Here is a 143280-nt window from a genome sequence, read left to right as displayed (position 1 = left end):
TTGGGTTGGAAAGGACCTTAAGACCATCCAGTTCCAACCCCCCCTGCCGTGGGCAGGGATGGGGGAGAAGATCAGAGCTGGGGATTGCAAAGCACCCATCGGGGTTTGTGGCTTTTCTAACAGTTTGGTACATGAGAAACCTCCTTTCCTGGGGTTGCATAAGAAAAGGAAGGGAAATGAGATCTCAGGGAGGGACTCAAAGGGGCAAAACTCCAACACTGGCTCTTCTTACTAATCCAGTTTATGTCATCCTCATTCACTCTTTAACTCCTCTTGCCTGGTATGTGTCTATTAGAATTCATTCAGGAGAAACTCAGAGTGACTCAGATACCTTTCCTGTGGCTTAAGAGGATTTTAGACAAGATAAACCAGGCAGGATGTTATCAGATGTTGAGAAACAAGGAACTGAGCTGGTGTCTTCTGGGAACAGAAGGTCAGAGAAAGGCTCAGCATGGCCCTGAAAGAACCAAGCTGGGAGAAGGTGTCTTATGGTACTCAGACCTGTTTCTGCAGTAGCAGTCTATGAGGGCTATTTGGAGTGCTGCGGTTACAGCTGGAAAGGACCTCAAGATCATCCAGTTCCAACACCCCTGCCAGGGGCAGGGACACCTCACACTAAACTATCCCACACAAGGCTCTGTCCAACCTGGCCTTAAACGCCGCCAGGGATGGAACACTCACAACCTCCCTGGGCAGCCCATTCCAGTGCCTCAGCACCCTCACAGGGAAGAACTTCTTCCTTATATCCAATCTAAACTTCCCCTGTTTCAGTTTGAACCCGTTACCCCTTGTCCTATCACTACAGTCCCTGACGTAGAGTCTCTCCCCAGCATCCCCATAGGCCCCCTTCAGACACTGGAAGCTGCTATGAGGTCCCCGCACAGCTTCTCTTCTCCAGGCGGAAGAGCCCCAACTTCCTCAGCCTGTCTTCATACGGGAGATGCTCCAGCCCCTGCTCATCCTCGTGGCCTCCTCTGGACTTGTTCCAGCAGTTCCATGTCCTTTTTATGTTGAGGACACCAGAACTGCACACAATGCTCCAGGTGAGGTCTCACAAGAGCAGAGCAGAGGGGCAGGATCCCCTCCTTCGCCCTGCTGGTCACGCTCCTTTGGATGCAGCCCATAAACTTTAGACCAAAACGCAAAGTTTAAAGATCTTTCTTTAGCCCGATCCAGAGGTTTTAAGCCATGTTCCTGTTTGTCAGCTCTTCCTTTCGCATCACCAGTCCTGGCAGTGCTGATCGCTGGATTTTATCTCAGCCTGAGGGTTTATTTCCCAAATCCTCCAGCTTCAGACTGGCGTTTTGCTTTCCTGAGGCCAACTTAGACACAGCAAAGGCCGAGCACGAGGCATGGAAAAATGAACAAAGTGGAAAATAAAACAATAGCTTCCAGCATAGCAACTTCCCCTACCCACAGCTACACAAATGAACAGGGCGCAGACCCGGCTGAATGGAACCTTAGAGCACACCGCTCGCGTCTGGAGATATCACCACCACCTTTAAATAGAAAATCACAACCCAGATTAAGGGGTTTTCTAAGGGGTTTTCCCAGGGTTTTCCCCATAACCACTTGGCTCCGCTGAGTCCTGAGCAGAGACTTCCCTGCCCGTGGCAGGGGGTTGGAACTGGATGATCGTAAGGTCCTTTCCAACCCAAACCAGTCTATGATTTCCTCTGTCTGGCTCATCCCCTCCTTGGCAGAGCTGATGGAGCCTGACGGTGATCCCAAAATCAGCTCCTTAGATGCTGATGCGGTGAGCACATAACCCAGATAAGCCACGCTCCCGAATTCAGAGGGTGCAGAGGAAACACTGCGATCTCCTTCTGATGCCCCCAGGACCTCCTGCCTTGAGCCCCAGCCCATTATTCAGAGCTGCGTTTGCTGTTCATCCTTCATCTTGAAGCAGCCCGTGGAGTGATGCGCTCAGAGAAAGCAGAGCAAAAAACCCAGCCTTTTTGCCACCTTTTCATCACAAAGAGATGCTAAACGCAAACCCCAGCAACACGCTTGCCGGAGGTTCACAGCCTGAGAAAACTTTGATCATCGATGTGGGGCATGTGGCGGATTTCAAAGCAGCAGAGCTACGAAAAGTAAGCACAGGGAGCCTGATTGTACCTTCTTAACCTAAACTTATCAAGCAACAGGCAGCTTCACAGCTTGAGACCTGGCACAGGCCACTAATCATGGCTAGCGCATGAGGGGAGCGGCGTGGGGAAACTCATGGACCCTTGAGGTCCTTTTTGCCCTGTCCATCACCCCCACACTAGGTAGGCTCCCGGTTCTTTTCCCAGTCCCAGCATCATGACTTGAGCCATCACTGGGCCATTATACCTGATAATCAAGAACTTCTGGTGTGGGGCTGCTCTTTCACAGCGTCCTTGCAGCATCACCAGAGACCATCCTCCAGTAACGGGACCCAGATTTCTCTGTTCCCAAACTGTGGATTTTTACCTGCTCTTTTCCCCACGTTTTATCCTGTTTCAGGGCTTGCACCATACAATTGATAATCCCCAGTCTCCTGCCTGCTGGCGTTGTTCAGACCTCGGTGCTGCCTTCTTGTGCTCTGCACCCTGGGGTGCTGGAGCTGACATTGGCTCTATAGTCCTGGAAAACTGGGTGTAGACAGCGTTTAGGAATAAGATCAACTCCTGCAAAAGAGATCAGGGCTGGAAACAAGGCAGCGCTGTGAAGGTAACTGTGGAGTGATCCCCAAGAAAGCATAAGGACAACAAGGGGTTTTACCCAGGGTGTGCATGTGCAAGGCCTGTTTGTCACCCCCTTTTTTCCCCCATAAGGGGGGATCTGCCAGCTCAGGAGTGGTACAGCCGAGCGCAAGTCCTGCCTCTTTCTTCCTCCTCCTCCTCCTCCTCCTCCTCCCAGATGTTCCCTTGTATGCAGCCATCTGTTGAGCTCCCTCCTCCTGCGGGGAAGGGGCAGCCCGTTTGCCCGGCCAGCTGCACGCCTTGGACGAGAAGGAGGAGGAGGAGGAGGAGGAGGAGAAGGGAGGAAGGGGACACCCGGCCCCAAACCCCGCTGCTGCTACGGGCTCCCGGCGGCGCCCGCTCCCCGCCGTGTGGACCGACCCCGGCCCCGGTGAGTCCCCCCCTCGGCACCCCCAGTTCTCATTATTGGGGATGGGAAAGCGGGGTTTGAGCCCTCCCTGCTGCCTCCCTGCAGGTCCGAGCGCCAGCACTGGGGGTACCTGCAGGGACCCCCCCCTTCCCTCAGCCTCCGAATGGGGAAACTTTGCGGTGTGATGAGTTGTAGGGGCTCAGCGAGGGGGGCATCCAAAGCACCTCGGGTGCGGTAAAAGGGGAGGCACAGAGGTTTGGGGTGGGGGGGAGCAACTTTTCCACCACTTCTGGCATTCCCACAGCGCGATTTTGGGGTGCAGGGGGTGCGTGCGAGCCCCCCCCCCCCCCCTCCCCAACCCAACCCCGCTCCCTCCCCTCCCACCGGGGCGGGATGCAGCGTTTCCAAGCGGGATCCCTTCTTCCCTTCCCTTCTCCTTCCCCCGGTGCAATGGGGAGCGCTGGGGATTGCCACGGCTGCAAAGTAATCCGAGCAGCAGCTGGAGGCTCCGCACCGCCTCCCGTGCCCGGCTGCGGGGCTTTGATTTCACCCAGGGCTCTGCTCTCCTCCCTCCTCTCCCCCTTCGCTTTCTCCCCCCCTTCCCCGGGCCAGGCGGTCGAGGGGAAGGAGAGAAGCTTCTTGGTCGGGTTCTGGTGCTGGGAGGCTCGCTGGGTGTTCGAGGTAAGGGGAGAAAGGAGAAGGGGAGGGTGGTAACGCTTGGATGGGGGGAAGAGGCTGGAAAGGGGCAGAGGGGGGTCTGCTCCCCCGGGGCTGCGGAGATAAAGGCAGGGCAAAGCTCCCCTGCCTGGGAATTTCGCGTGGTTGTAAGTGGATTAAGCTGGAGGGGAAGGTGTGTTTGGGGAGAGGAGGGGAGGAAGCAGACCAGGGTTTATTTGTTCTGTTATTAAAAGAGAAGAGAGGAAAGAGAAAGAAAGAAAGAAAGAAAGAGACGGAAAGAGAAAGGAAAGGAAAGGAAAGGAAAGGAAAGGAAAGGAAAGGAAAGGAAAGGAAAGGAAAGGAAAGGAAAGGAAAGGAAAGGAAAGGAAAGGAAAGGAAAGGAAAGGAAAGGAAAGGAAAGGATCTGGTAGTGACTCTCCAAGAGGGAGGTCACAAAGCTCGGGGCTCCCCTGATAACACACACACCCTGTAAACTTTTTAAGCAGCTCCATGGAAACTTGTTATTAACGCTGCGGTCATTAAAAGGCGCAGACCACGGCGGGTTTCTTAGCCCAGGAAAGCACAACACGTGCCAGCTCTCTGGAAACAAAAGGGTCCCTCAACTTTCCTCCTATGGCTTGGGTTTGGGAAGGCTGGGAGGAGGAGGAGGAGGAGGATGATGGAGGTGGTGGTGGTGGGGTTTGGTGTAGGGAAGTGGCATCGCCTCCGTTAACCGATGCTGTCCATCGCGGTGAGCTAATGTGATTCTGGGGTGGGGGGGGGAACACGGGTTCATCAGCGCAGCTGGGTGAGGAGCCTCCCGTCTCCCAAGTGGAAGCATTTCCCCGGGTGTCTGCCATGATAAATCAGCTGCCGTTAGGCTGAATAACAGCATTCAGTCCAGTTACAGTAGGAAACTTGTCTGGGTGGACACTGTGCCATTGCTCTGCAGAGAGCAGCCGGGGCTGGTGGCTGGCGTTGCGCTGAAACATCGCATTGAGCGCTGCTCCAAAGCTCTCCTGGCAGCCGCGGGGGCTTTAGAGCAGCGATAGAGAGCAGAGGGAATGCCAGAAGAGGCACCGTGGAAAGGCAGGGTTAGACCAACGCCTCGCTGATCCCTCCGGGAATGAAGGAGCGCACTGGATGTGTCAGATGCTGCAAGGACCCAGGGGAGCTTGGGATGTCTCTGGGAGAATTTGCAGGCTAAACTTGGCTGGCTGCTCGCCCTCGCCGCTGCAAAGGCAAAGTGGGTTCATATCTCCCATCGACCTCTCACAGGGCACAGCCTGTGTCCCTTCGTGACCCATGGAAGCCAGTCCCTATCCCGGGGAGGACATGGGAATGGGAGGTGCTTGCTCATCTGTGGGTTATAAAGGGCCCGGCGAGGTCCTGACCTGTGCTCAGCCGTTTCCTGTCTCACTCCAACACAGGATCCCTCTCTGGAGGTGGTGGGGTGAGTGATGCTCAGGACTGGGGTAGGCAGGAGGTTGGGTGGCAGCACCCAGACCATCGGTTTTCCCTTTGCAGTATCCCGGAACAGGTTTTCCCTTTGCAGTATCCAGGACCATGGGTTTTCCCTTGCAGTATCCCAGAGCGAGCTGTGCTGCGGGGAGACGCTGCTGGTTTATGAATGAATCTGAGCAGCTGCTGGCAAAGGCAATGGGGAGCAATTACAGAATGGCCGGAGGGAATGAGGACGTGAGGAGGAGATGTTAATATCTGGCAGCGAGGTGGAATGGAAGGGAAGGCTGCAGGGTCAGGGGGAGGGTCTCCTGCACCGGTATTCCTTAAGACTGAGTGCAAGGAATAGCCCAGCGTTGAATGGGTGGCAGGAAAGAGCTGTAAAACGAAACACCAAGCAGAAGTCTCCTATGTTTTTGAATACAGGATAAAGCATCCTGTGTCCCTTCATCCCTGCAGCGACCAGCAGCGTGTGCCGCTCCGGTGGAGACAGAGCTGGGAAATAAAGGTAAGCCATCGTTTTCCAGAGGTTTAGAGTTTCCCCTCCATCCCTAACTGCTTCTTTTGCTCCTCTTTCAGTCTCTTTTCCTTCCTCCTCCTCACTTGTCAGCTCTTGGTGGGGAGAAGCAGAGCCTGGAAGGTGGGATAAGACAAGGCATCCTCACCCTGGTACCCTGGGAGCCGCGGTGCTGCCAGGCTGTCAAAGGGGGCTTCCCAACACCTGAGATGCTGAGGGTTGGGAAGAGATAAAGCCTGGCTTGAGCAAGCTGATTCTTGTCTTAAAACTTGGCACCGACGGGGGTGAATGGGTGAAGGGCTCAGCCGCTCATTCCAGGGGAACTTGGTGATTTTCAGCTGTATTGAGGTTTTTATATGCATTTCTTTAATTTCTTGGGAATTTCCATCATTCCTTATTGGAGTGTTCATGATGTGCAAACGGAGAGGGGTGTGGGGGAAGGAAATACGTGCTCTGAGAATCATCCCAGCCTCCCCCTGCTGCTTGCAGACACTGCCCAAAGATTAAACCAACCTGGCTGCCTTAGCACGGGACATTCCAGAGTTGCATTAACCAGGCTGGAATTCTGCCTGTCGCAGCAGTGGCAAACTGGAATGAAGCACTTTATCTTTGCTGTGGCCGAGTGCGGGGCCATGTGCTGTGTGTAACAGCTGAGTGCTGACACTTGTGAGCTTTCTTTTCCTTCCCTTTTCCCCTCTGCTGCTGCTTCTTTGCTCCCCGTGTATCCGTGATGCTGACTCCTCTCTTACCCCCTGGTTCACGTCCAGCAGCTCAAATAAGGACCTTTAGGGTTGTTTTCTCACTCTGAGTAAGATAACCCTCATTGGGAAATGCTGAGACTTTAAGGCAAAGCCCTGCTGTGGCAGATGGGTCCGACCAGATGCGATTCCTCACCCCTATCATGTCTGAGGTGACAAATGCATGCAGAGCAATCTGAGTGGGGCAGGACATGTCCCTGACCCCAGCATCATTCATTTTCCTCCCAACCTTGAGAATGAGATGTCTGTGACAGGGGGCACGGAGAGGCTGAGCTTCACACAGCAGGATGGAGGAAACCTTTCCTCCAAAGCCCTTTAATCATACTATCATAGAATGCCAGAGTAGTTTGTGTTGGAAGGGACCTTAAAGCCCATCCAGCTTCAACCCCTGCCACGGGCAGGGACCCCTTCCACTAGAGCAGCTTGCTCCAAGCCCCTGTGTCCAACCTGGCCTTGAGCACTGCCAGGGATGGGGCAGCCACAGCTTCTCTGGGCACCCTGTGCCAGCGCCTCAGCACCCTCACAGGGAAGAGCTTCTGCCTAAGAGCTCAGCTCAGTCTCCCCTCGGGCAGGTTCAAGCCATTCCCCTTGGCCTGGCCCTACAGGCCCTTGTAAAGCTCACACCCAAGACGCAGCCCCTGTACTTACTCAGGACAGGAGATCTGCAGCCTCTTGTGTGAGATCTCCACCTCAAATGATCACAGGGTAACTCTGAACCTGGCCAGTCTCATGCACTGGGGGAAAGCATTGCTCTTCTGGACTGTCCCAAATGTCCTGTGGTGATGTCCCTATCTCCCAGGTTCACAGCATGGTGCATGGCGGCCTCCCCTGTCTTTGGGGAAAGGATTAGGGCGCAAGGGGCCATGTAGCCAATACGTGGGGCACGTACGGGGATGCTGTGATTTGGGATGTCTTAGTCTGCTGATAGTGAAATCAGGTCAAATTGGGTTAATAGAGGTAGGTTAAATGGTAGAGGTAGGCTAAATAGGGTTAAATGGTAGAGGCATAGGGTTGTGTGTGACTTTAGGCATCTCCATGGTACGGCAGAAATGCCACAAAGCTGTGCCGAAACCAAGGGAACAGGGATGGGGAGAGGATGGAGCCAGGGGAGGTGAGCAGCACAGGTGGGCAGAGGTCCCTGGAGAGCCGTATCTACTGTTGGCAGCCACCAGGACTGCGGCCACACTTCAGAGTCCACGGACAGTGATTTGAGGGACACTTGGATACTTCCCCACCACAACCACCTCCCCAGATGTCCCCTTCCCTGTCCCCCAGCCTAGCTGCCCATTTCACAAAGGGCAAAGCAAGGCTGGTGTCCGCAGAGCATCCAGGCAAGGCAGGAGCCGGACGTGGTGCATGAAGACAGTGATGGCATTTGGCTGGACCGGTTGTGGTAGTGGTGGTGGTGTTGTCTGGGGGCTTCTGCGTGGGGTGAGACTGGGATGTCTTGGCTTGTGAGTCCTTCCCAGTTAATCTGGTGGGATTTGGATCTATGGGGAGTGAGCACCTCTGGGGTTAGTCCTGCTTCAGGTGTCAGGAGGGAAACTGAGGCACGCAAATAGGGGGACCCATACTCAGCAACAATATGAAATGGGTCCTGCTGGGGATGTAGCTCTCCCAACCCGTGTTAGATGGTTTTGCTCTCCAGACTCCTGCACCAGGAGCTGGAGGATCCTGGGACAGGAAAAGAAGGCGAAGAGCTGAGGTAGTACCACAACATCACATCACTGGGGCAGGGAAGCATCACGCAGGGTGGGAACCACAGCGGGGATGATGCCCTGGTGGTAAACCCTTTGTTAGCTTTACCCATTCCCGAATCCCCCATTCCCAAACCTTTTAGGAGACCCACAGGGCATAAGGAATGTCTTGTGTGCTTTGGTGGAGTGGAGGCAGCTCCTGGAGCCCTGGCTGATGCTCTATGGAGCCGTTTCGCTGCCATTCATTGTTCACAGCATCACGTTGCGAGAGTTATTGCAGGGGGGAGAAGAAAGGCTGGGAGGGGAAGGAGACAGGAGCCTCCAGCTGTGCTGCTTGGAACAATAACGGCCAGGATTGTACGTATTATCTCCTCGGTGGAGGGTCTGCAGCTGCACGCTGAGAGCCACAGGCAGCAAAGAGGCCCAGAGATTATTGTGTATGAAAAAGACCCATAAAACCAGCCACAGAAATAAAGCAAAAGCCCACAGAGAAGCCCTGGGTGATGGGGGCAGCACCGAGGGGCACCCAGCCTCGTGTTGCCTCCTTGCTTTGCCCTCCATTATTGAAGCCAGCAGCCCCGCAGGGTGTTAGGAGGGAGGTTGGGAGCTGCTGCCTTTCAGAGAGCTAAAGATGCGTGGGGTCCTCCAGAAATCCCTCTGCCAGGGCCCAGCCGAGGTGGATTTCTTTTCCCTCTTCTTTGTGCATGGTTCTGGCTGGTGCTGCCTCTGCTTGATGGAGTCAGGGAGAGCACCAAGACCAAGGCACACAAGAGGCAGCATCTGGACACCTGATTTGCAGACACCTCTGTTTCAAGGAGAAAGAGCTGGGAAGCCCTTAGAGGTACAGGATCATGGAATGGTTTGGGTTGAAGGGAACTTAAAGCTCATCCAGTTCCAACCCCTGCCACGGGCAGGGACCCCTTCCACTGGAGCAGCTTGCTCCAAGCCCCTGTGTCCAACCTGGCCTTGAGCACTGCCAGGGATGGGGCAGCCACAGCTTCTCTGGGCACCCTGTGCCAGCGCCTCAGCACCCTTGCAGTAAAGAACTTCTTCCTTATCTCCAACATGAACTTCCCCTGTTTCAGTTTGAACCCATCACCCCTTGTCCTGTCACTACAGTCCCTAATGAAGAGTCCCTCCCCAGCATCCTTGTAGCCCCCTTCAGACTCTGGAAGCTGCTCTGAGGTCTCCACGCAGCTTCTCTTCTCCAGGCTGAACAGCCCCAACTTCCTCAGCCTGTCTTCATACGGGAGCTGCTCCAGCCCCTGCTCATCCTCATGGCCTCCTCTGGACTTGTTCCAGCAGTTCCATGTCCTTTTTATGTTGAGGACACCAGAACTGCACACAGTGCTGCAAGTGTATGAAGACAGGCTGAGGAAGTTGGGGCTGTTGGAGAAGAGAAGGCTGCGTGGAGACCTCAGAGCAGCCTTCCAGTACCTGAAGGGGGCCTATAGGGATGCTGGGGAGGGACTCTTCGTCAGGGACTGTAGTGACAGGACAAGGGGTAACGGGTTCAAACTGAAACAGGGGAAGTTTAGATTGGATCTAAGGAGGAAATTCTTTCCTGTTAGGGTGGTGAGGCACTGGAATGGGTTGCCCAGGGAGGTTGTGAGTGCTCCATCCCTGGCAGTGTTCAAGGCCAGGTTGGACGAAGCCTTGGGTGCCATGGTTTAGTGTGAGGTGTCCCTGCCCATGGCAGGGGGTTGGAACTGGATGATCTTGAGGTCCTTTCCAACCCAAACTGTTCTATGATTCTATGATGACCTGTGTTGCATGTGGCATTCCCCAGTTGGGCACAAAGACATGGCTCTATTAACAGACGTGTCCATCACGGGTAGGAGGTTTCCTCTCCTGTGCTGCACCTCTTAGTGCTTCTCACTGTCCTGGTGTACGGTGTTCATCCCAGAGTGCATTCCTCTTGAATCATATCATGTCTCTGGTAGCTGGAGTGCTCTGATAAAGCACTGTCATGGCCAGAGCTGGCACAGGAACCGGCTGGGGGTCAGGTGTGGGAGAGCCTCATCAAGGGCTGAAGCTATAGAAGAACCTTGCTAGGATCATTTCAGCTTCCAGTAATTGACCAGCTAAGAAATAAGGCCTCAGTTGGTTTATGCTTTAAATATTCACACCAGCTTCCTACTCTGACACGAGGAATGGTCTAAGAGGAGGGGGAAGTGATGTTGCAGATGAAGCTGTGATCCATTGCTTCCAAACTGATCCTTTGCAGAGGAATATACAGCCCTGAAGAAGGAGGGTTTAATCCTCCCAGTCACTGCTGTGATTTGAGTAAAGCCTGAGCACCCGTAGCCTCCCTCTGGGCATCACTGTGAGGCCTTGAGCATTGGTGATGATGGGGCAAGGGGATCTGTTGATGGCTTCACCAAGTCCCTCTACAGCAAAATACGTCAGAGCTGGCTTAAAAACCAGTATAAAACTCTCCTTTTGCTATGAAGTGCCAAGCCAAAGGGCTGCTCTGTCCTCCTGCTTGTGCCAAAACAACTCATTTGCACTCCCATTCTGGGATGTGTCACTGGGTTTATGATAAAAGATCCTATTTGGGCAGAGTTTGAGGAGGTTAAGAAAATATTAGTGTTCCCAGCTAAGATGAGGTCTCTGCTGCACTCAGCGAGTGCTGGGACAGTGAGACCTCCTGTTCCCGGAAATGCTTATGGCGAGAAAGAAAAGAGGGAGGATCAGAATGAGGGCTCATTGGGGGTACAAGGATTTGGGGTGATGCTGGAGCAGAAGAAAGCCTTGAGCTCCTGCATCCCGTGTCTGATCCCGTGCATCCCACACTGCTAGAACTGGTGTGCCACCACCGATGCTCCCAGTTTGAGCCGTCCTTCATGTGGCATAGCCAAGAGGCAACGGTGGGGCTGGGATGCTCACACCCCATCAAGCCCCATGGATCCCCCATGGTGCTGCCAGGAGGTGCCACGCTGCTCCAATGCATTTCCCTGCCCGCAGTGCTCCAGAGGCTTGGCAAACTTCATTTCCTTTCAGGAACGCCTCCTCCGGGCACAAGCAGAGCTCAGCGTGAGGCTGGCGAGCAAAACTGCTTCCAGAAGCCACAGGAGACCCTTTTCCCCCACCCCGATAAAACTGCCGTTAACCTGACAGCTTCCTGGGCTCGGCAGGGAAGGGGGATTTTTGTGCCGCAGTGATTTAATTTGCCCATGCTGGAGGCAGCACCGACTTTCTCCCTACTCGAGGCGAAATTCCTGGGAGTTGAGCTGGTTTTTGCTTCCAAGATGTGGCTTCTTGAAGCACGCAGCTCTTGGGGTGGCAGAAATTGTCCGTATTTCAGCTGTGGATGTCAATCAGCTGGAACTCGCTGTGTGGGTTGGCAGACCTGCCCGCACAGGTTTCCTTTCGTCAGAGCCCAAAATACACCACCCTTTGATTTCCTCCTTCGAGGGGGCATGAAGGATGCTGGAGGAGGGAGGTCGCACCAGGGGAGTAAGCTCTTAGCTGTTTAAGCACTAGGATGATAAATTACCTGTTGCCTCTTGCGAAGCAGATGGGATTTGTGACACGAACAGTTGGAGCAAAGATTGTTTTAATAGGTCTCTCCAATTGTTTTGTATATAAAAAAAGCATCGTTTTTCTTTCGATGTAAAAAACCCCAATAGAGCAGAGGCTGTTTCAGCCTGAGCAAGGGATGGTACACGTTTGGAAACAAACCCATAGTGTGAAGCCATAGGGTTTGGAGCGTTCTGTCTATAAGCCCAGAAAGCCAACTCTATCCTGGGCTGCATCAAAAGGAGCGTGACCAGCAGGGCGAAGGAGGTGATCCTGCCCCTCTGCTCTGCTCTTGTGAGACCTCACCTGGAGCATTGTGTGCAGTTCTGGTGTCCTCAACATAAAAAGGACATGGAACTGCTGGAACAAGTCCAGAGGAGGCCATGAGGATGATCAGGGGCTGGAGCATCTCCCGTATGAAGACAGGCTGAGGAAGTTGGGGCTGTTCAGCCTGGAGAAGAGAAGCTGCGTGGGGACCTCAGAGCAGCTTCCAGTGTCTGAAGGGGGCCTATAGGGATGCTGGGGAGGGACTCTTCATCAGGGACTGTAGTGACAGGACAAGGGGTAACGGGTTCAAACTGAAACAGGGGAAGTTTAGATTGGATCTAAGGAGGAAATTCTTTACTGTGAGGGTGCTGAGGCACTGGAATGGGTTGCCCAGGGAGGTTGTGAGTGCTTCATCCCTGGCAGTGTTCAAGGCCAGGCTGGATGAAGCCTTGGGTGGGATGGTTTAGTGTGAGGTGTCCCTGCCCATGGCAGGGGGTTGGAACTGGATGATCTTGAGGTCCTTTCCAACCCGAACTATTCTATGATTCTATATCTATCTTTCCTGCAACCTGTGGTGGGTTGAGATGCTGCTTGGGTTTGGCTTTGGGGTTGTGAAATGGTTCTGATGCTTAACAATCTGGCTTTGCTCTTGCCAGTCTTATCTAACCCATCCCTGTAACGGCTATGTATATATAACAGCTATGATATATAACCTATCAGTAACAGCTATGAAAATCTCTCTGAAGGATGGGTGGGATGCTGGATAATCATTGAGGTTTTGGCTCAGTAATTTATGTCCGGAGAGGAGAAAAAGGGAATGGAGATAACTGAAATCTGGGGGAAATGAGGAATGGTGTCTTGGGTTTTGTGTCTTTGCCCCTTTTGGCTGTCCACAACCCAAATTCCATGTTTCCTGGTGAGGTCCACTTCTCATTGCTCATGCAGAGCAATGGGGTTCTTGTCCATATCTGGGAGCAGCACCTTGTCCCCATTCATAGCAGTTCTGTCCCCTCTTGAAGTCACTTGAACGGGACCAAAGCACCTCCCACAGCAGATAAACCACTGGCTCGAGACCTGCGTGATTTGTCTATTTCCTGTGATCCCTGGGGACCCCCAGTCAGGGAGGATAAACCCCATCCTGAGCCCACCCATCCCCATTACTCTGCCCTGAAGGTCTGCCTTAGGCACAACCACGTCTCTGCATTGCAGGAGCAGGGATGACTTTTTCTTTCCATTACCAGTCTGGTGCCTATTGTATCTTATTTTTGCCATAGCGTGGTAACGTAGATTCCTGATACCACTGCGTTAATTACTTGCTGACAAGTCCTCTTTTGGTAGCGGAGCTCTTGGCTGAATGCAAAGGAGGTGCTTTTACATCCGTTATTAGAAATCATTAAAGCAGAAAGGAATTAATAGAGAATTTTTTTCTTTTTCCTTTTTTTTTTTTGGTCTTCATTCCCTGCATTTAATTCTGATTTTCCCCAGTGAGCAGGGAGACGGAGCAAAAAATGTTCAGCACCTGCAGAGTGATTTATCTCCTGTTCAGGCCCTTGGTGTCTCTTTACATTGAGCCATAAGGGCTAAAGCTCATCCCAGTGGCTGAGATTCCTCCCATCCCAATGCTTGGGATGGAAGAGAAATAAGGTGAGGAGAAGGAGAGGACCAGGTTGCATTTCCCCTTCTTTATATCCTGGTGGAGAATTGTGACTGGCTCTTCTCTTTAAGCAGCATTGCACTTCCCATTGATAAAACCATCCATGTGATGGGTGATAACTTATCACCTACAAGCAACTTGTGCAATGGGTCCTGATGGAGGGTCCATGAAATCAAACTGAATTTAGAAGAGCCAAGGGGCTAATCCCCATCCTGCTGTCATTGATACCTAGAGTAACTCCACTGAACTGCCCTAGACCTGCCCTTGGAAGTGTTTAAGGCCAGGTTGGATGCGGCTTGGAGCAAGCTGCTCTAGTGGAAGGTGTCCCTGCCTATGGCAGGGGTTGGAACTGAGTGAGCTCTAAGGTCCCTTCCAATCTAAACCAGTTTGATTCTATGATCTAAGCACATACAGGCTCGAACTGAAACAGCAGACACTTCTTGGATTCTCATTACCCCTCCTCTCCCTAAATCCAATAAATCCCAACACCGAGTATAAAACCAGGACCAGTTCTGCAGAGCGCACCCCAAAGCCAGCAAACAACACAAGGTACCATACGGGTTAGAAAGCCCTGTTGTCATCCACACCAAAACTCCTTTGTGAGGAAGCACTCATTGCTTTAATAAGCTTTATAGAGGGGGCAAAAGCAGCTTTTTGCTGCAGGTATGTGGGGAGGAAAAGCTGGTCTGAAGCAGGCAGAGCAAAAGCCTGGATGACCTTTACTTTCAACTGATTCACGCACGCAAATAAGAACCAGTAACCTTGTCAGCAGCAATTCCTTTATCATGTGAGGGGTGTGTGCCTGCGAATTGAGGGGTTAATAGTCTCTGGTCGTAGGCTGGTTTGAGCTAGTTTTGCTGCCTGCTCACATTGGCCTATGGGATCTGGAGACTGGGCTGCGATTGCATCTCTGGTGTAATTTGGACTCAGCCTGGGAGAGTCCGCACTGGAAAAGTGGAGCTGTTGCTAGAGCTGCACTTCACTCAGTAATTATCCTTATTTTACAGAGTAATTAATGGGAGGAGGGGAAGGGGAAAGTGTCTGAAGTGATTTTGTGCTTGGAGAAGCCACTCGGGACCATCCTGATGCTCTGGAGCCACCGTCCCAGCTGCATGCCAGAGCCTCCCAAGTATTTAAAGAGAGAAAGAGCCAACTATCTCTCTGTGTTTTCCAGCCTGGAGGATTTATGGCCTCTATCAGCCCATGCAGCTTGTTTCACTTTCCAATAACTTTCCCTTTCCCCTGCCCCCAGCAGTGATTGCAGCCAAGTGGGCCTTGTGGGCCTCACTATAGAGTCTGCTTTTTCTTCTCTTGGCTGATGCAAGAGGCAGAAGACGATCCCCAGATTTTCCTCCTGATGAAATATTGCTGTTAATCCAACTCCTCCGTCCTTCGCTAGAACAGCAGCTCTGTTCGGGATAGGTGGATTGCAGCCCTTCCTTTTTGCCTCTTCCCTTTAAAGGTTGCTCTATTTGCTGTTAATTCAGAATTAATCCAGCAGGACACATGGAAATGACCAAGATCTGTCCTTAGAAATGCACAGATTCATGTTAGAGATTCACAGAGTGCTTTGTGTTGGAAAGGACCTTAAAGCTCATCCAGCTCCAGCCCCTGCCACGGGCAGGGACCCCTTCCACTGGAGCAGCTTGCTCCAAGCCCCTGTGTCCAACCTGGCCTTGAGCACTGCCAGGGGTGGGGAATACCTGTCACAGCTGACCTGCTCTAATTGTGGGTTGCTGTTGAAAATACAGGTCCTGATTTCCTGATCCCTGTGTCGGAGCTGGTAAACCTGTGGCTGGGCAGCCTGATTTGCTGGAAAACCAGAGGAGAAAAAGGCAGATTAGGGTTTTCTTGGATGAGTGAGCTGAACTGGTTCATCCTGGGTGCTCTTTGTCTGTGGACAGGACTTGGGCTTGGAAGATGCAGCCAGGGATGGGGTGGGAAGCTGTACCAAAGGGAGACTGGGCATCCTGTTCCACCATGGACAAGGGAGAAATAGGGCATTCCAGGGATGGATCTGGCCTTAGGTGGGTTTCATCTCCTTCTGAAGCAATTTATTTCACTTCACACCATTGTAGACACGACCTGGGGTTTCTGCACTCCTTACTTACGCACCTTCAGCTTCATGTGGTGACTTCAGGTCCTCATCCATGACTCCAGCTGCATTTCAGCTGATGCTTTGGAAAGCTGAGGGGTGCAGCATGAAGAAAGAGGCGTCCCCTTCCTGACTCCCATCAAACAATCAACTTTCAAACATCCCCCCCCCCCCCCCTTCTATTTTTAATTAGTCCTTGATTTTTGGCTATAGGGATTTCCAGCTTGGTGGTTGCCAGGACAACTGGAGGAAGCCTGGGTAGCATCCTCTTCATCTCTGCATATCCAAGGAGGGGACCAGTCCTTGAGCAATGGGCTTCCATCCAAGGTGGGATGTGTTAGCACATCTTCCTCGGGTGGGAGCGAGGTGGAAAACTCTCAGCTGTGGATCAGGGAAGACTAATGAGAAAAGTCTTTCAGGAAGAGGAGAAGGAGGAAATCAAGAGCAGTGAGAAGCATGAATTGCAACAGCACCATGACAAGGCTTTCCTCTCTCCCACACCACCCCCTGACCATCAGCTGAGACGTGGGTTTCCTGCACTCTGGTTCTCAAATCAGATTTTAATGGGCTTTTTTTTTCGGCAGGGAAACCTCACTGTGAGGTTTCTGCCCATGTCCTTCCACACAACAGTGCAGGGGATGAGCAGAGAAAGAAGGAATCATGCGTTGAAGCATCTTCAGGCTCAGGGAAGGATGTGGGACTGGGGGAGAAGGCTAGCACCCGAGCTGCTAGGAGCTTGGTCCATCACTGGGTCTCTTTGGGGTTGTCTCAGGATGTTTGCCATGCAGAAAGGATGAGCAAGATAGAAAGACCAGAGACCTGCAGCCACTCTGGGTACCGAAATGTGGGGGATGATGCTGCACCCCAACAGCTCCTATTGAAATCAATGGGTTCAATGAGCCCCTCAGACCTCATTTGTTTTATCCCTGGGATATCTCCACACCACAGTAGTTATAGAAATGCTCGATGGCTGAACCAGCCTGAGGGCTGCTTTCTCCTGATGGCTTTCCCTTTACTATCCCAAGTGCTGGTGCCAGTGTTTCCTGATCCATGGCGTTTCCTCCAGGTGAATCTCCCCCGTGCTTCAGCAGGATAGCTCATCTCCCTTTTACAAGGGGATACCTTGGCTTCCTGCCTTTATCAACAGAGCAGCTCGTAGGCAGCAATCCAAAGGCAATTTGATGCGGTTTCAAACGCACGCTGTACACAGATGAACAGCAAATGCCTGCAGCCAGTTTCTTTCCTCGTTTCAAAGAGCACTATTGATTGCTCCACGCAATGACAAAGCATGCCTGGACCTGACTAAGCTCTTCCTTGATTATCTGGCAATGCAGGAGACTCTTTTCTTGGAGCGGAAGGTGACCGGCACCTTTATTTCTCCTGTCTTTTATCAGAGCTATTAACAAGGTGGCCTATTTGCCTATGAATGCTTCACGCTGCTCCATAAGGGAGTTTTTAGCTGGTAGTAATGGATTGCAGATCATCAGCAAAGCAGTTGCAAGCCAGTAAGGGAGTATTTGGGGCAGTGCTGGAGAAGGGAAGAGGCAATAGATGCTGTGCAAATAGCTAAGCTGAGCTTTATGTCCTGCATTTCAGCTGTGTAATGTTGTGTCTTTGACGATGGCTGGAGCAATGGATGGTACAGTGGGAGTCACTTTATCTGCCCACTTACGGAGATTGTTTCTGTAGCTGGTTGGGACTGGAATTCCCATGTCAAAGGGGTTTAAGCAGCTGCATATGGAACCTCTGGCTTTGAGTCTTGTCTCGGTTCAAGGAATCATAGAATCATGGAATGGTTTGGGTTGGAAGGGAACTGAAAGCTCATCCAGCTCCAGCCCCTATCACAGGCAGGGACACCTTCCACTAGAGCCCCTGTGTCCAACCTGGCCTTGAGCACTGCCAGGGATGAGGCAGCCACAGCTTCTCTGGGCACCCTGTGCCAGGGCCTCAGCACCTTCATTGTAAAGTTTCTTCCTTATATCTAGTCTGAATCAGCCCTCTTTTAGTTTAAAGCCATTCCCCCTTGTCCTGTTGCTACTCCCAGTTAAAATAGGACTTTGGAAGTTGCCCTCTTGCTCTTCTTCAGGTGGCCCACCAGGAGCCCAAGAGGGTCTTAGCAGTGCTCAGAAAGCCAAGTCTCACACTGATGTCTTTGGACCTGCTGGGGTCTGATCCAGCTCCCACCAGAGCCAACAGGATGCCATGAGGAACTGAGCTGGGCTTTTGAAGGAGAAGTCAGGAGACACTTTCGCTATTGAGACATCAAGTGGGAACAGGTACTGGGTAGGATCTGAGAGAAGAAATACCAGTATCATAGGATCACAGAATACAAGGGACATCAAGGATCATCTGGTCCAGCCTCCCTTTGCAAAGCATGACCTAGACTAGATGGCCCAGCACCCTGTCCAGCCCAATCTTAACAGTGTCCAACACTGGGGAGTCACCACTTTCCTGGGGAGATTATTCCAATGGTTGGTTGATCTTACTGGGGAAAATTTCCCTCTTGTATCCAGTGGGAATCTCCCCAGGAGCAACTTGTGCCCATCACCCCTCGGCTTTTCCATGGGGCTTCTTGTCAAAAGGAAGCCTCTGTCTTCTTTGTAGCCACCCTTTAACTCCTGGCACACGGGGATAAGGTCTCCCCTGAGCCTTCTTTTCTCTATGCTGAACAAACCCAGCTCTCTCAGCCTGTCGTGAGACTGAGCTGTCGTTAGTGCAGGTGCTTCCCTGTAGTGAGACATTTAACATTTGAGGTTTTGCTTTTTCAGTTCCCAAAGAGCTCCCCGCTGCTGTAATTTCCCCTGGTAATGAAACAGTTCAGTGCATTCCAAACGCAGCTCCATGGAAAAAGGAGGAGTTGGCCTAGGAGGGACTGCAGAAGGGAGCAAGTTATGGTGCGCCTGAACAGAACCAGACGGGGTCAGCCCTGATGTCATTAAGAAAGGGGGTATCTGGAGATGTGTCTGCAGAAAGGAGCTCTGCTTCTGTGTCCCCTCTGCACACATACACGTTTGCTCAAGAAACAGTTGAGATGGGCTGGGACTGGGGCTCATCTTGCTGATCTCAGATTGGATCTAAGGAGGAAATTCTTTCCTGAGAGGGTGGTGAGGCACTGGAATGGGTTGCCCAGGGAGGCTGTGAGTGCTCCATCCCTGGCAGTGTTCAAGGCCAGGTTGGATGAAGCCTTGTGTGGGATGGTTTAGTGTGAGGTGTCCCTTGCCCATGGCAGGGGGGTTGGAACTGGATGATCTTGAGGTCCTTTCCAACCCAAACCATTCTATGATTCTATGATCTTCTGTTGTTTCTATACAACAATGCACCCCAGAGGGTGGCCTTTAGCAGTGCTCCGGTTGCAAGCACGTTGGCCACAGTCCCAATCTCTGCTCTCTATTTGCAGGAGGTCTGGGAGCGACCACCAGACAAGTCCTATCAGTGACCAGGACAATGTTTTTGCAATGCTTTTCTCCCCTTTGTGCTTCCTTCACACCTTGGCAAGTAATCCCTGGGAAGGAGAGCAGAGCCAGTGCTGGAAAGGGAGAGAAACTGCTGCCAAAGGCTGGGTGAGGGAGGGTGAAGTGTGAACTTCTAGGAAATGGCTCTGGGAAGGTGCAAGGGCTGTGGGGAAGGAGCCTCAGCCAGATCAAAGGGTGTATGGGAAAGATGATCCCACAAGGAAGTTACTAAAGTGCTTTTAAGCGGCAATGGGAAAGGTGAGAATAGAGAGCAGGGGGGCTGAGATGGGGATGGGAACGTGCATTTTAAAGTGGATTTAGTTTCTTTGGTTAAAGGAGTGCTTGACACGTGGGTCTCTTTATCACCAGCGGCAGAGACAGTGAGCAATGACGGCTCTGCTTGCCTGGTTTGGTGGGAGATGGCTGGCCTTTTGTAAGGCATGAGGAGCTGTCACCCATGACTGCAATGAGAACCAAAGAGGAAAGCCCTTGTTGACCCGTAGGATCTGGCATCCAATTTAACCCCTCCAGAGATGCAGAGCTAAAGCTGTTTTGGCTGGCTGATGAAATCACTGTTGCCTACAGTTGCGTAGAGGATGTGTTAGGATGCGATCGGAAGAGGCCAGTGAGGTGCACATCAGCTCTCTTCCTCCCTTGCCTGTGATGATGAAGGGACAGAAACACCTTAGATGGAGGAAGTTCAAAACCAGAGAGTTAGGGAGAGCTCCCTGCTTGCTGCCATTGTTAATCACAGAGAATTCTTAATGTAACTCACAAAGCCCCCCCAGAGGCGCTCAATGAAACAAATTCACGCTCTCCACTCGATGCCCGTGCAGGAGGCTGGGCCCACTACAGCAGAGTCTGGGTTAGACTGAGTGGTCCTTGGTTCCTCTGCTTCATCAGGCGAGGAGCCAAGGGGATGTCGTCTCTCCTGCCTGCCACCAGCCTGAGGAGCACTGGGTTTAGCCACCTGATACAAAGCAATGATTTTACCTACCTAAACGCTTCTATATTAGCATCTGAAGTCTAAGCAAAGGAGACGTGCGGTTCATTTGGGCAGAAGGCTGCTCCTTTCTAGCTGTTCATCCTGGATGATGTTCTGATGATGATGTTCTCTCTCTCATCTATAGGAAATTTGAATGGAGCTTTGGTTTTTCCTTTCCTGATTAAGGCTTTTGGACACCTAAGGCTCCCTAAGGCACAGCCTAAATGCTTTCTCTAACCTCTCAGTGCAAGACTCCCAACTGCATGCCCTGACATGAAGACCCCTGTGTGTTGAAGCTTGCCAGGCTATAAAATGCCTCAATGTCTGAGCTGTCATTTAGCTCCTTCTGTGGTCCACTCAAAAGGACAGATCTTGCTGATAGGCAGGTTCTTACTGTTCTTGCAGCTGATTTCCTGTTGTTTCTTAACTCGGTTATATCTTCAAGACTGTTGACCCGATTTGCTTTCTCCATTAATTTCCCACTGGGGTTCCTAACGTGAAAGATAAGGTGTTTGGGACATCTATGCTGTTTAAGCTCATACTTAATCTATCCATTTGGAAAGACAGAATAGAATACTGTACAACTTAAACAGTTACACATCTACAGCAGTTAAATCTATCTCCTTATCATTTTGTTTTCCAGGTCAACAATGCAGTTCCTAGCCTGGTTCAATTTGCTGCTTCTCCTTCCTTGTTTCAGTACCACCAAGACCTGCTTCCCCGGCTGCCACTGCGAAGTGGAAAGCTTTGGTCTCTTTGACAGCTTTAGCCTGACCAAGGTGGACTGCAGCGGCATAGGCTCACACATTGTTCCCGTCCCAATCCCTCTGGATACCTCCTACTTGGATCTATCGTCAAACAAACTGGAAACGATCAATGAATCGAAGCTCACTGGCCCTGGATACACCACCTTGGTGAGCCTTGACCTGAGCTACAATAAAATTGCCAAGATTTCCTCCACAACCTTCTCCAGGCTTCGATACCTGGAGTCCTTGGACCTGAGTCATAACTCTTTGGAAGTCCTTCCAGAGGACTGTTTCTCCAGTTCTCCTTTGGGCGACATAGATTTGAGCAATAACAAGCTCTCGGATATAGCGATGGACGTTTTTGCTTCAAAAGGTCAAGGAAAACCCTTGAATGTGGATCTATCCAATAATATGCTCAGCACAATCACGAGACACCGTGAAAAGAGCATCCCAAATATCCAGAACTTGAATCTTTCTGGCAACAGGCTAACGTCTGTGCCAAACCTTCAAGGCATCCCTCTCCGATACTTAAATCTTGATGGGAACCCCATAGTCAAAGTTGAGAAAGGAGACTTCATGGGGCTGAAAGATCTGATTCATTTATCCCTCAGCGGCCTGCGTGGCTTGGGAGAGTTCTCTCCTTATAGCTTCAAGGAACTACCAGCCCTCCAAGTACTGGATTTATCCAACAACCCCAACCTGAAGTCACTGACTGCTGAAGTGATCTTTGGGCTGAACTCCCTACAAGAGCTCAACCTCTCTGGCACAGGCGTGTCGTCCTTGCCAAAGACTGTGCTGAAGTACCTGCCTTCCATCAAAAGCATCACCTTGGGGAAGAACATACAGTGTCTTAAGACCATCAAAGAAGGACAGTACCACCGACAAACCGGGCTGACCAAAAAAGAGGTCCTCAGTTGCCACGATAGCCACGGATCCGTAGCAGCAGCACCTTATGTTTTGTGATGAAAGCTGGGGAGAAGGTGGGGAAGGGAGGGTGTGGGGGGGGGCATGGGATTTGTACAGGATCGGACTGAGAGGGTTTGCAGTGTGCCTTTTGTAAGACTGCCAATAATTTATATATTTGTATAAGCCAATATTTGATTGTTTGTGGATTTTATAAACTCTCAAACCCTGGCCCATGGCATCTGCAATGCTCTGGGTTTTACCCTTGAGGTCCTGCACGCAGCCCCTTGGCTCAAGAGTGGTGATGCTGGATAACGGGACTGAGCTGCTCTGCAGGTCCCAGGGCAGAACAAGAGGTCTGGAGCAACCTTTTGTGTCCCAGAAACAAAGTCATTTGTCTCCACACCAAAACATATTGACTCTATAGCTGCTTGCTTACAAACACGTGCATGATGCATTGTGTTAACTATTACTCCCCAAGAAGTGCCTTCTGGATGTTGCCTTCAGCAGCAGCACCCTGGTCCTTGTCATGCACTTTCAGTCTTGAAGAAACCTTCCCAGACAAACCTGAACACAGGGTGCTCCTAGTGGGCTGGTTTTTACATGTTATTTGCATGTGTGTGCAATGAACATTAAGACAAGAACTTTTCCCATTGTTTTCCCGTTGTTTTCTCCCTTTTTCCATCATGTCTTTAGATCCAACCTTGGCAACCTCCTCTCTTTCTAACCTTAGCGAGCCGTTGCTCGGAGATAATGCTCAGCAAAGCAAGAGGGGAGCAGAGGGGTTTGCCAACAGCCACATCTCACCCAGGAACCAGCCTCTGATGAAGCAAATTGAGTTGCAAAGTAAAGAGATCATGTAGCCTGGCATAAAATAGTAATAAACATCTCTCTTCCCTTTCTGGGAAAGCTTGGAAGAAAACCTGGGCAGGGATGTTCATCTTGACAGCCTTATCAAACCAGACGCAGCCCCAGTGGATGCGAGACTAAGCTGTTTCCATGCTGACGTTCCCCATCTGAACACAACATCTGCAGCTCAGCTGGGAGCATGTGAGGCAGTTTTCAACACCGAAACACTCTCCAGAGCATGCCAGGAGAAGGATTAACACTGACGCCTGCGCCTCTGCAGCGCTTTGCCTATCAGGGGAAAGATCTTGTTGGGTTTTAGTTCCAGAGTTGTGGCTTTTCTTTCTCTCCCATAGCTCTTCGGCTGCCAACTGCAGTCTGATAGAAAGGCTGGTCCTTAGAGGTTTGCTCATGTTTTCCTTTGTTTCCGAGATGCTGGCAAAGCAAAGGGGAGCTCCTCTGGTCCTTCTTCTTTTACTGCTTTTAGAAGTTGAGAATGCTCCATCCCTGGCAATGTTCAAGGCCAGGCTGGACAGAGCCCTGGGTGCCATGGTTTAGTGTGAGGTGTCCCTGTCCATGGCAGGCGGTTGGAACTGGGTGATCTTAAGGTCCTTTCCAACCCAATTCTACGATAGATGCTCTATGATAGAATCAGGAGGAAACGAGGGAAGGCAGCACAACTCCACTCAATGCCATGTGTGAAGCCTTCAACTTGCCTATAGGAGCTCCTGCAGTCTGTTCCACATCTGGCATACTCTGTCCAGGGGATGGGAAGGATGGGTTCCTGCTTGGGCTTATCAACAGCGTGGTCTCTAAACCCAGACTTACGTGAAGGTGACTTTCAGTATCTGAAACGCATTCAGGGAGGTCCATGTAAAGGTGATGCAGATATAAGCCCATCCCCAAACCTTCCTTGGGAGTGTTGGGAGAAGCTCAGGCTTCATCCTCACTCCCATAAAGGTCTTTGAAATGGAAACCCTATTACCTAAAGCAGCTGCCTCTGGGGATGGTTGAAACTCACTGAGCCTATAAAGGAGGCAACACTTTGCTTTGGGTGCTGAAATCACTCTCCTTCATTTTCATCCATCTCCTTTTCTTTGGGGACATTAGGGTGGGATTTTAACCCTTTCCTGTCAGTGCTGGAGCTTTTTGCCCCTCTCCTGACTCTTTGCAATGCTCGACCAACCTTTACAGGCACAAAAACATAGATTTTCTTGAAAAGGCAATAGGACTGCTCATAAGCAGGGGTCTGGAAGGGAGCAACAACCAACTGCAGTGCAGGATGGGGGCAATTTGGGAGGAAAGGGGTGTTTTTAGTGAATTTTGCCTTTTTAAGAGAATTCTGCTGGCAGAAAACACTGGGGGTTTTTTTAGGGAAGTTGTTTAATTTTAGAAGTCTACATAGATGGACTGCTACAGACATCACAAACTGTCAAAGGTACTGTCCTTGTGCCACTGTGGTAAGTTAAAACCCAATGTGACAATGCAGTTGAAGACTGCAAGTGCTCCTTGAGTAATCTCACACTAGCTGGTAGCTAAGCAAGCCTTGGCAGAAGCTGGCAAGTCCGGCCGCTGTGTTAGAGGGTTGGGTTTATTTTAAAGACCCTCTGCAGCATTGTAAGGCTTAGTGATTTATCACAACATTATAAAGTGATTCGGAGGAGAATGAACCCACATCCCCCCAGGTTTATTGCCTTAGTGCTGGGAGGGAAGTAGCTGCTGGGGCCAAAGTGCAGGACTTGCTCTGCTCAGCCCCACCAGCTTCATGGGTGTTGTATCTCCAAGCCGGGGTCAGGGTTTGTCCGGCTGTGTTTGGCTCATTGGGGTCCTCATTGGCAGAAAGGCTTGAGAGCATCACTGGCTGATTCAAAGAATATTGTGGACTCATGGCAGTGAAGCAGCACAAGAGCAAATTTCCTGCTCCAAAGCTCGGCAGGGATGGTTGGACAGAGCCTTGGGTGCCATGGTTTAGTGTGAGGTGTCCCTGCCCATGGCAGGGGGTTGGAACTGGATGATCTTGAGGTCCTTTCCAACCCAAACCATTCTGTGATTCTATGGTGGGGAATCTCTTCATGGATTTGGCCAATCTACAACGCAGTCTGCTAGGGTTGAAAGGCTGGATTTGCAGAGGGGGTGATGTGGGGGGAGCCCATAATCTTGTTTCATACAACCAGGAGGTGGAAGGAAGTGAATGTTCTTTACTATGAGGGTGCTGAGGCGCTGGCACAGGGTGCCCAGAGAAGCTGTGGCTGCCCCATCCCTGGCAGTGCTCAAGGCCAGGTTGGACACAGGGGCTTGGAGCAAGCTGCTCCAGTGGAAGGGGTCCCTGCCCGTGGCAGGGGTTGGAGCTGGATGAGCTTCAAGGTCCCTTCCAACACAAACCACTCTGTGGTTCTACGATGCTATGAATTGTACAGGAGTGATGCCATGGCATGGAAAGCTGCAGAGCCTTCAGCAGCAAGATACACGTGGTCCAGTCCCAGCACTGCTCTCTGAGGAGCGGGGGCTGCTGCATGGAGGTCTAAGATCATGCAGAGCCATTGCAACATAGAATAAACAGAAACCTCTCAGGAGGGCTTTGCCTGCTCATAAATAGCAGATTTAATTCTAAGCATTTCTCAGTGCTGTGTACAAAAGCAGAGCCACAGTGAGGAAACCTCAGGCTCTGGGAAGCTGCAGTGTTCCCGGTCCTCCCGAGCCTGAAGGAACAATTGAATCTTCCACCCCGGCAGGCAGAGCTGCAGGCTGCCGGGAAGAGGCTGTTCTGACTGGGGAGGCAGAGGTTCTCCATCCGTTTCCTCTGAGATGGGTCCAGGAGAGGCCAGATCTTGCTCCCAGCACTGTTACAGACCATAGGCAAAAGCCCATCACTAACTCTTAGAGGCGATTGCTCCTCTGGTGTCCATTAGGCTGTGATCATGAGCCTACACCGCCATACCCCTTCTGGATGAAGAGTCCCTCCCCAGCATCCTTGTAGCCCCCTTCAGACACTGGAAGCTGCTCTGAGGTCTCCACGCAGCTTCTCTTCTCCAGCCTGAACAGCCCCAATGTTCTCAGCCTGGCTCCATACGGGAGCTGCTCCAGCTCCTGCTCATCCTCGTGGCCTCCTCTGGACTTGTTCCAGCAGCTCCATGTCCTTCTTATGTTAAGGACACCAGAGCTGCACGCAATGCTGCAAGTGGGGCCTCACCAGAGCAGAGCAGAGGGGCAGGATCACCTCCTTCGACCATGCCAGCTCCCTGAAGCTGCTGTCAGCTTGACAACACAGTGCAATGCACTAAACCTCGGTGCCAGACCAGCCACCCATGCCAGGAGAGCTGGTTAGCTGCAGGTTCCTGCTGTCCCCAGGACCAGCTCAGCTCTGTGGCCGGATACATTTGCCCTGGCACGCAAGATGGGCGTTTTAATGAGAGCCTGAGTATATTTAGAAGCAGGAAAACCTCAGTGCAGGCCAGGCAATAAGGGCAGAGACAGGGTTAGGGAGGGGAGGAAGTGGCTGAGCTGGCATTTGCTTGCAGTGCTGTGTCTCCTGGAGGGTCATCAGCATCTCACCCCTCTTAACAGCACATTGGGAAAGACACCAAGGATGGCTTCCCCTCTTCTGCCGCACGCCCAGGGCAGCATTAGGACAACCTTCTCTTTATTTTGGGCATCTCTTGGTACCCAAAAGCTCCCGTTTTATTCTCCTGGCTGTCAGCTGTCAGTCTACAGAAATCCCTCGCTGACTGATTATGTGACTGACTTCATAGCAGTAGGTGCCTTTCCTTGTAAATACAACTGCTCCTCCCTACGTTTTCCATTTTCCAGGAGGTTTTCACTGTTACACACACCCAGGCTGGAAAGCATGGATGCACTTGTGCCATGCCAGAAAATAAAGCTGCATGGCTGGGCATAATCCCTCTGGGTCCCTCAGGAAAGCTTTGGGGCAGCATCCTCTGTCCCATGCATGCAGCTGGAGGCAGCACCGCTGCGCTATTCCTGCCCTATTTCCCTATAGGCATCCCCTTCCTTCCCTTTTTTGAGTGGACAAGCAGACCTGGGAAGCTGATGAAAAGGTGGAAAAGTGGAGCTGAAACTAGGCCATCAGATAAATCCTTTCCTGTAATAAGCAGGGAGCGCAAGCACCGGCCCTTAATCACAGCCTTTGTCTCCCAGCATTTGTATGCCTGTGTGCACGCATCCCTCAGTGCCAAAACAAACCCAGCCCCTCCTGCCCCATCCCTATCCCTGCTCTGCCTTTCATTAATGGCATTAGAAATGGTTCAGTCTGACACACAGCAGCACCCCTTGGAAGCAGCAGCCTGCAGTGGCGGGCGCTGAGCATCCTTCAAACCCCATTGCTAGCCACAAAGGGGGTACGGGTAGGGTATGTGCTGCTGCTCTATCCCCTCCAGTGGTCCAGCCTCCACTCTGGATGCACCCCAATGGAATGAATCAGCATGAAACAACCCAAATTTCACCCCTGGAAACTTTCCCACCACTGTGGTGATGTTCTTTTACCCCAGCACTGCCCTCCTGGACCTCTGCACCATGTTCTCCCCTCCTCTTCCCCATTAGCAGTGATGTGTGTCACAGTGCTGGCTGGTAATTCAGTGGGGCCGTGCTGGGAATTTGAACCTACATTTCAAAGAGATTGTTAACCTCCTTTTCCCTTCTCTTTGAACTGCTTTGCTTTATTGTAGGTTAAAGGAAACACACGGCTTCTTCCTCCCAGGGCCTCTTTTGATGGGAGCACGGCACATTAGAGCTGATGGGGTTTTACCAGCAATGATGGTGGCAGCCTGCTGCTACGCAGTGTGATGATGTAGTTCAGTGGGATCAAGCTGTCCCTTGATTTCAGAGCAGGATGCAGATAAAGAAGTGGTCCAGAGATGGACAAAGGACTGGCACAGGCACCAACATCACTGTCCCGGCAGCACATGCAGGGGGTCTCAGCTGACAGAGGACCACATATTCTGGCTCTCTCACCCAAAAAACTAGGTTCAAACCCCAATGCCATGCTGGAATTCATGGGTGGGATTGGGCACATGAATGACAACTTATCCAAGGTGTGTTTCCATGGATGGATGAGGAATCTGGAGAGGGGCTTTGGACAAAGGCCTGTAGGGCCAGGCCAAGGGGAATGGCTTGAACCTGCCAGAGGGGAGGCTGAGATGAGCTCTTAGGCAGAAGCTCTTCCCTGTGAGGGTGCTGAGGCGCTGGCACAGGGTGCCCAGAGAAGCTGTGGCTGCCCCATCCCTGGCAGTGCTCAAGGCCAGGTTGGACACAGGGGCTTGGAGCAAGCTGCTCCAGTGGAAGGGGTCCCTGCCCGTGGCAGGGGTTGGGGCTGGAGGAGCTTTAAGGTCCCTTCCAAACCATTCTCTGATTCTCTGATTCTCACCAGCTGGGACAGGACCAGTTATGATGGGAAGAAGGAAAGTCAGGGATGGAGCAGAGCTCTGGCATGACCCAAAAATGAAATCTGGGGTCTTTTATGGGGCTCGCACTTCTATGGCTCTGATGAAAGCTGTTAAGTCCTGTTTTTCACCTCTATTATCACCTCATATGAGCTGTTTTTCACCTCAAATGAAGACGAATTTGACTTCATTTCAGATGCCCTTAAATTTGGATGGCAAGTCTTCCGTGTCCTCACAGCTCTACTACTGTCCCTAATTCAGCCACACCAGTTGAAGTCCCATTCTGCCAGTGACTGTCCTTACCTTTCTGTAGGATTTATCCATGCAATAATTACCACAGCTCAGGAAATCCCTAGATTTCAACTGAGCCCTGCTCACCGACCAAACCCAAGCTCTAAGCTTCAGCTATTGTGAGAGAATACACCAGCATACGCTTCAGACCAACTCTTACATTAACACATCCTACCTCATGGCTGCTATGAACTAAGTGCATATTGCTACCACATCAGGCAGCATCCGTTACTCACTGCATTGATCAAACATCTGAGGACTCAAAGTATAAATCAATCTGTGCTGCTCCATCACTTTTAAGGTATTCCCAAAGAAGAATATTGCTTTGCCCATAGTCACTGCCATGATTTCTCTTCTTGCTTCAGTCAATACAAAACCTGAAACAATGGATAGATTTCTTCCCTGGAAGAGCTGGGCATCTCTGAATGGAATTCTCAGACCTTCTAGTCTCTGCCTAAGGTAAGAAACTCCTGAAGAGGGAGTAGCTGTTCCTGTGAGATATGCCAAGGAAAAGAGATTCCTGTTCGGTGCTTACCTGCAGGAACACAAGAGGCAAGATTTTCCCTTTATTTTGCTGTTAATCCTAATCACCAGAGTAAAAATCACCCATTTTCCCCAGAAGCATTCGTTCAGAGAAGTTTTCTCACTTCGATGTACTGTAAAGAGATTGCTTGTCTTAAAACCCCCACCAAAACTAACCCAGCAGCTGCCTGTTTGTCATAGCGCCATTTGGAACCCGCATCCTAGAGACCGCAGAGGTGAAAATCCCCTTGAATAAACAGGAAAGGAGGAGGGCACAGAACACATCCCATGGGAAATGCCTTTGTAATCCATGGTAGCAATCCTCCCACAATGCTATTTTTACCTTTGGGTCTTAAATGTCCTGTGGCAGCATCCTCAACCTCCCAAGACTGATGCATCTTCATGGGTAAATTGGGAATGATCCTGCCCCAGAGATCTTGCAACCAGAGAAGACCCCCAAAGAGGCTATTATCATAGAAATAGGGCAAGACCTGAACTGTGTTTCAGTCAGTTTCCCCAAAGCCTCATCACAGAGCTGTATTTTTGTCCTGGTTACTTTAGGAACCCACAGTGGCTCCATATAGCCCATACCTGCTTGCTGTAAGATTGCCCTGATGGTGTGTCAAGCCTTTTGACAAGTCTAATGGGCTTCTTCCTTTGGATGCAATTTCACAGCTAGGTTTGAATTCACCAGGAAGACACCTTTTCACCCCAAAATATTCCCCATAAGAATATTCTTGTCTCTGCTTTTGCTCATCAGTTATTTCTACGTTCACACAAGCAGTCTGATCCACAGGAGGCACGTAGACATTGGTGATGCCAGGGAAAGAGGTGCTGGGGGGACAAATGCGAAAGATCTCTACCAAGCTCAAAAGGCGTTTGGGTTTCATTGCTTTGGAAGGAAGAATAGTGCTTTTCTGCAGTGTCTCTGCAAATACTGTTCGCTGGGTTTCAACAGCCCCTGAAAAGAATCATAGAATAGTTAGGGCTGGGAAGGACCTCAAGATCATCCAGTTCCAACCCCCTGCCATGGGCAGGGACACCTCACACTAAACCATCCCATGCAAGGCTTCATCCAACCTGGCCTTGAACACTGCCAGGGATGCAGCACTCACAACCTCCCTGGGCAACCCATTCCAGTGCCTCACCACCCTCACAGGAAAGAATTTCCTCCTTATATCCAATCTAAACTTCCCCTGTTTCAGTTTGAACCCATCACCCCTTGTCCTGTCACTACAGTCCCTGATGAAGAGTCCCTCCCCAGCATCCCTATAGGCCCCCTTCAGACACTGGAAGCTGCTCTGAGCTCTCCACGCAGCTTCTCTTCTCCAGGCTGAACAGCCCCAACTTCCTCAGCCTGTCTTCATACGGGAGCTGCTCCAGTCCTCTGATCATCAGGTCCTTTTATGCATGGAGAACATCTTCCATTCACAGCCTGCAGTCTATGGGCAGCTAATAGAGTAAGGAAAAGCTCTGTCTGGAATGGCTTCATCTTCCCCCTTCCTGAAGCCAACATCAGAGATATAAAGCATGTGTTGTGCCAGCATCCCAAAGTAGAGTAGAAGCACCAGAGCAGGCAGGGACCCCATCCTGGAGTCACCAAGGAGCTATTGGAATTGTGCTAACAGCCCCAGCAGCCTGATGGAAATGGGGCAGCAATTCCTTCATTTCCATGATTTGAGCAGAAAATAAAGGTCCCCAGAACAACCCTTGTGTCAGAACATGTCCCTGTTTCAATGCTGCAGAACAGAAGGTTGTTGCCTCATGTGAAGCAGCAGTTTCACCTGGCAGAGCAGAGCTATGTGGTTTCCAACAGAGCTCTGGAGCCAGCCAAGCACTGTGAGCCTGGTTTTAAACCCAAGCAAGGAAGTCCTGGCTCTGGGCAGGGTTATTAGCTTTGGCTCCGAGCTCATATGATCCCTGGCCAAGGCATTCTGGCTGCGGCAGGACCTGCCTGGCTTCTGTCCCACCAGCTTGGGTCTCTCCTCATCACACATCTCTGCCTCCTTGGTTCAGCACGGATGGAGCAAGCTTGTGTGCCTGCCCGACTGAGCAATGGGGATAGCTGCAGACTTGGCAGTTAGAGGCTGTTCATACTCCAAACCTCTTCCTTTATCCAGATATCCCTCAGAAGAAAGGAAGGTGTGACAGGCAGAAATAAGGGACCTTAAAGCTCCTCCAGTCCCAACCCCTGCCACGGGCAGGGACCCCTTCCACTGGAGCAGCTTGCTCCAAGCCCCTGTGTCCAACCTGGCCTTGAGCACTGCCACGGATGGGGCAGCCACAGCTTCTCTGGGCACCCTGAGCCAGCGCCTCAGCACCCTCATAACAAATAATGGCTTCCTTGTGCTGATCTAAGTCTATCCTCCAGTCTCTAACCTGAATATTCCTTAGTTGCAGCCTAAGCAGGTGACTCCTTGTCCTTACCCCAAAGGCAGTGACGAGGTCATGAAGTTTATGCTGAACAAACAGTGATGCTGCATACCAGCTACGTTTGAACTGCTGAGCCACTGCTGAAGGCTGGGTCCCTCCTCTTTAATCACCTTCCTGTACCAGGCACAGCCTGGGAAGCAGCAGATAATATTTTTATCAGCTTTGCAACAAATTAAGTGTTGGACCTGCTTTTCTCCCAGGTATCTGCTACACACAGCGGGTTAAACAGGGAGCATGCACACAAAACAAAGAGGATGCTCTACTGGGAGGAGATAAGGACAGAAGTTGCCCCATGATGGTGGCCTTGGACAGAAATTGTCCAAACACTAGATAAATAGTGCTGGAAAGAGGCAGAGCTTCTCAGCCTCAGTCTCTTTGGACTGGGACAGGCAGAAATAAGGCTCAGAAGGGTCTTGAGGTCTGGTTATGGTGGAGCCAATGAATTGACGCCCTTCATAGACACAAAGCAAACAAGCACACCCAACTGCCAAGGGGATGTCAGGGTGACGTGTTACAGAATCATCGAATCATAGAATAGTTAGGGTTGGAAAGGACCTCAAGATCATCCAGTTCCAACCCCCTGCCATGGGCAGGGACACCTCACACTAAACCATGGCACCCAAGGCTCTGTCCAACCTGGCCTCGAACACTGCCAAGGATGGAGCATTCACAGCTTCTTTGGGCAACCCATTCCAGTGCCTCACCACCCTAACAGGAAGAACTTCCTCCTTATCTCTAACCTGAACTTCCCCTGTTTAAGTTTGAACACATCACCCTTTGTCCTATCACTGCAGTCCCTAATGAAGAGGCCCTCCCCAGCATCCTTTTATACACAGGAAGGCTGCTCTGAGGTCTCCACGCAGCTTCTCTTCTCCAGGCTGAACAGCCCCAACTTCCTCAGCCTGTCTTCATATGGGAGCTGCTCCAGCCCCTGATCATCCTCGTGGCCTCCTCTGGACTTGTTCCAGCAGTTCCATGTCCTTTTTATGTTGAGGACACCAGAACTGCACACAATGCTCCAGGTGAGGTCTCACAAGAGCAGAGCAGAGGGGCAGGATCACCTCCTTCGCCCTGCTGGTCACGCTCCTTTTGATGCAGCCCAGGATACGATTGGTTTCTGGGCTGCGAGCACACACTGCAGCCGGCTCATGTTCATTTTCTCATCACCCCCAAGTCCTTCTCTGCAGGGCCGCTCTGAATCTCTTCTCTGCCCAATCTGTAGCTGTGCCTGGGATTGCTCCGACATTCATCCATGGAAAGAAATGGTGCTTCACCAGAGAAGACCTCATCCTTCAGGACTAGGCTGATCACTGGATGCACTCAGCAGGATCACAGCCAGTCACTCAGTCTGTGTGTGGAAGAAAGCAGCATGAGGAGGTGGATGGAGCAGAAAGCTAACCATCTGCAGCAAGGGAGAATTAGCTGCTGTAATGACATCTTTCAAATCAATAAGCCTGAAGAACTCACTGCCAGGAGCCATCAAGAAATGACCCGAAGAGCCATTAACATTAAACCTAACAAGTCCTGGGGAAGAGGAACGGGCTGATACAGGGCTTAGGTCATGGCAACACGGGCAGAAGAGAAGGGGACAACCAGAAGGGTGAGCACCATCTGTTCTTATTGAAACAATTGAGCAGTTAATTTGGGATTTCATCAAGGAGCTTGTAATCTGGACGAATGCACATATGTCTATAAACGCAGTCAGATGGCAGAGCAGAAACCCTTCATCAGCATTCATCATGTTTCGGGCTCTGAGCTGCTGATAAAGGCAGCTGTGGCAGTTTAATACATCGCAGTTCCTCCCAGGCATTCTGCTTCTTTTCCTTCTAAACTGCTTTAGATGAGATTAACAAAACATGCATTAAACGGTGTCAGAACTGGCCCCCTGACACATCTTGAAACGTGGCTGTAAAAGGATGGGGTTATAACCCTATTCTTACCAGGGACGGCTGAATGTAGACATCAGTACAGATGGAGATGGAAGCAGGTCCAGGCATGGAAGAGTAAAAGCCCAAAGGCAGGCTCAGGATGATGGACTGGGGAAGAGGCAATGGAAGGGGGTACAAAAGGGCTTTAAGGGGACTAAAACATGGATGGGGTTTGCAGGAGCATTTCAGAGGTCTGCAGAATAGGACACTTATTGGGGTGATACGTAAGTGAATACACAGAAGGAGAGAGTTGTAGGGCTGTCAGTCTGGAGGGCAAATCCCTTATCAGAGAGTATTTCACCCCTAAAGGGTGAGAAACTCCCTTGAAATGCAGTGAGTTGGGGATGGGGTTATGTGTCTATGCCCCATCCCTGGCAGTGTTCAAGGCCAGGTTGGATGGTACTTGGAGCAAGCTGCTCTAGTGGAAGGTGTCCCTGCCCATGGCAGGGGTTGGAACTGAATGAGCTTTAAGGTGCCTTCCAACCCAAACTATTCCATGATGATCTTTAAGACCTCTTCCAAATCATTCTGTGATCCTATGCTTCTATAGGTGAAAGCCAGGCAAGCTCATGAGCCAGAAGAGGCCCACCAATGTCTTGGTTATCCAAATGAAGACAGGTCCTGCAGGGAGGGCACCTTTTTGCCTTAGTAGGCTAGGGCTGCTAGGAGGTGGCGGTGGTAACACACCAGAGCCTGGGCAAATGGCAGAGGGTCAGGTATTAGGTGCACAACCAGTCTACATGCAGATTTAGGGATGTAAACCTTATTCATCAAAGAGAAGACTGAGAGGGGTCATTACATATGGGTATTTACATAGGGCAAAGCTGTCTGATAGAGAGGAAGAGGTTCTTCAGCCATCCTGATAAGGGGAATAAGAAGTCACGGTGGGTGAAAGCTAGCAGTAGATTAATTCAGCCTTTGAAGTGGACACCAATTCACTGCTACGAAGGTAATTAACTATTGGAACAGCTCATCAGGGAGGCTGCCAAGTCACCAGTGCGTCTTCTGTTGAAATAAAGATTAGGTATCTATGAAAGGAGATGCTCTAATCCAGTTTCAGGGAAAAATCTATTTTCTCTATACAGAAGGTCAGATAAGACGATCCTCATGCTGCCTTTTGACTGTGCAGTCAGTGAATTTAGGAAGCACAAACTCCTCTGTGTAGGGATCCATCTTCATCTGGTACATGACGTGTCAAGCAAATCAAGGGGAAACGCATAATACAGGCTGCAATTCCAGCTCCAGAGCATGCCGCCAATGCTGGGAAGAGAGCGCAGAAATTCCTGGCTCTTACTCCATTAGCCTACTGGAAGATGGACAAACCTCCACATTCCTTCAAACCCCGGATGAATCACAGAACTACTTAGAGGCTTTTGGGTTTGCCTGGTATTTATATTGCAACAGCAATGAGATGCAGTCTGATTGTGCTGAATTGATAGCGGATGGATGGATGGATGGATGGATGGATGGATGGATGGATGGATGGATGGATGGATGGAAAGGTGCCCTCTGCCCCAAAAGGGTTTAAAGTCTTTCTGAGGACACAAAGCAAGAAAGATAGGTCTCATTTGTCACCCAGCCGTGGCAGCCAGCAAACACAGTCCTCCACCAACTCCATGAGATCATGCAGCCCATGTGCCAGAAACAGGAGGCAGACAAGCAGGCAAACCTTGTAAGAGCAGATAAATGGAGTGATTGTGATGGAGAAAGGGGCGCAAGCCCCAAAGGGATGTGGCCAAAGCCAGGATCTATTCAAACAAGGCAAACTTCTGGATGGTGTCATCACCAGGGAAGAGAATGGCCAAGAACCATCAAGAATAAGGGCTGGGAGTCATCCGGCCACATGGAGAAGTGGCAAAATGTGCCAGATGAAGCAATTCTTGAATGTGCCTGTTTCTCCCTGCTGACTTTAAAGGGAGCCAGGGATGACTGGCCCAGATGGAGATATTAACACTTGAGGAATCAGAAGTCCAAAGTGCCACAGGAGGCTGGGACTGAACCAGTCACTGCAGAGAGGGAGGAGCTTCTGCCTAAGAGCTCAGCTCAGTCTCCCCTCGGGCAGGTTCAAGCCATTCCCCTTGGCCTGGCCCTACAGGCCCTTGTCCCAAGCCCCTCTCCAGCTTTCCTGCAGCCCCTTTAGGCACTGGAGCTGCTCTCAGGTCTCCCCTTCAGGAGCCTTCTCTTGTCCAGGCTGCCCCAGCCCAGCTCTCTCAGCCTGGCTCCAGAGCAGAGCTGCTCCAGCCCTCGCAGCAGCTCCATGGCCTCCTCTGGCCTCGCTCCAACAGCTCCACGTCCCTCTTGTGCTGCTGCCCCACAGCTGGATCAGGGCTGCAGGGGGGATGCTCCAGGATGTGCTATATCCCCGAGAGGGGAAAGAATAGGAAAGAAAAGAGGTGAAGCTAAAACATGTCAAGAAATCCAGAATAAAACCACTTCATTATGGACAGAAGGAGAACACTGTTCATTAAGCCACAATGAACTCACTTTAGGTGGTTTTCATTACTTGGTGATGTGGTTTTTAATCATCTCACTGAAACCCCCTTGGAATAACCCTCTTGCTTCAAATAGAACTGACTTTAATTGTTTTTATCTCCTAGATTTTGGTCACTGAACCACAAAATCCAATTTCAATTCAGGTCTCTTGGAGAGCCCTGGTGACACGGAGGCCCCTGCTCACTGTGCATCCTGTGCAGGTGGGAGCAGAGGGAAGGGAAGGGAAAGGGAAAGAGAAAGGGAAAAGAAAAGAGAAAGGGAAAGAGAAAGGGAAAAGAAAAGAGAAAGGGAAAGAGAAAGCCAAGGAAGGGAAGAGAAAGCCAAGGAAGGGAAGAGAAAGCCAAGGAAGGAAAGGAAAGGAAAGGAAAGGAAAGGAAAGGAAAGGAAAGGAAAGGAAAGGAAAGGAAAGGAAAGGAAAGGAAAGGAAAGGAAAGGAAAGGAAAGGAAAAAGGAAAGGGAAGGGAAGGAAAAAGGAAAGGAAAGGAAAGGAAAGGAAAGGAAAGGAAAGGAAAGGAAAGGAAAGGAAAGGAAAGGAAAGGAAAGGAAAGGAAAGGAAAGGAAAGGAAAGGAAAGGAAAGGAAAGGAAAGGAAAGGAAAGGAAAGGAAAGGAAAGGAAAGGAAAGGAAAGGAAAGGGAAAGCTTTAAGCACTGCTCCTGTAACGCTCTCTGTGTTCAGGGCTTTCTGCCACAGCAGAGATGGAATTACAGCACTGCAGGAAACTCAGTGAAATAGTGATTCCCATCTGGGTTTCATTAGCACGGAGCCGAGGCCATGTCCAACAGGCACATCTGTGCATCAAGCATTCTTCCTGGCACCAGGCAGCTCAGACCCAAACTGCTTTGTCCTGACAGGCACAAACCAGGCGTGGAGGGCAGAGACGTGGCTGTTTGTGGTGCCAGCAAGGACATGGGGTCTGGGATGGTCCTTCAACCGCAGACTGGATGGGTCCACGGCTGCAGGACCACAACCAAGGAGACATCCCTCATCCCAAAAGATGAGGTGGTGATGGAGGGAAGATCACCCCATTATAGGGCTGCATGCCCTCTATAATATAATGCATAGCCCTCTGTCCCCAGGGAGAGGTGGATTGCCTCCCCATACCAAAAAGCCACCAGTTACAGACAATTCACAGTGAACTGGGATGTAGCAGGGAGGTATGTTGGTATGTTGGAGACATGGAAGAACCAAACTTGAGACATCCAAGCATCTCTAGCAGCCAGGTGGGGAAAGGGCAAAGGGCCACAGAGGGATGGGAGCAAGCCCCAGACATGGAGCAGGGCTGTGATGGAGGCTCAGGAAGCAACCACAAACTCCACCTCCTGTCTGAGGGTTCCTTTGCGTTTACAGAAATACACTACTAAAAGAGCTGATTTCCCCTTATTTTGGCCACAGGGACTTTGTTCCTGGTGTAGGACAAGCCTCAAATGACGAGTGCTAAAGGAGGGTGTGAAGCCCAATTAGACCAGGGAGTCCACAAAGGCAGTTATCCCCAAGTGCTTGGCATCCCATATTCTCCAAAGCCAGTGTCATTATCTTCCTTTTACTGATGGGGAAACTAACACAGGATTAAAATGTGCCCATAACACAAGGAATAAGTTCTTGCCTGTTCATTCCCAATGGACACCCTGCAAGCCTAAACCTGTCATTATAAAGGCCAGTACTGAAAAGATGTTGGAGTAAATTAAGGCTGGCTTCATTTGCAGGCAGAAAAAAAGATACTTGGAGAAAGCAGCAGGCTTTGGGTTTCTGAGCTGGGCTGCTGAGAACAAGAAGAGAAACACAGCTCTTTTAATTTTAATTAACTCTTTCAATGTTATAAGATTTCATGCTAATTCCTATAATCACACCAAGAGATTCTGCTCAACCACAGCCAGGGAGCTTTCATAAATTGCTCCTTTCATAGGATCATAGAATCATAGAATGGTTTGGGTTGGAAAGGACCTCAAGATCATCCAGTTCCAACCCCCTGCCATGGGCAGGGACACCTCACACTAAACTATCCCACACAAGGCTTCATCCAACCTGAGGCAGAGGGGCAGGATCACCTCCTTCGCCCTGCTGGTCACGCTCCTTTTGATGCAGCCCAGGATACGGTTGCTTTCTGGGCTGCGAGCACACACTGAAGCTGGCTCATGTTAACATGAAACAGGAGCTCAAAACTGAGAACTCAACGACTTTTACCTTGATTTTCTGCCCAGTTCCTATACATTCCTCTTGCTTTTTATTACAGCTCCATTTATCCTGTGTCTGACTTTCATCCTGCAGGTATTTGGGATGATTTGGGGGAGGGAGCAGGGTGTGAGCACCGTCCCCTAAATCATGACGCTTCCTATTCATGTCACCCTGACACGTGTTAACAGCTTGGCAGGGAAATTGCTGCACAAATTACTATGCTCAGCTGCATGTGCAGCTCTAAGGATCCTCACACCATGATCACAGAGCCAGCCAAAGTCCACAGGACCCAGAAGCCGCTTCTTCATCCCTCTTCCCACAGGGATTTTCCTGGGATTACCCAGAAAGGGAGCGAGTTGGTCCCTACAGCTGGTTCACAGAGGGCTGGCACTAACACGATGCTCACTGTATTAGGTTTAAAGGAATAACATCATCAGCCACTGCTTCTGCTGGGTGCTGGCAGCTGATCTCGGATGGTGCATAGCTGTGGTCTTAGGAAAGAGCATTAAAACTGCTTGAAAACATTGCAGCTAATTGCACTGTCGCAACATTAGCACTGCAGTTACCAAACACTTGGAACAAAAGACTATTGTCACTTCTGGCAGCTCGCAGCATCATCATGCAGGGCTGAAATGTCCACATTTTCCCATTTAATGGGCATCTAAAGAGTGTTTTCCATAGCCTGGCCAAGCATGACTGTTCTGCTGCCTCCAAATAGCCAGCAGCCAAGTGTGATTTGCTGTTGTGTGTTGTTAGGAAGACACGCAACCTTATGAGTGGAAAGGCAGCTCCAAGCAGCTTAAATGGGCCCACATTATTGACCTTTAGGTGGGTAAGATGAAGGAACCCATCTCATCATCTTCTGCATGGCCAAGAGCTGAACCAGTACCTATTAAACCCTTCTTTATACAGATGATTTTTTGCTCTCTCCCATGGTAAGCAGAGGACTTGAGGCTGGAGCTGTTTCTCCAGCATCAGCAATGAGATGGATTTCATTCCTTTAAAACAAAGAGCTGCCTGCTTTATTTTCCAGCTTGCCACACTCCCCCATTTGAAATAGATAGGATTCCACCCTGGAGAACAGGGAATCTCAGTGTGCCGCTTCTTATTAGAAAGGTGTTCAGGAGAAAAGAGGAGGGAATAAATAACCTCCTCATAAATCATTTGCAATGAAAGGGGAGGGGAGGTTAATGATTTTAAATGGATACTTTGGCAAGTCCTTTAATGAGAAGGAGCAGGTAATTGCGTTGACCTTGGAGATCACATCATTCTCCTTGGGCCAGAAGAAAGAAATGATGAAGGATTGCCTAGTGCAAGCTAAGCAAGGGGTGATGTTGCAGAAGACTGACACAGTCAATACCTAACCATGGAACAGGGCATTCGCTGTGTTGTCTCCCTGCTTTCCTACCTCCTAAGTGATTGCTCTTGTGCCTCGGTTTCCATTTGGATGGGGTTTGATCCCTTGCTCCTTTCTGTGGAGGCAAATGCGATGGATTGGAGGCTGGGTTCTGAGTTTTCTTTGCATCCACAATTTCATCCAGAAGCCAATGGGCTCCAGTGAGACCTGCACAACACAAAGCAACAGAAATTATACCCTTATACCTGCAAATCAAGCTGTTTCTAGAAAGCAGCCTTCCACCACCCCAAAAAAAGGGAGAAAAACTGCATTTTCCAATGGAGCAGAGTAGAGAAGTCCTCAGGGCTTCACCTCTGAGCCTGATCCAATGCCATCATGTAATCCCTGAGCTGGGTTACACTGAGGAGAGGTCTTCATGATTTAGAACCACTTAGTACGAAACTCTGAGTTCTTTGAGAAGACACCTTCCTATGACTATTGAAGGTCTCTATTCCATGAGAGAGCTGAGCACATGGAGTCAAAACAGAGATAGCTCAGGAGCCAGGATAAGACACAAGGGCAGGAGGTAGGGATTTGTCTTATCCTGTGTAGACACCTCCATTCAAGCAAGCAGCCCAGGTTCAATGGGCACTGCTGTTATGAACCAGCTCCTCTAGGGGTGAAGATCTGAAGATCACGATGACCACAGAGATGAAACAAGTCCCACTGTGGGGCTGTTCAAAGAAACAATTTCTTCCATTTCAGACAATTTCGGAGCAAGCGCAAGAACAAATTACTCCCATTTTCCTTCTGATTCCACTTCATTTCCACACCTTTCTCAGTTCTACCTGGTTTTCCTCGTTGTAACAAAGGTGCAGGCAAAGATGGGAAGAGAAATAAAGCTATCAACCAATCTCTCTTCTCTCCATTTCTCATTTTGCCAAAGGTGCGAGGCCAGAGAAAGAACAATTTAGGACCTGAAGCAAAGCCTCACTGTACGATTGCCTCCTTCGGAGATTGATGCTTTGGGCAGATGATGTTTTAAAGATGTCTTAAAGGTTAGGACTGACATTCTCCTCCGCAAGAGCCGTCTGACAGCTTCTCACACTGAAGTTTTGCTCTTTCTCATTTCACCTGGCAAAGGAGAGAGTTTTCAGCAGCATCTATCACCTCAGTTCATTACAGTGCCACCCAGACAAATGAGGTGTGATAGGTGGGTAGCAGTAAGGTGGCACAGTGAAATGTCGAGGTTTTGATGGAAGCAGTATCTGTTATAGGATGATAGGGCAAGCTTGAATTCCAAATACACTTGAGATATAAGAAAGTCTGCTGTTAAAGGTGTGAGAGAACAGGACCCTTGCTCCTCTGCCACTTATTTTGCCCCAGGTTGCCTCATTTATGCCGCAGAGACTTTCTATGATCATCCTTGTCTATGACAAGCTATGACTATCCAGTCCAACATCTGAGCTTTGCCTAAACCTGCCACGCTGACCCCTCGTATCTCCATCCAAACAAACTAATTCCTTGCCTGGCAACATCCCAGTGGGAGCTCCTGCTGGCTATAAATAAAGCCCAAAGGAAGTTTGTTAAGAACTGGAAAGGGATGGTTAAACAAAACTAAGCCATATGAAGCTTGTGAAGGAGATTGCGGGTTTGATGGCATAAGGAGCTGCTGTTCTGCAGTGTGATGGAGGAGAGGACTTGGCCTGGTGGGAACACGAGCGTGCCAGCTTCCTCCTTCCCTTTCATTCACACCAAGCAAAGCTCAGAGGTCTTCCTTCTGCTGCCAGGTCTCAAAGGACTGATCACTGAAGACCCACTTAAGCCCAAAGCCTTATCCAAAATACCTCTGCTAGATCTGGGGAAGAAAGTGGGGAGGGCATAAGAAGTATAGCTAAATAGCTATTACAGATTAGCTACAGTGTAGGAGCCTGGAGCAGGGAGGAGAACTGTAAGCTCACAGCCAGCTCATTCATGTTGGACCTTTTCCTTCCTGCTTTGGGTTGGACATACTCTAAAGAATGGCCTTGCTGAACCTGGGCCCTAGTCCAAAGTAAGTTAATTGACTGTTAACACAATTGCAGCTGATAACAGAAGGCATTTCTTGGTCTACACTGAAGGCCTTATGCTTCTCTTTGCATTCACCTTCTCTGCCTGCCTACTGCTGTACCAGGGTGATTACACCAGCCCAGCTCCCCATCCATCTCCTGCAGCAGAGGTTTGCACAAGGGGAATCTTCCGCATAAACCCACTTGTCTATAAGCATTTCTGCCGTCAGATTTCATCCTGAGAGAGGCAAAAAGAGCTCAAACATGTGATGGAGATGAACGGGAGAGACTGAGAAATTACTTCAGCTATCAGCTGCAATTGTGTTAACAGGTCCCCCGAGACCTGTGAGCATGGAGCATATGATCATAAGAGATCAGAAATAGGGTGTGCAAAGTTGTTATTGTGCATATGTGGGGGGAAAATCGTGGAATCCCAGACTGGTTTGAGTTGGAAACTTAAAGCTCACCCAGTCCCAACCCCTGCCATGGGCAGGGACCCCTTCCACTGGAGCAGCTTGCTCCAAGCCCCTGTGTCCAACCTGGCCTTGAGCACTGCCAGGGATGGGGCAGCCACAGCTTCTCTGGGCACCCTGTGCCAGCGCCTCAGCACCCTCACAGGGAAGAGCTTCTGCCTAAGAGCTCATCTCAACCTCCCCTCTGGCAGGGTAAACCCATTCTCCCTATCAATCACTACGCGCCCTTGTAAAAACAAAACAAACACCGGATTGTGGAAAGGAACAGCACGGAAGTGTGTGTTTGAAGGAAAACAATCCCAAAGCCCCATCCCAATTATTTTCACACAAATTCCTCCCCGTTCTTGCCAGAAGGGAGCACTTGCAGCTGCCCTCCAGCATCACGGTGGCAACCAGCCACTTATATAGCATGAGCTGAGCAAGCCACTGATCAGCTCTCCCAGGGAGAACAATCACTATGGATCTAATTAAAGCCTGTCACGCAGCTCTGCTTGGCTGACCAGGCTCCCTGGGAAGGAGATGACCTCTGCTAATGTCATCTGACAACGATCATTGCATCAGGGCTAAATCTCTACATAAGACTCAACACTTGCCCAGAGATGGACACAACAGCCGGAGCTCTGAAGGTGTAGGAGACCTGGAAACCCCAGTTGTGCACATCTGGTTATCTCTTGTCCCAAGAGGCAGAGGATGCTGCCTGCTGCCATGCGTGTCAGTGAGACAGCAGGCAGAAATGGCTGGAAAACTGGGTCTCCTCTGGGCAGAAGCATCTTCTAGAGACATGGGACCACTTCCTGCTTCAACTCCATTGGTGCAGCTTTTAAGAGAGGTGGTTATTTGCAAATGATAAATCTACTTAGATAAGGGACAAAATATGAAGCTATGACCTACACTTTGCTAGTGTATAATCACTGTGATGATGCTGCTGTCTCCCCACCAGCCTTTGGAAAGAATTCTGAGGCAGATGTCTCCTCTCCGTCCATGTTCTAGGGCTGCAGACAGTGTGGCTGTGTTCCTGTACCTGTCTCTGCATAGAGTTGTGGCAGGGCTAGTTAGGAGATCTCACAAGAAAGAAAAGATCAAAGTTAATAGAAACTCCTTAAGGAGTAAAGCAGTGATTCCTGCCTGTGCCCATAACCAGAACACTGAGGAGTACCTTTTCCTTCTGATTTTATATCATAGAATCATAGAATCATAGAATGGTTTGGGTTGGAAAGGACCTCAAGATCATCCAACTCCAACACCCCTGCCATGGACAGGGACACCTCACACTAAACCATGGCACCCAAGGCTTCATCCAACCTGGCCTTGAACACTGCCAGGGATGGAGCATTCACAACCCCCTTGGGCAACCCATTCCAGTGCCTCAGCACCCTAACAGGAAAGAATTTCCTCCTTAGATCCAGTCTAAACTCCCCCTGTTTAAGTTTGAACCCGTTACCCCTTGTCCTGTCACTACAGTCCCTGATGAAGAGTCCCTCCCCAGCATCCCTGTAGCCCCCTTCAGGTACTGGAAGCTGCTCTGAGGTCTCCACGCAGCTTCTCTTCTCCAGGCTGAACAGCCCCAACTTCCTCAGCCTGTCTTCATACGGGAGCTGCTCCAGCCCCTGATCATCCTCGTGGCCTCCTCTGGACTTGTTCCAGCAGTTCCATGTCCTTTTTATATTGAGGACACCAGAACTGCACACAATGCTCCAGGTGAGGTCTCACCAGAGCAGAGCAGAGGGGCAGGATCACCTCCTTCGCCCTGCTGGTCACGCTCCTTTTGATGCAGCCCAGGATACGGTTGCTTTCTGGGCTGCGAGCGCACGCTGCAGCCGGCTCATGTTCATTTTCTCATCGACCAGCACCCCCAAGTCCTTCTCTGCAGGGCCGCTCTGAATCTCTTCTCTGCCCAAGCTGCAGCTGTGCCTGGGATTGCTCAGACCCAGGTGTATTACTCCACTTAGTTTTTCTCCTCCTTTTCCCAGCCTAAAAATGCCTCATCTGTCTGGAAATCTCTGATCCTCTCAGCCATGAGAACTATGTTCCAGTTATTTAACCTCAAATCTCAGTTTGTAGGATCACGGATTTGGGATCCTGCCTTCATGTAAATCTGTGTATCACTGTATGCATAACATGAGCAACCTGCTCTAGTGGAAGGTGTCCCTGCCCATGGCAGGGGTTGGAACTGGGTGAGCTTTAAGGTCCCTTCCAATCCAAACCATTCCATGATTGTGGTAGCTATGTCCTGGCAGCTCCATACAGCTTGGAGCTCTAAGGGAGATAACAAAGACCTGGTCTAAGAGAAGCTGTGATACAGCCCCTGCCTGTGTGATGAGAGGATGAACATTACTGACCTCAGCTGCCTCTTGGGAATGGTTCCTGCCCTATGTTATCCCTTAAAACCTGCTCAGGAATTCAGCAGAGGTGTGAGCCAAGCCACAGAGCAGTCTGGCAGCATAGCAAGAGATAACTGAATGGATGCTCCAGGCCCTGGCACTAATTAATTGATTAAACCTGAATAATGGGAGCAGATCTTTGATCAAATTGTCCTCCATAAGATCCCTGAAGGAATGAGGCTTGCAGGAACGGCAGAGGAACCTCCTTAACTAATGGTGCTTATTAGGAGCATTTAAATAATCTCTGTGAAGGCACATATAGCCCTTAGGAGCAACAAAGGACCAGGAAACTGCTGTCATCTGGTGGCAAACACAGGCCTGGGTGACCTGTGGGATGGATGGATGGATGGATGGATAGATAGATAGATAGATAGATAGATAGATAGATAGATAGATAGATAGATAAATAGATAGATAGATAGATAGAAAGATACATAGATAGAAAGATACATAGAGAGATAGAAAGAGATAGATAGATAGATAGATAGATAGATAGATAGATAGATAGATAGATCTGTAGTGCAGCTGAGGTTGGATCACTGTGATGGACTTAAAACTGTCATAAATTCCCAGGTAAATAACAAGGAACACAAAAACCCCATTACTTTGTGTGGCAGCAAGAACAGAACTGAAAACCTCAGAGAGCAGCTGACAACACGAGGCCTCTGCTTGTTTTTCCCTTTAGAATGTAATTGCTTTTTTAATATGAAAACTGTTTTTAATATAAAAGCTTTTAAAATCATCTTCTTGCTGCTGCAATGCGGAGCTCCCATAAAGCTCTCAGGATCACGTCTCATCCTCCACACCAGCATCCACAGTTCTCTCCAATCAAACAATAACCACAATGCCAAAAGCCAATGTTCTCATTAGTGTGATCAGTTGATTACTCATGTCCCTGCAATTAATTTAATGGGTGTCTGTTGCACAGCAAATGCTTCACCTGCTCTGTTTCCTCTCTGCTTCTTACTGAAGGTCCTACCCATGGAGGGTCTCAGCTCTCTTGGCTCACATCCTATGTGACGCAGGAGCTGTATCTCCAAGCCATCCTGCCAGGTGAGCACTCAGATGGTTTCTGTGACACCCATGGCTCGGGGTTTTGTAGCACAGTCTTGAGTAGGAGAAACTGCAGCTGAAACTTGATTAAATCTGGTAGCTTCCTCACTGTGACCATCTCTGTTCTCAAGGCTGATGGGAACTTCAACCCTTGGCAGTGCTCAAGACCAGGCTGGATGGGGCTTGGAGCAAGCTGCTCTAGTGGAAGGTGTCCCTGCCTGTGGCAGGGGTTGGAACAGGATGAGCTCTAAGGTCCCTTCCAACCCAAACCATTCTATGGTTCTATGAATCTATGAACCTATGATTCTGTGAAACTGGCATTTTGATTTTATTGCATATGGGGTCATTACAAATGGTGTAGTCTTGGAATCCGGAATCCATGGAGGTCATTTGGGGGTCTTCTTTTGTTCTGAGAAGGCACTCAGAGCAATCTGGTCTTGGAATCCAGGTTGCATCTGGTGAATCATCAGCTGACCTCATCAAGATGAGCACCTCCCGTATGAAGACAGGCTGAGAAAGTTGGGGCTGTTCAGGCTGGAGAAGAGAAGCTGCGTGGAGACCTCAGAGCAGCTTCCAGTACCTGAAGGGGGCCCATAAGGATGCTGGGGAGGGACTCTTCGTTAGGGACTGTAGTGATAGGACAAGGGGTGATGGGTTCAGACTGAAACAGGGGAAGTTTAGATTGGATCTAAGGAGGAAATTCTTTCCTGTGAGGGTGCTGAGGCACTGGAATCGGTTGCCCAGGGAGGTTGTGAGTGCTCCATCCCTGGCGGTGTTCAAGGCCAGGTTGGATGAAGCCTTGGGTGCCCTGGTTTAGTGGGAGATGTCCCTGCCCATGGCAGGGGGTTGGAACTGGATGATCTTAAGGTCCTTTCCGACCCAAACTATTCTATGATTCTAAGACACAACCACCAAGCTGTGGGGGTCTCCATCTAGGATGTGAATGGATGATTCCTCAAGCTCATTTAAGCTGGTACAAGAAGATGAGAGCTTTGGTAATCTCTCAGGAATGACGTGAAGACTGGAATGACAACAATGCCATGAAGACCTTGGAAAAACATGAACACCACCAGGAATGCTCAGTTGCTCATCTCAAAGTCACTTGAGTGTAGCAGCATTTTCTGACTTCTGATTGTCTACCTGAGAGTGAACTAGTGATATACTTCAAAGACAACCAGTCTGAGAGGATCCTATGCATCCATTCAAATCCAGAGGTTTGGGAGGCAGAGCACAGCAATTAGTGGCTACTTTAATCCTTCTGAAAGGGATTTCAAGACATGTAAAACCTGTTATTGAAGAAGGTTTCCTGAGAAGCCAGCTTCCAAGGAGGCTGATTTGAAGCTCATTCCTTGGTGATGGTGATAGCCAGGATGGAAGATACCCAAGTTGAGTCTTTGATATGAAAATAGGTAAAGAATGTGGGAGGGAGGGAAGGGGTTGCTTTGTCTCCTTCAGGCTGCTCACTAGGAACTGGTCTCAGGAAGGAGTCCTTTTAGTGTAAGTCTTCTCTCTAACACCACCTTTTCTAGCAAACACACTGATTTGTGTCCCCAGATTTCCATATTTGAGGAATTTGCTTCTTTTTCCTCGGGTTCCTTTTTCTTCCCAGTACCTCTACATTGTTTATTGCACCAATTGTCTCACTTTGTCCTGTGTCCCCAGTGCTGGGCAATTTGATTCTAACACTGATGCTCTGTTGCATCACCTCCAGGTATCTTTACTGAAAACAATGGGCTAGATTCTTTGTCTAATCAGAGCAATAGAGTTAAATCAATAGCTTCAGCTTTTACCTTACTGGTAAACCAACCAGCTTACCCCACCTGAAGATCCAGCCATATGATGCTACTCAGGCACCAAGCCACAATAGTGTAATGGAAAATCAAGGCCACCTAATACTGGTAGGTTTCGTTACAGCAAAAAGATGTTCCTTCCAGTTGGAATTACAACAAAGACGTTCATGTTCTGATCTGAGCCCTCCAGCTCAATGTATTATGTCTGTGAGATAGAAAGATATTAATTCAGTGTGTAAAGAACGTCTGGTAAACTGCCAGGTTTCCTTTTCTTCTTTCAATTACTGAAAAGGAAGATGGGGAACTCGCTCCCTACTTACGATCTGGAGCTAAAAGCATTTCATGATGAGGAATAACTTGAACAAACATCCTTCCCCTTATCTCTCACAGTTCCTCTAGGCTCCTTTTGATTTATTTCTTCTTAAGAGCAAATCCTGTGGTGTTAATAAGGAAGGTGATAAAAAGAAATCAATGCTCCATATCCAAACTGATGTACTTCTGCGCTAAGCCCAGTCTTGCCAGGATGCCTCTTAAGGTCTTAGTTGTCTTTCTCTCTGGTTTGTATCTTCTTTAGTGGTTGCACATCAAATAAAGAGGGGAAAAAGGAGAGGTGGTGTGTAAGGTGTGGAGATGTAGAGAAGGAAAGGTATAAGGCAAATGAGCTCAGCAATGGTCTGCAATAGGTATTGGTTCGCAAGTGTGAGAATTTCACAGTTGCTGCACTTTCTATCCTAGTTCTGTCCTGATGTTTAATGTCTCAACCTGCCACAACTCTGCCCTTGGGGCGAACAGGAATTGTTCATTATCATTATTGATGCCATCGATCGAGCCCTACACATTCCAGCTTTGAGTTCATGTGTCTTTTCAGTGGTTGCATGGATTCTATTTCCCTAGGAACAGAAGGAGGCTCCAGGGCATAAAAGGATGAGCTCCTATGTGGTGTGGAGGGGGTCACCCCCAATTGCTGCACGTGGGCTTGCATATATCTTCCATGAGGGTTCCCCATAAAGTGGTTATTGGCCTAAAACCCTCTACACAAGGACTTGCACTCTTCTTGCTTACTTTCAACCCCCAGATAAACAAGCAGCCATAAGCTGTCACGTTCCTAGTGCCTGAAGACACGAGCACAAGGCCGCTTACTCTGTCTTGCGGTGTTACTCATCATCTGCCTGCATGCATCATCTTTCCAGCCTGCAGATAACCAGAGGTGATCTAGCTCAGGCTCATCCTCTCTGCTAAACTCCATAATGGAGCTTTTGCCCAACAAGTTTACACTCAGGCAATTGCTGTGGCTCAGATGATTTGTTGTAATCTGCTCATGCAACAAGCGCCAACCATTTCCAAAGCTGTTGTAACCGCTCGCTCCAAGGACAGCAATTACAGCTTGACAGCAACACCATTTAGCTTTAAAGCATAGGCTCTTCTAGGCTCCTTGAAGAGCATCGCTGTCTTTAAGGCTGATGGCAATAGGCTCTTGACCTCCATTCGGCTCAACAGCTCTCTCTGAGGAGAAATAGGACTCTAGTGTGGTGCAATGGCTTGGAGATGCTGCATTCAGATGGTCCTTTTGCAGCAGGGATGTTTACAGAGCAAAGGGCATTACATGGAAACATCACCCCTTGTTTAATTCACACCATAAAGAGAGCAGTTTCCTGCCTGCATTTCCATGAGCAGACATTCCTGAGGGAATGAATGAGCTTTATCTTATTCTCCTTCGTATTTGGTATCACACTTTATCCTAGGGCATTTAGAAGAATTGGGCTGGGTGGTTGTTGGGGTGGTTTTTAACCCATGAGAAATAGATGTGTCACCTCTTTCTTTATCTTCGATTTCACCAAAGGTTTCCATTTGTTCAGCCTATTAAAGTCCAGCAAAGGGAGGCATCTGAAAGCTCTGCTGTGCCTCGCAGAGCTCAGTTGCAATGGATTTCACAGGCCACGCTGCCCCTACAAAAGAGGAAGAGGGTTTAGTCTCGCAAGACCTTGCTGAAATCCATCAGTTTAATTAGGGACTGGTTTTGCAAGGGTGGGAAATAATTACTGTGCATACAAAGTGGAAATGTCCCAAAATTGCCTCATTAATGTTGATTCACTGTAGCCAGCACATAATGAGTGGAGACCAGAGCCCCTTGATGAATGGGGCTCCCTCCACACCAACCCGTTCCGCATCCATAATAGCTGAACACAGCTTGTTTTATGGGAGCAGTGGTGTGGAGAGGAGGCAGGGCCACAGGCATGTACATGGACCAACATGGTGGGGCCACCCGGCTCCTGTGTAGGAGCCCAAAGGTTGGAGCCTGAGGCAAAAGCCACAAATTAAGGGAAAGGAAAAACTGGGGATTAATGTTGGGAATTGTCTCCAGCGAGGCTTTGGCTGTCCTTTTATTGCCACTGGCCTCAGATACCATTTTTCCCTAGGCCAGGAGTCTCTCATGACTCTATGAGTCCTTGCCTGTGGCTCAGGGATAGCACATGGTCCATTGCACCTTTCAGCATCGGGAAGCACCACCACCACCCCACCACATGCTTCTTCCAGATGGACAAATCATCGAATCCCAGCATGGTTTGTGTTTGAAGGGACCTTAAAGCTCCTCCAGTTCCAACCCCTGCCATGGGCAGGGACACCTTCCACTAGAGCAGGTTGCCCCATTCAATCTGGCCTTGAACACTGCCAGGGATGAAGCATTCCTAAGCTGGGTATACAACTGCAATGACAATAAGAACCAGCACTCCTGAGTCTGAATCATGACGGAGGACAGGATTTCCCATCATCAACTGACTTTAACACAGATTGCAGACAGCCCAGAAGAGGTCATGTCGCCTGATAGTGGTTTTCAACCTGGACTGGACAAACTTCTCCATGGAGCTACAGACTATTGCACAACAGCTGAGGTGGCTAAGCCTGTTTTTCCTACTTTCCACCAGCTCTTTGGGAAGATCTCAGGGACTCAAAAGCATCTGCAGACCGGAGGATTAAACTGCTTTCCTGATGCACCACACAGGAGTGTGACCTTCAGAGGAAACCAAAGCACTGCTCAATCCATCTGGGGTTAATGGTTGCGTTAAACTGATCTTTATCTCCATTCTTAAATGCTTGTGAGGAAATACTTTTGCTCATTAGGCACACGAGACTCAGTGAAGTTTTAGTGGAGCTGTATCTCAGCCCTTTACAACTGGCATAGGCAACCCAAGCCAGCGAGGACACGTCTCATTTGATTTTAGAGGCACAATCCATCATCTGACTTATCCTAAGGCATGCACTTCAGATGGGTTGGGGAATAGCTTTAGCAGTGGCCATTTCTCTTCTGTGACTAAAAATGGGTGCTGAGGGTGACTCGATCAAATGGAGCTGTTTGCATTTAGACGGGTGAAGGAAAACGAAGTTAATCTCACCCCATGATGGACGCGGCTTGCATAGAGCAAGTAGCAGAGGATAGCAGTACAAGGATGATGGGTAGGGTCAGGAGAAGGAGACCAACTAAACAAAACACAGTCAGTGCTCCAACTGCAGAGCTGCTGCTTGCTCTGTGTGTCCAAGGGCTCAGAAAAGCTCCCCAGAAGGGTACAAGATAGCAACCAGACCTCTCCTCCCTGCCTGTTAGATCAAAACTGACCCCTAATTCTGAGGCTTCAAAGCATGATCAAATGCCTGTGGTTGGGTCTGCTGGCATTTGCTGTCTGGATTTTGCCCTGCTGAGGAAGTTGGGGCTTTTCAGTCTGGAGAAGAGAAGGCTGCGTGGAGACCTAATAGCAGCCTTCCAGTACCTGAAGGGGGCCTATAGGGATGCTGGGGAGGGACTCTTCATCAGGGACTGTAGTGACAGGACAAGGGGTAACGGGTTCAAACTGAAACAGGGGAAGTTTAAATTGGATCTAAGGAGGAAATTCTTTCCTGTGAGGGTGGTGAGGCACTGGAATGGGTTGCCCAGGGAGGTTGTGAGTGCTCCATCCCTGGCAGTGTTCAAGGCCAGGTTGGATGAAGCCTTGTGTGGGATGGTTTAGTGTGAGGTGTCCCTGCCTATGGCAGGGGGGTTGGAACTGGATGATCTTGAGGTCCTTTCCAACCCTAACTATTCTATGATTCTATGATTAACCCCCAGTGTTGCAATGACTATTGCAAATACAAATAATAATACTCTTGTATTGTATATATACATCATGGAAGTAGATGCAGATTGTATCAAGAAAGCAGAGGGCAAAGCAGGAAAGAAGAAAGGAGGCATGCAACCTGCCCAGAGAGCCAACTGATTGCATTTGGATCCCTTTGCCACTCAAATCACTGCAATTCAGTCTTAATAACAACCAGGGCACCTTTATGACCCTTAATGGGTGGTTGCCCCTTTATTCTATGTCATAATGTCACCTCCTGCTACAGCACAGCAAGGGAAATGTCTCTACTGCAAGTGGCTTCCTGGGTACAGGTTTTCCTGTCCAATTTCTCCTGACATTAATCCAGTAAAAGAGACAGTCTGGTAAAAAAACATCACAAGCCCTGGGAAGAGCTGAAATAAGCAGTGAGCTGCACTCTCTTCTCAGGACCCATCTGTAATGAGGAAAACCAGACCTGGAGGGACATTTTTCCCTGGGACTGAGTGTGATCTGAAAGCCTGGATCCCTCCAAAGCAGTCAGTAAGTGACAGCCCAGGCTGAGAAAGGGGGGCTGGAACTGGATGATTTTAAGGTCCTTTCCAACCCAGACCTTCCTGTGATTCTACGGAAGAGACATTTAGCACTAAAATAAGATCTTCTTATCCATCCCTGAGCCAAACGTTTCCTCACCCAAGGAGAAGACTACCGACTTTAAGGCGAGTGATGCTTTGCATGTTTGGGTTGTAACCAGTGGCAAGGAAGACTAAAAACAAGGAGAGTTTGAAGGCTGCGCTTCTAAGTGAGCAGTTTTGGGTCAGCCTCTGTCTGACGACCTCCTCAGGTGGATAGGAACTTTTGCAAGAAGCTCCTTTTCCTTTTATCCCAAGGAATGAATCCAAATGGGAACTCCGCTTTAAATGGAATTCTTTCTTTCTTCCTCTGGAGAGAAGGAAGCCCATTTCCCTGTGTAGACAGAGATTTATACACACAGAGGCATCCAGAGCAGCAAATAACCCAACCATCTGGCTTTCAGGCTCCACAGAGCACATGTTCAAAAATATCCATCAAAAAGAACAATTTTACATTGAGGTGCTTAGAAAAGAGGCCTCTTTCTTCCCCATTGTGAACTGGGTGTTGCTGGCAGGCCAGCAAGGCCCTTCTCATCTCAAACGCCCAGGTTTCCACCTCCTTGCACATGTAATTTTGCACCTCATTGCTCCTAATTGAGTGGTTTTGAAAACCCACCCTGTAGAGCTATCCATTACCTTGCCATGGCCACAGTGTCAAAGCAAGTAAGTTCTCAGACACTCCTGTCTATAAATAATTCTGCTGTTGTGAGGTTATCCACAGGGAGCATTGACAGCTATCTCATTCCTGGTTGTATTTCTCCATTTTCTATCAAATTGCTTGTTTCTTCCTCATGCTTCCTCCCAAAAGGAAAGGTGCAGGAGAATCACAGAGCTTCCTGAGCAGCATTACCAGCATCTTCTTCCTTCTATGATGGATGCTACATCCATCGCAGATGGATGCCATCTCCAGGATGGGTCTCAGGAATGAGGCTGGTGGTCACCTAAAATCCTTCTGGAGGGAAAGGCTGTTAGCTCTGGTCACATATCCAAATTCCAGCTCTGGTAATGATACCCTGCTCACCCAAATTCCCCCTTACAGTCTCAGCAGGATGCCTGGCTCTTCTCACTAAGCAATTGCACAGCATTAACCCCCTGCTGTGGTTTAGCTCAGACACAGCTGCATTTTGCTGGGGAAAAGTGATTTCTGTAGATTCAGCCGGGAAAAGCAGTTGTGAGCTCTGGAGCAAATAGCCTGGAGTTGGATTTTCCTGGGTGAGCATCAGCAGCTTGGTTTCCAGCAAGGAAGAGTTGTTGCTGACATGGGAGCTTGGGGGACCCACAACACAATAATCAGTGTATTCACAGCAGCTATTGAACAGAAGGACTCAGAAGCTGAAAGGGCACAAAACTCCCAGCTCAAATACCCAAGCAACCATAGAATCACAGAATCAACCAGGCTGGAAAAGCCCTTTAAGTTCATCCAGTCCAACCGTTGCCCATCACTGCCCAGGCCACCCCTGCCCCATGGCACTGAGGCCTCGTCTCCACGGGCTGTGAACCCTTGCAGGGCCGGTGCCTGCAGCCCTGCCCTGGGCAGCCTGTTCCAATGCCTGAGCACCCTCTGGGGCAGGAATTGTTCCTCAGCTCCATCTAAACCTGCCCTGGGGCAGCTTGAGGCCGGTTCCTCTTGTCCCATCCCTTGTTCCTTGGGAGCAGAGCCCAGCCCCTCCTGGCTCCATCCTCCTGGCAGGCACTTGTAGGGAGCCATCAGGTCCCCCCTGAGCCTTCTCTTCTCCATCTGAACCCCCCAGGTCCCTCAGCCGTTCCCCATCACACTTGGGCTCCAGGCCCTGCACCAGCTCCATTCCCTTCTCTGGCCCCACTCCAGCCCCTCAATATCTTTCTTTTAGTGAGAGGCCCAGAACTGAACACAGAATTGGAGATGCAGCCCCACCAGTGCCCAGTGCAGGGGCACAATCCCTGCCCTGGCCCTGCTGGGACCATGCCCCAGGTAACGCAGACAAACCTTCACTTCCTGCCCTTGCTTCCCCATAAATCTCTGCCATAAAGCAAACAGCACAAGGTTTCTACACCGCTTTTGTGCCAAAGCATCAAGTGCTTGCACTCTCTGGTCTCCACCACTGTTATATTTAGTCCATAATTAAACAAGCAAGGAACATAAATAGCTGACAGCTTAAAAGCACTTTCTTACTCTCCTCTTCTTGCTTTGTAAACACAGCCCTTACTTCTCCCATAAACTACAGAGCACAGCTATAACTCACTCTCCCCTTTCTCTGCTTGGGTTCAGGGTATACTGCCATCATCTGAACTGCTTTATTTTTTGTCCTTGAAATTTGTCTTTTTCTATAAGAAAATGGCTTTATCCGCCCCTGAGGAATGCCAGGTACATCTCTGTGCTGGAACAGAGTCATCAAAGTGCTGTTCTCAAGTGCATGCGGTACAAGGATACACCAATGAGGGCTACAGGTTATTTAGGAGCAAGTTAGGGGGAAGAATTAGTTGAGCTTCTCCAGAACACATCAACGCTGATGAAAGAAGTTAATACAGTTTTCATCTGAGTTTGGAGACGTGCTACTGGTACAGAAGGATAGATGGCTGGAGGCAGGACATGTTCTAATACGCACGACTTTGGAACTTCGGCTTGAGCATTTGGCCCTACAGAAGCTTGAAGGTGAAGAGAGCAGGGTGGGAAAGCCCTGAGCAAAGAGGGTGCTTGTGCTGAGGTGCCCCTGCCATGGGATGTGGGGCAGAAGAGCAAAAAATGGGGTCTTAGAGCACCATCTGCTGGCACCTTCCCCCACAAGGAAATGGGGTGGGCTCGGAGACAGACTTTACCATGGCCAGGACTGCTGGGGGGGCATTCTGAGAGCGGAGAAAGGCTGCTGGAGAAACTCCATGGTCTCCTTTGAGCCTCCATGGGGGAACAGAGCAAGGGAAAACAGGCAAAACCCACTCCTTGCGCTGCAATTGGAACAAGCGCTGAGGTGGGGTGGGTGTCATCTACTCCACAGAGAGGGCAAGGGATGGACAAGGGGATGACGGCTCCTGTCACGCAGCAGGGAGGGCCAGACCAGGCTGGTTTGGGTGAGCCCAATATCCCAGCAAGGGTTTTGGATCGTTTCAGCACAATGTCTTTGTTTCTGGGCATCAGTGGGAGGAGGGCAGACTGCTTCCACCCCATCCTGGGAACCAGCAGGCTGTTGGTAGGCAAATATCTCAGGTCTGGTAAAAATCCTTGCTGGAAAGGGGAAAAGATGAACCTCTGGACTTGATGATCTTAAAGGTCTTTTCCAACTTGTCAGATACTATGACAGAGGTCTACAAACACTTTGCAATTGGTGTGTAGAGATAAAACTTGGTTCCCAGTAGAAGCTTAGGCCTGTGGAGATAGAAAGGATATCCTTCTCCATGGGGAAGAGTGCTCCTCTTTCACAAGCCACCCACCCTGTAATCATAGAATCATAGAATAGTTTGGGTTGGGAAGGACCTCAAGATCATCCAGTTCCAACCCCCTGCCATGGGCAGGGACACCTCACACTAAACCATCCCACACAAGGCTTCATCCAACCTGGCCTTGAACACTGCCAGGGATGGAGCACTCACAACCTCCCTGGGCAACCCATTCCAGTGCCTCACCACCCTCACAGGAAAGAATTTCCTCCTTAGATCCAATCTAAACTTCCCCTGTTTAAGTTTTAACCCGTTCCCCCTTGTCCTGTCACTGCAGTCCCTGATGAAGAGTCCCTCCCCAGCATCCCTATAGGCCCCCTTCAGACACTGGAAGGCTGCTCTGAGGTCTCCACGCAGCTTCTCTTCTCCAGGCTGAACAGCCCCAACTTCCTCAGACTGTCTTCATACGGGAGCTGCTCCAGCCCCTGATCATCCTCGTGGCCTCCTCTGGACTTGTTCCAGCAGTTCCATGTCCTTTTTATGTTGAGGACACCAGAACTGCACACAGTGCTCCAGGTGAGGTCTCACAAGAGCAGAGCAGAGGGGCAGGATCACCTCCTTCGCCCTGCTGGTCACGCTCCTTTTGATGCAGCCCAGGATACCGTTGGCTTCATCAATCCTTTTCTCACACCTCTAATTTAGGTGGGGCCACAATGCTGGAGCATTTCTCGCTTTAAATAGACAGTGTTCTGCTGAAAGGAGGTAAACTTTCTGCACATAATAGCAGAGCAGAAGTGCCTGGGAGGACAGTCAGAGAGGACACGTAAGGGGCATATTGAGTTTTACCTGCTGCATATAGTAAAAGGCAGTTGGGTTTTGATATGCTTGGATTAACAAAGTGCAACATTTGGCACTGGGTGTTGCTGCTGCCACAAAGCTGATGATGGGACCATAGGGTCTCTGCTTTACACACAACACAGGCTGAAGCAGCTAAATTACTGCACTAGTAAAGCTGGTTGGGAGGTATTCATCAAATATGAGTCACCAGATCATCATCTATTGAGCCTTTCACTGCTCATCTTCCTCTCTGCTATTGTGCATCCTACATTGTGGGAAGGTGATGGGGCAGAGCTGGAACGGGGGTGACTCCCAGCTCTTGGAATTGTGTGTTTTATCCTCACTGTCCTACGGGAGACCCTTTAGGTAACTGTCTTCTATCTACCTGCACACAGAGTATTCCTAACAGCTGCAGTGCTACAGCACTTTTGCAGTATCTATCTCTTTCTATCACTGCAGTGATTTCAAGTCATAATTCAGTCCCTAAGGGAAGGCACCATGTAAAGTTACAGGCAGAGCCTGTCCTGAAGACCTCCACATTGTGTAGGGGAGCGACATGTAAAGATTCAAGGTTACACATGTGCCCAAGATGGAACAGAAGGTTTTATGGCTGAGCTGGTGATAGACTTGATTGCTTCTGACCGTCGGCATTCACTGCATCACCTCATGATCATCTGCAATCCAAATTTCCCCCTGCATCTGTCCCTGCCCTAATTCACTCCAGTTGTCTGTCTAATTAAAAGATGATGTGTGGGACAATCGATTAACACAGGCTGCACTGTGAAACCACTGCTCTCCACTGCAAACTCCAATTTCAGATGAAAAAAGCAAAGGAAAAGCTGTAGGCTTTCCTGTTTCAGTGAACAGTTGCCTTTCCATGTAAAGAAAGCCCTGAAGGAAAGGCCTTTGGTTTCCTCCTGTCCTGGCTGCATTGGTAAAAGATGCTAAGCAGGGATGTTTTCAGTAACTAGACTTGCTATCAGTTGCAGTGCGCTGGGATCCATTCTCCACCCATAAGATAATGCATATGGAAGATGTAAGCCATCCTGAGAGCTCCTGCTTGATGCTAGCCCTAAACCAGGAAGGGATGATGAACGGCAGGAAGAATGCAGGATGGAAACTGAAGCCTCATGGAGAAATGAAGGCTCCAGGGATATGGAAGGTGCTTTGGGATGTGGCAGATATCCTGAGATGCAGAAGACACCAGGGTTCAAAGCCTGGTCTCTGAGCTGAACTCTCTCTGCTACATCTATACATGCTGCAGGGGCCTTCTGCAATGTGGTACTTTTCTGACAAGGCGCTTGCAGTCCTATCATGAAAGATAAGCCCTTTGTAGTAGGAACCCATTTTCCCAGGTAACAAGTGACAGGATAAGAGAAAATAGCCTCAAGTTGTGCCAGAGAAGGCTTGGAATGGATAACAGGAAAGATCACTGAAGGAGTTATCATGCATTGGAACAGGCTGCCCAGGGAAGCGGTGGAGTCACCAATGCCTGGAGGTACTGAACAGACATGTAGATGTGGCACTTCGGGACATGGTTTAGTGGTGGACTTGGCAGTGCTGAGATAACAGTTGGACTCAATGATCTCAATGGTCTTTTCCAACCAAAATGATCCTATGATTCTATGTTAAATCAGGGCCCACCAGGGCCCCTGGAGAAGGGCTGCAAGGTCTGAATCAGGTCAGGGCACCATATCTTACCAGCCAGCAAAGGGAGTAAAAGTAAATACACCCAATAAACAGGTAGTGCAGGACTGGTATGTTCAGTGAGGGATGCTTCAGATGCGCAGGAAATGATCTTCAAAGCCTGAGCTTCAGCCAAGACACAGTTGTATGTATGTCCTTCCCTGGAATTGCATCCATTAGCACAGACAAGGTCGTTTGTTGTGGCAGCTCTCCACAACATCAGTGTCCCAATGGCTTTGTAAAGGAATAGTGTTTTCTGAGTATCAGGACTTTTTAGGTGCCTCAGATTAGATAGCTAACCGAAAAGTCATGCTAACAAATTCAGCCTGATACTAGGAGGATGAATGCAAGAGTAGCTGTTGCTGTTGTTCACCAGCATAGCTATGCCTGTGCTGCTCAGGGTGTCAGCTGCAGCCTACATTTGCATCCAAATATCCCTATTTGAATAAAAGACCATGCTCTGGTATTGGCTTGAGGTAACCTTGAGGAAACCCTAGCTTCCCAAATGGGACCTGACCCCACTTAGCTATTTGATCAGCTCCTTCTGCATGACCCTTCTACCCTGGCAGCAACACTACATGATTAATGGATCTTTCTAGGAAGGGTTTCCAGGATCACTTGTCTCAGGCACAGGGATCGTGTGAAGACAGAACAGGGAGCACATGTGGGCTGGATCCACATCATTTGCCTTCCAATATCTGAAGGGGGCTACAAGGATGCTGGAGAGGGACTCTTTATCAGGGTCTGTAGCAATAGGACAAGGGGTGATGGGTTCAAACTGAAACAGGGGAAGTTCGGGCTGGAGATAAGGAAGAAGTTCTTTACTGTGAGGGTGTTGAGGCACTGGCACAGGGTGCCCAAAGAAGTGGTGAATGCTCCATCCCTGGTGGTGTTCAAGGCCAGGTTGGACAGAGCCTTGGGTGGGATGGTTTAGTGTGAGGTGTCCCTGCCCATGGCAGGGGGTTGGAACTGGATGATCATAAGGTCCTTTCCTACCCAAACCATTCTGTGATTCTATGATTCTACGATCAATGGATCTTTCTAGGAAAGGCTCCTAGGACCACCTGACTCCAGGACATCTCAGGTCTGCAGACAAATCACGTGCAGACAGAACAGTGAGCACATCTGGGCTGGATCCACATCATTTTAAGCCATCTGAAGTCTTAAACCAATTCTGTCCAAGCCAGCCAGCCTGGGTGCTGTGTATAATCAATAGAAACAAAAGGAGGCAGTCTCACAGCAGGATTAATGTGACCCTGTTTAGACTTCTACTTTAAGGTTAAATTATAGTCCTCACTGACAGTAATGGGCACCTGCAGGAAGCAGCTTGGATGGAAACACCTACTCTGTAGATATTTGTATTTCATCCAAAATTCAACCTCTGAAGTGTTATAATCTGAATGCTGCATAAGGGCAAAGAGGAAGCACATCACGTATGTAGGTAAAGACAAGAATTTCTTGTTAGTGTAATTGAAAACTTAGCTCTCTAATTCAGGAATCATCACTAGTCTCAACCTAATAATTGGAGAAAAAGAAAGAATAATTCCATACAGACTAATTCTATATATATAAAAAAAGTTTCAGTAATAGTAATAATGCAATTAAAATCACATTACTTTAGTTTCTATTTCTTTTTCTGGTGTTAAGCTCACTCTTCCATTGCGTTTGAGACCATTAGGTCTTAAAATCATTAACTTTGGACTGCTGGAGAGGGTAACACCATTAGTCATCAGCCTCTAGTGCACTTCACTGGGAAGAATATGCTATTTATGTTAGTTTATCCTGCCCCACTCTAAAATCAATTTTGGGTCATTTTCATATGTCTATTAATATGCTTTTATGCCCTTCTCTTTCTTCACGTGTCTACAGATCCAGATTACATCAGGATTTACTAGTACCTTTGACACTATTTCTTTGCTTTGCTTTCTTTGCTAAAACAAGTTTTGTCCAGGTCCAGGTCTGCATTTCTTGCCCATGGGCGAGTGGTTTATAGGCATGAATCTTCAGTGCCAGCTAGTGACCCATCTTAGAATCATAGAATAGTTTGGATTGGAAGGGGCCTTTAAAGCTCATCCAGTTTCAACCCCCTGCAACGAGCAGGGACATCCTCAACTAGATCAGGTTGCCCAGAACCACATCCAGCCTGCCCTTGAATGTCTTCAGGGATGAGGCATCCATTACCTCTCTGGGCAACCCGTGCCAGTGTTTAACCACCCTCATTGTAAAGAATTCCTTCCTTACATCCAGCCTGAATCTCCCTTCTTTTAGTTTAAAACCATCACCCCTCATCCTATTGCAACAGTACCTGCTAAAAAGTCTATCTTTATCCTACTTATAGGTCCCCTTTTAAGTACTGAAATGCCACAATGAGATCTCTCTGGAGCCTTCCCTTCTCCAGACTGAATAATCCCGGCTCTCTCAGTCTGTCTCCTGATCATAGAATCATAGAATGGTTTGGGTTGGAAAGGACCTCAAGATCATCCAGTTCCAACCCCCTGCCATGGGCAGGGACACCTCACACTAAACCATCCCACACAAGGCTTCATCCAACCTGGCCTTGAACACCACCAGGGATGGAGCATTCACAACTTCCCTGGGCAACCCATTCCAATGCCTCACCACCCTCACAGTAAAGAACTTCCTCCTTATATCCAATCTAAACTTCCCCTGTTTCAGTTCTAACCCATTACCCCTCTCATTATTACATCCCTCATTATTTTTGTGGCCCTTGATCATTCCTGTGGCCCACTTTAACGAGCCAGCCCATATTCCTAGACCACCAGTAAGTTCTTCAGAGACCATTTCAGAAATGCCCATTTAAAACACCCTTAAGGTAACTCCAAGCGTTTTGCAATACACCCCATCTGAAAGTCTCTGTGTACAATAAAGTCTCTATAGAATAAAGTGAAGATCCCCTCTTAGCAGCAGCTTAATGCAGCCCTGGGAGGAAACTGCAGGGCAGTTCTAATTAGAGACTCCCACGCAGCACAGAAGCATAGCCCTAATGATGAGAACAGTGATGGGTGCTCCAGGGAGCCACTTGTTTGAACAGGCAGCTCCTGTGATTTCCTGCCTCCAAAAGAAGCTGTTCTCCTGCAGTTCCCCCAGACACTTCCTAAAAGCATGGTTTTGCCTTTGGGGAAGAGCTCGGGCTACAGCAGCTCACAGGTTTTTCTTGGGAACCCCAAGAAAACAGGTCCTGCTGTGCATGGAAGTGTTCCCAAGGCTGAGCTAGACTCAGACGGGACATTAAGCTGTTCTGTTTCCTCCCCCACAACTTAGTAGGAACATCAGAAAGATGCTTAGTAAATGGATCTGATGAGAATCTGGGATCAGAACCTTGGATCCCAGAGGCTGGGATCAGAAAGGGCCCAGAACAGCTCATTCAATGCAGAAGCTTCATGTCCCCCTCCCTTACAGTGGTATCGCACCCAAGTTAATCTGCTAACACCTAAACCAGCTATTTCTGATGTATCCGAGTTCTGTGCTTCAGGTGTGGATGTCCTTCATAACAAGATTTAGGAATACCAAAGGTCTTTGTCTTCACATGCATTGGACTGTTGGGTTTAAGCCCATTTTCAGGACCAGGCTGATGTCCATGTTCTTCACAGTTACATGCATGGCCTGGGGCACAGCTACAAAAGGAAGGCTACAGCCCATGCTGGGTATAGTCATGCAGGTCCCAGCTCTTGTTCATGTTACCCAGAGGAGGACACAGGAGCTGGCAAGGGAATGGTTTTCTCAGCTCATCTATTCCTAAACACAGCATTGAAGTTTAGAACTGTTGCTGCAGGCAGGCGTAGAGCCAGCAAAGTGCCCACACTGCAAGGCTTATGAGTCTAAATCCTCTTTTCAGAGAGCAAGAACAGCTCAGGAATTGCTTCAGCCTTGGAGCTGGACCCATCAAGCACCATTCACCACCACTAAACAAATGCAGTCATAGAACAGGTACCACGGAATAGGGAGATTGGCCAAAGTGGGGTGTTGTTATGCACAATGGCATCCATTTGGTTTGTGTGGCAGTGTCTCTCCTTTGAAAAAGAAGTTGGACTGTTCACTTGGTGACACATTATCTTCACAAAGGGGGTATTGCAGACAGCAAGATAATCTATTTTCCTCTCTTACCAGAAGCCCTAAGGAATTAGACATCCATTTTTCATCCCGGATTGCTGAAACAGGAGGTTTCCCACATGCTGGCAGCAATCCCCTCCCTCCTACGACCGGTTTCTCTGGGATGATAAGTTCCATTAAGAAACACCCCAGACTCTGCTTCCTCAACTCCCACTATGATGTGTAGCTGAGATGTAAGCTCCAGCCACCTCCTCCTGCTCACAAACCATACTTTCCATGAGCTAAAGCAGAAATAACAATCAGCTTTTACACATGCCTCCTCATTTCCCTTGCCTCCCTGTACTCGAGGTTCCTCCCCACACTTTGAGTGAGGACGTATGTCAGGCTTGTGGAACCAAGCCTAAACTTCCCTGGGAAAACACAAGAGCCAAAGGCACGTTTTGGGAATACGTATCAAAGCTGGCAAGCGAGGGTGATGGAAGATGGAACCAGCATTGTTAGAAGCTGGTAGGAGCAAAACAAAGGGGGATTTGCACGGGAGTTTCACACAGGACTCAGCCTCCTGCCAACAGTATCTGGGGTGTATTGCCCAAAGAGCATTGAGTCTTGAGCAGGGAGGAAATCAGAAGTGTCTGTTTCTGCCAGTCTGATGACACAAGGAATAAGAAGAGTGGGGGAAATAAGGGGGGGGGGGGGGGGGGGGAGGGTAAGAAAAGGAAAGAACAAGGAGAAACTGCGCAGCAGAAAAGCATGGCAGAGTTAGAAAAAGAGAGAAGGGAATTTTATTCATGAGCTTCCTCAACGCATTTGCCATTATCGTAAGCATGAGAATATTATTCTGCTGCTGTCAGGGGGCATGCGACTGGGGCTCCAGCCATCAGAAAATCACTGCCAGCTGACAGAAGGCCAAGCCATTGAGGGCAATGGGCCAACACCAATCATACTGTCAAGACATACACTTGCTTGTCAAGAGATTAGCAGTCTGGCCTCCGAAACCCTCAGAGAGCTCTGGCTTCAAAATCGGAGACGGTCATGTGAATAGTGCAATTGTTGGCAATGGAAGCAGTGGATAGAAATGCTCCCTTTTAAAGGGGGAATCCAAGAAGGAAGGTGTTAAACTGTTGGCTCTGGTACATCAGCAGTACTGACAAGTAGATAGCATCTTTGCTCTGATGATGTTTTGGGAGAAATTAATTCATCCACAAACACCCTCAGCCTTTGATCAAATGGGCTGATGCACAACAACAGCCTCTGAGCATCGCAACTTTCTTTGGGAAGACTGGAAAAAGACAGCAGCCAATACACTGAAATCTTCCCGAATCTTATTCCCCTTTCATCCAAGCACCAGCAGTTCCTTAATCTATGTAAATCATATCTGTTCATGAATGAAACATGGTTTGGGCAGCAGAAGTGATGCAGACAATTCAGTCCTAGAGCAGTGTAGTCCCCCATCCTTGCCCGGCAATGGTCCTAGAGAAAAGCCAGCCCTGAGACTAGCAGTGCTTATTTCTATGGGTCTTTGTCTTATTTTACAGGTGACAAACTCAGACGTGGTTTTGAAGTCTAGCCTACAAAGGAGTACTGTATCTCTTTCCCAAGGCAGTCACACTGCAGGTTCTATGAGGAAGCTACAAAGGTATTAGTTTGATCCCAGAAATCACACAGCGTTCACAGAAGGTCCTCCGGGGTTTGTGCTAAGCATATTGGGTCAAGTTTAAACCATGTATTAGCGTTGCCTGTTAGGTCACCCCTATTGTGGCATCTGAAGTGAGAAAACCACTGAGTGATTCAGGCTGTCCACAGCTGCCACTCTCAGCACACACTACAAGGAAAAGTTGCCTGAGACAGTAGTTCAGTGTTGTACCACCTTGACTTATCACTGCAGCCATACAGCCTTAACACAGCCAGAAAACAGAACGTGATTCATGCGTATGATGTAGCTTCACAGGCTGCGATTAGGCAATTCACATGGTGATTAAATATTAATGTCACACTTCTGGACACAGCTCTTCAGAAAAGTGAAGAAGCGTGTCATGATGGGCCCACTCTCATGTACCGTTTTGGTATGACACAGGTATGAAGTCTGATGTGTTAAATACCTGGACACCACCATGCTCAGAAGTCATCTCTACTTCATATAAACACATGAAGTGTGATGGCCCCACCAAGGCGGCTGAAGCAATGGCTTTCTGCAGAAGTGGCTGATGCCACCAAGAAAGCAGGGTCAGTGGTACAAAAGCTCCAGAAACATTTCTTTCCCTGTCTAGTAACAAGCTCTCCTACTGAGGCTGATCATCGAACATTCACCTTGGGAACAGGAATGACGACGGGACACAAATCGCCCCAGAAGAAAGCTGCAAGTGGAAATGTATTGTTGTATTTCCTTGTGCCTCCTTTTATCCCCCTTTTACTTCATCGGCCTGAAATATCCAAGCCATGCTACTAAAGTCAGTTTGAAGCGTCTGAGCAGTCTCCCTTATTAATGAGTTTTTAGAGGGAAGAATTTGGCCGAGGTGGAAGCTGGGAAGCTCATCAGTAATTAACTGACAGCCAGAAAAGTAACACAGGTTTTTTGCCAAGTAAATAATGACTTGACCTCTTCCCTCTCCTCCTCCTTCCTGCAGTAACCGAGACAAACAGAACAATGGCTTCTTTACATGAGCAGAATGTGCTTCATTTCCAGGCAAGGTAGGAAGATTTGCATATGCTCGGGGTAAATATGCCATATTCCTTATTCCCAGACATGAAGGAAGAGCAGCTGCCTTCCCCACGGTAGGTGCAGTGCAATGAAAGGTATTTCAAGCATTCAAACTTCTTTCAACATTTGACATTTTAATATATCTCTATCTTCTTAACGCTGAGGCTTTGCTCCTAGTGGTTTTCCCCTGTTGTTGCAGAGATTTCCAAGAGCAGCAATAGAAGGAAATTGCTTGTCCTATCCATGAGACCAAGTGCCAAGCAGTGCGCAATTGGATGGGCAAGGGTTTTATAGAGTGTGAGATGGGATAAATCAACTTCCATGCTCCAACACGGATTGATGCATTATACAAGATATAGTGCACAAATGGCTTGCCATCGCTTTCTTCCCTAAACTGAAAGTTATAAGAAAAGGGTGAGACACTGGCTATAGCCAGTTCCTGTAAATCCATCCCCACTGGGGTTTTAGGATAAAAAAGCCTTAGCCCTTATCCATCCGAGACTTCAGATTAAGCTGTCTTCCAGGCAGTTTCTTGTTCTTGACAATATTTTGGAGTGCTTTTCAACAGAGAGTAAGGATTTGGGATTTATGACCATCTGGGATTCACTGTGAGATACTGGGTTTGGTTCTGGGCCCCTCACTACAAGAGAGACATTGAGGGGCTGGAGCAGGGCCAGAGAAGGGAATGGAGCTGGAGCAGGGCCTGGAGCCCAAGTGTTGTGGGGAACAGCTGAGGGACCTGGGGGGTTCAGATGGAGAAGAGAAGGCTCAGGGGGAACCTGATGGCTCCCTACAAGTGCCTGCCAGGAGGATGGAGCCAGGAGGGGCTGGGCTCTGCTCCCAAGGAACAAGGGATGGGACAAGAGGAACCGGCCTCAAGCTGCCCCAGGGTGGGTTTAGATGGAGCTGAGGAACAATTCCTGCCCCAGAGGGTGCTCAGGCATTGGAACAGGCTGCCCAGGGCAGGGCTGCAGGCACCGGCCCTGCAAGGGTTCACACCCCGTGGAGACGAGGCCTCAGTGCCATGGGGCAGGGGTGGCCTTGGCAGTGCTGGGAATGGTTGGACTGGAGGAGCTTAAAGGGCTTTTCCAAGCCGGTTGATTCTATGACCTCACTCAACTTCATCCAGCCAAAAAAGCCAGACACCAAAACTCAATTCAGTTGTGCTCTTGGACACAAAGAATCTGAGAGTCATACGGGGTGTGACACTGGGTCTAGGGAAGATCCAGTGACCCCAGGGCATCCTGCCTTGCCTTCAGTTGCTGCTCCGGAATAATCTCCAATGACACGCAATGCCAGCATTTAAGGAAGTGAACTGAACCTTTAAGGCAGGATCCAAGCTGAGATCAACAAACCTAAATATTGCTACAGAGCTCATGCAAGTCTCTTCATATTGAGCTCTGTGTATATAAACCAGCAGGCAGAAGACAACAGCTTGCTCTATTTTTCCTACAGAGAAAGCTGTTTACAAGTGTAAACAATGAATTGTTAGGGCTTTTGCTTTTCTAAAGCATGAGAAGAATTCCAAAGCACAGATGCAGACTGATTCCAAGGTTCCTTTGAAAATCAATGAGACTGAGGCACATGCCATTTGTGCTTTCGGAAAGCCTCCCTCCCATGACAGATATCCATTTGATGCTTCATCTTGAATTGGTGTCCATTCACCATCCACATTTTGGAGCTGATAAGGGCTCTGATTCACATCTAAGGGTGAATTAAGCTCAGATGACTAGAAAAGTCACTAAGCTGAGCTCTCCATCCAGTGTAGCTGCTGCTCCCTTGGGAATGGCTGAACAGGAGGTTTATCTCCTCCTGTATTAATTTCAGCCCTGCAAATCAGTGCAAACTGACATCAGTTTTATTTATGCTATATATTTATTTATATTTATTTATTTAGTATATATTATCTTATTTATTATATTATGTATTTACTATATATTTATTTACATATATTGATATATATTAATATATATTTATGTTAAGACAAATGGTTGAATGCTGCAGGTGCTTGGAGACACCTACGCATGCTGTCTGCTTCCAGGGTAGTAAGAACTGGGTGCTGTTAAGCTTCAGTTCAATCCACCACTACACAAACGCAAACATCCTGATTTGGGTAGAATGGGACCTGCTGCGGACGGTATCACCTGCCTCAGCTTTTGATTTCAAAGGTTTTAGGATACAATTCCATAGACCTGATCAGATAGGGTTGTGCTAGGAAAAGGATGGAAAAAAAAAAAGCCTCCCTAAAATTTGCTTTGAGGGTTAGATATAGGGCTGAATCACAGAATTCAACACTGGTTTGGGCTGGAAGGGACCTTAAAGCTCATCCAGTTCCAACCCCTGCCACGGGCAGGGACCCCTTCCACTGGAGCAGCTTGCTCCAAGCCCCTGTGTCCAACCTGGCCTTGAGCACTGCCAGGGATGGGGCAGCCACAGCTTCTCTGGGCACCCTGTGCCAGCGCCTCAGCACCCTCACAGGGAAGAGCTTCTGCCTAAGAGCTCAGCTCAGTCTCCCCTCGGGCAGGTTCAAGCCATTCCCTTTGGCCTGGCCCTACAGGCCCTTGTCCCAAGCTCCTCTCCAGCTTTCCTGCAGCCCCTTTAGGCACTGGAGCTGCTCTCAGGTCTCCCCTTCAGGAGCCTTCTCTTGTCCAGGCTGCCCCAGCCCAGCTCTCTCAGCCTGGCTCCAGAGCAGAGCTGCCCCAGCCCTCACAGCAGCTCTGTGGCCTCCACTGGACCTGCTCCAACAGCTCCACGTCCCTCTTGTGCTGTCACAATACAAGAGTGTTGTAGAGCTGGACACAGGACTGATTATCCCCTGCATGAGGAAACGTCCTGCCCTAGGCAGGTCACACCTACTTTCCTAAATACCTGCGCTCAGCAGCCCCTGTTTTCATCAACCCTTTAGAGGACTATTCAGGTTGTTGCACTCATACCTGAGCCCACCAAAGCTGGATGCCCACGGCAGGCACAGAGCTGAAATCTGTGCTGCTGTCATTCACAACCAGAGCCATTTGCCAAAACGCTTATAATAACCTTGAAAATATGACTAGGAACAGTCATATTACACTTGAGGGTTGATGAATATTTATACAGCTCTAGGACTTGAGTCCCTTTGATGACGCTTTACCAGCTCATGACTCCATTTAACTCCAGTGCCGACAGTTCTGCTTTCCCTAGCTATGAACAGGGAATCAGTTCTGCTACAGTCTGAAGTTTATAGGATCAGATCCTTCTTCACTAGGAAACAGCTCCTCTTTTTCACTCATTCAGATGCCAATAAGCTTCTGTGATATTACCTCAGGTGTAATTACCATCATCTCAACAACAGTGCTCATAAAGAGCCCTTAAATTTCAAGGCACTTTACAAAGAGTGTGATTCAGCCTCTCATAATCCTGCTGTTAGCATCTTACTCATGCTATCTGCATATAAACCAATGGGATAAATTACACGCTACACAGGATCAGGCTTGCAGGATACAGAGGTGTTAATGACCTTTTTCTGTAACCAGTATGGACTAGACAGTTCAGAACACTGCCAATAATGCCATTTTGAGCTGCAGCGTTTGGAAACCAACATTATCATCGGATGTGAGGCTTTCGAGCTGAGAGCCCTGGCTCAGGATTTCATGCCTAAGATGTTGTTATACACTATAACCCTATAAAATAAGACCCTAGAAAAAGCACAGGTTCATAATTAACGTAGTTTGAACAGTCAATTTGTAGCACAAAATCCACCTTTATTTTTGCAACTGACAGCTTTATTTTATTATTAGAACCAAGCAGCGAAAACATCAAGATTTTGTGACGATTTTATCTTTCCCTTCATATCCACACACTGATGAGAGAGCTGGAACAGCTCTATTCTGGAGCCAGGCTGAGAGAGCTGGGCTGGGTCAGCCTGGACAAGAGAAGGCTTCTTTAAGGGGAGATCTTAGAGCAGCTCCAGTGCCTAAAGGGGCTGCAGGAAACCTGGAGAGGGGCTTTGGACAAGTACCTGCAGGGAAAGGACAAAGGGGAATTTGCTTTAACCTGCCAAAGTTAACCTGGAAGGTGTCCCTGCCTGTGGCAGGGGGTTGGAACTGGATGAACTTTAAGTCCCTTCTGTTCCAAAGCATTTTGTAATTCTGTGATTCTATGAATATTTACAGTCTTCTCCATCATACATAGCCATAATGAGTTCTAATCAATCTGTTTGTTAGGTCTCATTTTACACAGAATTGAATCCAGCAGCAGCACAAGCCATGATAAAAGTGTTTACATAGAGCAGAGTGGGAGAAAAGTGCTCTTATTCAGGTGTCATTCCCTGAACTTCACAGATCACAAAGAGAAACAGCTGAACACGTGTGGTTTTTGAACAGCAGCTCTTTCCTGTTCCCCTGGATCCAGACACTAAATGTACTGGACATACCCCTCTAGTGGTGTAAACTGACATGACTCAACTAACCTAACTCAAGTTAATCCATGAGGTTTCAGAGCAACATAAAACTGTATGGAAAGAGGATCCTTTGCCACGGGCAACGTCAAGGCACAGGAAATGACTCCACTGGCATGTCAAGTACAGTTTTAGTAATACTGAAAATACTCATCTCAGGAGCTCTGGGCTTGTTTTTCTTCTTGTTATTTCAGCAACAAGGCATTCCCTCCATAAGCCATACTGAGCAGAGAAAGAAAATCCAATCCCTGGACATAGGTTTTATGGTTTAGTAAGACAGACCATATTTAAATGCAAATAACTTCAGGCTCTCACCTTACAGCCAGTGCAGTACTATCCACTACAGAGTGTAGCTCAAGGTTACAGAGGAAAAGTATTGTTTTCAATATCATAGAATTGTTCAGGTATGAAAATACGTATTACTGTAACAGCTGAAAGGGTCAAAGTTGGTTTTGTGGAAGACGAATTTACCTCTACAAAACACCTTCAGGGGGGAAAAGCACGTTTTAACAACAGTTTGTGGCTGCCTCTTCAATACCACCCTTCTGTGTACAATGACTGAGAGGTTTGCTTGAGTTCAGAAACAGAGAACCAAACCACAAAGTCAGAAGTAAATGCATGTGTGATGGAGAACACTACAGAAGCACGTCAAATAAATACAGATTCCCAGTGATTCAAATTAAGGGCTAGCTAGACATTTTTGCTTGCCTTTCTATGTAGGAAAAACAGAATGGAAAATAACCCACCTTGTTGTTGTTATCTACCCCATACAATCTGTCATTAATTTATCTTGTCTGGTTTTCAAGCCTGTTTCATGTCTGATTTCCTTTCCTATTGTGGTGACAAATCTTCTCATGTCCAGCGTGCATGTGACGAGAAAAGAAAGAAGCATCAATAATTCTAATGATTTCTTTAAAGCCATCTGTAATTGAATGTTACACAAACTGCTTAGTTTTTCATATTGTTTCCATGGTGTGCTCCTGGTGGGCAAATGGGATATTTAAGACTTATTTCTTTAGCTGCTGAACAACGCTAATTTGAAGCTTTTATTGTTCTGTTAAGAACTTTAAAGCTTAAAATGGGAACCAGACAGATGAGAGCCCTACAAACTTCTTTACTATATAAACTGAACCTTCAAATGTACAGAAAGCTGACTTTCATCAAGGAGACTAGAATCTTCCTCGCTAACAACCAGTTTTGTGCTTCTGAACCAGTTCAGTCCTCAGTCTTTCATATCTAAATCTGGGGAGGATAATCTTCTCCGATAACATTCCAAAATCTTTGCCCTCTGGCCAGTCCATGATGACTTCTAGAATTCCTGGATGACTGGGATTTCCTTTTCAAGCTCATTGTGTAATTAGTGCAGCCCACTTACTCCATGTAGCATCCATTGCATGATCACAGAATCATAGAATAGTCTGGGTTGGAAAGGACCTTAAGATCATCCAGTTCCAACCCCCTGCCATGGGCAGGGACACCTCACACTGAACCATGGCACCCAAGGCTCTGTCCAAGCTGGCCTTGAACACCGCCAGGGATGGGGCATTCACAACTTCCTTGGTGTCCTGGGTTCAGCAGTAGCAGTCGTTTTTCTCCTTGGTAGCTGGTGCAGTGCTGTGGTTTTGACTTTTGGCCTGGGAACAGCGCTGATAACACCGATGTTTCTAGTTACTGCTCAAATGTTTTAGTCTGACAAAGGACTTTCTGAGCCTCATGCTCTGCCAGGGAGGAGGGGAAGCTGGGAGGAAGCAGAGACAGGACACCTGACCCAAACTGACCAAAGAGGTATTCCATAGCACAGCACGTCATGCCCAGGAGGTAACGGGGAGTTACCCCGGAAGGGCTAGTTCACAGCAAGGTTGGACGAGGTATCGGTTGGTGCTCGGTTGGGTGGGTGGGGGTGAGTTATCGGTCGGCTGGTGTTGAGGTGTTGTATTCTCTCCCCTTGTTATTTCCTTTAGCATTATTATTATTGGTGGTAGCAGCAGTGATCTGTGTTATCCCTTAGTTACTGAACTGTTCTTATCTCAACCCATGGGAGTTGCATTCTTTTTGATTCTCCTCTCCGTCCCTCCAGGAGTAGAGGGAGGGAAAGAAGGGGGGGAGTGAGTGAACGAGCTGTGTGACTTTGTTTAAACCATGACACTTGGGCAACCCATTCCAGTGCCTCAGCACCCTCACAGTAGAAAACTTCTTCCTTATCTCCAACCTGAACTTCCCCTGTTTAAGTCTGAACCCGTTACCCCTTGTCCTATCCCTACAGTCCCTAACGAAGAGTCCCTCCCCAGCATCCCTATAGGCCCCCTTCAGACACTGGAAGCTGCTCTGAGGTCTCCACACAGCTTCTCTTCTCCAGGCTGAACAGCCCCAACTTCCTCAGCCTGTCTTCATACGGGAGGTGCTCCAGCCCCTGATCATCCTCGTGGCCTCCTCTGGACTTATTCCAACAACTCCATGTCCTTCTTATGTTGAGGACACCAGAACCTGCGTGTAGAGGTGACCCTGCCCTTGAGTATCCAGCCTAGCACAGGCAACCAGTGTGCCAGGAGAGCTGTGCTTCAGTGCCAGTCACTTCTGAAGCAGCTTGAACCCCTTCATAGGTTGCCAGTGTCTCTTTTCCAGTTGGGGTATAGCTGGCCTCAGATCCTTTGTACCCCTGACTCCAAGCTCTGAAGAAAATAAAAGGACAGTTCTGCATAAAGAAATCCACAGTGATTTTGATGGCGTTTTGACAATTGAGATATTTTATCATTGACTAAAATCAATTTTCCTTTGAAGGCTTTATATCAAAACGTTAACTACATCTCTACCTGATGCTGCAAGCAATGACAGACAAGCTGAACAGCAGAAGGCAGGCTATTCTTCATGCTAAATGTATGCATGATGAAACATCAGCGTTTACGCGGGGAAAGGGCTGTGCTTAGATTGTCTTTTAGCTCACAGAAGTAGCAGTGAGGAGAAATAAGACATTCAAAAGAAGTTTATATGAAGGTATAATAAATCCCGATGACCAGGAGGGTATATTGACTGCGTACAGCCCTCAAGGTCTGCCCGAAGCTTCTCATCAAGTCTTTAGACCTTATTCTGAACCAGAAAACCAACACCATATTATTAGATTGTGCATTTTATTCCTTTTCCCATGTATTTCAAGTCTTTCCCTTTTTCGACTCTATTTTGGATACCATCCCCGCTTGAAAAGCACTTTGCATATTATGGGTGTAAGTATAGTACACGTAGTAAGCACTGAGGTAACTAAATAAGGCACCAGAGGAGAGAAAACCCCCATGTAGTAGGCAGCGCTATAAAAAGCCTCCTTCCTCCTCCCAGCCCACGAGGAACACTTGCCTCTTCCCTTAAAACACGCTCACAAAACCCTCCCTGCGGTCTGCAAGAGGAGAAAACACCTCGGTGCCATCAAACCGACCCGGGGGAGAGGGTTTTAACCGAGAACGGGGTGAGGATAGAGCGGCCCCGATGGTGCCCACCCTGCCTCCGCTCCACCGGCGCGTAACGCGAGCCCTCGGAGCCATAAAGCCGCTCTTTCCAGTCAGATTTTCCCGAAATCCGCCTTTTTTCCCCTCCGTATTTCCTTCCTTTCCGTGTTTTCCCCCCTCCTCAGACCAGCGCGGCCTCCTCCGCGCCCGCAGGCCGCAGCCCGTCGCCATGGCAACCCCTCAGGGCCCCGCTCCCACCGCGGCGGCTCCTCCCCTCCCGAGGCGGGCCCAGGCCGCCGCCGTGCTCCGGGCCCGGCGCCCTTCTCCCTCCTTCCCCTTGTGCTCCGCTCCGGCCTGAAGCGGACGCAGCGATGGCTCCGGCCGCTGACCGGCAGGGTTACTGGGGCGCGCCGACCTCCACCTTGGAGTGGTGCGAGGAGAACTACGTCGTCTCCTACTACATCGCCGAGTTCTGTGAGTGGCCGCCCTGGCCCCGGGAGCCGCGTCCCGCTGCTGCTTCAGTCACACCAACTCCCCCCCCCTCCTCCCCAGCCCTCCGTGCCTGCACCCCACCGACTAGGCCCCACGGCAGGGAATTCCCCCCCTTGCCCCATGGCCCCTGTTCCCTCAGTGGGGCAAACAGCGGGGTAACGGGGCCCCTGCCCTTTAGCCAGCGCCGGTGGGTGGAAATGGGTGTTTTCCTGTCTCCTTCCTCCTCAAATCCGTGTCTGAAGGAGGGGGTGGTGTGGTCTCCTCTGTCCCCGTGTGTTGTTTGGGTCCCTCCATCCCTACGGCCTGTGTCTGAAGTGGTGGTGGGGCAGGAGGAGGGTGTTCAGGGGTATGGGGAGGCATCAAGGGGCAGCTGATGTGGGGTGAGGTGGGTTTGGGGCCGGGGGGGGGTCTCGGTGCTGCGGCAGGGGTGGTTGTGTGGCACTGTATGGATGGGTGAACCCAGTTGTGCTTGGGTTGTTCGTGCTGTGGGTCTGCAGCTCTGGTCCCCATGAGATGGGAGTATGTGCCCAGCCGTGGGCAGTCAACCCATGTGAAGCTGTTGAAGGAAAGCAAAGAGGGAGAAGGTATCTTTGTATGGAAGGGGCATCTTCACCCAGGAGAGGCACCTTTGCCCAGCTGGACTTTGGTGGGTCTTGACCATCATCAGGTTGCTCTGCTGCAGGTGGTGGGAGTTGGAGTAGCTTGCAGAGTTGCTCTGTTGCAGGTTGTGGGGCTTTTAGGGTTGCTAAGAGTGCTGGTAAGAGAGCAGTCTGTTGTTTGAACCTCTAAACTCTGTTAGAGAGGCAGTCAGGTATATTCATTGCATTTTAGGGAAGGAAGAATCATAGCCTGGGTTGCAAGCCACCTTCAGAGTTCATCTAGTCCAACCCCCCTGCAACGAGCAGGGTCATTCTCAACTGGATTAGATTGCCCAGAACCACATTCAACCTGGCCATGAATGTCTCCAGGGATAAAAGAAGGTGGTTTATTACAGGGTCATTGAGTGCTTGAGAAAGGGGTATATTGCAGGAGCTGGTAAAGGATCAAGCCCTCTATCACTGTTGTTTTGCTGAAAACTTGTGTGGTTTTGTACCCTGGGCAGTGACTTTAAAGGGTGTAGTAGTTGTAGTTATGTGCTACCACCTGACGGACGCCCTTTCCTCCTAAAAGCTTTCACGTGTATAAGATAAGCAGCCGCTTTTGAAGCGTTAAGACCCTAGGAAAATAGTACTGGAGTGCGGGTGCCAACCTACCCTGAAGTGCTTGGAGTGGGCAATCCAAGAAGTCCTTTTGCATAGCTGGGATGCTTCAGCAGCGCTTTGGAAGAGCTTGGCATGCAGGAGGTGGAAGGTTCTGGGCGTCCATGCCAGGCTGCTGGTTACAAACACTGACATGGGTGAAGGACTGAAAGGAATAGCTGTGAAAGAGGTTTCCGAGTGTGGGAATGGGAAGGAGTACAGGATCTGAATGACAGTAGCATAGGCAGCATAGAAACTCCAAGGAAAAAGGATGTTGGTGGGGAGATTTATGGCTGAGAAGAGACAGGGCTGAAGAGGGAACAAAATTAAACACTTAAAAACAGGACAAACTTAAAAGTTTTTAAATAGAATGAGGCTTTTGCAGCGTAGGTATTTTTGTGTCTTCCTTGGGGTAAAATGTAAGGGGTGAGCTAATCCTCCCAGGGAAGAGGAAGCACTCGCTGTTGCTTCACCTATGTGAAGATAAATTTGGCTGGCATGCAGATTTTGGAAATAATCCCTACGTTGTTGCCTTCGTGAACTGATACTTTTCATCTGCTGCTAGATTATGCAGAAGGAAGATGAGATTAAGGGTGGGAGGTGGAAAGATGTGCACGCTCTGAAGAAAAAGGGACTGATTATAGGAGTTCTGGTCCCTCCTCAAGGTTTTGGTGTTTGTTGGTGTGTTGCACTGAAATAAACGTCTATGAGGGCTGTGCTGTAAATTAAAGCATTTAAATGGCCCAGGTTTAAAAGCAAAACTGTAAATAAGGCCACTTTATTTGAGTTTAACAGTAGATAATTAACTAGCTTAACAGTAGATAATTCCAGTGAAGATATCAGGATTTTCTTTAGCGTTAATTCTGTAATTGCACTTTTAGGGTCAGAGGAAATTATTACTTCTAATATGAACCCACTGCATTTCAATCTTAGGCAGCAAAAGTTGGTTGGCAGTGTATCTTTCATAAAGCAACCAAGGGGTTTCATAAAGCAACTTTCCTAACTTCCTCTAAAAGACTTCATCTGTAGCTACTAATGACTTTTGAAGATGAGAGAGACATTACCCTGCAATCTAGTTCCTCTAGCAGAAGAGCTGAGAGTATAGTCAGGGTCTGTGTGGCCCAGTGAGCTTCTGTCAGTTTCTGTGTCTTTATGGCCTCCTTAATCTGTTGAAAATTTAACTTCAGATGGCAAACAAACCAGAAAGTACATAAATATATATACATAAGTACTTATATATGTAAATAGAATCATAGAATAGTTCGGGTTGGAAAGGACCTCAAGATCATCCAGTTCCAGCCCCCTGCCATGGGCAGGGACACCTCACACTAAACCATAGCACCCAAGGCTCTGTTCAGCCTGGCCTTGAACACTGCCAGGGATGGAGCACTCACAACTTCCCTGGGCAACCCATTCCAGTGCCTCAGCACCCTCACAGTAAAGAACTTCCTCCTTATATCCAATCTAAACTTCCTGTGTTTCAGTTTTAACCCATTACCCCTTGTCCTATCACTATAGTCCCTAACGAAGAGTCCCTCCCCAGCATCCTTATAGGCCTCCTTCAGATACTGGTGCTGCAGTTCCCTGATCATTCTCATGGCACTCGTCTGGACTTGTTTCAACAGTTCCATGTCCTTTTTATGTTGAGGACACCAGAACTGCACGCAATGCTCCAAGTGAGGTCTCCCTGGAGCAGAGTAGAGGGGCAGGATGACCTCCTTCGACCTGCTGGTCACGCTTCTTTTGATGCAAGCCAGGATACAGTTGGCTTTCTGGGCTGCGTATTAAGTTAAATAATTCTTGTCTCTCGCACTGTGGTCATTTTTGATGATGCTGCTTTTAAAACTCATGCACAGCCTGTGTTACTTTAAATGTTACCTCACAGAAGAGTGAAAATTGGTTTCTGAATTCTCACTATCCTTATACCACTTAGTTAAGCTGATGGTGAGGGTGGTGAGGCCCTGGCACAGATTGCCCAAAGAAGTGATAAATGCCCCATCCCTGGCAGTGTTCTAGGCCAGGTGGGACAGAGCCTTGGGAACCTGGTCTAGTGTGAGGTGTCCCTGCCCGTGTCAGTGGGGTTGGAACTGGATGATTTAAGGTCCTTTCCAACTGAACCATTCTGTAATTCTATGATACTATGGTATTTAAAACTTTTGCATTGAATGTTTGCTAGAAATAATTGATAAGAAACTATTGGAGGCCCAGCTCTTGAAGGATGCTGTCAGGTCCAAATCAAATACTATGTGTTCCTTAGGTTTGGGGCTGAAGAGAAAAATTGAAAGCTTGTGCAAGTTAAATCTTTTGTGCCATTTAGCAATTTGTTTGTAATCTGCTAATTTTAGTACAAATTGCTGCATTGTGTTCCAGAAGCCTACACGCAGTTCTTTGCCATTCCCTCCTTAGAGAGCTGGTGTAAATGATGGCAGCCGATCAATTGTACGCATTCAGAGATGTGAAGGTGGTTTTTTGTAGCACTTCGTATTTGCATTCTCTTTATGTGCTCCGAACACAATGACCTGTATTCAAATTCATTTGTTTTAAAATAGCGAAAAATGCCTTTTGTTGCCTTTCTGAGACTGTACCCCGCCAGTCTGCCTCCCTTATGGAGGTGGATGACTAACTGCTCCATATCCTGCTGTACAATATTAAAGCAATTGAAATGGAAAAGAACAGTGGAAGAGAATTATTTTACTATCATAGAATCAACTAGGCTGGAAAAGACCTTTAAGATCATCAAGTCCAACCATTACCCCAGCACTGCCAAGACCACCACTAAACCATGTCACTGAGGGCCTCATCTACGTGGTTTTTGGACACTATGTTAAGCCCTAAAACAACTCTTCCATCCCTCACTGATCAAATCTATTGGTAGTGTAGTAATTCCTTTATTCAGGGTTTCACAGGAGTTCTGAATTGACTTCTGAGTGCTAGAGGTCAAGGAGTAGATGTGGGTTTTGGGTTTAACTAATCTTTTCCAGCTCCAAAAGCTTGTATGCTGAATTGCTCAAGCTTTTGTACAACTTAGGCTAAATAATAATCATAGAGTCATAGAATGGATTCGGTTGGAAAAGATTTTGAGTTCCAACCCCCCTGCCATGGGCAGGGAAGCCTCACACTGTGCATAATACTACTACTACTGCTAAAAATAATAGATAAAACCAGCATCCTCTCACCCAAGCAAACAGAACAAGGTCAAATGTAAGTGCTGTTCTTTAACACTAAGTGCTTAAATGTTACAGTTTACTCCTTATTTTAGCAGGATTGATGTTTCAGGGCAGTTTAGCCCACAGAGTGTTCAGGTTTGGGGGTCTGTTTTGATGTGACAAGTGCCTTACCCTTCTTGCAATCCCTGTCATTCCTGTAAGAAGGGTTTATCTTGTAGAATATGAGGAATGGATATAACTAATCCTCATAGATTCCCTTTGTTGAAAACAGAGAGAGTAGTATTAACTTATACAAATACCTTAAAGGAGCCCTGTGTGCTACCTGAAGGCTTATAATTCTGAATAAGGGAGCATTTGTTGTTATCAACCCAGTTCTGTGTTTCAGTTTGGATCAGACTTGGGGTGTGTGAAATATTGCCTAGAGCTATCATTGTCCATGAGTAATATGCGTCATCTACAACGTGACTGCTTTAGAGATAGTGTACATTGGCATTTACAGCAGCAAGCATCCGGATATAGATTCAGGCTTCTCAAGGAATTGGGGAAATAGTTTCTTTCTTGGCTTCTGGTATTGTCTCAGTACATTCTGCTGCCTTCATTTAATAAAAGATTGATTTATTTTTCTTATCATAGAATTATAGAATGGTTTGGATTGGAAAGGACCTTAAGATCATCCAGTTCCAACCCCCTGCCATGGGCAGGGATGCCTCACACTAGAACATGTCACCCTAGGCTCTGTCCAACCTGGCCTGACCTTGGCCAGGGAAGGGGCAGCTACAGCTTCTCCGGCCACCTTGTGCCAGCACCTCACCAGCCTCACAGGGAAGAACTTCCTCCTTATATCTAACCTGAACTTCCCCTGTTTCAGTTTGAACCCGTTACCCCTTGTCCTGTCACTCCAGTCTCTGATGAAGAGTCCCTCTCCAGCATCGTTGTAGCCCCCTTCAGACGCTGAAGCTGCTCTGAGGTCTTCACGCAGCTTCTCTTCTCCAGGCTGAGCAGACCCAACTTTCTCAGCCTGTCTTCCTACAGGAGGCACTCCCAGCCCCTGATCATCTTCCTGGCCTCCTCTGTACTTTCTCCAACAGCTTCGTTGCCACAAGTAAATCCATTGCTTTTTGTGTTCATTAGAGCTCTGGTAAACTAATATTTGTAACTGTGCTCTCCTCATGGGACCCTTGTTTAGGGAAAAATATCAACAGATCATGAGAAACTGCCCATGTTTCTGTCCTGCTGCTCTTCGCTAATCCTTCCTATTTGTACGTAAGAGCTAAGAGACTGAGGCGAGGTTACCTGTGTTGTGAGATATCTCATTAATCCATAGACTGCCATCCAAAACTTCTCTACATTGTGAACAGTGACACAAAAGTACTGGGTTTTGTTTTCAAACTTGGCTCAAAAAAGACAGTTGTCAAGGATTCATAGGTTTCTGTTTTGCATGGGGATCATTACTTTAGAATTTAACAACTTGTAAAACGTATTAAAGACAAAGTCATTAATACTGAATTTTAACTGCTACACATGTACTGTCATCTCTTCCTCCTGGGCATCCTGCTGTATTTCGCCTCTTTAGCCAGAGGCTTTGGAAAGCAGCCAGAGACTTGGGCTGGGTACTATACGTGTGAGTTAAATAAAGCCACCTCTGCCTTCAAGAGCTCTGTCCTTTCACAAATAAAGTGGCAGGTGAAGGAAGAAGCATCAGGATTAATTGGGTGTGATCAGCCCAGCTGTGTGGCTGTGTCTGAATTAAAGTCACACCATGACACAGATGAGTTCTGAAGTGTGACTTGAGAGAAGACGATGTCACAACCTCACTTGAAGATTGAAAGGGGTTTGAGTGTGTAACTTTAATGAACTGACTTCAGGAAGCCACATCCTAGGTTACCTTTCCTAATTTCCCTGATTCCTTGAAGGAGCCCCCTCAAAATAGGAGACAATAGGGGTGAAAAGGTAAAGCGAACATTCATCTAGTTGCTGATGGCTGTAAAGTGGAGTGGGGTGTTCAGAGCAGTGCTCATTTGTGGGATGCTTCTTAAGATGAGCACTTCAAGCTTGCTTTTTGTGCTGCAGACAAAAGAAGTTGAAAGAAGGATTCCGTCCTTCAAAGTGTAATACAGAGGAAGTAAACTCCAAAGCCAGACAGATGGTCTCTGCTGTCATGCTTTCTAATTTAATGATTCTGTGCGATTTCGAATCAGTGGCAAATATTGTTGCACTATTTCCCTTCCAGGTTGTAAATGTATATACTTAAATCTGAAGATAATTTTGTAGCAGTGTTTTGATGCATTTAGCCACAATTAATGATTATTTTTTTTAATTCTTCCTTTTCTTTTAGTCTCTTTGCCACTTTCTAATCCAACTTTAACTTTCATCTCATCACAGTTTAGATTACATTGAAAGCCAGGGTCAGAGGCTTTTGGAAAGTCTATGGCATCCTGGCCTGCATCAGCGATAGCATAGACAGCAGGACCAGGGCAGTTACTGTCCCCCTGGACTGGGCATTGGTGAGGCCGCGCCTTGAATCCTGCGTTCAGCTCTGGGCCCCTCACTATAGGAGAGACATTGAGGTCCTGGGGTGGGGCCAGAGAAGGGCAATGGAGCTGGTGGAGGGCCTGGAGCCTAAGTGTGATGGGAAACGGCTGAGGGACCTGCGGGGTTCAGTCTGGAGAAGGCTCGGGGGGACCTGATGGCTCCCTACAAGTGCCTGCCAGGAGGATGGAGCCAGGAGGGGCTGGGCTCTGCTCCCAAGGAACAAGAGATGGGACAAGAGGAAGCGGCCTCAAGCTGCCCCAGGGCAGGTTTAGATGGAGCTGAGGAACAATTCCTGCCCCAGAGGGTGCTCAGGCATTGGAACAGGCTGCCCAGGGCAGGGCTGCAGGCACCGGCCCTGCAAGGGTTCACACCCCGTGGAGACGAGGCCTCAGTGCCATGGGGCAGGGGTGGCCTTGGCAGTGCTGGGAATGGTTGGACTGGAGGAGCTTAAAGGGCTTTTCCAGCCTGGTTGATTCTGTGATTCTATGATTTGTCCAATCAACAGTTCTCATTTATCTATCCTGTTATGTATATGCTCAAAACCTGATGGGCTCTGTGGCAATGGACCACATGCGTGTTTAGTTTCTAAGTGACAATAAAATCCTTAAATACAGTTTAACAAAGTGATTGCTCTGCAATTGGTGCTTCATATTCAGCACTTGTGCAGCTGGCAGTTGGATATCTGCCACTCCAAATGGTAACAGAGCAGTAGCATTTGTACAACCGCATTTTGCTTGTGTACAAACTAAGGCAGGCAGGTTTATGAGCTGCATGGTAGAAATGTGCAGAAGATAATATTTGCAGCTGGAAATAGGAAGATTAGTGTAAAATAAATGAGGGTTGTGTCAGGGACAGTAGATAATGGTCTGTGGTGAAACACACAAAGATAGAAAAGTACTGTTTGTCTGCTTCGGCTCCTCCCTGGAGAGTCCTGCTTTGGCTGCTTCCTGGAAAGTCCAGCTTTGGTTCCTACCTGGAAAGTTCCACTTCAGAACTCCCTGGAAAAGTCTAGACCCTTGGAGACCTTTCTAGATATTGCTGGCCACTTCTTCCAACGTAGGCTGGCCCCTGCATCGGAATGAGTGTGCGTTTTTGTTAGTGTAGAAGCCCAAGCCTCATGCAATGCGGGGAGGCAGAACCTCACCACCCAGGGTCAACGCTGCCTCCGCGGGGATGCCCGCTAAGGTTGAGCCTGCCACCTCGCACTGTGATGATGATCCTCAGAGCTGGTTTCCTGATTGTCATCACAGGGTCTTTAGGGTTGGTAAGATAAGCAAACATCAGAAGTATCCTTTATTGCATCTGTTAATATCTCTATATTTTCCTATATTAATAAACTAGTTGTGAGTTCTCTATTTGTGTCTTGTTTCTCTCACCCAGAATCCTCAAACTATGGAAGAAGAGTGAAGGAACATTGCCGACTTTTAAATGCCTTTAAATAAGCCCTTACTCAGAGATAAAAGCAACTGTTGTCATAATTGAAAGACAAACATCTCTTTAGTCTGGGGATTGTTGTGTCTTTCTGTGTGCCTGAAACTACATAAATCATGTAATTCCATATTTGCTGAAGCCTTTCACAGATCACTTGGGAAGATGCGTTTTAAACAAAAGGAAGGTTTAATAATCACTGCAGAAATGTTCAAAGGAGCTCTGGTTGCTGTCTCCGGTCCCAGCAGCTCCTTAGTGCATGGTTGGTGCATCTTGCAACTCATGCAGGGTAAGAAGGATTTGGAGCTGTTGGAGCTAGTCTGGTGGAGGCCACAGAGATGCTGTGAGGGCTGGAGCAGCTCTGCTCTGGGGCCATGCTGAGAGACCTGGGCTGGTTCAGCCTGGAGAAGAGAAGGCTCCTGAAGGGGAGACCTGAGAGCAGCTCCAGTGCCTAAAGGGGCTCCAGGAAACCTGGAGAGGGGCTTTGGACAAGGGCCTGTAGGGCCAGGCCAAGGGGAATGGCTTGAACCTGCCCGAGGGGAGACTGAGATGAGCTCTTAGGCAGAAGCTCTTCCCTGTGAGGGTGCTGAGGCGCTGGCACAGGGTGCCCAGAGAAGCTGTGGCTGCCCCATCCCTGGCAGTGCTCAAGGCCAGGTTGGACACAGGGGCTTGGAGCAAGCTGCTCTAGTGGTAGATATCCCTGCCCCTGGCAGGGGACTGGAATTGGATGAGCTTTAAGGTCCCTTCCAACCCAAACCATTCTATGAGTAAATAGATATTTAATCTAAAATACATACACTGAGAGTTGCTCCAGGTAATATTTTGCTTTACAAGTAGCAGAGTAAATATCAGATGAGCATTGCCAATTTGTATGCTCATCATGCTGGTGACAACATCTATAATAAGAATCGGCTCCATTGAATTGTGTAAATGCCTCAGAAGGCAGCAGTGAAGTGCGCCCTGGTAGTGAAATCATACAGCAGATGTTGTTTTCGTTCACTTGCACAAGCTGCTATGGCTTTGTGATCTGTGATATCACAGTTGCTTTTCACTTGGAGTTTTGGGGTTTGGTGGCTGTTAAATGTTTCAAGGCCCAAGTTTTATCTTCCTGTGGGGCCTCTCTGAATACAGTCTTCAGTACAATGGCTAACATCAGCTCAGTACTCAAATCATAAAACTCTTGAATCCATCCCATTTAATTTTCCTTTCTCTGTTCTAGGCTGCAGAGAAATACTTTGAAGCTATTTCCTTTTCTTAAGCATATTCCATTCCAAGCTCTTCAGTTCTTTTTCCTGCCTTTAAACTCTTCCATGCTGATTTCCACATGGCTTTTGTATTAACTTCCCCCCCCCCCCCCCCCCGCATTTACTGAACTTTATCACCTTTCTCAAACCTGTCTTCTGAAAGCTTTCCCTCTGCCACTTAGGCCATCATTTGTGCTGGGAGCTTGGTTGATTTTCTGTATGTGTTTTGACTGTTTCATACCGTTATTTGGCAAAACTTACTTCTGCCTGAAACTTGTCACCAACCTTATGAATTGCTATTGTGTAGGTACTATAGTAAGTTATATTTATAACAAAAATCATAGAATCAATGGAACACATAGGGTTGGAAAGGACCTTAAGATCATCCAGTTCCAACCCCCTGCCATGGGCAGGGACACCTCAGGCTAGACCATGTCACCCAAGGCTCTGTCCATCCTGGCCTTGAACACCGCCAAGGATGAAGCATTTACCACTTCTCTGGGCAGCTTGGGCCAGCGCCTCAGCACCCTCACAGGAAAGAGCTTCTTCCTTCTATCCAACCTGAACTTCCTCTGTTTCAGTTTAAACCCATTACTTCTTGACCTGTTGTTACAGCCCCTGATGAAGAGTTCCTCTGCAGCATCCTTGTAGCCCCCTTCAGATACTGGAAGCTGCTCTGAGGCCTCCACGCAGCTTCTCTTCTCCAGGCTGAACGGCCCCAACTTCGTCAGCCTGTCTTAAAGCCTGAACCATCAATGGATTGTATATCTCTTCCTGAATTTGGTTTAGATTGTGAGATACTTAAGATTTGGACTTGGATCTTACTTCCATTGTGGAGAAGCAGCTTCATTTCCCCTCTAGGGAAATAGCTTTTGCCAAGGTTTGTGGGCAAACAAGCAACTGCCAATTCTTTTCTTCTTATGTTTCAAGCAAGAACAAGAAAGTTGTCTTGAAATGACTTGGACAGTGACTAAAGGGTAGAGTTGGAGTTGGAAGTTGCAGACCAGGAGTGACAACCTTTGAGTCTTTGATTAGTGAATTAATTGGGTACTGCTGACAGTTCTTGCTGAAGGTTGGCGTGTTAACTGGACTCTATGAAGGCTTTAGAGGAAAAAGGTGCTTACAGGAAAGAGGTGGAGTTGGGTATTTAGGAGTTAAGAAGAGGATTTTTGAGGTCAGGTGCCTTTCTCTTATCTCCTGTTCCAGGATTTTTTTATTTAAGGCAGTCCTGGCAAAAAAGATAGTTACAAGATGGGCTTTTCTGTTAGTACTGCTGCTAAGAGGGGGAATGTCACCAGTCAGTGTTTGAGGCAGTGTTTGGTTGCTGTGTATCTGAATCAGGCTGTGGTTGCTATCTAGTTCCATTATCCCCACATGCATTACATTTGTCATGCTTTATCTCACCTTTAATTTCCTACCATCCAAGTAAGGCAAAATGCAAAAGAATGGCAGGAGGTACTTGAATTGCTCTGGACACCCAGGACAAATCCACACTGACAAGAAGCAAGAGGAATTGGATTTTGAAGAAAGGCTACTCTAAACTAAAGATACAGGTACCTGGAGAGGAGCACTGACAGACTTTATTCTCTGCTGTCCACCCTCCAGTGAGCATATTGGGCTCCCTGAATGCTCAACTCTCATATGACACTGCACAGTGTCTGGAAGAGTCCTACCAGAGCCTCTGAGATGATACCCACAGATTGCTGTGCCTCAAGTTGGTATCCCTGTTTGTGGTAAGGACTCCCTGATGCTGGGCTGGGTGAACTCCACTAGCTTAACACTGTCGGCATCTGCAAGCTGTGCTTTCTGCTCTGGACAGGTCCTTAGGCTTAGAGGAGTTGGTGCAGACACTGCACAGGAAGGCAGGATGCTGACATCAGCACAGAAGAAGAAAGGCTGGAGGGAGTTAAGTATGATGGAAATAAAATGGATGATCACTATAACATATTGGTCACTGCTTAGTGGTTGAAGAGTAAAGTTCTCCATCTCAGTTTTTTCCTTCCAGTCTGACATCATCCACCTGCCTTAAAATAACATTTAAAATAGCTTTTAGTTTGTTTTCCAGTACAGGTTCTAATAGAATCAAATCTGCCCCTCCACAACAAGCTTATTGCATGTAATATTCTAACTTTACATCATCTCAGCCTAATCTCTTTAGACTTTGATTGCATTTTCCAGCTGTAAGCACTTGCTTTTAGTGAGCTTTTGAGATGGATATTTCAAATGATTTGCCTATCTCAACTGTTTTTACTTGAAATTTACTTGCAAAACCCTTCCAGGTGTACTTCAAAGTAATTGTGCTGCTTGCTATCATCTTAGGTGCATGTTTATCAGGGAAATTAGGCTTGCTTTTCCATGTAGCTTCCCACACTCTAGGAAATCACCATTAAAATATGACAGGATGGCATCTGAGCTAATGGTAATGCAAGTTTATTCCTTGTAGTTCAGTTAATTGTGGATATATTGGATTGGGAATTAAATGGCCTGTAAAGGAGCTGTGTGCTATTTTATTTATCCAGGCTGCCTTCTGCAATCTCAAGATATGGCCAAGAATAGATTCTAGCGCTTTTGTTACATAGAATCATAGAATCAACTGGGTTGGAAAAGACCTTTAAGATCATCAAGTCCAACCTTTACTCCATCCTTAAATACTGTTGTTTTTCATGCAGTGGTCCTTTCAAAACCCAAAGCCAACTTATTAATGCTACAGAATGCCCTGCACTTGTGACAGACATAGTTAGTAAAACTGGCTTCAAAAGTGAGAAACGTGGCTTTTGATTAAGCTGTTGTTGCTATCTTTCTTCTGCCCCTTCACCTCAGAGTATTCTCCTTGCAATTGCTGACATAACTATCTATTAAACCTCATAGTTCGCCTTCTGCATTTGGTAATCTGCCCTATGAACCCTTTTCTGGGGAACAGCGTCTCATGCAGATCTCAGACTTCACTCATGAAAAGCTTCAAAAAGAATGAGACATCCTCAAAAAAACCCCATCAAGCCAAGTTCTGGGTCTTGAGACAGTTTGACTTCATTTGTGATAGCCTTTAAGAGTTCCAGGAGGAGGAGGAAGACTCCATTATACTAAACACAAGAATAGGTAACAAAACCATTTTTGGAGAGTACCCAGTTCTTACTCTGATGTTTTTTCTACTCTGAAGCTTCATTTACGAGAGATGTCCTAAACTCATTCGTGTTTCTTGTGGCGGGTAAGGATGCACTAGTGACTAGAGGAACACTTCAGTGTTTGAATGTCCTGGCTTCAGTTTTACGCAGGTTTATTTGTGAATCAGTCACCTTCTTGTAGCCTGACCTCTTCTTGCAAGGATAAATACACAGAAGACTGCTCAGACACTTCAGTAGTGGAGATTAAATAGGTAACCAACATGTTGTAGATTCTCTCCATCAGGGACTGTAGTGATAGGAACAGGCGTGATGGATTCAAACTGAAACAGGGGAAGTTCAGGTTAGACAGAAGGAAGAAGTTCTTTACTGTGAGGGTGGTGAGGCACTGGCACAGGCTGCCCAAAGAGGGGGTGAATGCTCCATCCCTCACAGTGTTCAAGGCAAGGCCGGATGGGGCTTGGGGCAAGCTGCTCTAATGTGAGGTGTCCCTGCCCATGGCAGGGGGTTGGAACTGGATGATCTTAAGGTCCTTTCCAACCCTGACTGTTCTATGATTCTAAGAGCAAAAACTTCTTAGCCCAGCAATGAATATGTCACCATCTTAGTTTAAATCTGCATCATGAACACAAATGTTTGAATTATGGGGTTTCAGGAAATCAGGTTATTATGAAGAAACATGTGGAGCTTTAAAATTTGGATTTGTGTAGTATTAGCTTTCACTCACTTACTTTTAGCATAATATACCGAAGAAGCAAAGTCAGTGTTAGAACAGTCTCCTCTTACGTTCTTATATTTGAGTGTCTTTACTCCACAGTAGCAAAGCACTTTGCAGAAGAGTTCATGGTAAAGAAAAATATCTCTTAATCATAACCGGGGGGAATTCAGAAGCAGTTCAATAAATGCTTTTGTAAGAGGTGCATACCAAAGAGATTTGGGCATTAGAAAATACACCCACACTTCACAGGTTTAACCTGAGCTTTCTTGTGTGTGTTTTGCTAGTCAGGAGTGGCGAGAGCTTTTCTTCTTAATCACCTTCTGATTGTTTTGGAGAACAAAAATGTAACAGAAAATACTGTAGTCAAAGGAAGTATTAGCTCCAAAAATATTAACTGAACTTGTATGCTGAATGTCAGGGGAATACATTCTTCAGATGGTATATAAAGTGTGTAAGGCCAAAACGTATCGCTTGACACAGCACATTGGAACCGCGCATAAATGAGCACTGGGAATAAAACTCAAATGGTTTTGTTAATCTGTCTGTTCCTAAAATTCCCTCATTACCCCTCCCCAGTCTAGTAAATCACTGAAGTGGTTTCCCTCTTCAGAAGGATATCGGCATACATAGAATCATAGAATCACAGACTGGTTCAGGATGAAAGAACCTTAAGATCTTCCAGTTCCAACCCCCTGCCATGGGCTGGGACACCTTCCACTAGAGCAGGTAGCTCCAAGCCCCTGTGTCCAACCTGGCCTTGAGCACTGCCAGGGATGGGGCAGCCACAGCTTCTCTGGGCACCCAGTGCCTGCGCCTCAGCACCCTCACAGGGAAGAGGTTTTTTCCTTATCTCCAACCTGAACTTCCCCTGTTTCAGTTTGAACCCGTTACCCCTTGTCCTGTCACTACAGTCGCTGATGAAGTGTCCCTCTTCAGCATTCTTGTAGCCCCCTTCAGACACTGGAAGCTGCTCTGAGGTCTCCACGCAGCTTCTCTTCTCCAGGCTCAACAGCCCCAACTTCCTCAGCCTGTCTTCATACAGGAGGTGCTTCAGTCCCTGATCATCCTCGTGGCCTCCTCTGGACTTGCTCCAAGAGTTCAATGTCCTTCTTATGCTGAGAATACCACAACTGCACACAGCGCTGCAAGTGGGGTCTCATGAAATGGGAGTCCCACCAAGTGGGAAGCAGCTTAGATGATGTAGAAGTACTCCCCTGCACACTAACTTTAAATCCTTCTGGTTGGCCACCAGCTCTGCAGCAGTGATGCTGCCTTTAGTTTTCTTGGCCTTGTCCCAGCACTTTGACTTACTGGAAGCAGCTCTCTGGTGCGGCTGGGGCTGGAACGCAGTGTGCTCACACTGGTGGTATGCATCTGTGTTGGTGCTAGCGCAGAGGAGTAGGCTGTGTTCTGGCCTCCTTTGCTTCCTTTCTTTGCCCATGGTGGATTCTTTTCTTCCTGTGTCTTACAGCATGTTTGAAACTCTTCCAAGGATTCAGGGCATCTACTGGGGGATGTTGCTGCTGCCAAATAAACTTGATTTCTAGATATTCTACCTAAACTTCCCTTTTCCTTGTTTCAGTGTGTTAGAGTTGATCAGAATGCTGCTCTTTGGTAATACAAATAGCTTTCTCGGTCCTTCCCCTGTGTGAATCTCTTGGATTCCATGGTGCTTTCCTCTAGCTGCTGCCTAGCCAAGAATTAGGTAACTGCTCTTGTTTTTCAAGATCTTTCTTTTCCTTTGTAGTGCTCCTGGTTGCTGTATCTGAATCTTCCATCTCATTTGTCCCTTATAGTTCTTCCCTTAATAGTATGCCAGCCTCCGTACAGAGCTTTAATGCAGCATTCCTTTGTAATGTACTCACTGTCACATTTTTCTGTGGTGTTTTATCATAGAATCACAGACTGGATTGGGTTGGAAAGGACCTTAAAGCTCATTCAGTTCCAACCCCTGCCACGGGCAGGGACACCCTCCACTGGAGCAGCTTGCTCCAAGCCCCTGTGTCCAACCTGGCCTTGAACACTGCCAGGGCTGGGGCAGCCACAGCTTCTCTGGGCACCCTGTGCCAGCGCCTCAGCACCCTCACAGGGAAGAACTTCTTCCTTCTATCCAACCTGAAAATCTACCTTTCATCTACCTTTTAAATGACTTAATACCTTTAAATGATTCCTATGCTCTGGATGAACTTCTGCTTTAGATTTTTGACTTTAAATACCCGGAGAGATCTCACAGTCCTTTCTAATAACCCATTTGAAGTGTTACTTATTGCACCCGTTCTCACAATTCTTAGGAAGCTTTCACATAGATTTTACAGATCAGTAATCGCTTCACTATTTATTTCCTTCAATATTTTTCACATTAGGAATGTGGTGGCTGATACAAGCTGCAGCTGAATTGCTGATGGTGCAACTTCAGTTAATGTCCAGATAAACAAAATCAAGGCTTGCTTAGAGTTTGGGAAAGGGAATTGCAGGAGGTAAGAAACTGCTTTTGTAGCTTAAAAATAAGCATCTTAAACACCCCCTTGAGCCCATTTTTTATGGGTTTGTGTTTGGTTTTGAAGTCAGCGTTGGTCCATTGCTCCAGCCTGGAGCAAGAGTCTTGCATTTTGCTGAGTAACAGGAAGTTTAGATTGATCCTTCGTGCACATTAGCAAGTAGGGAGTTTAGTAATTACACGTTGGCAGAATTCCCACTGGGATGACTTGGTTTTCTCCCCTTGAGGTCCTTCTGAAATATGAAATGGAGACGGGAGTTTTCATTTCCTGACACTCTGAAGTGCAGTTATTGTATGCTTTGAAGTAGAAGATATTAAAAATGGCTGGTGGAAGGGAAAATCTAATTGCTCTGCTGCCCTCCTGGTGATAAGCCTTAAGCAAAAACAGCACAAGATGGAATTCAGTGGCCAAACCAGCTCATTCTGTGAAGTTGGGTCCTCTGAACTATCATGAAGTGCCTGTATTTGAAACGTCAGTGATAAACCTGCTCTAGGCTCTGGCTTAGTTATTACTGATAATATATAGCATACACTAGATTGGTACTAGTTGGATTTGATTCACATTAATTCCGCTGCTGACACTTAAAACACTGTGATAAGTGAGTTAGTAAGTTCTTTTATTAAGAACTGCCACTTTAATTTGAATGAGAGTCTCATTCTTTACTGTGAGGGCGGTGAGGCACTGGCACAGGGTGCCCAAAGAAGTTGTGAATGCTTCATCCCTGGCAGTGTTCAAGGCCAGGCTGGACAGAGCCTTGGCAACGTGGTCTAGTGTGAGGCATCTCTGCCCATTGCAGGGGGTTGGAACCGGATGATCTTAAGGTACTTTCCAACCCTGACTATTCTATGGTTCTTGTAAGGAAATAGTCTAGATTTTCCAGTTTTTAAGCTATTATTCTCTGTGTGTGTTCATCTTTGGTTTCATATCCCTGGAGATCCTCCTAAGAGAAGAATCTTTCTTTAAAAGGGGGAGTGCCTAATGGTAGATGGTTATAATCTCAGATGTACATGAACTGTGTTGCTTCACCATTGCTTTAATGGTAGACCCTCCAGTAATGATCTGTAGTTCACACCACAGCTGCTTGAGATGATTCCAGAATCAAAACATGTGAGAGAAAATCCCTTATCCTTCTGGCTCCTTTCAGGTATAGAATCATAGAATCATAGAATAGTTTGGGTTGGAAAGGACCTCAAGATCATCCAGTTCCAACCCCCCTGCCATGGGCAGGGACACCTCACACTAAACCATCCCACACAAGGCTTCATCCAACCTGGCCTTGAACACTGCCAGGGATGGAGCACTCACAACCTCCCTGGGCAACCCATTCCAGTGCCTCACCACCCTCACAGGAAAGAATTTCCTCCTTATATCCAATCTAAACTTCCCCTGTTTCAGTTTTAACCCGTTCCCCCTTGTCCTGTCACTGCAGTCCCTGATGAAGAGTCCCTCCCAAGCATCCCTATAGGCCCCCTTCAGATACTGGAAAGCTGCTCTGAGGTCTCCATGCAGCTTCTCTTCTCCAGGCTGAACAGCCCCAACTTCCTCAGCCTGTCTTCATATGGGAGATGCTCCAGTCCCTGATCATCCTCGTGGCCTCCTCTGGACTTGTTCCAGCAGTTCCATGTCCTTTTTATGTTGAGGACACCAGAACTGCACACAATGCTCCAGGTGAGGTCTCACAAGAGCAGAGCAGAGGGGCAGGATCACCTCCTTCGCCCTGCTGGTCACGCTCCTTTTGATGCAGCCCAGGATACGGTTGCTTTCTGGGCTGCGAGCGCACACTGCAGCCGGCTCATGTTCATTTTGTCATCGACCAGCACCCCCAAGTCCTTCCCTGCAGGGCTGCTCTGAATCTCTTCTCTGCCCAACCTGTAGCTGTGCCTGGGATTGCTCCGACCCAGGTGTAGGACCTTGCACTTGTCGTGGTTGAACTTCGTAAGGTTGGCATCAGCCCCCCTCACGAGCGTGTCAAGGTCCCTCTGGATGGCATCCCTTCCCTCCAGCGTATCAACCAAACCACACAGCTTGGTGTCATCGGCAAACTTGCTGATTCAAATTCTGCATGATGCTATCTGATAGGCTTTGTTATCTCATTATTTTGATTTTCTTCATGCAGTGATGGAACAAGGAAAAAGCTCCATGAGCCAGAAAGTGCGTTAAAACTGACTGTGCGGAGCACCACGATACCCAGACAATGAGACCGAGGTTTTCAGCCTCAGAATCTTGTTTATTTGCTTTACTTAAAGGGATATTTTAGTCCTTAGGTACCTATTTTAGGAAATACTTACTACTTTCCTTTCTCCTTTATCACAGTGAGGTGCAGTTGTCCCTAAAGTGAGGCTGAAAGCTGTAATGAACATCGTGTTTGTTAGTCCTGGTTTCAAATGAACTTTTAATGTAGAGTCAACTTTTTAACTGCAGAAATGTAACCTGTATCTCTTTGGGGTTTGAGTCTTGTAGAAACCCTAGCAGAGAGAAAGTTCTGTGTTCATTTAACAGAGGGAGGAAGAGCATTTTAACACTTAAAAAGATCCTTGCTGTTGGTGAATCTCTCAGTCGTTCTGTGTATAAACCTTAGAGAAGGGATCTCTTAACACTGTATAAATCATCTTGGTCACCTTGTGAAAAGCTGAAGCTGGTGATTTTTGCTTCCTTTTATAACAGCACTTTTCTTCCCTCTCTGAAAACATCACCTATATTCTAACTCGCCTATTGTCTTCCTGGTGTTTTCACACCCTGTGTATTATATCCTTACAGCCATGTTCTGTTACAACTGGACCTATTTACAACTTCTCTGGTTTTATCCTTTCGACTTCCTATCCTCATTTATTACAGAAATGACTTTCTAAAGTAGAATTAACTACATACGTGGGGAGATAGAAACTTGATGAAAGTAAGGTCCTTCAAATCGGTGCACTCTCCATCTGTACCAAGCTGTCTGTATAACATTAAGCACTATATTGTGCCGGTGTTTGCCTGTAAATACTGTTTCCTCTCTAAGTTTGTTTTTTGTCTTTGAGGTGGTCACTTTTTGCACAGATCTTTGCGCATTTTTTTTTTTCAGGGCCTGATCATAGAATCACAGAATGGTTTGGGTTGGAAAGGACCTTAAGATCATCCAGTTCCAACCCCCTGCCATGGGCAGGGACACCTCACACTAGACAGGTTGCTCCAAGCCCCTGTGTCCAACCTGGCCTTGAGCACTGCCAGGGATGGAGCTTTTACCACTTCTCTGGGCATCCTGTGCCAGTGCCTCAGCACCCTCACCGTAAAGAACTTCTTCCTTATGTTTAACTGAACTTCCCCTGTTTCAGTTTTAACCCGTTACCCCTTGTCCTGTCACTACAGTCCCTAATGAAGAGTCCCTCCCCAGCATCCTTATAGGCCCCCTTCAGATACTGGAAACTGCTCTGACATCTCCACACAGCTTCTCTTTTCCAGGCTAAACGGCCCCAGTGTTCTCAGCCTGTCTCCATACAAGAGGTGCTCCAGTCCCTGATCATCCTTGTAGCCTCGGCTGGACTTGCTCCAAGAGCTCCATGTCCTTTTTATGTGAGGACACCGGAATGATGACCTTGACTTTTAGGAAGATGATTTTGAATGTACATGAATTATCAAAAACACTTGTAAGATTTTGCTGCTGTATTTGTAGAACAGGGTGCAGATGTGGTGTATCCTTCACACAGCTGTAGACAGAGGCTTGTAGAAATGATGTTTTGCATAAATTTGGTTTAGTTCTAGTACTCTCTGGCATGCTGTCTATGAATAAAACGGAATCTTGGATCAATGATTTGCAGTAAAACACTCTTGAAAGACTTAGGAACTTTGGTAAGGTCAGTCACACACTCTGCATCTATCATGATTAAATAAATTGACATTGATTTAGCACTTTACCCAGTACCATGTATAACCTTTGTGGCCATAGTCTGGTTTGCTGCTGTGACAGGCCACCACATCATATAATCTGGCTTTTAAGTTTACTGAGCTTCATCCTGAAAGCAAGTTCATTGTGCTGCCCACTTCTGTTGGGAAGCAGCGGTAAACATCTCCTCTTCAGTGGAAAGCTTTACTCTCAATTCCAGCCCACAGTTACTTAGGGTTAGTTTATATGTATTCTTTTGTCAGTATTATCCTTTAGTTCTCTTTTGTCCTTGTCCCTTTGTCCACGGTGAGCAGTTGTGTTCCACCCAGCCACTGGTTTGTTAGGCTGGGTGAGCTAACCAGTTTATGTCCCTACTGATGTTGTAAGCTCCCATTCATCCCTCTTATGTAAGTGATGCTTCTCTGCACCTGATGTGCTTTCTCTTTTCTTCTATCAGTAACTAGATAGTGTAGTTACTATCTAGTATAGTCTGCTATTGCCTGGCATGAAGACTTTACTATTTTCCTTTCCTCTACTGGAAATAAATTTAGAAGGTTTGATGCCTACAGTGATATCTTATGGTGAGTCACCACACAATCTTAATTCACTTTTCTGTCTCTTTAAATAGATTACTCCTACATTTGGAATAAGGGTTCATATTGACATTGGCCATCATATTTAATCCTGTTCTGTCATTGCAGTCCTCAAGTTCATTCATTTCTTCTTCTGATAAACCAGTCATCCTTTATGTTGACAGATGTGCTGAAGCACAATCCTTTGGTTGCTAAAGAAAATCTAGATCACTCCCTGGACCAGCATTCAAGGAATCCAGTACTGAAGTAGAAGAATGTTGTACAGAGTTAAACCCTGATCCATCCATGTGCATTCATCTGATTTCGTATATACAGTCTATCTTCCAGCCATAACCAATAATTTCTACTTCAATTACTTTACATACCTTCTTGTCTCATCCCTTAGCAGCAAACTCTCCAATCTCTGGTTTTCCAAAAGAGAACTGCTGCTTTATTTTTCCTTTCTTTGGTAAAAACCTGGTGTAAAAGAGGAGGTTTTGTCACAGTTGAACTTATCCCCCAGTTTCAACTTCCATATCTGTTTCCTTCCGTACTTGTTTCACTTCCTTGCTTGTTGATTAACTTTCGAGTTAGAGACCTGTGGTTGTGTCACCCTTTTGTTCTTTCTTGCTATTGTTTGCTAATCTCTGTGCATATCCCACTGCTGGAACGAGTTAAAAATCCTTTTAAATGAATTTATAATAATAAATCCTGTTAAAGACTAGCTGGACTTCTGTGAAATACACCCTCAGAGGGACGTTGGCTTTGAAAGCGTTTCGGTTCTGGAGAGAAGTCATTTAGCCAGCAGCGTGCTGGCGGACTTCATTGCTCTTCTGCCCCCATTTCCCTTCTGAAAACCTTTGCTCAACTTTCTGTATGTTTTGCAAAGAGATTTGCCTAATCCCTGCTACAAATGTTCTGCATAATATAGGCCAAAAAGTGAACAGAAGGAGTGGCAGGAATGTACAGCTAGATTAGGCCTGTGGAATTTCCTCTTGCAGCAAGGTGGACCTAGATTAAACACTCATAAATTACCAGTAATTTAACATGATTATGGCTTTACAGGAAGTGTGGAAACCTTCCCCTTCCTCCAGAAGAACCCCTTGCTGCAGTCTTACATCCATCTGAAAGTTGTTTTCCTACTGCAGGCCTCTTCTCAAGTCACGTCCCTTCCCAGTTGCGGGTAAACATGATGGTATCTCTTTTGTTTCAGCATCTTCACATTGGATTTTTGCCAGGTTTTTGACACTTTCATAACAAAGTGACCTTGAAAAGTGATATTTATATCATGTCTAAAAGCTTCTCTTTGAGAGCTCCCTTAGAAAGCAGAAGGCTCAATATCCAGACATAGCCTTTGCTCTACTTTTTGAGGCTGATGACATCTTCACGTGGCTTATGGGAGGATGTGGTGATGGTCCGTGTACTGTACAACACTGAGTTACAGTGGATTTCTTCCAAAACTGATCTCCATTGAAAGTGAATCACTGCCCATTGCAACACTGTGGGAATGTGGTAAAAGGTTAATGATTAGATCTTAGGCAGAAGCTCTTCCCTGTGAGGGTGCTGAGGCGCTGGCACAGGGTGCCCAGAGAAGCTGTGGCTGCCCCATCCCTGGCAGTGCTCAAGGCCAGGTTGGACACAGGGGCTTGTGGAGCAACCTGCTCTAGTGAAAGGGGTCCTGCCCGTGGCAGTGGGTTGGAGCTGGATGAGCTTTAAGGTCCCTTCCAACACAAACAATTCTATGATTCTATGATGATTTAACCTTTAGAATTAAACCCAAAGAATTTAAACATGAAAAAGGCCTTTTCTTTGGTATAAACTTGTTTTTCTTTGCAGAGCTGTTTTGATTTCAGCTGGGCTTCTTTTACAAGAAGGAACTTAGTACAGAGCTGACAAGTAAAGTGAAGTCTCTGGCACGTCTGTTTTGCTTGTTATAACTTGGTGAAATTCATGGCTTGCAGGAGAAGATGTTGAATCAATGAGGAAGGTGTGATAAGAATCAGATGTGATTTTTACCTGGTTGAGAACTGTCTCAAACTGAAATTTGCATCTACTTTGTGAGTATTTAGAAGAGCAACCTTGTTACGTAGGTACATTTCTGCTTCAGAGAGCTTTATTTCCGTTTGGAACTGAATTTCCTGCAAGCCTCTAAGTATGGATTTTTGTTCCCAGAGATGCTGTAGTTCTTTGGGGTTTTATGGTCATAGTTTGGTAGTTTCACTTTTCTTTGTGATGGATCTTCTGCAGCAGGACTCCTGAAATATAGAATCACAGAATGGTTTGGGTTGGAAAGGACCTTAAGATCATCCAGTTCCAACCCCCCTGCCATGGGCAGGGACACCTCACACTAAACCGTGTCTTCCAAGGCTCTATCCTGGCCTTGAACACTGCCAGGGATGGAGCATTCACAACTTCCCTGGGCAGCCCATTCCAGTGCCTCAGCACCCTCACAGGAAAGAACTTCTTCCTTATATCCAATCTAAACTTCCCCTGTTTAACTTTGAACCTCTTACCCCTTGTATCACTCTATGTAAGTGCTCGTATTGAGAGTATTGATTCAGACATGGCCGGCACACTCTTGTGCTTTGTTTTAAGAAGTGAAACTCTTTTATTCAGCACTTTCTGAAGTTTCTTCTGCCTCTATATAGCCTCATCCATTGTACTTCTCATTAAGGGATTCGGAAATTGGAGTTTCAGTGTTATAGATATCTAACCAGTGGCGTGTGAAAGTGTGCAGTGTAATTTATGTAAGCAATAGTCTGTGTTTTTTTTAATAGGTTTGATCTTTTTCCTAAATTGCATGTCATTTTATTCCCATTCGTTCTCAAAATTATGATTTGTGGTTAGGCAAAAAAAAAAAAAAAAGCTGAATCTGCATCTCTTCTGCTGAGAAATGTACCATTTCCTTACGCTTCACTTAAACTTCTCAATATTTCCTTGTACTTTTGCATAGCCAGGACAGTGAAAAACCATCTAAATCAGACTGGGACAGTGGTCTTAAGGAAATTATTATTGTATAATCCCAGAGTGGTTTGGGTTGAAGGGACCTTAAAGCACATTCAGTCCCAACCCCTGCTGCGGGCAGGGACCCCTTCCACTGGAGCAGCTTGCTCCAAGCCCCTGTGTCCAACCTGGCCTTGAGCACTGCCAGGGATGGGGCAGCCCCAGTTTCTCTGGGCACCCTGTGCCAGCGCCTCAGCACCCTCACAGGGAAGAGCTTCTGCCTAAGAGCTCATCTCAGTCTCCCCTCGGGCAGGTTCAAGCCATTCCCCTTGGCCTGGCCCTACAGGCCCTTGTCCCAAGCCCCTCTCCAGCTTTCCTGCAGCCCCTTTAGGCACTGGAGCTGCTCTAAGGTCTCCCCTTCAGGAGCCTTCTCTTCTCCAGGCTGCCCCAGCCCAGCTCTCTCAGCCTGGCTCCAGAGCAGAGCTGCTCCAGCCCTCGCAGCATCCCTGGCAGTGTTCAAGGCCAGGTTGGACAGAGCCTTGGGTGGGATGGTTTAGTGTGAGGTGTCCCTGCCCATGGCAGGGGGGTTGGAACTGGATGATCTTGAGGTCCTTTCCAACCCAAACCATTCTATGATTCTGTCTCCATGGCCTCCTCTGGCCTCACTCCAACAGCTCCACGTCCCTCTTGTGCTTCTGCCCCAGAGCTGGATCAGGGCTGCAGGGGGGGTCTCCCCAGAGCACAGCAGAGGGGCAGGATCCCCTCCCTGAGCTGCTGCTCACGCTCTGGGGGTGCAGCCCAGCACACGGGGGGGTTCTGGGCTCAAGCGCTCACTGAAGCCGGGTCATGGGGAGCTGCTCCTCACCCAACACCCCAAGTCCTTCTCCTCAGGCTGCTCCATCTGGTCTCCCCCGCCTGTGTTTGTGCTGGGATTGCCCCGATGTAGGGGCAGGACCTTGCACTTGGCCTTGTTGAACTCCATGAGGTTTGCACAGACCAACCTCTGCAGGCTGTGATCTGTGATGGTTCATTCCGCTTGAGTTGTTCTGTGTGTGCACAGTGACCAGCACATGAATAGTAAAGCTTGAACCGGTTTCATTGAGAATGAGTCATTTGGTGACCTTAAAGTATCTGAAGGGAGTGTGGAGGAGGGAATTCCAAGAATAGGTTTAAGAAAAGGAAAAAAAAGCCAAACAAACAACTCTTATAAATACCAGGCTTGAACTATTTGGGGCTTTTATCTCCTTAAGGGATCAGGGTTTAATTCAGGAGCCGTGCAGTCCGTTTAAACCCATTTTACTGCCTGTTGCCAAGAAAGTAACCACCATCTAAGTAAAACTTTTTAGTTAAATGAGGTTTTTATTACTGTCCATAGATGTGAATAAAGACGAATTAGAGGGTTTTTAGCCTTTAAGTAGTTACATGTGTTGTACCGAGAGTAAACTTTGTATTATGTGTGAAAGCCAAAAACAACATCTGAAAAGGTGCAGCTCTTTGGGTGAAAACTGTTGAACCTTTCTTTAATGAGTGAATGCAGCTTTATTTATTTAAAGTACATAGTACCCAATTCTAAATCTCTGCTTTTGGTTTCTTACAGGGAACACAGTGAGTAACCTGATTTTCATTGTACCTCCACTCTATGGTGCGATTCAGACCCATAAAGATGGCCTTGAAAAACGCTATTTAGCTGCGTATTTGTGTCTTACAGGTATGTGTAAAGCTTCGTTTGCTGTTTCATTAGAAAGAGAGCTCTGATGTGCAATGAATAGTATCCAAATAGGAATTAACCAAGTAGTTAAATCCAAATACTATGTGTGTTTAATGTAAACCTCCTGTTATATTTGTTAATGTTTACTGAAACATTGTTAATGTTTACTATTTGTTAGGAAAACATAGAATCCTTGAATGGTTTGGGCTGGAAAGGACCTTAAGATCATCCAGTTCCAACCTCCTGCCATGGGCATGGACACCTCACACTAAACCATGTCACCCAAGGCTCTGTCCAACCTGGCCTTGAACACCGCCAGGGATGGAGCATTCACCGCTTCTTTGGGCTTGTAGAGCATCATGTACCAAAATGTTATCTTAATTAAAGCCTTGGTCAGTCACTGTGGAAAATTTTCATGGTGTATCCTTTTGCTCTCTGGATTTTGGAAGTTTCAGGCAGCATAAGCAGCAAGTTCCTCCTTAGACTGAACAGGAACTGAGTTTTCTCTTGATCTTCTAAACTGACATTACCTGTTTGATGTTGACTGTTGAACTCAGCTTAATGCACTGATGATGTTTACTGTCTTAGCAAATAACATCTGTCCACCTGTAATGGACATGAAAAAATAACATAGCATGAAGATAGAATTCACTTAATAATTATATGAGATTTTGAAGCGATTCTCTTCTGGCTTGAAGTCCTTCTCAGTGTATCTTAGCTTCCTGCTTCCTTTTCTGATCATTTACAGATAATGTCCTGTGTGTCCTACTTCCAAGCAGTTTCACACTACATTAATATCTTTGTGACATTCGTTTGGAACAGTAGTACAAGAAATGGCTGAGATCCTGAGGGAAATGGAAGGGATTTCTTTAATGAGTTTGCATGTGTTTTCAGTTCCTCTTTGGCATGTATCACGCAGTAAACTGCCATTGTGTCTGGGAAGTTCTGCAAAGGTGAAAGAACAGTGTGACATTAGTGCATAGGTGAACTTAAGGGCAGTCTGTTCTTTAAAGTAGCAAAATCCAGAAAAGAACCAACTTTATTTAAAATGTTAATAGTTACTCTGTTATCTTTAAAAGCGCTGATACTGCATTTATAGCTCTAACAAGATCTTCTGTAAGTATGTCTGGTAATAATTAAAATGCTGCGAAGAATGAGTTTGGTTGAGGAGGCCTTTAATAATAATTTTGTTTTCATTGAAGGTAGGTGATGGGGTGGTTCTGCACAGGACATTCCCTTATACATAGAGTCCCAGACTGGTTTGGGTTGGAAGGGACCTTAAAGCTCATTCAGTTCCAGCCCCCTATCATGGGCCGGAACACCTTCCACTAGAGCAGGTTGCTCCAAGCTGTGTCTTACCTGGCCTTATGTAACCCAAAGTTGTTTTCCTTATGAGGAAAGATATTTGAAGGTGATTCAGATTTGGCAGTTGGGTTTCAAAGCAGGTTTCACGGAATTCCTGTGTTTCACAGGGTTTCTGTGTTTGCTATACCTGTTATCTCTGTGGAGAGATAAATCCTTCCCAGTCTTTGGTGATTTATAGTAAATCGTAGAATAGTTAGGGTTGGAAAGGACTTTAAGCTCATCCAGTTCCAACCCCCTGCCATGGGCAGGGACACCTTGCACTAAACCATGGCACCCAAGGCTCTGTCCAACCTGGCCTTGAACACTGCCAGGGATGGAGCATTTACAGCTTCCCTGGGGAACCCATTCCAGTGCCTCAGCACCCTTACAGTAAAGAACTTCCTCCTTATATCTAGTCTGAACTTCCCCTGTTTAAGTTTTAACTCATTACCCCTTGTCCTATCACTATAGTCCCATTACAGTAGACATGCTATCACTACAGTAGAAATGCTACTTTTAAGAATGGCACACTTACGTATTTAGACAAACACTGTTGAAAACCACATATCCATATGCTAAATGTATTCTTGACACCAATTAAACTGTAACATACACTAGGTACAACTTCATGGTTTCTTAGCGTCAGCTTTGCTGATGTGTGAAAGAGAAGCAGCAGCAAGGTACAGCTTTGGATGTGTCTAAACGCTTTCCAAATAGCCATTTGTAGGCTTTTTATGGGTTTGAGTAATTATTCATTTTTGTCTTAGGAGAAAACAGTTTGGCAACAGGAATTCTCGAAGGTTGAGGTTTACTTCTAAAAAGACAGGGGAAAAGCCAGCGCGTCAGCGTTTGCTGAAGCTGACTTGCATCTTCTTGAATCAAAGTATCCCATTTTCCCATTCTTTCTAAATTAATGCAAATAAATCAGAGAATCATGGAATAGTTTGGGCTAGAAAGGACCTTAAGATCATCCAGTTCCACCCCCCTGTCGTGAACAGGGACACGTCACACTAAACCATGGCACCCAGGGCTCTGTCCAACCTGGCCTTGAACACTGCCAGGGATGGAGCATTCACAGCTTCCCTGGGCAACCCTGTATCAGCGCCTCACCACCCTCACAGGGAAGGACTTCCATATATCCAACCTGAACTTCCCCTGTTTCAGTCTGAACCCATCACCCCTTGTCCTGTCACTACAGTCCCTGATGAAGAGTCCCTCTCCAGCATCCTTGTAGGCCCCTTCTGATACTGGAAGGCTGCTCTGAGGTCAAATGCAAATATGTAAAACTCTGTGTTTGAGACTCAGTCCTCCCTGTAGCTTGTTGCTACCTCTGTCAGTGACATGTTGTGATGGACAAAGTGTGCTGCTATCTGACCAGAGTGTCAGGCTTGACTGGCTTGAGTGGACATTTCTCATATACTGTTTGATATGTTAAAAACTACCCTAAGGGTCTGGGTGAACACAATAAATACCATGGACTTCATTCAGTTTTATACTGTCCTTTGTGTCCATGAAGGGGAGCTCAGCCTGTGTGTTTGACAGCAGTACTGGAGGGCAGTCCTGAGTTCCAGCTGAGCTCTGCTATCTGGCCCTGGGATGCCTTTTACTCCTGTATGAAGTGATAAATGCTTGCATGATTTGATTTTCATCTCATAGGTTGGAACCTGCCATTAAAGGTTGCTCCCAAGAACATTTCTCTTCTGTTTTGTCTCTGCTTCACTATTCCTAATGTTTCATAGCAGTTGAAAGATGAAAAGGAATATAGAAAGCTTTATAGTTGCTCAGTGAAAACCAGGAACAGGATAGTTTGGAATCACAAACCTCTTAACGTTTGTTCTACTACAGAACAAAAGCAGCAGATATGAAGATAAAGAGAACTTGGAGTTGAAATATGCCAGGAACACTGGCATGCTTTCTGTGCATGTGACTGAATGAGGGGCATGCTGAAGTGGAGATGGAGTAAGTGTAGAGAAATTCCTTTTTGTAAGAAAGTACGAGAGAGAATTCTTTCCCTTACAGTAATTTTATTTATTAACGGATTTCACTCTGCTGACTTAATTTGTAACAAACAAGGGTAGATTTAATCTGGAAAGGAGCAGTGAATTTAACATTAAGTTAAATGCTAAGAAAGTTGAGGCTGTTCAGCCTGGAAAAGAGAAGCTGCGTGGAGACATCAGAGCAGCTTCCAGTGTCTGAAGGGGGCTACAAGGATGCTGGAGAGGGACTTTTCATCAGGGACTGCAGTGATAGAACAAGGGGTGATGGGTTCAAACTGAAACAGGGGAAGTTCAGGTTTGATAAAAGGAAGTTCTTTACCATGAGGGTCCTGAGGCGCTGTCACAGGATTGACCAGGGAAGCTGTGAATGCTCCATCCCTGGCAGTGTTCAAGGCCAGATTGGACAGAGCCTTGGGTGCCATGGTTTAGTGTGAGGTGTCCCTGCCCATGGCAGGGGGTTGGAACTGGATGATCTTCAGGTCCTTTCCAACCCAAACTGTTCCATGATTCTATGATTCCTTTGTGTTTTACCATGCTGTGTTCAGTGCTTCACTTTAAATCCCACTATTTCTTTTGTCACGATGTATTTCCTCTTGGAACCAAATGCATTTTGCATTTGGGAAGCTCTCTTCATTTCACATATATGCTAAGATCCAAAGTTGGCAGGCCAAGAAGGGTATTTCTAAATAACTGTACAAATTAATTTCTTGTTCATACTGGTGCTGAGATGAGGTGCACTTTTCATCACATTCTTTGAGATACAGCCCACTGGTCTCAACCCTTATTTCTGCTGCTTTTAGGCTCAAAGGGAATGCGGTCAATGAACTCAGTAGAAACTGGATTTGATCTGTAAGCTTTAGGTTACTATTTAACCTATAAATGATGAAGAAGAATCTTAAGTTAGCATGTAGCATCTCATGAAGTAAGTGGCTGTCGTTACCTTGAAGAATAAGTAGTTGGGGTTGGATTTTCTCTATCATAGAACAGAATCAACCAGGTTGGAAAAGCCCTTTAAGCTCACCCAGTCCAGCCATTGCCCAGCACTGCCAAGGCCACCACTGCCCCATGGCACTGAGGCCTCGTCTCCACGGGGTGTGAACCCTTGCAGGGCCGGTGCCTGCAGCCCTGCCCTGGGCAGCCTGTTCCAATGCCTGAGCACCCTCTGGGGCAGGAATTGTTCCTCAGCTCCATCTAAACCTGCCCTGGGGCAGCTTGAGGCCAGTTCCTCTTGTCCCATCCCTTGTTCCTTGGGAGCAGAGCCCAGCCCCTCCTGGCTCCATCCTCCTGTCAGGCACTTGTAGGGAGCCATCAGGTCCCCCCTGAGCCTTCTCTTCTCCAGACTGAACCCTCCAGGTCCCTCAGCCATTCCTCATATGACTTACTCTTCAGACCCTGTGATGCTGTGGTATTGTATCAGGTTCTACCATATGTTGTTTTCTCGTGTCCTGGGAAGCCATGAAAACCAAATGGTTGGTGTTATAGAATAGTCTTGATTTTAAGAAACAGCTACTTATATATGTGTATATATATACATGCAGTGTGTGTGTCTATATATATAAAAGAGAAGGGGTGTAAGTTCTTTGAACCTAAGAAGACAAGAAAAAGCAGTCACTGAAGTTAAGTACTTTATTAGACGCTTTACTTGGACACTTAAATCTGGAAGGATTGTGTTGGTTTGTATTTCTTTGGCATGTTCTGTAGGGCTCAGTCGTTCAAGCTGTGCCAAAGGGGAGGGACAAAAAAGATGCAGAAAGTTTTCTGTGTTAGACATAGCCATAAACAACTTACTCCATGTCTAGTGAAACCCGCTCTATCTGTGAAAATAGTTATTAGAAGCCCTTCAGTCAGAGTTAATGCCCTTATTCTTTCCTAATAGCTGTAGAGAAGGTGCTTAGGCCACGTCCATGTTAGTAAATCAGATGTGCTTGGGAGCATTCCTGAGTGCTGGAGCCAAGCAGCGTGGAACAGCCCATGTCTGTTCATCTTAGCCTCCAAAGCGAGGTGACTGCATACAAATTCTCTGCTGGGCACAGGCCCTGGAGTCTTCTGGCTGCTGTGACGTGCCTGGGAGCTGCTCAGGGGAAGTTGGCACGGGCTAGATTCACACCACAAACTGCTCTGACAAGTCACAAGCACAGAGGGTTGAGTTACAGCATCTGGGAACAGTCCTAGCCATGCTCCACTTTCCTTGTAACCGGGTCTTTCCCATCTCTTATGCTGTGGACGGAAACCATTACAAAGCATCATCATTCCCTAAGAACTCTTCATTTAATTCTGCTTTTTCATCTTGTTTCATTCTTTGACTGTCTGTGATGCAGTGTGGCGGTGGTGATCTTCAGTTCTGTCACTGTAAGAAGCTGTAGGTGGGATTCAGCTCTGGATTCATACACCTAAATACGTGTCTCCACAGAGGGGTCTGTCTGCCATTGCAGTCAGTAAAGCCTAGAGAATCATTTGGCTCATCCTGAATTACTCTTTATAATGCCAGTTCATGTATAGATACCTAAATAAAGGTGTTAGCATCTGGAGCATCCTTCCTTTGGAATGTTTTCATACAGTACCTCTACAGTTTAAATTCAAACCACATCTCTGAAATCCTCATAAGTAGTATTTTTTTCTATAAAGGCTTTAGGCCTATGATAAGAATCTTGAATCTGATGGATCAAAGTTCATCTGAAATGAACTGTCTCTGCTTATGTGATACTTCTTCCTAAAACTATTGAAAAATCCATAGGGGATATTTGTGTCCTTCTGAGGTTCAAATCCAGAGAGTTTCCGTGGTTCATATATGGAGCTGGATCTTATGTATAATGTCAGATTATTCCTAGCATGGATATTGCCTTCCAGTCTTTGATGGTGTTGCACAGCCATATAGCTATATATGAAGCACAGTTTGCAGATGCATTGCTTTTATGTCATCACTGACACATCAACTGATAGTAACTACACATTGTATTTGCTGCAGGACAAGAAGAACCATGTTAGTCCACATACAGCAGCTAACCTGACTTTGCATTCCCAGTCTTTTAAAGTGCTATTCTGATCTCATAATACTGTGACTTAATGTGTATTCTGTGCTTAACACGTAACATATATGTATCCCCCTTGAGAGGCTGGTTGATATTAAGATGCTGAGTGACTTGTAGTGCCTATGAAAAGTGAGTTACAGGAGTTAGAAAGGAAATGGTATTGCTTCAGGTGGTGTTAAAGCTTCCCAACTGATTCACAGCTTTCAGTGACTGAAGCTCCTTTGCAAAAGGAAACACCTAAAATGTAAACTTTAAGCCCTGCTTGAAAGAGAAGGAGCAAATCTATTGCTGGGCTGTTGATGGCTGTATGGGAAAGTTGCTTCTATTGAAATCTGGTGTAATTGCAGTGATTGTGGTCACTAGTATTTTGGAAAGTACAAAGCTGGTGGAACATCTCATTGCAGCAATGGGTTTTGTGAAGTAAATATTAATAGAATCATAGAAACCCAGACTGGTTTGGGTTGAAGGGACTTTAAAGCTCATCCAGTTTCAACCCCCTACCATGGGCAGGGACACCTTCCACTAGAGTAGCTTGGTCCAAGCCCCCTCCAAACTGTCCTTGAACACTTCCAAGGGTAGGGCAGCTACAGCTTCTCTAGTATTCCTTAGGAATGCCTTGATCCTGAAATTATGTGGTGAGAAGTATTTCTAAAGGTAGCTTCATTTCTGTAGAACTAGAGGTAAAAGTTATATGTGAAGATATTTGAGCTCAATTCTTTCCTGTTAGGGTGGTGAGGCACTGGAATCGGTTGCCCAGGGGGGTTGTGAGTGCTCCATCCCTGGCAGTGTTCAAGGCCAGGTTGGATGAAGCCTTGTGTGGGATGGTTTAGTGTGAGGTGTCCCTGCCCATGGCAGGGGGGTTAGAACTGGATGATCTTGAGGTGCTTTCCAACCCTAACTGTTCTATGATTCTATGATTCAAGGATTAAACTGTTATTTACAGGAGACAAATACATGTCAAACCCCTTCTAAATTCACAAGTTAAAATAGGTAACAAAAGGGTAGTGTGCTGCAGGTATAGCAGAGAAAATCAAGATTTCCTTGTGATCCTTGGCATGTGATGGGTGTTTCTTCTTTCTGCATTGCAATGTTCTCAGCACTGAACCATGGTGCATTAAGCCATGAGACAGCAACTTTGATGAGCACAGCTCTCGGCCCAGTGAGTGCAGTATTAGGTATCAGCTCCCTTCTGCTGAAGTTTACCAGTTATATAGTGATGTTAGTGAAGCAGAATATGTCATACGCTTCAGCTGCTGCACTTCATCTCTTAATGCAGTTTCTTTTCTTGCTCCTTTTGGAACAGGTTCACAAAGCTTTTTGCACAGTTCTGTGTTAAGATATAACATCTGCCAATGAGAAACGTGGTTCTTAGCTCATGCAGTGTCTAGTTGTAAAACGTTTCTAAGTTGTGCCTTTGCAGTAAGCAGGTATAAATGAGATATGTAAAGAATCAGGTTTAATTCTTTAGTCTTCATTTAAACCGTTTCTTCAAAGAGATGCTATTGTGCATAGTTACCACAGCAGTGTTTGAGGGGGTGTTGTCTGTGCAGTCTTGAGAGGGAGAGTGTCATCTGATGAATAATCACTAGAGTCATAGAATGGTTTGTGTGGGAAGGGACCTTAAAGCAGATCCAGTTCCAATCCTCTGGCATGGGCAGGAACACCTTCACTATGGTGGTTTATGTTCTGGTGGACACCCATGCTTATTTTTCCCAGAGGATTAAAGACATTAATGTATTTGGCAATACATGTGTAAGTGTCACTGCATCAGTGAAGTTACATGCTTAGGTATTTGTACATGTATTAGGCATTGCTTACATGCTTATTGCTTACTTACTTACTGCTTACATGCTTATTGCTTACATGCTTATGTGCGTACATGCTTATTGCTTACATGCTTAGGTATTACTACATGTAATAATCACGATTCTAGCCTAATTGCGTCCAAAGAACCATCTCCAAAGATGTCTAATGAACTGTCTTTGGAATCCTTTATAGAACGCAGAGCTGTTAGAGTGAGTTATAGAATCCCAGACTGGTTTGGGTTGGATAAGCTCTAGCTCATCCAGTTCCAACCCCCTGCCACGGGCAGGGACACCTTCCACTATAGCAGGTTGCTCCAAGCCCCATCCACCCTGGCCTTCAGCTTCCAGGGAAGTGTTCAGTTAAGTCTGTTAAGGCATCAGTGAGATGTCACTGCCTTGTGAACAAAGTTCAGATCTTGCAGCACAGCAGCACTACCCAGTGATCGAGGCTTGAGTGCAAATGACTTGGCTTTCTCCGAAAGCAGTCTGAGGTAAAACATAATTTCTTGAAGGAAGACAAGACATCATATTAATGGACTTGTTCTTGCAAAATAAAAATGAGCTGGTGCTTAATGAGAGTGTTTCACTGATAACATTTCCAAGTGATGAATGATACATTAACTGCTCGACCAGCTTTGCTCCGAACAGTGAAATAACTTCCAAGAAACATTGTCCTTGTCTGACTGAAAAAGCTGTGTATAGGCAAAGTGTATATCTCATAAATTAACTTCAGAAGCAAATCCAGAGTTTAAAAATCAACTATCTCAAGTCAATGAAAATCATTACACAGAAGGGTGAGCTTCCAAGCAGGCGGCTTGGATATGGTGATCTCATTTCATGCAATGAATCGCTGCTGTGTGGGCTTTATCTGTTTACCCTGACCTTCTAGTTCTTGAGTTCCAGCAGCAGCTAATTGCTGCTTCTAGAGCTGATGACAAGCTCCTTGTAAAATGTACCTTTTCAATCTGAACAATAAGCAGAAATATCACGGGCTTTCCGCAGTATTAGCAGTTGAGTGATGCTTTGCCTTATAGAAGGATTAAGACAGATAAATCTTAATGTACTTGAAACAGAAATGGAATAGTGATGTCCCATTCATTCTGGGTTCCCTCTGCTTCTGTCCTCATTGAGATTCATAGGGGACAGTATTGAGAACCCCATAAATTCAAGGACGTCTTTGGTTACTAAAATGTGAAGTAGAAGGCTGGAGAAAACTGGGGGGTTGTCCCTGAAATGGGATGCTGATGTTCTAATGGGGTTTTTTTTTCCCCAGTAAAGTTTATATATTGAAATTAATGTACTGCAAAGATTTCCATATAGACTTTTATGTTAACCATAGCTTTGATTTGTTTTCAGCTGTGGGATTGGGATCTTGGTGCTTCCACATGACCCTGAAGTATGAAATGCAGGTGAGTATTCATAAATAGCTGAGAATCGCTTTATGTATATCTACCTATAAAGTCATATTATTGTCTAAATGAAACTCATACAGCAAGAGTTAATCTACCTTAAGTATCATTGTGTGTGACTCCTGCTCTCAACAGGAGTAGCACAGGTCTTGTTTTCCATCAATAGGTATACAGAAATATAAACCTTAAAATAGGAGCTATAAGCAATTACTTACGTTGGTAGAAGACACTTCATCCTTTGGGAAGTTACACTATCTTTTCACGCAACTGTGGGTTAATAAGACTAGAGTTATTGCTATTTATTGTATCCCTTTTTTCATCTTAATGTGTTCTATTATGTGTTCTACTAATCTAGATGTACCTGTAACATTAATAGTGAAGTCAGTATCTTCTGAGTAGCAACAGCTGAGTCTTCCTCTCTTTCTTATTCTCAAGTACAAGCCATTCTAAAGGGACACAAGGAGACTGGTCCTGTTTTAGGTTTGAGAAGATAAAGGAAACTGATCTTTGAATCAAAGTTCAAAACTAAGAAGCCTATGTTCAGAAGTGTGTATTGGCAGTCTGTGCTTCCCCCATAGTAAATAGAAATCCTAGAATGGTTTGGGTTTGAGGGGACCTTAAAGCTCACCCAGTTCCAACCCCTGCCACGGGCAGGGACACCTTCCACTAGAGCAGCTTGCTCCAAGCCCCTGTGTCCAACCTGGCCTTGAACACTGCCAGGGATGAGGCACCCACAGCTTCTCTGGGCACCCTGTGCCAGCGCCTCAGCACCCTCACAGGGAAGAGCTTCTGCCTAAGAGCTCATTTACACTCTCAGAACTCTGTCTCTGAATTAACACAATGCAAGAAAGTTCCAAAATCAGGAAGTAAACATGCAAGCACATCACAACATACTTCCCTAAGGGCCTAAAGTTCTATTTTATCTTATGGGAAAAACGCATTTCAGTTTCTCTGTGAAGTTTGCAGAGAAGCAAGAGAATGATGCTGCTTGCATTGAGCAGGTTTATCTAGACTGACTTCCCAAAACTATTTCTTACCAGTGTTTTAGGAGGTATGAACAGTACAAATGGCATGATCCTTTGAAGGCTGGGCTTTTTATGAGACATCATATACAAAAGATTCAGGGTAACAAGCTTATTAATGCAGGCGCTTTCAGTTGGATCAGATTTGAAGTACAGTCAAGAAGGTGGATATAGAATCATAGAATGGTTTGGGTTGGAAAGGGCCTTAAGATCATCCAGTTCCAACAGCCTGCCATGGGCAGGGACCGCTCACACTAAACCATGGCACCCAAGCCCCTGTGTCCAACCTGGCCTTGAACACTGCCAGGGATGGGGCAGCCACAGCTTCTCTGGGCACCCTGTGCCAGCGCCTCAGCACCCTCACAGGGAAGAACTTCTTCCTCATATCCAACATAACTTCCCCTGTTTCAGTTTGAACCCATCACCCCTTGTCCTGTCACTACAGTCCCTGATGCAGAATCCCTCTCCACTTTAAAACTCCTGTTTTCTTAAGACTTCTCTCTCCTTAATGAATTTACTGTGAGTTAAAAGTACTTTTCATGTTTTGATGTCTCTGCTTTTTATAGCTGTTGGATGAGCTGCCAATGATATACAGTTGTTGTGTGTTTGTCTACTGCCTGTAAGTACTTGTTATTTCTTTCTGAATATTTATAAACTAGTAACCATTTAGTATCTGTGAAGCCCAATCTGGTGTCTAGTGAGGCTGACACTGAAGCTTCTACTGCTTTCAGTGAGATCTCTGTTTTGCAGCATTATGATTTGGCCATTAGAGCACCAGCCTGGCTTCAGTCCTAGTTCTTGCTCATTAAGTGATGTTTTACCAGTGTTTGTTTAATAGGAAAAAGAAATACTTCTCTTAAAGACTTTCTGTAGTATACAACCAGAGCTCAGCCTTACTTGGTATGTGAGCAGCAGCCCTAATAAATCAACTTTAGCAACACCTCCAAAATGAATGGATTTGAGCTGTATTTCTGTGCTGTAGTCTGACTCCAAATGCGAATCTCAGATTTCTGGTTAAACCTGCTCTCCACTCGTGGAAAATTAAAGAAGAAAGAGTTTTACGAGGAGCTGAGAGCATATTTTGAGCGGAGTGTCTTGGAACATGCATGACAGCTTAATGCCATGCCAGGCCGTTTTCTCCCGTTTCATTTTGGGAGCAATGTAGCGTTTGGCAACTGCAAAGGTACCGTAAGTTGGCTTTTTCCTGCCTGTTGCTGCAAGGCCTGGATTTAACATCATTTATTCTGTCACTCGGAAAATCCAAACCATAAATCAAGTTGTTGCAGACAAAAAGGAAGAAAAAAATGTCTTTTTCGCTTTTGAACAGAGCAAATATTCAGCCATTGAAAACTGGGACATCTCTGGGAGCTTGCAGTGGCAATGGGATGCTGTAGGATTAAATCCACATCTGTGGAACTCCCCATCAGTTTGTGATTCATACATTAGTATGGTTTGTGCAAAGTCTGGACCAGAATTGTAATGCCTCTGTTAGTGGAAATACTTCCATTGTAGCTCCCTGTTGCCTTGAAATTGCCTTTGCATTTATTTTGTCTGGTTTGAATGTGACTGGAGAAAAGGATGAGAAGTGGCGATAAAGATCTGTTAGAATAAGAAAATCATGCTTATTTTGTGCAATGGTTACTCTGTTATCTTCAAAAGCACTGAAGTCTGTTATTGCATTCATGGCTCTATTAAGATTCTGTGTGCATATGTCTGGTTGTAATTAAAATGTTGTGAAAATGAGCTAATGTTTAGTTGAGGAGGCCTTTAATAATCATTTTGTTTTCTTTGAAGGTAGGTGAAGGGGTAGTTCTGCACAGGACATTCCCTTGTACATAGAATCCCAGACTGGTCTGGGTTGGAAGGGACCTTAAAGCTCATCCAGTCCCAACCCCTGTCACAGGCAGGGATCCCTTCCACTGGAGCAGCTTGCTCCAAGCCCCTGTGTCCAACCTGGCCTTGAACACTGCCAGGGATGGGGCAGCCACAGCTTCTCTGGGCACCCTGTGCCAGCGCCTCAGCACCCTCACAGGGAAGAGCTTCTGCCTAAGAGCTCATCTCCATCTCCCCTCTGGCAGGTTAAAGCCATTCCCCTTGGCCTGTCCCTACAGGCCCTTGTCTAAAGCTGCTTTCCAGCTTCCCTGTAGCCCCTTTAGATGTTGGAAGACTGCTGTAAGGTTCTCCTGACTCTCAAGCTGTCTCATTACTTTGCAAAGCCATTCTGCAGTGTAGCACATTGTGCTCTTACAATTTTTTTCCCCAGATATTCCTAATAGTTCTTTGTTTCCTTTTATTCATCCACGACAGTATCTAAAATATAGAAGTTTATAAAGAAATAAACTGGGCAGATGTAGCTTGGAGTTACACAGACACCTGCCCCTAGCCCTAATGCTCCTGTGCTTCTCACAGGTCATTTTTGTTGTGTTTTTCTGAGGGAGATGCAGTCAGTGTGGGTAATTCCATCACAACTGTGACTGAACCATAGTGTAAAGACTGTGAAGCTAATTTCAATGAGTTGTTTTACATGCTGGCAGCAATTAGCTGCTTCTACCACTTCTACCACTAGCCAATCTGACAAATTTACTGCGCTGTGACTTTGTAAAGCCATAAACAACCTGCATTTGAACAGATCTCTGGAGTTCAGTGTTTTGTAAGGCAGCCCCTTTCCCACACTGCCTTTAGCTCACAGATGTAATGGGTTTTGGCAGCTGTATTGCATTTGAAAATAATTTCTAATTTGCCATCCATTATCACCCCTTAAGCGCCTTCTGAAAGTACTTCTGATTCCCAAACTCTTCCCACTGACTCTATATGCATGAGCTTACTGGGGCTTTTGCATTAGATTTGTTTAAAAAAAACACATTTATTGGTAAAATTATGGATTTTTATCTTAAAATGACACATCTTTATTGGAGGAGATACGGTTTCTTTAGGCGCCTAAGACTCATTTGGATCAATTTGCTCACAAAGATTGTGAATATACCTTGAAAAATGCATCCTTTATATGATAAGAGATGAATGTTATCACTCTTCTTTATGTTCTCTTCCAGGTATGAATGTTTCAAGTACAAGAACACAGTCAATTATCCACTGCTTTTCTTGTTAATAACATACAGCTTCGTAGTCAGCATAGTAAGTATTTTCTAATATGGCATTTCCACCTGTAGTTTGACAGCTTCCTGCCACTAAAGGATGTTATAGAGGCAGCACTGGATCTCTTCTCACTTCCAGTCAAGAAGGACAAATCATTCTTTGGTTGGGAAAATCGTGCTGGTCATAGAACTGTAGAATCCCAGACTGGTTTGGGTTGGAAGGAACCTTAAAGCTCATCCGGTTCCAACCGCTGCCACGGGCAGGGACCCCTTCCACTGGAGCAGCTTGCTCCAAGCCCCTGTGTCCAGCCTGGCCTTGAGCACTGCCAGGGATGGGGCAGCCCCAGCTTCTCTGGGCACCCTGTGCCAGCGCCTCAGCACCCTCACAGGGAAGAGCTTCTGCCTAAGAGCTCATCTCAGTCTCCCCTCGGGCAGGTTCAAGCCATTCCCCTTGGCCTGGCCCTACAGGCCCTTGTCCCAAGCCCCTCTCCAGCTTTCCTGCAGCCCCTTTAGGCACTGGAGCTGCTCTCAGGTCTCCCCTTCAGGAGCCTTCTCTTGTCCAGGCTGCCCCAGCCCAGCTCTCTCAGCCTGGCTCCAGAGCAGAGAGAGAAACCTGAAACCTTTCTGTGTAAACCCTGTATAGAATAAATGAAAAAGGAAAGCAATAATCCAGTTGCTAGAATAAGTATGTAAGAAAAGCAGTCACTGCTGGCTTATGATACCTTGGACAAGCTGCATTCCTCATCTTCCCTGTCTTTAATTCATTTACAGAAATGAGAATAATCCTCTTCAACAGACTGCAAAAGGTGATACACAGTCCAGGCTATTGAGTGGTGGTTTAAAACAGCAGCCAGAATAAGAAAGGAACAGAGCTGTTAAATCAGAATAATTCAAACTGTCATGACTTGATTCCGTTTTGCAGTGCTGTGTGTTCCCTTTATGACTAAAACAAGTTTATTGCTGCCTGTCAACCACAGATGGAATTTCCTTTGTTATTTGTATTGATAGCCAATTTTTAAATAAGAAGTATTGTTAATAGGTCATTTCTGCCATCAAAATACTGTTCTCTGCCTCCTAAGATGTTTTGCACGCGCAGCATGTTGTGCTGAAGGTCCAGTGCCCTTCTCTCTTCCAAAGCAGGAATGAAATGTACTGCATTCACAATAGGAAAAGCAATTTTGTAAAATGAATTGATGAAATTCTAAAGCATTGTCAAAACCCATGAATAATAGCAATTCGAATTAGAGTACATTTGCTTCTTGCAGTGCATATTGAGACTGGTAATTCCTGTATCTTAATTGTTTTTCTGTGTGTTGCAACTCTTACTAAATGAGTTGATTCTAGATGTTAATGTCTCTGCTTGTGCTCTTTAATTTAAAATCATTCCACAATTAAACCCTCAGGTTTTGCCAGAGGAAGCTATGTTTAAGCAGCTTTTATGGTGCAAGTATAGGCACTCGTGTCTTGATTCCAACGGAACAAGTCTCGGCAGTATTTAGATTAATGTTATGCTGTTCTCGGTTGTAAATTACTTCTCTTTTTAATCTTTCCAGGTTTACTTGAATTTGAAAGAGCCTGTATTCCATCAGGTAAATCTTGCTCTGCTGGAGGACCTAACCTGGGTTTTAAACTGTGTTTTATTGGGGTGTTTTACATGAGTTTGTACCTGAAGATGGAAGGCAAACACAATTTGCCTTTTACTGCTTCCTGTCATGTTGCCATCCCTTCACTTGGTGACCTGTAAAACTGCAATGGTTTAATGTGGGTTGTGATTTAGCATTTGACCTAATATTCCATGTGGGTTTCATCAGTGGCAAGTGTAATGCGGTGACCCTCACTATGGGCAATGGTGTGTGTAAGAGGGAAGGTTTGATGAATCCTTATCCACTGCTTTCCATTAGCAGCTGCTGGGAAACTATGACCTGACTTCCTAACATGGTTTGGGTGACAGCACCATGTTCTTCTCTCCATTTTAACATAGTGGTTTGGGGTCTTCTTAACTACTCCATTCCATATTGTGTAAATACAAGCTGAATTTAAATACAGAATGTCTTCTAGGGTTGTGGAGCAGACTGCTTGTTATGGTCTTGCTTGCTTAATGGTGTATTTAGTGCCAGCTCCTTTTATAGCAGCCCAAGAGTATTAATATGCATTCATTGCTTGTGGAGATAGGACTTGTTTGACTTGCCTCTTCACAGGAGGTTAGAAATCACGCTCACTTATGCATGCCATGAGCAGTTTTCCCTCATTTATGACATTTTGATTAGGGATAACAGCTGAAAAATACCAAGCAAAAGCCCTGAGCTCTTTGCAGGGCAGAGCTTTAAAGCCTTAATGTCTGAAATCAGTAGTGCCATCGCTTGTCAAAGCGTACCTGCTGCATCAGCAGCTGTAAAACTGATACGTGGTTCCTGTTGGTGGATTAGTGAAGCACGGAGGAATAAAATGAATCCTCTGATAATAAATTCCAAGCTGCTCCAAAAAAATCTCTCCTAGAGACATGAATTGTTACTGTACCTATAGATAAAAAGAGAAACTCACAGGGTTTTTTGCTAATGTTGATTAAATCCTTTCTGATCTTTCCCTATACTTATATTTCCAACAGGAAGATACAGGCTGGGGTGAAAGCAGCAAGTGCTGATGCTTTTACTAAGCTGGTTATAACCAGTTTTAAATGAAGTGACTTAATTTTGTTAACTACAGTGGCAGAATTTATTGCTGATACTGGACTTTTATTTCTTTACTCAATTATCTACTCAGTCTATGTTTATGGCAATAAACACATCACAGCTTCACTACATTGATGCGTTGGCATAGCTATTGTCCCACATTATAGATGCAGGGGTGATAGATCATAGAATAGTTAGGGTTTGAAAGGACCTTAAGATCATCCAGTTCCAGCCCCCTGCCATGGGCAGGGACACCTTCCACTAGACGAGGTTGCTCCAAGCCCCGTCCAGTCTGGCCTTGTGACTTGTGGGGAAAGGAGGAAATAGGGGAAGCTTTAAACCACTGCTCCAGACCTTTAATTTTTTTGCATCTGGTTTCTCTTAGGTTCAGTGTATGAATTCCCTGTTATAATTTATACATGAGGAATCAATGTAGAAAAGATTTAGACCCATAAAAGTGCTGGACTTTTTACAACAACTCTTTCCAAATTGATTTTTATGGAGAACATGCAGTTGTGGCCCCATTCCAAACGTTCAAGTACTGCACTCATGGGGTTTTTTTCATAACTCTTTGCCAAATACATCATAAATCCAGAGGAAACATTTCTCTGCACAGCTAAGCAAGGTTCTTTTCTTCAGACTTCTCCTTTATTTAGAGTGCATTAAAAAAGAGAATCGATGTAATTTCAGTAAGTATTTCCCAGCTGATTGTATCTCATGGACTTGAAGTAAAGTTAAATAGGCTCGTGCAGTCATAGTTTAAATCACAGTCTTGGTCCCTAACTGTATTGGAAAGCAGAGGTTGATTCCTTTAGGTACTTGTCTGTGATCATCACCATTTGTCAGCCTCGCAGAAAGGGGAGTAACTACATGGACAGCTTTATATTGTTTGTTGTTTCAGTGTGGGGTGTTTTTTTCCCCCAGAAAGGAGAGCAATAAGAATGGAAAAGGATTCTGTTATATTTAACAGCCAGGTTCCAAGCCTTATTTCTCAGTGAATTACTTTCTACTTTCCTTCCCAATTTAGGCTTATAAATTGCTTACTGCCAGCAGGCATGAAGGGGAGTTTGGTTTGTTATTCATGGCACAGTGGCAACACACACCAGCTTCTTTGCCTCCATCCACGTATTGCAGATCTTTAAGGGCCTTAATGCTTTAACCATAGGAGGGGTAAGACGCGTAATTTGGTCTGTTGGAGGCTACACATCGTTAGAAGGGGAAAAAAACCATTTCTCTGCCTGACAACTGATGTGGTATTTTTTACCGCCTCATCAGTTAAATGAGAGATAGCAGTGGCCTTTACAAGCATGTATTGTCTTGTTTATGTCAAAATCTCTAGGCTAGAGCACTGTTATTACCTAATTTTCATGGTGCTAAACAGCCCTACATCCCAGTTCTCTAGTTGTATTTAAGCCAGCATCATTGTCAAAGCAAGCAGCTACGCCTCTCCCTTCCCTCCCTCCCATCTGGTACACAGATTTGCTTTCTGAGGGGAATTTGATTTGGGAGCTCAGCAGGTTCAAACTCTCCTCAGAATTAGTTGTAAATCAGATTAGTTGCTCATCCTTGTTTACTGCATGTGGATTTGTGCTGATACAAGGAAAGGGGTGGGGGAAGAATGGCTGCTGGTGTGGAGTAAGCCATAAACACACAGATCATAGAATCAACTGGGTTGGAAAGGACCTTTAATTATAGAATCATAGAATAGTTAGGGTTGGAAAGGACCTCAAGATCATCCAGTTCCAACCCCCCTGCCATGGGCAGGGACACCTCACACTAAACCATCCCACACAAGGCTTCATCCAACCTGGCCTTGAACACCGCCAGGGATGGAGCATTCACAACCTCCCTGGGCAACCCATTCCAGTGCCTCACCACCCTAACAGGAAAGAATTTCCTCCTTTTATCCAATCTAAACTTCCCCTGTTTCAGTTTTAACCCGTTACCCCCTGTCCTGTCACTGCAGTCCCTGATGAAGAGTCCCTCCCCAGCATCCCTATAGGCCCCCTTCAGATACTGGAAGGCTGCTATTAGGTCCCCACGCAGCCTTCTCTTCTCCAGGCTGAACAGCCCCAACATCCTCAACCTATCTTCATACGGGAGGTGCTCCAGCCCCTGATCATCCTCGTGGCCTCCTCTGGACTTGTTCCAGCAGTTCCATGTCCTTTTAATGTTGAGGACACCAGAACTGTACACAATGCTCCAGGTGAGGTCTCACAAGAGCAGAGCAGAGGGGCAGGATCACGTCTTTCAACCTGCTGGTCACGCTCCTTTTGATGCAGCCAAGTTCTACTTTTACCCCAGCACTGCCAAGGCCGCCACTGAACTGTGTCACTGAGGGCCTTGTCTACACAGTTTGTGAACACTTACATATCAGATTGCCCTGGAAGAAGAAGGAATTACCCTGGCAGTTAAACTTTTAGGCTTAAGTCTTACAAGTAGCCTTCTTTCTAATATGATACGGCCTAGAAAGCTGTCACCTGCAAAGCATTGGGTTTCCATCCTGATTTGTTTAGTGGCTGCATAGCATATGCTGGCTCTACACTTGCAGATATCCAAAACCTCATTCATTTGGCTATGTGAATAATGCAGTAGATCTAAAAGCCTGTTTTATTTGCATAGTCATCTGCTACAAGAGTTTGAAGCAGTTTTTGAGCCAAGAGATAATTAAAAGGTAAATAGAACATGAGATTAAATAGTTGTTTCTTCTACATTAGATATGATTTAAAAGATGTTTTTTGTGTAGCCGTTCTGGAAGTGGTGTCCCATGAGAAACTTCAGTGAACTGGAGAAGTAGATCAGGATGAGAATTGCAAATAGGGGAAGGGAGTGACTGGTGGAAGATGGCTAAAGCAGATGATGAAAGGCAGGCTCAGTCTGAGTGTCTCGGGATCACTAGTGGGACTGTTTGTATTTAACAACCCACACCAGGAAAAACCGAGTCGTGTACTGATGATATTTGTGATACCAAGTTCAAAGGCATCACTGAGTACGGAGGAGGAGATGAAGAAATAACTGGAAGACCCTGAGGACCAGGATGATGAAATAGAAGAGTGTGCACTGTTGACCAAACACCAGCTATTCTTGTTCTAAACTGCACACAGATCCCCAAAGGAGGGAGGAAGGCAGTCTCTGGGTTTGCTGATCACAGCATAATAATATGACCAGTGAATTTTCTGCTAGAAAGTAAAATGCAAGTATTGGATTTAGCAATTTTATGTGACTTGAGGGGAGCAAAAGGTATTTCATGTGCCTCAGTATGAAAATTAATAGAGTTGTTCTCCTTAGGTGTTTTAAATGTCCAAATGCAAAGAAGGAAGTCAAATCACAACGCAGTGTGCATATAGAAATAGATACAGGAGCCTGAAACTGCATGAAGAATGTGTTATGTCAAGGCACAACTTGTTCAAATTCACAGGACTCCCCATTTTGGGGAATCTGTGTGGACTCAATGTCCTACAGCTCTCCAGAGTCCCTCCTGCTGCTCAGACAACAGTGAGTTGTAGGCTTGTGGTGTAATGTATTTTGCCTTTTAGTGGGACATGTTCATTCTTGCTACATGTTCAGGTTGCCAAGCACTCTGTTAGAAGTGACCTTTTCCGGGCACATCTTCACCACTGAGGTTTTTCTGCTTGGGCATTGTCCTGCTGAAGACCTTGTATGAAACCATTTTGAGTGATATGCTGTTACACAGCTTGTCTGGGGATGGCTTCCAGTGCAGCTTTCATTCTGGCTAGTGCTTCTGTCTGCACAATAGCTTAGGGGATGTGGAGGGATGTTCAGACCCTCCAAAGGATCAGCTCTACAAGGCAGTGAAGGGAAGCTCAATTTATCCCTGCAGAGTGTCCCGGAAGCTCTAGTGAGCTGCTCTGTATGCTGCAGTGTGTTGCTTTGCCATCATGTACGTGCATCTAAGCAGGACCAACTAAAGTGGATCTGAATTAGTTCATTCAGGAGCTGTCAAAGCAATGTGTGGTACTAAACAGCTGCAGCTATGCTGAGTGTTTCAGTGTCATCATGGGGATTGTCATTCCTTCTCTCAGAAGTGTAAGAACATGTAGAAGTCTGTTTTCTTCGTTATAACTTGCAAGTACAGTTTCCACCTCCAAGTCCATAGGCTGACTCTATTTTGATAGCTGGTTGGTATATTAATAGATAAGCAGTGCTTGCCAAGAACCCAAAATCTCTCAGTGCGGTTCCCAATGTGTACACTAATATTCGAGGCTGATAAATGGACTTTATTAACCAAAGACGGGCAGAAGGCCAGGGACAGAGGAAGCAAAGAACTGGAAATAACAGCTTATTGCAGCTTTCTGTGCTAGAAGGGTAGATGAAGAACCAGTTTTATATGCTCACTCCAGTGTGGAGTACCAACCTTGCCTCCAGCTGGTATAAGAAGTGAATCTATGTGATTTGTTTAACTGCCTCCACATCAAAAATGCTGTCAAACACTGAGTTCTGAAATGCTTCTTTCCCATTTGTGAATTGCCAGGATGTTCTTCATATTTGGCCCTTTTATCAGGTGAATCCATTGTGTATTAATGTTTTTTCCCCAAAGGTACAGGCTTCAAAGCTGAAATACAAGCAGCTGTATTTGCATCTTAAACAGCAGAGGGAACTGTCTAGTGATAACAAAAGATGATGAGATTCTGCTGTTTCCTTTTGTTTCAGTTGTAGTGTAAGGGTGTTCTTTTGGCTTACAGGTTAAAGGCACTGTGAGACAAAATAGCACAAAACTTCTCTGGGTTTTCATGTGTCACTTAAGTGATGTGTTAGTTAAAGAAGAAGAACAAAGGGAGGTAAAGGAATTGAAAAATCAGAGTCAACTTGAATAAGGTAGAATCTTCATTTTATACTTAAATGGGTGGATGGAGAATACCTTACAAACTTCTGGGATGATGAAAATAGTGAATCCATGGGTGGTAAAGGAGTAAAAAAGCACTGTTCCCTGAAGTCTAAACTGTGTAGCTCTTGGTTTACAGGCTTTTAGTAAGCAGATGTGCAGCTCCAGCCTCTGCTTATCACAGCAACACCACCTCGGTGCTCATTGCCTTCAGCATGAAGAGGAGAGTTGGAGCCTGCAGAGCGGAACGCTTTGTTGTTCCAGTCTTTCGCAGGCTTTTAAACATGACTGTGTTTTACTGTTAACAACCTGTTTGCAGGGTGGGAGCGGAAAAGGCAAGAAATGGAAGCGTCAGCTGTGGGCATATTTTAATTCAGTCACTCCAAGGTTCTTTTTACGTTGTTCCCTTCCTCCCTCCATGAAGACTATCCTCTTCTAAAGGCCATTAAGCAGCTCACTAGGAGATACCAAGCCACAGGCATCACACAGAAAGCTTTTCTTAGCTATTGCTCTGATAACTGCAAAAATACAGCATTTTTAGCCTGTGTTTCAGGCCTGTAAGTCCTGTTTCTCTAGGCATAGTTTGACACTAACTCCTTTTACAAAGAACCTGAGAATAAATTGGATAAAAGCCTGAGGGTTGTGAGACCCCTGATGAGTAAGAGAGAAATTTCTCTTCATGGGTAGGTTTTTCCTCTCTTTTTGCTGCAGGGAGAGCATTTTAGCAATGGAAACTGGAAGAAGGAGGAGATGAGCAAGGAAAGGGCATCAAACTGTGATTTGAGTTCCGGAGGAGCCTTTCTATTGAGTTTCTTCCTCTGTGTGACCCCTCTCTTAGAATAAATGACTGGTTTTGATCAGGAAAATGAAACAGGCTGTTTCAAATTAGCCTGAGGAAGTAAATGGCATTGAACTGTTAAGTTTAGTCTGCATTTGTTATATGGTAGGATCTTTTGAGGCATAATGATGAAGAATGATACCCTAGCACACCTGAGCAGTCCCCTGTCTACTTGGGACTGATGAGCACTTGGTACTCAGGCTGTGCATAGGAGGTTTTGTTTGGGTTTGTCCTGATTTATGTGCTGCACCCCAGCAAGAGGATTGGCATTAGCCACCAGTTTTGTTTATAAAGTATAAGCCAGAACCAGTTTGCCTTTCAAATAGTTGAGCTTTGTTTAGCTCTACAGAGCAGAACACACAGCGGCAGTAGTTTAGTTACTGAAATGATTTGATTTCACTCTCAATGTAAATGTGCTGAATGCCTTTTTCATAGTCAGTATTGGGGCTTATTTTTACCTGTTGTCAAACACAAGGGCTCTGTTGTCTGTCTTGTTCTGGATGGACTGTAGTGACAGGACAAGGGGTAACGGGTTAAAACTTAAACAGGGGAAGTTTAGATTGGATATAAGGAGGAAATTCTTTCCTGTGAGGGTGCTGAGGCACTGGAATGGGTTGCCCAGGGAGGTTGTGAATGCTCCATCCCTATTGGTGTTCAAGGCCAGGCTGGACAGAGCCTTGCGTGGGATGGTTTAGTGTGAGGTGTCCCTGCCCATGGCAGGGGGGTTGGAACTGGATGATCTTGAGGTCCTCTCCAGCCCTACCTATTCTATGATTCTATGCACTGATAACACAGTGTGTGCTATGAACCTCACCCTTAAATCTAAAAGGAAGTTGAAAATTTGCCGTTATGGGCGTTTGAAAAGTAGGTTTCACTTCGTGTTATTGCAGCTATCTATTTTATATTGAATGAGTGGACGCGTGCATGTGCTTGCAGGATAGTAATAGCTGAATGCCCTGGTTACAGCAGAGTAAGGTAGTCACTGGCTTGAAGACAGTGTAGTCTAAGAGAAGAAAAAGTACAAGAGGTCATTACAACAAGGTAAGGACACTGGTTTGTAAACACCACTCTGAGGTTTAGTAGCTTTTAAAAACAGGCAGCAAATAGTATTTTTCTGTTTCATATAAAACAAAGCAGCATTTGATAGGAGTTAACTAAAAGCAAAGTGAGACAGGAAAGTCAGGGAACAAGGAAGCGAAGAACAGCGAGCAGCTTGTGGGCTACTGGAGAGAGGCAAAGAGCAGGCACAACTGCTTGGAACAAACTGGATCTGGCAGGGGGAAAACAGTGTCCATGGTGAAAGGCCTGGAGTGTAATTTGATGTCACCAGTGTCTGAAAACCCTCCCTGCTGCAGTGGCTTCTGCATCACTTTTCAGGCGTGATGGACCACATCTTTTCTATAGTCTGTATGCCTTGTAGGTGGTGGTGTAGGGATCCTAAGCTTGTGAATAACAACAGGGAGAGTGATCTAAAGATCACGAGGCAGAAAATAAATAGTTACTTTGACTTTTTGTATAGATCAGGTGATTACGTTCATATTCATCAAGCCTACAGCGAGACGGATCTTGCTCGTGGATCTTTTCAGAGCGTGCATCCTTCCTGCTATTTAGCTTGTATCCCAACATTCCGTAATAGTTCTAAAGGCTTCCTGGAAAGTTTCTTTTGTGCTGGCGCTCAGTGTGGGCACACTGCATAGTCTGTTCAGGTGTTTGCTTGCAGGAAAATGCATTAATCAAATACTAGTGAAGGAAGTACAGCTTTCAGACACGGGTTTGGCTGATGCTTATGCAGCCCTGGGCTAACGCACTGATACAGAAGAGGTGATGGGAGTTACCGGTTTGCTTTCAGGTGCTAACCGAGTGCCATCTAGTGCTTGCTTTCTAATGCAAGAAACAGCAGTTTTACACAGATGACTTTTCCTGTAGTTGCATAAAGGACATGGTTTGCAATCCTGCTTTTATGTGACACTTCCATGGAAGACTTTCTGGAGCTGTAGGTAGAGGTGATACTGTTTTCCTGAGACTAAGACATAAAAATCAACAGGGGCTTCAAAAATGTTGTATTCCTGTGGTGTTTTATAAAGTCTCTTGAATCCAAGTACTGAGTTTTATCTCTGTTTTTATTTCCAGATCATGTATGGAACGCTGGTTTCCATTATAGTTCTACGATCTGTTTATATAGTATTATGGTAAGTAAATGTTTCATTCAGTGGTATAAGATATAACTGAGTATTCGCATCTTTCTTTTGGTGGGCTTGAGAGATCGGCAGTGGCAAAATTTCTTTAACTAGGCACATAATGCCCATGGTCTGCTTGGTTGTAAGGGAGTGGATCATCTCCTTGCATTTTTATAGGGGCCTGTAGGGACAGGACAAAGAGGAATCAGCGAGACCTGGACAGGCTGGAGAGTTGGGCGGGGAGAAACTTGATGAAATTTAACAAGGGCAAGTGTAGAGTCTTGCATCTGGGGAAGAACAACCCCATGTACCAGTACAGGTTGGGGGTTGACCTGCTGGAAAGTAGTGAAGGGGAAAGGGACCTGGGGGTCCTGGTGGATAGGAGGATGACCATGAGCCAGCAATGTGCTCTTGTGGCCAAGAAGGCAAATGGCATCTTAGGGTGCATTAGAAAGGGAGTGGTTAGTAGGTCAAGAGAGGTTCTCCTCCCCCTCTACTCAGCCTTGGTGAGGCCGCATCTGGAATATTGTGTCCAGTTCTGGGCCCCTCAATTCAAGAAGGACAGGGAATTGCTTGAAGGAGTCCAGCGCAGAGCCACAAAGATGATTAAGGGAGTGGAACATCTCCCTTATGAGGAGAGGCTGAGGGAGCTGGGTCTCTTTAGCTTGGAGAAGAGGAGACTGAGGGGTGACCTCATCAATGTTTACAAATATGTGAAGGGTAGGTGTCAGGATGATGGAGCTAGGCTTTTTTCAGTGATATCCAGTGATAGGACAAGGGGCAATGGGTGTAAACTGGAGCATAGGAAGTTCCACGTTAACATCAGGAAGAACTTCTTTACTGTAAGAGTGACAGAGCACTGGAACAGGTTGCCCAGGGGGGTTGTGGAGTCTCCTACACTGGAGATATTCAAGGCCCGCCTGGACAAGTTCCTGTGTGATGTACTGTAGGTTACCCTGCTCTTGCAGGGGGGTTGGACTAGATGATCTTTTTAGGTCCCTTCCAACCCTTGGGATTCTGTGATTCTGTGATTCTGTGAATGGCTTTAACCTGCCAGAGGGGAGACTGAGATGAGCTCTTAGGCAGAAGCTCTTCTCTGTGAGGGTGCTCATCCAGCTCCAACCCCGGCCATGGGCAGGGACCCCTTCCACTGGAGCAGCTTGCTCCAAGCCCCTGTGTCCAACCTGGCCTTGAACACTGCCAGGGATGGGGCAGCCACAGCTTCTCTGGGTACCCTGTGCCAGCGCCTCAGCACCCTCACAGTAAAGAATTAGTTCCTTATATGTAGTTTAAATCTCCCCTGTTTAAGTTTGAACCCATTACTTGTCCTATCACTGCAGTCACTGATGAAATCTCAAAGAGCAGCATGTTATTCCTTCCAGGCCGCTGCATCCTCATATCCCAATCGTTTGTTGCTGTTCTTGCCCTGTTTCCCTTATGCTTCTCATCTCGTTCTTGGGGCTGCTTCCTTCCTGAGATTACAACTTGGCAAATGTCATTCTCTGTTCACAACACATTACCCATTAGTAAATGATGCCAGTCTCCCTCTCATCCCTTCACAAAACACCACCATATATTCCCTGAACAGTTCTAGCTGTAATTACCGAATTACCAGCATGTACAACATACCATTTGATGCTCTTTCATGTCCTGGGCTTGCTTCTGTCTCTAGAGCACTAAGTTGGGAGTATTACAGTGTGGTCTCTGCCATGTACTGCATGCTGTCCATGCATCTATTAGACTAAACAGTTTTGCTGGTTTATATTGGCAATGCACTTGTGAACAAGCACAACTTGTACATGATTAGTTTGCCCTGTGGAAGAAACTTTACCTGTCTTCTTTTGCACGTGTTGGATGCCTCTGCTCACAGCTCTGAAACGTATGCTGTGTGTACCACAGCAGAGAAAGAGCAGCTGGGGAATCTAAACTGTGGATTCATTATGCTTAAAGATAACTTGAACAGTATTGCAGTTCATTGCAGACTTTAGGGTGGGAATTGGGTTTGATTTTGGACTTGTTACTGGGAAAGGAGAAAATGCTACCAACATCCATGTAGGAAGTTACAATACCATGCTCCAACCTGAATGCAGATAGTGAGGGTACATTTATTAATGATGCACTTTCTTCCATATGATTCTTCAATGTGTTTAGCATATCCTAAAGAGTATTCCCCCCCAAATGAAATTGTTATTTTTCCATCCCAAATAACACTCAGCAATAAAATATAACATGAAATGGCTGTTTTCTAAACCCATTCATTTAGTTAGTTGGAGTTGGAACTAGATGATCTTAAGGTCCTGATTCTGTGGTGGTCTACAATCACAAAAGGCTACAGTCACTTTGAAAGACCTTATTTAACCAAGTCCCCTTGTAGAGGGATATCATGGCTTGGAAAAGAGCCTCTTATTTGGGGAGAGGACTGATTTGTAACATGGCTGGGTTTTAACTGAAAGATTAAAAATGGGACTGAAGAATTAATGCATTTTTCCAACTTCAGTTTTCCCATTTGTTGCATTTGGAGATGGCAGGATTTAGTGGAACAGTTAGAAATACAGAAGTACAACATATAAAAGACCAGTCTTGGAGAATGGGAAGTCAGGAGAAGAGGGGAGGTGGTTAAATATAATTCTTTAATAGATGAGATTTGAAGTTGGTATTTTTCCTTTTGGGAAGCAAACCAGCTTATTTGTATGTAATAGGAGTTATGTATGTCATGTTGCCTTTAAAGCATCTGGGACTAAACTTTACATCATTTCTCTGTTTCTAGGGTATACCCATGGCTTAGAGGTCTAGGCTATACATCTTTAACTGTATTTTTAATGGGATTTTTTCTCTGGAATGTGGACAACATTTTCTGTGATAAATTGAGGTGAGTCCTTTTACTTTGTCTGGATAACTCTTAATAGTCTTCTACCATAAAGTTTTCTTTCTTCTATGGTGTATATTCAAGTCCATCTCAAGGTATGTATTGTACACTGCCTACAAAACAGTCAGAAGGGTTTTAATCCAGTTTACTTATGACTAGATTCAGCCCTCAGCAGTGGTTTTATCAACTTCTTAATTCATAGAATCAAGGAATGATTTGGGTTGGAAAGGACCTGAAAATCACCCAGTTCCAACCCCCTGCCATGGGTAGGGATGCCTCACCCAAGGCTCTGTCCAATCTCACCTTGAACACTGCCAGGGATGGAGCATTACCACTTCTTCTGGTAGCCTGTTCCAGTGCCTTACCTCTAACTTCACTTTAAAAAGAGAGAAAGTAATGTCACTGAAGTAATTTTGAGGGTCTGTGGCTTGCTAAATCACCATTCTGTGATTCTAGGAAGGGTTGATGCCAGCATCCAGAAAATCCATCCTTGACTATCTGATATGATGTTATGCTGCTGTCCATGGTGAACATAACTGTCCTAGTAGGTTGCTTTGTCAGGGTCAGGTCATGGTGTGTGTGATCTAGTGTTCTCCATCTGTCCATTCCGGCTTTGTAGTCCCTGCAGTAGGCTAGGCCAATTGAAATAGTGCTCCAACAACGTTTCCTTGAAACTCTTCTTTTAAAGGTTATAGGTGTGCTGAATATAAAACATGGTGCCTCATAGACTCATACAATAGTTTGGGTTGAAAGGAGCCTTAAAGCTGATCCAGTTCCAACCTCCTGCCATGGGCAGGGACACCTTCCACTAGAGCAGCTTGATCCAGGCCTCTGTGTGATAGAATCATAGAACAGTTAGTGTTGGAAAGGACCTTAAGATCATCCAGTTCCAACCCCCCTGCCATGGGCAGGGACACCTCACACTAAACCGTGGCACCCAAGGCTCTGTCCAACCTGGCGTTGAACACTGCCAGGGATGGGACAGCCACAGCTACCCTGGGCACCCTGTGCCAGTGCCTCTGCACCCTCACAGTAAACTTCTTCCTTATATCTAACCTGAGCTTTCCCTGTTTTACTTTGAATCCTTGTGTTGGATGGTTTAGTGAGAGGTGTCCCTGTCCATGGCAGGGGAGTTGGAACTAGATGATCTTGAGGTCCCTTCCAACGCTAACCATTCTATGATTCTATGAATCCATCATCCCTAGAAACACTTGATCCCGATGGGATAGAAAAGTTACTTGCCAACACAAGTGGATGGGTACACACTGACTTTGCAGATATTGGCATCAGGGTTCACTTTTTCAGCTGCATAACATCACTGCTGAGCTCATAACCCCCAATTCACCAAGCCTGCAGGTCCGTGGGGCTTTTGAACTTGTTCCTAGACTCAAAGATTACAGCAGCTGCTGAAGCACTTGTTTCCATCCTCATTTTCTAAAGGGGAGAACAAAAGTTAGTATGTTTCCTGTAATACTTGTTTCGTGCTGGGAAAGGAATAAATATGCTTGTGTACTGGCTTTAATCAGATGTCTGCAGAGCCTTGGATTTCTGCAGGTGCTATTATAACTCAAGCCTTTGGAGAAGATACACTCCAGTTCCTTGTAATTCTTTATTCTCTGAAGATCTGACTTGTGACTCATCCACCTACCTGCTCTTTTTGCTTTTAATGTTCAAAACTGCTCATCAGTTAATGTTCAGAGTTTGTTTATCCGTATTTCACCAAATCTAGAGCTTATTAAAGAAAAACAACCCGAACCAACAGGAAGACATCTATAGCACCCAGCTTCCCTCATTAGATCTATGCACTTTTGAATTGAGCTTCGAGATCTCCAGCTATCCAAAGGCTTGAAGGTTGTGCCGAGGTGACAGTCCGTGTGTTCATTGTTTCATTCCCAGCCTGACTGAACGCAAGCTCTATGTTCATATTTGTGAGTGAGCAGCTCTGTGAACCAAGCAGTAGCTCAGGGCTTAGCATTTAGGCGGGGGGATTGAACACTACAACATCAAGCAGTAAATATGTATTGCAGAAGCTGTAGGTTTTTCTTCCTTAACATCTGCTCAAGGAATCACTATCCCAGGAAGTGTTCAGGAGCTGTGTAGGTGAGGCCCTCAGTGACATGGTTTAGTGGTGGTAACGGTTGGACTTCATTAAAGGACTTCTCCAACATAGTTGATTCTGTGATTCTGCTCATGTTCCAGCTTGCACTGTCATTCATGCCCATATGAAAGAGTAGCAGTGGATAGTAGTCTGTGCTCTTGATAAGTTGTGACATCCTCTCCACAACATCTTGGACCATAGCTCCTGAGAGGCAGAATATCACCCATGACTCCCTGTCAGGCCAGCAGCTGGGCATCTCAGTGTCCCTTAACAGAGAGTTACCCACTACAAGCACTTGTTTCTTCCTGTGGTACCCACTGTGTGCTCCTGGCACAGTTCCTATTTGCAGACCTTGCTCCTGGGTGTCTACAGGTATTAAAGCTTCATATCTTGTTTTTGTTGTGATGCTGGAGGGGGGAGACTCAGAGTCCTGCTTTTGTGGGTCACCAGGGTCCAAGGTGCCTTAATCTCTGCAGTGTCTGCTACAGGAGCATGGATCTGAAACCACCATCTCCATCTCAGCTTCTCTAATACTGTGCAGCCTTTTAATTGTTTCCTGCAACTTAGCAACCTGATGTAAGAGATCCTCAACCTGTGCACACCTGGTGCAGGTACTTGCCTTGCCTCCAAGAGAAGGGTCTAGGCACTCATTGCAACCCACGGCTTGTACTGAAATCTCCTTCCTTATTGGCTCTATCTTGGTGGAAGCAGCAGAAAGGCAAGCTAAGCTTCCATGGGGGCAGCAGAAAGGCAAGCTAAGCTTCCGTGGAGCTAGAGAATATAAGTGGTGTGATTGCCAGATGTGATATCTGATGGATCCCGTTTCCTCTCTCAGACTTGAACACAGAATTTCATCCTATGGACAGTAGTTCATAGGGTTTTGGGGAGGAGAATGGTACAACACATTTGGGACTGTGGGATGCCATAAATAGGTTCCCTCATATTTAGGTCCAGAAGTAACTGATCATGCATTGTATTAAGAAGCATGTGCTTTCCTTAAATATGTAAGAAAGCCAATTTGCTAGTATCTTTCTGTGTTGCTATTCCTCACCCCCTGAAAGCCTGACTACCTGAAGCCTCACTTGTGAGACACATATTACGTGGTTTAAGAATCAAGCACTGTGATTTGAGATTGCTTATCTTGGGAGATAACCCACCATTGCATGGTGTTTCTTTCTTACAGAGCACTACGAGAGAAGATGCCTCCTGTTGTGGGAGCTGTGACGCAGTTTCATGCATGGTGGCATATTCTCACAGGCCTGGGCTCTTACCTTCATATCCTGCTAAGGTAAGAAATATTTCCTAAGCTGAATGTTCATCAAGTAGGAGCTTTCCCACATTCAGATTTACTTCCAAAGGTATCGTCTAAAAACTCTTCACAATGTAATCTTTAAATAGCCATGGTTCCTCAGGAATATGTAAGTCAGAAATGGGAACCCCGTAGCAGTTAAACTGGGAAACTATTTGACAGTATATTCAGTTCAAAACATAAGCTATTAATACCTGTCTGTTCTTGAGCAGCAATCCTGAAGTACTTCAACATGTTTAATTTTAGAGGCATAACTAATCTTTTTGATAGGCATTGTTGCTTCTGAAACCTACCCAGACATCACGCTATAGAGCAGGAGAGTGACAGCTGAACTGGTTGGAGCAGAGCTGTTCCCAGAAGGGCAAGGTATTAGTTTTAGAAGGAGACTTAAAAGAGTATAAGCAAGTCTGCAGCCAGATCTTTGTCTTTTTGCTCTCTACCACCATCTAGTGGAACCAGGAGCAAAAGTAGAATTTAAGCTGGAATCTGAAGGATTTCTGTAGTTGGCTCAATATATCATGAAATAGCATTTTATCACTTAGCCATAACTAAGAGAATATTTAACAGATATATTCTATGTACTTCAGAACAGATACATTTCATATACTATTGTATATATCTGTACATTGTAATAGATAAATTATATCTATGTATGAGGGCTGGAGCAGCTCTGCTCTGGATCCAGGCTGAAAGAGCTAGGCTGGGTCAGCCTGGAGAAGAGAAGGATCCTTAAGGGGATACTTTAGAGCAGCTCCAGTGCCTAAAGGGGCTGCAGGAAAGCTGGAGAGGGGCTTGGGACAAGGGCCTGTAGGGCCAGGCCAAGGGGAATGGCTTGAACCTGCCCAAGGGGAGACTGAGATGAGCTCTTAGGCAGAAGCTCTTCCCTGTGAGGGTGCTGAGGCGCTGGCACAGGGTGCCCAGAGAAGCTGTGGCTGCCCCATCCCTGGCAGTGCTCAAGGCCAGGTTGGACACAGGGGCTTGGAGCAAGCTGCTCTAGTGGAAGGTGTCCCTGCCGTGATGCCACTGTGTGGCTGAGAAAATGCTTGGGAAACAACTGCAGGGAGAGCTTGTCTTTCATTGGGGTAGGACAGAGAAATCAGGCTTCTGCGTGTTCCCCAAGGGGCAGAGGATGCAAACACTGATTATCTTCTCTGTGCAGCATGCTGGAAAAACCTTGCCCATGCTATCCAAACTCCGCATTAGCTTGCTTTCTGTAATGAATTTTCTTCAAAAGCTTATCTCAAGCTGTTTATGGCAGCAGACAGCCTGGCAGCCAAATGGAGCAGCTGTTTTCCACATACTCTGACATATTTTATATATACACACACGCAAACATATGTATGAATATATATATACATGTACATATTTATAGATGCACGTGTACATGTGTGCATATATACATATGTATATACAAAAAAACCTGTCAAAGCAGCTACTGGAATGATGCTTATTTTCCATGCATTTTCTCTTTACTAGCTATTTTAACCTCTGATAAAAAAGGAGAATACTCTGTTAGAGGTAGAAAAACTGATATGTAATTAAGTTTTCTGAAGTATCATAGAATCACAGTGGTTTGGGCTGGAAGGACCTTAAAGCTTATCCAGCTCCAACCCCTGCCATGGGCAAGGACCCCTTCCCCTGGAGCAGCTTCCTTCAAGCCCCTGTGTCCAACCTGGCCTTGAGCACTGCCAGGGATGGGGCAGCCACAGCTTCTCTGAGCACCCTGTGCCAGCGCCTCAGCACCCTCACAGGGAAGAGCTTCTGCCTAAGAGCTCATCTCAGTCTCCCCTTGGGCAGGTTAAAGCCATTCCCCTTGGCCTGGCCCTACAGGCCCTTGTCCAAAGCCCCTCTCCAAGTTTCCTGCAGCCCCTTTAGGCACTGGAGCTGCTCTAAGGTCTCCCTGGAGTCTTTTCTCCTTCAGGGTGAATGACCAATTGGTCATCACTAATGACCACTTTAAAAAGTGAGGTCATGCACAGGAAATGATCTCCTGAGGGGACAGGATGTACGAGAACAAAGCTGTGACACAGAATTGAGCTGTGCTGCTTCCCCCTCCTTAACATCTGCTGTATTTTGTGGTACACTGATTTAATTTCATCCTTCCAAAATGACAGTCTCTAGTCCCTGTTTAGTCTGTTCCCTAGTGGACAGAGAATTTACTTCTCTGGATTTCTTTCTCTCCCCCACATAGGCCACAGGGTAGATTAGTTTGCTAACCATAGTCTAGCACAAAGGGATTTACTGTAGCCAGTGTCTCCTATTTTATCTAGGCAGAGTATGTAGCCTTGCAATCACAGAAGAAATACTTTTCTAGCTGGAAAATAAGACTGGGATTAGTATATCATTATTATTGTATCTACTGTCTTATATGTGAAATTTTAAGCACACTTTTCTCCTTTTCCTCAGTTTATACACAAGGACTCTTTTCCTGAAACACAGGCCAAACGTGAAGGTAAGCAAGCACTATTTTATGTCCATTAATGCCACTCCACCATTTGGATACCCTATGCTTTGAACTTCCGCTGGGACTCACTGATTGTTTGATGTCTACTTACATCCCAAGTAATGCAGTTGAAATGATGGTTAATAGTGTTTGGTTTCTGTTCCAAGAGACATAATATTCCAGGAAATCTTCCTCTTCTTCCTCTTTTTCTCTTAACAGTTTGTCTTTGGAATCTGGCCTATTCTTCTTGTGGAACCACCCAAGAAGCTTTGACCGAGACCCAAGCAGTCACCTGCAATCACCTAGCCTGGCTGAATAAAGAGGTTCAACAGTTCCTGTGGCTGAAGTGTCAAACTTATGGATCAATTCAAGCACCATTGCTACAAAAGGACTTCTCTGTGTTCCCAGGCCAGCACAGAGCAAAGAGTTGGCACACTAGGGAAATAATGTTTAGTACAGCTTTATTCTAAGTTGTTAAAACAAAGATTAAGACACAAATATTTTTATGTATATATTGTATAGCTGATGATACTGAGCTAATATTTCGTGCTGGTCACAGAAAACTAACCGTTTTTGAAGTGGAATTGCAGATGTTTTTCATTCAGTTGTTCTTTCTGTGGCTGAAACTAATATTAGTAACTGAATGACAAAGGCAGGCCGTTGATGGCCAAGCTGAGCAGTTGTGTGGCCTATAGTGAACTGAATGCTTAACCTGAACTACTTTAATCTTGCACTTTTATACAACTAATGAAGTATGTAATGATTGATTTAGAGTTTTATTCTATCCTGCTTTTCCACAGCCTCCTTTGCCATTTATATTTGAAGCAAAGCGGTTGGGATACCTGTGCCATTTAGTTCCTTTTGTACCAAGCTTCCATTTTCTTTTAGTCCAACTGAATACATCATGGAAGATGTTCCAAAGTGACCAGCAGAAGACGCTTAAGATGGTGAAGCATTATAAGGGTTCTTGTTTGTGTGTGGAAACTGAGTTCCTCATTTGTTTGATCAGTGATCCACCAGGAGACTGCAGGGTGACTGTATTAACACAAGAAACACTTCTGTTACATTTTATGAGTATTACTTCTATGCCTTTTCTACCATTACTTTTTACTCCGCACATCCCATTCATACCACAGACTGACAAACACCCTCAATGTGTGCTTTGAATTCATCTCTTCCCCTTATTTGACAAGTCTTAAATTCTGGTCTGACTTTCAGAAGCATCTTCTTACCCAGACATTGAAGAAAGAGTAAAGAACAAGGTGGATGTATGAAATTGGCAGCACTTTGCTTCCTCTTCATCTGTTCATCATATGGTTACTCTGTGGAAAGTTGACCACCTTTTGGAGACCAAGCTTTGGGAGATTAATGGAGGGGACAAACTCTGGTTTGTGCCATTTTATCTACTCAGATGATGAAAATTAGTAAGAAAGCATAAAGAAAACATTGAACTAACAGAGTTCTTCCAAATATTATACCTCATATTGGAAGCTGTGGGTTTGACTTCAGATCTTGGGACAGCTCTCCCACAGAGTCTCTGGGTCTGTTAGCTGCCATGCTATGCTGTTGCTCTCTGGTTTTGATGCTCTGAGGGATTTATCCTTCTTGCCATGAAGGAATAAGAGGGAAATGCTCAGACTCATCAGAAACCCCACTTGGTATTGATTTAAAACATGCCCAAAACAGCAAAGTGTGGGATTATAGCTACAACTGTCTCCCAGATCACAGAGTCCTGGCTGTTGTACAATCAGTGCTGATTCAAGTGTTCTCCTCCATTAATGTCTCCTCCTTTAATGACTTTTTCTCCTGTTTGCAGCTCAGCTGCATCTTCTGCGTCCATCAGTAGCGCTGCCACTGATGTGAATCTCCAAATAAAATCACCGCTTTTCTTACATGACTGACCCTGGACTCTTGGGATCAGATAGACCCAAACTCAGGTCTAGAAAAAGATACATAACCTTGAGTGACTTCAGTGAGCTTTAAGCACGTGCTGAGAGCAGCACATTTCAACCTTGAAAACACTACAAAGACTCCTGAAGGATAATGTTAGAACAGATTTGTTGTCTGTAGGTTCCAGTTCCATAGCCAAGGTCAGCATCTGTGTGTGATCTTCAGACAGAAAGAGGTCGGAATTAGAGCACAGAGGAAGGAAAATGCTGCCTTGGATCAAGTGTCTTTATTTATATATTTTGTAAAGAGATTTGAGGACTGTTCTAAAAATGTAGCTTAAAAAGAAGTGCCTGCCTATTCCTCTCCAGGCTCTCAAGCATGCTTCTGCACACTGCATCTGATTGTCTTATTTAGTCTATATTTAGTTTACATGTTTTCCTAAGTTAGGGAAAGAGTCCCATAACGGACATTGCACCAAGACACATCAACAGTCACTTGTGACATCTACTTAAGGATGGGATTATCCCTAAGACTATGAACAAACCCTTTATTTTAGTGGCCTTAGTTTTGTTACTGGAGGATGTGGGGGCTCTGGTTGGTTTCCCTGTAAATCAGGAAGCAGATCATGCTGAAAAGCCACTTTATTATTGATAAAGCATCTCTATAATGGTTTATATTAAAGAAGCTTATTGGTTTTCCTACACATTTGCAACTAGAAAGTGTATTTTTTTTGCCAAATCCTGTTGCATTAAATTGTCAGGGTTTAAGAAACAAAGGTGGAAAAGCTCTTGTTTGAATTTCATGCTTGTGTTAGCTTTTCGTTTGAGTATTGTCACCAATGTTTTTATCTTTAAAAAGAATTATTATGCACATTGGCTTCTTTCTTCATTCCAAACAACCAAAACCGTGCATGCCTCTACCACCCTTCCAGCAGCCTTTGTTACAGGTTATGTTAGACCCTGAAGAATGTAATTTCTATGTGTTAGCCTTTATCCTGTAAATAACCTAAAGTTATGGGTGCTTTGGTTTGACTGCCTTACTGATCTTGGGAGTGATACTGAAGATGCCAAGCTCGTTTTAACTGGGTGTCACTGAGTTTCAGACTGCCTTTTCTTGTGCCTGGAAAGACATCCTTATTCCTGTAATGTGTTAAATGTCTGTTAAATTGCTTTATATTTATATCACTTGTATGACATGCTGATTTCTTTCGCTACAAACCTTAGATCAGCACATCCCAAACTTTTCTTGCACTACATCTTGTATCTTTGAGCCCATTTTTTGAGTAGGATTCAGACAGCAGCTACTTAAAGGGGAATTAGGGAAGTAGCATGTGTTGTTTAGTATCAGTCGTATGGGATGTGTTGGACAGACTTGATAACAATGAATTCTTTTATTCTTTAACATCTCTGAAGAACCAGGACATCTGCCACTTTACGAGCATCAGTTTGGCACAGATCAGCAGTTCTGCAGACCATGAGTTGAGTAATTCTTCCCTGGAAATAAGAGGAAAACCTCAAAATTACTCTCCCAGTACAGATCAACACCGTACCTTCTGCTGGGAATCTAGATTTTTCTGGATACAGCTCAAGACATGCATTATCCATAACAGAAGATAAGACATGATAAACAGAAATGTGCCATCAGGAGGAATCTCATCTGTGTTTGGATGCAGCGTTGTTGGCTTGCAGTATTAGTTATCTCTGGACTTCATTTTCATCTCTGGACTTCACTGTAATGCTTTTCCCTCTAGCACAGGGAAGATGTGCTACCCACTAGGGTCAAGAAGAGCACCCCAGAGTGAGAATTGGAACATGCAGTCGATCACTTGCCAATCTACCTCTGTCATGTGTTGTACTATACCTGTGCCCTTAACTCTGTCTGCCTGAATGTGCTGACGTTAGATCAGCCTCACTTAGACCATGCAACAGTATTATACTGATCTGTGGCTGACTGTTCACTCTCCATAATCAGCTTGTTCAGTGTCTGCCACTCTTAGGTTGTGCTCAGTCTGTGGTTCATCTATGTGGAGAAGTCTGGCAGCTTTGGAAAGACACATGAGTAGGAGGACTTTAATTCAGATGTGTGAAGTGAAACCTTCTGGGCAGTTAAGTTACATTTAAAGCTAAGATGCAAACAGTATCACTTGGTTTACATGATTTTGGGAGGAATGTGATGGAAAATATTGGTTTATAATTAGTTATAATTCTCTTTTAATCCAATATTGTGCTGTGCTTATTCCTGGGACTGTCTTGTTTTGCTGAAGCAAAATTGTATGATTTAAAATGTAGCTGATTCTTTTGGCTGTTGTACATTTGCTTTCAACACCTGGTTTTAAACAACTGGATGAGTTCTTCAGCCAGCTATTCCCTGTGAGACTCTCAGCAACAGAAAATCTTCCCAAATATCACAGAATGGTTCGTGTTGGAAGGGACCTTAAAGCCCATCCAGCTCCAACCCCTGCCATGGGCAGGGACCCCTTCCACTGGAGCAGCTTGCTCCAAGCCCCTGTGTCCAGCCTGGCCTTGAGCACTGCCAGGGATGGGGCAGCCACAGCTTCTCTGGGCACCCTGTGCCAGCGCCTCAGCACCCTCACAGGGAAGAGCTTCTGCCTAAGAGCTCATCTCAATCTCCCCTCGGGCAGGTTCAAGCCATTTCCCTTGGCCTGTCCCTACAGGCCCTTGTCCAAAGCCCCTCTCCAGGTTTCTTTTAGCCCCTTTAGGTATTGGAAGACTGTTACAAGATCTCCCTTGGGCCTTCTCATACCACTAGTGATCCTCACAGGCACAACTACCTTGTTACATCTGCCTTCAAGTATTCCAGTATTACTGCTTCTTTTAAACCTGTTTGTGGATATGGTGTTGGCATTTGAAAGCAGGCACTACATCAATTCAATCCAACACTTCCTTAGTGGAAGATGAGCTGTAGCAAAGCAGCACTGCTGTGTTCTTCAGCACACTTCCTAATCCAGAACACACCATCTTGCATATGGAATGTGCACCCCATAATTAGCATAGTCAGGTAAAAGGTTTACTTTAAAGAAACCCCATCTGCACTTTGTAAGTAGGTGGAGAGAGGCTTTAACTGCCAAGTGCTGTTGAACTGTGTGATTTAGTATGAAGAGGAGTAAGTGATGGAGTCCTTATTACCCAGGACAAGTGAAAAGCCAGGAGATTAAGAAATCTAGCATGGGAAGAGAATAACAAAGAGATTAAGCACAGAATCCCATGTATTAAGTCAACCACCCTTCTGGTTCCTGCACTTTAGGCACTTGTGTAACAAGCCTGAATGATTTGTTATTTATACACTTAACTTTCCATGCACTCTTTACCCTAGAAGTGATGTGCTCTCTGTTACATTCAGTTCATTGCAGGTTACTTAGCTGCTGTTTTATGAGGATGGAAGGCGACCTGGATTGTTTCATACATGAATGCATTTCTTATGCATCTGGAATGTCCTCTGTCAGTTTTGAGAGTCCATAACATAACTACAGAGAATATACTGCCTAACTGCTATGACTGGGTTTGGGTTTCTTTGTTCAGCTTCTCGCTCATGGCTGCCAAGTGCCTGATCTCTCTGTCACAGGTCTCTTTTTGAGCAATGAGGCTGTGTTTTCTATTGGGGTCCCTCAGACAAGGTCCTAGATAGGTGGGAGTCAGTTTGAGTTTGGTTAAAGTTCTCCCACTGAACTCCTTTTAGTCACTTTCCAGAACCGTATGTGGCTGCCTCTGCTTGGCTCAGACTTGAACCTCACTGCCCCACATCCCTGATGCTGTTGCCTCCTTTCAGGTTTGAAAGCTGACTGAGGGATTTAGCCCCAAAGCTGTTTATTCAGTTCAGTGATGAGGAGTCTGAGAGCACAGCAACCAAGCAAGCACTTTGTGCAGAGCCCCATGACTGGAACTCCAAACAGGACTGGGGACATGGGGATTCGTATGTACCATTCTGAGGGCAGGGTTGATGCCTGAACCTCTCCCTTTACTTCAGAACTCTCCCTTTTTACTTGTTGAACGCGTTTAGATTTGATGAGGCATGGAATTGCAGATTTAAGAACTAAGCTCAGAATCCACTAATGCACGACCCTAAACCAGTGCCTGCAAGTATCTTTTGTGCATAATTCATACCAGTTGTATCTGCCTGATGGTTAGAGCAGATTGTTGAGACATTAAAATGCAAAGATAAAAGGTCTTTTGATTACCTGTCCACAGGAATAGCTGTAAGCACAGTCTCATACATCCTTCTTTCCCTAACGCTCTGTTTCTCCAAAACCAACGTGGAATAGAAATGGGCTTTCACACATAGAATCCTAGAATGGTTTGGGTTGGAAAGGACCTTAAGACCATCCAGTTCCAACCCCCCTGCCATGGGCAGGGATACCTCACACTAAACCGTGGCACCCAAGGCTCTGTCCACCCTGGCCTTGAACACTGCCAGGGATGGAGCATTTACCACTTCTTTGGGCTCATAGAACATCATGTACCAAAATGTTGTCTAAATTGAAGCTTTGGTCAGTCACTGTGGTGTATCCTGTTGCTCCCTGGATTTTGGAAGAGTTTTAAGCAGCATAAGCAGCAAGTTTCTCCTTAGACTGAACAGGATCTGATTTTTCTCTTGATCTAAATTGACGTTGTTTGATGTTGACTGTTGAACTCAGCTGAATGCACTGATGATGTTTACTGTCTTAGCAAATAACATCTGTCCACCTGTAATGGGCAAGAAATACCCCATGTTAACATGACCAAACTTCCTAATATTGACACTATGCTAACGTGGTTTGTTTCCTCAAGTTCAATGTATCGTTGCAGATGGATGATGACACTGTGACAGATGAACGATGATGACACTGTGACAGATGAACAGCAGTTGACTGAAAACAGCTCCATTGAGCAATGTTTATTGACCATTTTCATATACTGCACTGGCTTTTCGTACCAAACCAGCTGGTGACTAACATTAGCCTTATACGTATCAGCATATCTTGTTTTGTGAAACACAGTAGCTTTGGAATAGTTCCTGCCTTTCCTTTGTTATTCCTGCTGCAGTCGAGCACTCATTTGTGTCTTTATAGTTGAAATTATTAAAGAGTTTTGGTTTAAATACAGCTGTTCCCAGGTGTTTCTTGGCTTTTGGGTTGCCCAGGGCTGGCCAGTGTGTGATGCTGTTCAGTGGATGGGTGGTTGTATGTCTATAGAACAGCAGGATTTGTATGACATGCATTAATGGGGAGGCTGCTTGTATGCAGCTACAACAGTGTGAGCCTGTGTGGTAGTAGCACAAAACTCAGTCATATTGCCTACAGCCAGCAAACACAGGTTTTAAATGGAGAAGGATGTGATTGTGTTCATTTTGAAGCCTCTGGGCTCCCCCAGTCTTTGGTGCCTTGTGCTGGAGCCCTTTGAGCACTGGACCTTGCTTGGAGGTGCAAATAGTGCAGGATCTTCTCATCTCCAAATGCTTTCCCCAGTGTTAAAGGGAATTCAGGTGCATGACATGGATGGGAGAGGAAAAGGCAGGAGTCAGAACGTGCCATCACCTTGGAGCATGCAGACTGTACATCCTTTGCCTCATCCTTTTCCTGTTTCTTTCAGTGAGAGGAGGAAAATTGCTGCAGGGCAGAACCTTTCCATGCAGAACCCATGGACCAGAAGGCACTGACTCAGCAAGTTCCATCACATCCCAGCAGCCAGGCTCCTCCGGTGACCACCAGGTATTTCCCCCACCTCTGGCAGCAATCCCAGCTCCTCAGAGACCCCATTTTCTCCATCTGTGTCTCTGCAGGGACAGCCTTGAGCTAAATATTCAGTGACCACAGGGCATAAACCTGCTATAGCCAACGGTGTGAATGCGATAGAATCATGGAATCAACCAGGCTGGAAAAGCCCTTCAAGCTCATCCAGTCCAACCATTCCCAGCACTGCCAAGGCCACCCCTGCCCCATGGCACTGAGGCCTCGTCTCCACGGGGTGTGAACCCTTGCAGGGCCGGTGCCTGCAGCCCTGCCCTGGGCAGCCTGTTCCAATGCCTGAGCACCCTCTGGGGCAGGAATTGTTCCTCAGCTCCATCTAAACCTGCCCTGGGGCAGCTTGAGGCCGGTTCCTCTTGTGCCATCCCTTGTTCCTTGGGAGCAGAGCCCAGCCCCTCCTGGCTCCATCCTCCTGGCAGGCACTTGTAGGGAGCCATCAGGTCCCCCCTGAGCCTTCTCTTCTCCATCTGAACCCCCCAGGTCCCTCAGCCCTTCCCCATCACACTTGGGCTCCAGGCCCTGCCCCAGCTCCATTCCCTTCTCTGGCCCCGCTCCAGCCCCTCAATGTCTCTCTTGCAGTGAGGGGCCCAGAGCTGAGCACAGGATCCGAGGGGCGGCCTCACCAGTGCCCAGTGCAGGGGCACAATCCCTGCCCTGGCCCTGCTGCCGCACTGGTGCTGATCCAGGCCAGGATGCTGGGGGCTTCCTGGCTGCCTGGGCACGAGCTGCTCACGCTCAGCTCCATCACTCAGCACCCCCAGCTCCTGTTCCATGGGCAGTTTCCAGGCACAATTCCCCAAGCCTGGAGCATTGCAGGGGGCTGTTGTGACACAAGTGCATTGGGGGAACCAGTGCCACCTCCCTTTGGTGCCTGCTCAGTGCTGCTGCACACAGAGGCACATCCGGACTCCACAGAGAAGCATTCCCTGAACGCTGGGCTGGGTGAAATCCAGCTTTGCATTTGGAGCCTGCGGCTAACCTGGATCTGAGTAATACTTGGAAATTTCCCTGGGGATGAAAACATTGTGGCTGTGTCAAACACCTCCTGCCAACCAGAAAATTCAATTTGGAGCCTGACAATTCCTTTTCAGGACTGCAAATTTGCTCACAGCTTTCCTAATTTACCATTCCCCTCCATAGTCCCCCCTTGATTTTGCTTTATTCAGCCTGGTCAAAGGCCAAAATTGAAGCTATACATCTGCAACACTTCAATCCCAATGGCTCTAACCAGAGACCTCTGTGTGCTCAGTGTTGCACCCACAACAGAAGCAGTTGCTGCCACTGTGGCAGAGGAATTAATGATCCAGCCTGGACTTCATGGAGATGGAGGGGATAATGGAGTCAGTGGAGCTGTGATGGATCTGCCTCTGTGGGTCAGTGGGTTACTCCTTTTTGGCTGTGAATCACGGAATGGTTTGGGTTGGAAGGGACCTTAAAGCACATCCAGCTCCAACCCCTGCCACTGGCAGGGACACCTTCCCCTAGAGCAGCTTGCTCCAAGCATCATCCAACCTGGCCTTGAATGGCCTTCATCTCCTGTTAGCAAGCAGAGCAAGTGCCTAGAGCTTCAGGTAGGCTCACAGTACCTCTGAAACTGCCCTAACTACTACAGCTTTTGCAGGTTGCGTTGAGTAAGGACATGTACTTCAAGAAGCCTGAGTGATCTTCGCTTGGCTCTTACCCAGAGGGACCAAACACTCAACATGCTTCTGTTGAACATGCTTATGTTATCTCTTGGCCTTACAGAAAACAAGACTCGAAGTGGCTGGAGGTGGGATCTGTGATCAAGTAGCTCTGTGTCCTCAGAGAACATCTTGAGGGCCATCTGCCCTGTCTCTGCCTTCCCAACAGCTCCTTCTCCAACAGCTTAGACAAGATAAGCTTGGGTTGCACTGAGGTGTAGGTCCAACACCAGACTGGGGTTCAGCAGAGCTCCTCTTATGGGTCCTCAATGGGGACAGGACAGACAGACAACTCCACCACGTTTGTGCTGGCATCGAGGGAGCATCAACAGAAGCAGGACAAGGACAAATGTCTGGATTCAGCCTCAGCCAAGAGGGGATAATGTGGTGAGACCTGGACCTCAAGGAGGAACCCTGTGCCCTGAGCATGAACAGACCCGGGATGATGTCCTCATTCACCTCATACCAGCATGGAACTAGTGATACTTGGAGCACAATGTGTGACGGGTAAAACATCCCAAACTAGCAGCAGAAACTGCACGGACTTACTTTTCAAACCTATTTTGCAGTCAATGTAGTTAATTCAGCATTCTGGCTCCTAAAGTCCTCACCAAGGTGAGACAGCCCCAAGCTGGTACCTCACCTTGCTCACATCCAAAACCCAAGGGGCTCAGTGCATGACACTTTCCAGCTGCTCCTGCAACCCAAATAGCTCCTGAAAAACATTCAACCTCAAGAGTCTCCTTCACTGAGACTGACTTGGTCATTTGCATGCAAGAGGCATACCCTCACTTAATGAAATTAGCAGTAATTAGTGGCACTGATAAGCACATAGAAAGGGAGTAACCGGAGCTTGATGTGTGCAGCTCCTGTGGACCGTGCACCCAGAGCACAGCACCCAGTGACACCTTGAGACATGGAGGGCTCTGACTCTGGTTGCTCATCACTGAGCTCAGGTAGGTGGATGCTAATGAATAGCAGCTAACATGATCCCACAGAGACTGAATTAATTGAGTTACTCTGCTGATGTAAACTGATGTCAACCCCCTGATATTGATAGAGCTGCAGTGATTTACGTGGATGCTTAACCTTAGCACTGCTTTTTTCCTCACAGCTGCTGTGTTGACTCACTGCTGAACAGCGGAATGGAGTAAAGCTGTTGAAATACTGCAGTGTTGTAGGAGCCTGGGGACAAGTCCAACTCCCCAGGTAAGAGAAGTGATGGAGAGGACAGCCAAATCCACTCTGCACCCAGGCAAACCTGTCCAGTGAGTCATTGCTTAACAGGATTTTGCTCCTTTGAAGTCCTCCAAGGGATTTCCTGTTTTTTCCCTTTATTTCCCTTCTACTTCTTTGGTGTTTTTTCTTTAATCTTCTTGTTTTCAGCATCCCACCTGGGTTGGAAGAAGAACAAGACTAAGTTACAAGATGAAAACCAGCAATGAACCCGTGAACAACAGCATCAGAGAAGACCTGTTGTAGAAGGGATATTTTATACAGGTTATCTGAAAGGCAAACAAACTCCAGCTGTGTTTTCTTGCTGCTAGCATCAATTGGAGACCATACAGACTTGTTTCTGCTGCAGATCTCTCTGCCACGTCCCCCTAAATTTGACAGTTCACTGTCAATCTGCTTTGCAGCCAATGCGCTCATGCAAGGCCCTCCAGAGCAGTTGTGGCTCTTCAGTAACTCCCAGGACATTTGATACTAGGTTGGTCAGTCAATATGCTCCCATCACACGGTGTTTGTGTTCAGGATGAAGTAAAAGACCTTTTTCCCATACCATGATCCATGTTACATCCCAGCAGATCCCTTCCTGGACCAGCAGCCCTGTTGCACAACCATCACAGCAACAACCCCAGCCTGAGCACACGGTAAGATCTTGACTTTAGGGGAACTCAATGTCTAAAGAGCAGCAGCTCAGGGAGGGGATCCTGCCCCTCTGCTGTGCTCTGGGGAGACCCCCCCTGCAGCCCTGATCCAGCTCTGGGGCAGCAGCACAAGAGGGACGTGGAGCTGTTGGAGCGAGGCCAGAGGAGGCCACGGAGCTGCTGCGAGGGCTGGAGCAGCTCTGCTCTGGAGCCAGGCTGAGAGAGCTGGGCTGGGGCAGCCTGGACAAGAGAAGGCTCCTGAAGGGGAGACCTGAGAGCAGCTCCAGTGCCTAAAGGGGCTGCAGGAAAGCTGGAGAGGGGCTTGGGACAAGGGCCTCTAGGGACAGGCCAAAGGGAATGGCTTGAACCTGCCCGAGGGGAGACTAGGATGAGATGTTTTCCCTCGATTAGGTACAAGCCTTGTCCGTCCTTTGGGCTTTTCTCCTGGTAAGAAGCTGCTTGGGAAGGAGATTTCCATCCTCCTCTTTTTCTCTGAGCTATTGATGTCACTGAACTGCATCATTTTAATATCACTGAACTGGATGGTAAACACTTCCCCATCTTTCAATTTGGAAATCCTTTTTTCCTCTCTGTTTGGCAAAGACATACAGCAACAAAAAGACATTGCACTGCCTGTTTATATAATTAGACTTATTAAAATACCATGTGTGGAGAGGAAACAATCTGGATGCTTGGGGATGGATTCGTATCCTTGGGCAGTGTGAGTTCCCAGCCTCACACATGGTGATTGGTCTTTCTGTGCTATACAACCACTGCTGGGTATGATTTTTCCCCCTTTTCCCCCTTTAAAACACAGGGACACCCATGTCAGACAGTGCCATCCTGCTGGGAACCCATGGAGCAAGACCAAAGTCTCCCAAAGGATGCAGCACCCAGATCAAGCATCCCAGGCATATCCCAGTGGCCCCACACAGCAGCAAATACCTCTTTCCACAGCCCAGACCACCTGAGGCCCACTGAAAGCACCACGGCAAGTCCCAAGGCTGGATTTAGGCTGCAAACACTCATTGAATCCCAGCCTGGTTTGTGTTGGAAAGGACCTTAAAGCTCATTCAGTTCCAACCCCTGCCACGGGCAGGGGCACCTTCCACTGGAGCAGCTTGCTCCAAGCCCCTGTGTCCAACCTGGCCTTGAGCACTGCCAGGGATGGGGCATCTATGATAGAAGAGGCTCTGCTGAGAATTTAAGGCCAAGCTCATCATTTTGTCTTGGCTTTTCCTTACCCAATGCTTCACCCAATGCACTTGTTCACTAATTCACACAGCCCCTTCTTCCCAGCTGGCAATGAGTGAGATTACCTGAGTTATTAAAGAACTAAGAGCACCTCGGGTCGTGAGGAGGTCCATATCATCACCTAGCTGGCTGCTGTCTTCTATTGCCAGCCTGGGGTAGTAATTGCTTCCCTGCTGATTCAGAGGGAAGAGAGCCAAGCAAGG

The 143280-nt window shown here is 46.7% G+C and overlaps 2 protein-coding genes across 7 annotated transcripts; both read left to right on the top strand.

Annotated features, from left to right (window-relative positions):
• The first annotated feature begins 2898 nt into the window (after positions 1–2898).
• On the top strand, positions 2899–22711 carry TSKU (tsukushi, small leucine rich proteoglycan). Of its 6 annotated transcripts, none has more exons than XM_065678889.1 (3): positions 2899–3096; positions 5653–5701; positions 20784–22711. In XM_065678889.1, exon 3 carries the CDS (start codon positions 20791–20793, stop codon positions 21847–21849), a length of 1059 nt encoding a protein of 352 aa, XP_065534961.1. In that variant the 5' UTR covers positions 2899–3096; positions 5653–5701; positions 20784–20790; the 3' UTR covers positions 21850–22711. The 6 variants fall into 6 exon arrangements, with proteins under 6 accessions (XP_065534961.1, XP_065534957.1, XP_065534963.1 ...); XM_065678885.1 differs by having other exon boundaries at positions 5620–5701; XM_065678891.1 differs by lacking the exon at positions 2899–3096 and adding an exon at positions 3516–3756.
• Positions 22712–72476: 49765 nt separating this feature from the next.
• On the top strand, positions 72477–133711 carry ACER3 (alkaline ceramidase 3). The gene is made up of 11 exons (XM_065678884.1): positions 72477–72652; positions 97589–97699; positions 107231–107283; positions 108872–108924; positions 111356–111437; positions 112951–112986; positions 121878–121936; positions 124692–124793; positions 128072–128176; positions 130604–130649; positions 130860–133711. Exons 1-11 carry the CDS (start codon positions 72550–72552, stop codon positions 130911–130913), a joined length of 804 nt encoding a protein of 267 aa, XP_065534956.1. The 5' UTR covers positions 72477–72549; the 3' UTR covers positions 130914–133711.
• Positions 133712–143280: the final 9569 nt, after the last annotated feature.

This window comes from Lathamus discolor, chromosome 4 (assembly GCF_037157495.1).
Source record: "Lathamus discolor isolate bLatDis1 chromosome 4, bLatDis1.hap1, whole genome shotgun sequence".
NCBI classification, from domain to species: Eukaryota; Metazoa; Chordata; class Aves; order Psittaciformes; family Psittacidae; genus Lathamus; species Lathamus discolor.
The sequence above is the reverse complement of the archived record's forward strand: the minus strand, read 5'-3'. Positions and strand labels throughout refer to the sequence as shown.

Bases quoted from the DNA above. Each gene is read 5' to 3' on its own strand.
- TSKU (XM_065678889.1), top strand. From the start codon at position 20,791: ATGCAGTTCCTAGCCTGGTTCAATTTGCTGCTTCTCCTTCCTTGTTTC.
- ACER3 (XM_065678884.1), top strand. From the start codon at position 72,550: ATGGCTCCGGCCGCTGACCGGCAGGGTTACTGGGGCGCGCCGACCTCC. The intron at 121,937-124,691 runs GTAAGTAAATGT...CTCTGTTTCTAG, and splicing joins TCTGTTTATATAGTATTATG to GGTATACCCATGGCTTAGAG. The intron at 124,794-128,071 runs GTGAGTCCTTTT...TCTTTCTTACAG, and splicing joins ATTTTCTGTGATAAATTGAG to AGCACTACGAGAGAAGATGC.